At 37.2% G+C, this 137,944-nt stretch overlaps 9 protein-coding genes, 1 long non-coding RNA gene and 1 other non-coding gene across 11 annotated transcripts in view; 7 read left to right on the forward strand and 4 right to left on the reverse strand.

Moving 5' to 3' along the window:
- The first annotated feature begins 39,953 nt into the window (after positions 1 to 39,953).
- On the forward strand, positions 39,954 to 45,606 carry LOC113759927 (receptor-like protein EIX2). The gene is made up of 7 exons (XM_027302506.1): positions 39,954 to 39,969; positions 41,427 to 41,581; positions 41,730 to 42,166; positions 42,213 to 43,250; positions 43,308 to 43,437; positions 43,540 to 43,542; positions 44,938 to 45,606. The coding sequence occupies exons 1-7, from the start codon at positions 39,954 to 39,956 to the stop codon at positions 45,604 to 45,606; spliced, it is 2,448 nt and encodes an 815-aa protein (XP_027158307.1).
- LOC113764298 lies at positions 40,914 to 41,133 on the forward strand. The gene has a single exon (XR_003467575.1). It is a non-coding gene; the product is annotated as a small nucleolar RNA U3 (small nucleolar RNA).
- Positions 45,607 to 66,479: 20,873 nt separating the features above from the next.
- On the reverse strand, positions 66,480 to 67,658 carry LOC113759928. The gene has a single exon (XM_027302507.1). It carries the CDS (start codon positions 67,656 to 67,658, stop codon positions 66,480 to 66,482), a length of 1,179 nt encoding a protein of 392 aa, XP_027158308.1.
- Positions 67,659 to 87,097: 19,439 nt separating this feature from the next.
- On the forward strand, positions 87,098 to 87,619 carry LOC113759929 (receptor-like protein EIX2). The gene has a single exon (XM_027302508.1). The coding sequence runs from the start codon at positions 87,098 to 87,100 to the stop codon at positions 87,617 to 87,619; it is 522 nt and encodes a 173-aa protein (XP_027158309.1).
- A 48-nt stretch (positions 87,620 to 87,667) lies between these two features.
- Positions 87,668 to 88,225, forward strand: LOC113759930 (receptor-like protein 35). Its single transcript, XM_027302509.1, has one exon. It carries the CDS (start codon positions 87,668 to 87,670, stop codon positions 88,223 to 88,225), a length of 558 nt encoding a protein of 185 aa, XP_027158310.1.
- A 1,943-nt stretch (positions 88,226 to 90,168) lies between these two features.
- LOC113763565 (receptor-like protein EIX2) lies at positions 90,169 to 91,252 on the forward strand. Its single transcript, XM_027307400.1, has 2 exons — positions 90,169 to 90,386; positions 90,867 to 91,252. Exons 1-2 carry the CDS (start codon positions 90,257 to 90,259, stop codon positions 91,220 to 91,222), a joined length of 486 nt encoding a protein of 161 aa, XP_027163201.1. The 5' UTR covers positions 90,169 to 90,256; the 3' UTR covers positions 91,223 to 91,252.
- Positions 91,253 to 92,994: 1,742 nt separating this feature from the next.
- On the reverse strand, positions 92,995 to 95,331 carry LOC113763632. Its single transcript, XR_003467375.1, has 3 exons — positions 95,091 to 95,331; positions 94,637 to 94,979; positions 92,995 to 93,617 (listed from the first exon to the last, which is right to left on the reverse strand). It is a non-coding gene; the product is annotated as an uncharacterized LOC113763632 (long non-coding RNA).
- Positions 95,332 to 95,827: 496 nt separating this feature from the next.
- LOC113761150 (uncharacterized protein C594.04c) lies at positions 95,828 to 101,056 on the reverse strand. Its single transcript, XM_027304009.1, has 4 exons — positions 100,637 to 101,056; positions 98,530 to 98,533; positions 97,793 to 98,073; positions 95,828 to 96,639 (listed from the first exon to the last, which is right to left on the reverse strand). Exons 1-4 carry the CDS (start codon positions 100,868 to 100,870, stop codon positions 96,163 to 96,165), a joined length of 996 nt encoding a protein of 331 aa, XP_027159810.1. The 5' UTR covers positions 100,871 to 101,056; the 3' UTR covers positions 95,828 to 96,162.
- A 13,006-nt stretch (positions 101,057 to 114,062) lies between these two features.
- LOC113759931 lies at positions 114,063 to 118,087 on the forward strand. The gene is made up of 4 exons (XM_027302510.1): positions 114,063 to 114,085; positions 115,628 to 115,851; positions 115,933 to 116,323; positions 117,655 to 118,087. The coding sequence occupies exons 1-4, from the start codon at positions 114,063 to 114,065 to the stop codon at positions 118,085 to 118,087; spliced, it is 1,071 nt and encodes a 356-aa protein (XP_027158311.1).
- Positions 118,088 to 124,999: 6,912 nt separating this feature from the next.
- LOC113759932 (la-related protein 6A-like) lies at positions 125,000 to 126,565 on the reverse strand. The gene is made up of 3 exons (XM_027302511.1): positions 126,241 to 126,565; positions 125,602 to 125,683; positions 125,000 to 125,079 (listed from the first exon to the last, which is right to left on the reverse strand). The coding sequence occupies exons 1-3, from the start codon at positions 126,427 to 126,429 to the stop codon at positions 125,000 to 125,002; spliced, it is 351 nt and encodes a 116-aa protein (XP_027158312.1). The 5' UTR covers positions 126,430 to 126,565.
- A 10,989-nt stretch (positions 126,566 to 137,554) lies between these two features.
- The window catches only part of LOC113759933, a 10,018-nt gene continuing 9,628 nt past the window's right edge, over positions 137,555 to 137,944 (forward strand). Inside the window, exon 1 of the mRNA XM_027302512.1 lies at positions 137,555 to 137,939. Within this exon, the coding sequence (XP_027158313.1) occupies positions 137,555 to 137,939 (385 nt within the window). The remainder of the gene's footprint in view (positions 137,940 to 137,944) is intronic.

Genomic DNA, 137,944 nt, shown 5'->3' on the forward strand with positions numbered 1-137,944 from the left:
ACAAGTTACAATTATAGCACATTAGTTTTCACAATTAAAAATATTAATTATTTAAATTGACTGCTTAAATTGGTCATTTCTCTAGGTATTGGTTTACACTTCCAAAGTGACGATTCTGAAAGTTGATTTCAATAGTCAACTGTACTACAAAACATGTCCAAAATGTCAGAGAAAAGTGACATTAGAAGGATCTAATTTTGTGTGTAATGCTTGCAATCAAAATGTGGAGTATCCTAAATTGAGGTATGTCATAGGTGTTAACCTTTTTATCATTTTAATTGCTACAATATCTACATAAACATAACTTTTAGAATATGTGTATTTATATAGGTATATGTTAAAAGTCTTGGCAAGTGATGCAACCGGTAGTGCTTGGTTTGTTATATTTGATCAAGAGGCTGAAAGAAAAATAAAACACAAACTTTCGTTTGTTCTTGAAGAATTTAACAAGGTAAACTTATATCTAATTTTTTAAAATATTTTTAATAATAGTAGACAATCCGACACTTATCTCAGCCGTTGAATATTCTAACCAAAAAAAATCTATTATGCATTTCATTTTCATGAAGGATTTAGCAATGAAATCGTGTCATCAATTATAAATAAGATCACGCGGAAACCTTTTGTGTTCCAAATCAAGTTGAACAATTACAATCTGAAACAAGGTAATAATAGATTTATAGTGACTAGATGCTTCCACTGTGATTTCGGGAGGGAAACGCATTTCATACTTTCACAGGTAATGTGCAATAAATTTCTCTTATATTTCACATATTATATCTCACATAATATTTTTGCCTTTAATTTTAAAAAATCATTATTAGATTGGTGGAATCGACAACCAATACCAACCAGAAGCATATTCTTCCCAGATCCCAATTAGTATAACAGATGATTCTAATCAACAACATTTCAATACATTTCATATGAATCATTCATCAGAAGGTTCAACAAAAACCACAGAGGAAGGGAATCCTCATAAAAAGATTTGCATGAGAAGGTAGATTTAATATACTATTTTACTTTCTTAAATTATAATCTTTCCATATTGTTATACACAACCTTGAATGCCATAAATCATTTATTTTTTAATTTTAGTTATCCTGCTTTGCTATCATGCAGTGATAATGGAAAATCAATAAATGCTGATTTGCACGGACAAATCGAGGAGAATGTTCAAACAGAAGAAAAACAAAAGCAAGTTTCTAAAGAGTAGAATATTATTTGATACTATTTACTGCACTTTTTATTTATTTTCAAGTTTTTGAATGTTATGGTATTGTTGAATATTATTTTTTCCATTTTTAAATTATTATTCACTGAATTAGATGTTCAAATTTATATTATAAGAATACTTTATATTACAATGCGCATATAGTAATATACTTAAGACAAGTTATAATAGATTATACCTTAAATTTGTATTTTATATCAACATTTTTACAAAATTGACTAAATAATTTATTATTTTTCGACGATTCCCGTTCAACGAATGGGTACAAAACTAGTTCTCTAATACACTCGTGAAACTGGGATTGAGCACAGGGCGGAAAAGTGCCAGCTTTGTGAGCTCATGAGAATACCTGGACTATTATATGTGCAAGGTAATATCTAATATCCCATAAGCAGCCATAGTTCAAGAATGTTCACTACTGGCTCTGGTATTAGAAATTACTGCAACACTAAATATAGGTTCAAGGCATTGCTACTTATATTAAGTATGGTAGTCTTTTCTTGCTATTTAAATTTTATACTATTTTGTTAAAATAAGTGGGGGATTGTTGTAGTATTTTAATAAAATAATAAAATTCACAATTAAATGTGCATGTTACAAGGGAAATAAATTTTATGAAATTTTATAGGTGTTTGAATGGTTTTTACTAAATATTTATCGTATGAAGTAATGGCTTTTCAATTACATTGAAGTTTTGTAACTTACAATTCAAATTTGGATTTGAATTGGTATTGTCCAAAGAATCATTATGTGAAATTATGATTTTTTTTAATTACAATAAGTTTTTGTGACCTACAACCTTGAATGTGTTTTTGAATGGCCAATAATTTTAACATTTACTTGGTGTTTTATTAGTAACATAAGTTATATTTGTCTAACTTTTCTTCACCTATATATATGCATAGTTGAGATAGAAAAGTTACACTACAACAACTTATGTCTTTTTAGTACAAATTCACTATTTTCTATCCCATATTAAGGCAAGAAACAAAAGGTGTTTATAGAGTTTTACTCTCCTAGTTGTGCAATCTAGAGAGAGTGTTAGCAAGTGTGGCTGGATTGTTATATCTTGGGGGTAACAAGCTAGAGAACCTGTTGCACCGGAGTTAATTCTTCCGTAGAGGCTTGAATCACCTTAAAGAGAGCGAGATACCCGTGCCTCAACCCTCCACACTTAAGTACTAATATATTGTTATTATCTTCTAATATTTTTTTTGCATATCTGTTTTTATTTTTTGTTCCAGGTGAACAACACATACTTTAGTGCATTTCCTAGCGATTACTTTATTGGCGATGGCTGCACCAGGTAGTTCACTGTTCTACGCTTGTTTACTGTTCAGACATCTTCACTAGCATTAATAAACTCATAGATCATTTATGTATTTACCTTAAGTTCCAAGTACTGCTATATGATTATGTTGCCTTGAATTCATTAGGGACAAAGATGGATATTATTGGCTCACTGGAAGAGTTGATGATGTTATTAATGTCAGGTAAACTTTCTTAACTTTCAGTCATCTTTTCACTTAAAAGGATGCAGCTAAATTGGCTAACTATTGGCATGATTCAATCACAAAAATTACTTTTCGTTGACTAATTTTTGGGTTATGTATTGTCGAATGTTCGTTTGAATGTCTAATACCATACATACATATATAGTGGACATCGCACTGCTGAAGTGGAATCTGCTATAGTTTCACACCCTCAGTGTGCTGAAGCTGCTGTTGTTGGTGTTGAGCATGAAGTACGTTCCTTCATGACATGTTTCCTGAGTTTCTGATGTACAAAATGTCATCACTTTCCTATGGCTAAAAGATTCAATGCTGTCAGGTCAAAGGACAGGGCATATATGCATTTGTTACCCTAGTAGAAGGTGTTCTATACAGTGAAGATCTGTGAAGAAGTCTTATACTAACAGTGAGAAACCAGGTACGTTTAAGATGTTGGGTTTTAGGGATACTACGCAGCGGAAAAATAAAAATTTTCCCTAAAACCATCCAGGAATCACCCTAGATTTTACGTATGATGTACTAAAAGTAGGGTTTTAGGATTACCTTAATCCAAGCGGCGTCTCCCTGCAGCGTTGTTTGAGGATGGTCAGCCCTTGAGCAGTCCAGTCGTCCTGCCTCTACTGATATCCTGTGACAGCCCCACCTTCCCCTAAGGCGAACCAAAGGGGTTAGCGGACTGCCTGCCCAGCTCTCGCCAGGACTAACGGTACGGTTTACGTCAATCTCAAACGTTCCGGAACATAACATCGCGCACAAACAAGTCAAAACACAAAATAAAATAAAATAAAATAAAACGAAAACCGAAGCCGAAATGTATCTAAACCATAGCCAAGCATATATGTACAACGGAAATCACCATATACAACCATAATGGCATGCCAAAACTATTCATTAAGGAGTACACATTCGATTTGCCTATCAAAAGGAAATGAACCCGTTATACATTAGGGTTTCACTTCAAGAGCTATACAAAAGACATTTACAAGCTCAGTATGGCAATTGACTATCCAGTCCATTTTCAAAAGCAATTATATCCCTGTAAGGAAAACAAATAACACGGAATGAGCCAAAGCCCAGTGGTATACTACCCAATAAGCAATCAAAGTCATATAAGAATGAACCTTCATTTAAAGTGCACAAATAAGCAATGAAGCAAACCGGTAAAAGGATACGGTCGGCTCTCAAGAGCCCCTTTCCACGCTTGCAATCTTGAACCAACCTCATTGACTCTCCGTCAATGTTAAAATACCAAACCGTAGACAACTCTTTACTTCCATTCCTTCCACCCAACATACCCCAACCGGGCCCGCACTCCATTTCAGTAGCTTTTGGTAATACTCGAGTTTACCGGAACCAAGGGTCTCATTACCACAAGGTTCCCCAATACAGTCCCCGTGGCAATTCAATGTTCACGACCAAGCCCTCGCCGGCTCGATCCAATTGACTACCAAACGGGGTTGAGCTCAGTAATGCAGTAAGGCCGTTGGACATCGTCCAAACGACATCAATTCAGTTTCCATGAAATGGAATTCACCAACCAATATATCAAGTTCAGTAATGCAATAAAACGGTAGCCAATCAATGACAATATCAAAAGAGGTGAGGGCGGTCAAGTACACCCTCACCTTAATCAATTCCAATATGCAAGTAAGCCATCAAGGCATCACATAACATTTAACAAAGCCACATAGTAACAATTTAGTGAGTGGTATACTCACCAAGCAAGTAAGTGGTTTTTCATGTACCACGATCACCAAGCCGTCGAGCACTACCTTCAAGCCCTAGAACATGTAACACATACAATGAGACTCGAGAACGAGTCACCAAACAATGCTAAACACAACCCCAATAGGGTTTCATATGCATAAATGAACACGATAGCAAACCAGAAATTAAAATTAGCAATAGTCTTGGCCCCGATTAGGAAAAACTGTTTTACACTTATTATGCGGTAATGGCACAATTCTCACTACGAATATCGATTGGGGGTGTAAGACCCACCGTTTCGAAGCTATGAAACAGGGCTACAACAATGTAGAAGACCACTCAATCCAGTTCCTAGCTTAACTAGGTCGAAAATGCCAAATACTAACCCAGAATTCCTAAAACAGGTTCGCAAAACACAAAAAACTGTAATCAATGTATCTCAGTCCTTACAAGTCCAAATGCCGAAATTCCAAAGGCATATGTTAGCTAAGACACTCAGCTACATTTCATCAGAAGACACCAACTCCAAAATCCAAACCAATTCCAGTCAAAATGGCCAATTACTATCGCAGTTTTCGCATTCTGCTCAAAGCAGAACAGCTACAGTAATTTCGTCATAACTCATTCTACATTAATCCAAATGACCTGAAATTTTACAGGCACATCAACCTCATCAATACCTACAACTTTCATGTTTTGAGCAAAGTCAAATTCGGCCTCTAACCCAGTGATCAAAAACCGGACAGAATTGGGGAATTAAGAACCCTAACTTTTCAATTTCACACCAAATCCAAAATTAGTTGTATTTTCCTATCCAATACACCTCATAGAGTCATTATCAACCATTACAATTCATCATACAAGCCCCCAACATCAAGATCATATTAAACCAGAAAAAAATCCCAATAAAATAAAAACTTCACCATAACTCTTCAAATCAAGAAATAAATCACATTTTCACACACTCATGCCACTTCTAAGCATCATATAACCATCATTAAAGGTAGTAGGGTGTTTCAAGCTTCACTTACCAAGAAACAAGAGAGAGGATGATGTGGAGCACCTTAGGCCTTCAAACAAATCTCACCAAACTACTTACTAACACTAGAAGGAAAGTTTTTATGGAGTGAAATCAACTCTAGGCTTTGGTTTGTGGTAGATTGGACCAAGTGGAAGCTTGAAAAATGGAGAAGTTCCCTTCCTTCTTGAGCTAAGGAGAGCCGGCCAACAAGAGAAGAAATATGATGATTTTTGGTGAATTTTTGGATATTTACTTAGTTGGGTCAAAAGTCAAAAAAAAATGTCAAAAGGTGAATAGTGATTCATAAAAGGTATCCAATAAGAAAGTGACATGTGTCACTCTATTAAATGCAATCTTATCATTCTTTTCTCTCTCACATCAATCACTCCACACACTCCACTTATCTCTTAACACCCGATAAATTTTACACAGTATCCGAAACTTAACCTTATTGGCCGAATGTTTCCGAACTTTTCGCACTAGTGGGTCCCACGTCCACTATTTACTCTTAATTGTCTAAAATTTCTCCAATGCTAGACAAATCATCTTAAAACTATAATTGCTCATAAAATCCTCTCAGAAAATATTTCTAAGCCAGAAAATGAAAAATTATGCAATTAAAGGGGAAATAACCCTAGGAAAAAATATTAGGGTTTTTACGGGCTCTCACACTCTTCCCCCCTTAAAAGAATTTCGTCCTCGAAATTTCTCACCTTAATTCCCGAAAAGGTTTGGGTATTTCTTTCGCATTTCCTCTTCCATTTCCCAAGTAGCTTCCTCCACTCCGTGGTTTCTCCATAGTACTTTCACTAGTGGAATCTTCTTGTTTCTGAGCTCTTTGACTTTTCGATCAAGTACTTGAACCGGTTTCTCTTCATAGGCCAGTGATTCATCTACTTCGATATCCTCCGGTTGCAACACATGAGATGGGTCTGGATGATACTTCTTTAGCATCGAGACGTGAAAGACATCGTGGATTCGAGATAGACTAGACGGTAGTTCCAATCGATACGCGACCGCTCCAACCCTCTGCAGGATCTTGTAGGGTCCGACGTACCGCGGTTGAAGTTTCTTTCCTTTACCTGCTGTGAGACTTCGTAAAGGTGTGATCTTAAGAAATACGTGGTCTCCAACTTCAAACTCCAAGTCTTTTCTTCGATTATCCGCGTAGCTCTTTTGGCGACTTTGAGCGGTTTGGATTCGTTGCCTTATCAATTTGACCTTCTCTTGAGCCTCTTCCATCCATGGAATGGTTGCCGGGTCTAGTGCCTTCTTCTCACCAACTTCATCCCAGTAAATCGGCGAGCGGCATTTGCGTCCGTATAAGGCTTCATACGGAGCCATTTGTATCGACGAATGGAAGCTATTGTTATATGCAAATTCGACTAAGGTCATGTGCTGACCCCAATTGCCTCCAAAGTCCAGAATGCACGTTCGTAACATGTCCTCGAGCGTCTGAATTGTCCGTTCTGACTGGCCATCCGTCTGCGGGTGGTAGGTAGTGCTCAAATTGAGTTTCGTCCCCAGGGTTTCTTGAAACTTCTGCCAAAACCGAGACACAAATCGTGGATCCCGATCAGAGACGATGCTCACAGGAACACCGTGTAGTCTTACAACCTCATCCACGTACAGTCGAGCCAATTTGTCCATTGAGTACTTCATGTTCACCGGCAAGAAATGGGCCGACTTGGTTAATCGATCAACGATCACCCAAACGGCATCGTGTCCTCTTTGTGTCCTCGGTAAACCGGAAACGAAGTCCATGGTGATGTTTTCCCACTTCCACTCGGGTATCTCCAAGGGTTGTAACAGACCCGATGGTTTTTGATGCTCTGCCTTCACTTGCTGGCAAATAAGACATTTCTGCACGTATTGAGCTATTTCCCTCTTCATATTATCCCACCAATAGGTCCCTTTCAGGTCCTGATACATCTTACTGCTACCCGGATGGATTGTATACTTAGACCTATGAGCTTCCTCCAGAATTTCTGCTTTCAATGCCTCATCCTTTGGTACCACCACTCGGTTTCGGTACTTTAAAATACCCTCAGGACTCAAATTGAAGTCCGTAGTTTCTCCCTTATCCACTTTCTCTTTCCATTTTTGTACCATCAAATCTTCTTTTTGTGCCTCTTTAATACGTTCCAGTAGAGTGGAGGTAACCCTAACATTGCCAAATATCACCTTATGGCTCCCTAGACAGGGTTTCCACTCGCACACGGATTCTAGCAAACCCCACTCCTTAATCATTAGCCCTGCTACTTGCACCTTACGACTCAAGGCATCTGCTACCACATTTGCCTTTCCCGGATGGTAATTGATCGTACAGTCGTAATCTTCCAGAAATTCCATCCACCTTCGTTGCCTCATGTTTAATTCCTTCTGGGAGAAAAGGTATCTAAGACTTTTGTGATCCGAAAACACTTCGAAGGTCACCCCGTACAGGTAATGCCTCCACTTTTTCAGAGCAAACACCACTGCGGCTAATTCTAGATCATGAGTCGGGTAGTTCTGCTCGTGAAGCTTCAATTTTCTAGAGGCGAAAGCAATCACATTCCGGTTCTGCATCAAAACGCATCCCAGTCCTTCTCGCGACGCATCCGCATATACTACAAACCCGTCCATTCCATTGGGCAAGACCAGTACTGGAGCCATGGTCAATCTTTTCTTTAATTCTTGAAAACTTGTTTCGCATCGGCCGTTCCAGATAAACTGGCCATGCTTCTTTGTCAAGTCAGTTAAAGGTCCTGCCAGTTTGGAAAAATCTTTAATAAACCGTCGGTAGTACCCAGCTAGCCCTAGAAAGCTGCGAATCTCCGTGGGAGTTTCTGGCCTTTTCCAATTTATCACGGCCTCAACCTTCGCCGGATCCACCGAAATACCTTCGTGGGAGATCACGTGCCCTAGAAACGCTACTCTCTCCAACCAGAACTCGCATTTACTAAACTTGGCATACAACTGATGTTCCCTCAATGTCTGCAATACCATTCTCAAATGCTTCTCATGCTCCTCGCGTGACTTAGAGTAGACCAAAATGTCATCAATGAACACAACGACAAAGCGGTCTAGATAGGGTTTGAAAACCCTATGCATTAGGTCCATGAAGGCGGCGGGAGCATTAGTCAATCCAAAGGGCATAACGGCAAACTCGTAATGCCCGTATCTCGAGTTGAAAGCAGTCTTCGGAATGTCCTCCTTCCTAATCAACAACTGGTAGTACCCCTGTCGGAGGTCCAACTTCGAGAAGACCACTGCTCCTTGCAGCTGGTCAAACAACTCGTCTATGTGAGGCAGTGGATACTTATTCTTGATGGTCACGTTGTTCAACCCCCTATAATCAATACACATCCTCAACGTTCCGTCCTTTTTCTTCACAAATAGGACCGGAGCTCCCCAAGGAGACTCACTCTCGTGAATGAATCCCCGCTCCAAAAGGTCTTGCAGTTGCAACTTAAGCTCCTTAAGTTCTGCAGGCGCCATTCGGTAAGGGGTTTTTGAGATAGGTGCAGTTCCAGGTAAAAGATCTATTCGGAATTCTATCTCTCTTTCCGGAGGTAAAGCCACTAACTCATCAGGGAAAACATCCGGAAAGTCCCTCACTATGGCTACATCTTCTACCTTTAACTTATCCGTAGGGGTATTAATTAAGAAGGCCAAAAATCCTTGTGCCCCTCTACTTATCAATTTCCTAGCTCGAATGCCCGAAATGAGAGCAGATGAGGCTAACCTACCCCTTATATCTAACCTTAAGGTTGCCTCGCCAGGAATGCGAAATTCAACTATTTTCGTTTTACAATCCAGTTGGGCGTTATATTTGGCTAACCAGTCCATACCCAAAATCACATCGTACCCCTTAATGGATAAGCTAATCAAGTCCCCTAAAAACCTCCTTTCACCTACCCATACGTCGCAATCCCTATAGACCATACTAGTCACCAAACGTTGATTCCCCGTAGGTGTACTAACCTCTAAGTCATATGGTAAGCTAGCAGGTTTTATATCGATGCCACACATGAAATCAGGGTTAACAAACGAATGAGTGGCACCGGGATCAATTAAAACTTTGGCAAAGCGGTGGAAAATAGGGATCGTACCTTCCACCACCTCGGAAGAATCTGGGACCTGATGGGGCTCTAAGGAATAAACCCTAGCTGGCACCTTAGGTTTGGATCCGTCTCCCTTGGCTGGTCCAGTGTTAGTCCTCGGCAGTAGCTGACTCCCCTTTCCATCTTGTTTCAGGACCGGACATGTAGCCAGCTGATGGTCCGCACTTCCACACCGCAGACATTTCCCCAGTTTCCTCCAGCAATTGTCCTCGGTGTGGTTTGTCTTTCCACAGTGCCCACAGGGACCACGAGGTGCCGATGCCGAGCCACTCTGGGTGTTCCCCCTCTGTCCTCGCCCAACTTGGCCGCCCCTGAACGGAGTCCCTCTGCCTGTTCCAGATTGTCGTCCACCCCCAGTTCCTCGTCCAAACTTGGAGGGAGTGCTCTTATCACCTTGCCCAGATGTACTCCCAGGAAAACCACGCTTCTTAGCCTGGAAGTTTCGGACCTGAAGCCGTGCACTCTCGACCCGTTGGGCTTTTTCCATTGCCTCGCTAAAAGTAGTGATTTGAGCCGCTGCGAGATCTTTCTGGATCTCCACGTTCAAGCCCTGAATAAAGCGCCTCACGCGTCGTTGTTCGGTCATAATTAGTTCAGGCGCGAATTTGGACAGGCGGGTAAACTGGCTCTCGTACTCCGCCACAGTCTGAGCCCCTTGCCGGAGCCGGATAAACTTGTCCTCCTTCCTTTCCTGGACTAGAGGAGGGAAAAACTTAGCATTAAATTCTCGGATGAAGTTCACCCAAGTCCTCTGTGTCTGCTCCCGCTCCCATTTCTGCCTAATTACGTTCCACCAGGAACGGGCAGCCCCCTCGAGTTGGAACACGGCAAAAGTCACCTGCCGTTCGTCCGGATAGTGTAAGGCCGCGAATATGTCTACCATCTTCTCCAGCCATTTCTCAGCAACATCAGGGTCGGGTTCCCCAATAAACTTTGGCGGGGAAAACTTTTGGAAACGTTCTAGTGCTCTATCTTCGCTCTCATTATGATGGCCAGGGTTTCCGGGGTTTCCAGGGTTAGGGTTTGGGTTCTGGCCCTGTTGTTGCACTACTTGTGCAAGTAGGTTGGTCATTTGCTGCATAGCGGCAGCTATTTGAGCATTGGGGTCTATTTGGGGTTCAGGAATTGGGCCAGTAGAAGCTTCCCCAGTTTCCCTAACCGGTGTGGGTTGCCTACCACGCCCACGTCCCCGTCCTCTCCGTGTTCCTCTCCGTGTTCCTTCCATTAGGTATACTTGGTCTAGGCAAAAGTACTAAACCAAAGCAATAACAAAGCATATAAGTAACACTTAAGTTTTGCACAAAAACACATTTATACAGTCCAAGCATACATGCCAAACACATATAGACATGCCAAACACATATATACATGCCAAACACATATATACAAGCAGTCAGTCAGGTACGGCCAAAGCACGTACGTACACAAAAGATCCACCTGAGGATAGGCCTATCAAAAGAGATTTACACGTAGCTAACTCTACATCCAAAACGGTTAGCTAAAGCTCTATCCCTATCCCTATGTACATTCAAAAACCACCACTATCCAAAAGTGCCCTAAGATCAAGGCCTAATCAGTCGCTGGGGTCTGGGACCCAGGCGACGGGGTAGGCTCCTCCCTAGCCACGGCCCCAGCGCACGAGGCCTCATCACTAGACTCCTCGAGTCCGTCGTCGCACAAGTTAAGGATCGCCTCCGCACGACCCCTGACCTTGCGAGCGCGCTTAACCTCACGCTCGCGACCATCCCTTAGTTGATCACATAGGTCATTAACTCGGTCCTCCGCCTCATTCACGTCGTACTCTAGCTCCATGATACGTGCGGCTTGCTTCTCATTGGTTGCCCTAGCCTGAGTCACCTCAGCTTCCAACGCAGCAACCACAGCTTCAAGCTTAGTATTATCCTTAGCAAACTCCTCACGTTCCTTTGCCACCGCCAACACTAGAGTGTTTGGATAGGCGTAGTTGCTACGACACTTGCACTGTCGAACACGGCTGGCCGGGCTCCAACGCACCACGGCCCCCTTCTGCCTAAGTTGATACTTAATTGGCGGCAGCGGACTACGAGGACGATCTCCTGCCGGACGGTCACTCGGATCACCACTCGCATCCATCCTATAGCAAAGGAAGAAATAACATGATTACACTTAATAGGCATAAACAATAAAATCCTCAAATCGAGCACTTCTATTACACCCAGGCTAATTCAAACCTAGGCTCTGATACCACCTGTGACAGCCCCACCTTCCCCTAAGGCGAACCAAAGGGGTTAGCGGACTGCCTGCCCAGCTCTCGCCAGGACTAACGGTACGGTTTACGTCAATCTAAAACGTTCCGGAACATAACATCGCGCGCAAACAAGTCAAAACACAAAATAAAATAAAATAAAATAAAACGAAAACCGAAGCCGAAATTTATCTAAACCATAGCCAAGCATATATGTACAACGGAAAATAACATTTACAACCATAATGGCATGCCAAAACTATCCATTAAGGAGTACACATTCGATTTGCCTATCAAAAGGAAATGAACCCGTTATACATTAGGGTTTCACTTCAAGAGCTATACAAAAGACATTTACAAGCTCAGTATGGCAATTGACTATCCAGTCCATTTTCAAAAGCAATTATATCCCTGTAAGGAAAACAAATAACACGGAATGAGCCAAAGCCCAGTGGTATACTACCCAATAAGCAATCAAAGTCATATAAGAATGAACCTTCATTTAAAGTGCACAAATAAGCAATGAAGCAAACCGGTAAAAGGATACGGTCGGCTCTCAAGAGCCCCTTTCCACGCTTGCAATCTTGAACCAACCTCATTGACTCTCCGTCAATGTTAAAATACCAAACCGTAGACAACTCTTTACTTCCATTCCTTCCACCCAACATACCCCAACCGGGCCCGCACTCCATTTCAGTAGCTTTTGGTAATACTCGAGTTTACCGGAACCAAGGGTCTCATTACCACAAGGTTCCCCAATACAGTCCCCGTGGCAATTCAATGTTCACGACCAAGCCCTCGCCGGCTCGATCCAATTGACTACCAAACGGGGTTGAGCTCAGTAATGCAGTAAGGCCGTTGGACATCGTCCAAACGACATCAATTCAGTTTCCATGAAATGGAATTCACCAACCAATATATCAAGTTCAGTAATGCAATAAAACGGTAGCCAATCAATGACAATATCAAAAGAGGTGAGGGCGGTCAAGTACACCCTCACCTTAATCAATTCCAATATGCAAGTAAGCCATCAAGGCATCACATAACATTTAACAAAGCCACATAGTAACAATTTAGTGAGTGGTATACTCACCAAGCAAGTAAGTGGTTTTTCATGTACCACGATCACCAAGCCGTCGAGCACTACCTTCAAGCCCTAGAACATGTAACACATACAATGAGACTCGAGAACGAGTCACCAAACAATGCTAAACACAACCCCAATAGGGTTTCATATGCATAAATGAACACGATAGCAAACCAGAAATTAAAATTAGCAATAGTCTTGGCCCCGATTAGGAAAAACTGTTTTACACTTATTATGCGGTAATGGCACAATTCTCACTACGAATATCGATTGGGGGTGTAAGACCCACCGTTTCGAAGCTATGAAACAGGGCTACAACAATGTAGAAGACCACTCAATCCAGTTCCTAGCTTAACTAGGTCGAAAATGCCAAATACTAACCCAGAATTCCTAAAACAGGTTCGCAAAACACAAAAAACTGTAATCAATGTATCTCAGTCCTTACAAGTCCAAATGCCGAAATTCCAAAGGAATATGTTAGCTAAGACACTCAGCTACATTTCATCAGAAGACACCAACTCCAAAATCCAAACCAATTCCAGTCAAAATGGCCAATTACTATCGCAGTTTTCGCATTCTGCTCAAAGCAGAACAGCTACAGTAATTTCGTCATAACTCATTCTACATTAATCCAAATGACCTGAAATTTTACAGGCACATCAACCTCATCAATACCTACAACTTTCATGTTTTGAGCAAAGTCAAATTCGGCCTCTAACCCAGTGATCAAAAACCGGACAGAATTGGGGAATTAAGAACCCTAACTTTTCAATTTCACACCAAATCCAAAATTAGTTGTATTTTCCTATCCAATACACCTCATAGAGTCATTATCAACCATTACAATTCATCATACAAGCCCCCAACATCAAGATCATATTAAACCAGAAAAAAATCCCAATAAAATAAAAACTTCACCATAACTCTTCAAATCAAGAAATAAATCACATTTTCACACACTCATGCCACTTCTAAGCATCATATAACCATCATTAAAGGTAGTAGGGTGTTTCAAGCTTCACTTACCAAGAAACAAGAGAGAGGATGATGTGGAGCACCTTAGGCCTTCAAACAAATCTCACCAAACTACTTACTAACACTAGAAGGAAAGTTTTTATGGAGTGAAATCAACTCTAGGCTTTGGTTTGTGGTAGATTGGACCAAGTGGAAGCTTGAAAAATGGAGAAGTTCCCTTCCTTCTTGAGCTAAGGAGAGCCGGCCAACAAGAGAAGAAATATGATGATTTTTGGTGAATTTTTGGATATTTACTTAGTTGGGTCAAAAGTCAAAAAAAAATGTCAAAAGGTGAATAGTGATTCATAAAAGGTATCCAATAAGAAAGTGACATGTGTCACTCTATTAAATGCAATCTTATCATTCTTTTCTCTCTCACATCAATCACTCCACACACTCCACTTATCTCTTAACACCCGATAAATTTTACACAGTATCCGAAACTTAACCTTATTGGCCGAATGTTTCCGAACTTTTCGCACTAGTGGGTCCCACGTCCACTATTTACTCTTAATTGTCTAAAATTTCTCCAATGCTAGACAAATCATCTTAAAACTATAATTGCTCATAAAATCCTCTCAGAAAATATTTCTAAGCCAGAAAATGAAAAATTATGCAATTAAAGGGGAAATAACCCTAGGAAAAAATATTAGGGTTTTTACGGGCTCTCACATATCCACGCTAGAGCAACCCTAGATCGTCTCACGAACTATGTATTGAAAAGAGAAAGGTGCTAGCCTTCTTACTCTTTTAGTTTCTCTCTATTGTATGTGACGCTCACAGACTCAATTTTTCTTCCGTTTTCTTTTTCATTCGAGAGAGAGAGAGAAAGCTCTATGATAAATTAGAATGATGAGTCTACTTGTCTGATTCAAAATCAAAACAAATAAGACTTCTCATCACACAAGACTCTATCTATCATTATCTGATAGATAAGAGATAACCATTTACTCTTATCTGCTCAAATAGGCCTGGGATTAATTTTCTTTTAAAATTAAACCCCGATAATTTACATAGTTTCAATCCAGGATTAAATCTCTATTGCGTGTGACCCAATAGGTCCCGAATGCATTGGTAATAATTATGGTTTAATAATTAGATAAAATAAATGACTTTATTTTACCATAACTTATAATAAATAATTAATCCATAATTATAAATCACGAGCGGTGTCTAGCAACACATCGCGATTGCCCAATTATTCGGAATTAGTCAAGGGAATTTGACCTAACCTTTCCGTGAAAAATTACCGTGTAATTATTATCCTTTCACCAAAGATATCCAATTAGTCAGGAACAAGGAATAAGTGCCAATTCCCTGATGACTAATTAAATTTTCTAGTTCCCGAAATTTACCCATAATTAGGTTAAATTGAAGACATTCTTCAATTTACCTAATAGTCGACTTTAGGGTTAATTTCTCACTAGTGGCCATCCGGATATCAACTCCTTCTATCAGAGTGGTAAATCCTATCTTGATCACCAATTTTCTTTACATGCTTCACACTACATCCAACTTCTACACTTTAAGGCACTCACGAAGAGTAACAAGTAATTAGAGTCAAAATGTAGCGATTCACACTCAAGATACTATGGTGATCTCAAGTCATAGGATCACTTACACAATTATTTACTAGAGATACACCATTGGCACTAGATAGATATCCTAATGGGATCTCTAAATGGATCAATCCAATGCATTTGTACTTTCCAAATCATCTACACATTAGCCTAGGTATCATCATACCATAGTTGATGAGAACAACCACTAATTACATTAATTAGAGGCTAACTGTGTACTAGTTTTACCGTACTAAAGATGTCCTATTTCATTAGTACTATAACTAGGAAATTTTAAGAATATTACTATAAATGTGATTTATATCTCATAGTCATCAACTCTTGTGACTACCATCACATTAGTAAACATTCTAAGGACTTTATCATTTATATCTAATATTTAACAGATAAATAAGAAGTTATTAAAATACAAAACATATACTTTAGGAATGTATAAAATAAAAACAAATACATTGTTTTAGGGCATACATTCCAACATAAGAAGCAGCAACACTCTTGATCCATAACTTGAAGAAAACGATATCCCAATGCTATGTGTTTTTTCAGAAGTCATTGTAAATGTTGTAGCTACCTTACATTAGGATATCGGATCTCTCACTCAGAAACCCCTCACCCCCCTCCTGGTAAACAAACCTTATAGTCAAGGTTTCTGGTGGTTCTACTTGCTCATGAATCTAGGGGGTTCTATCATCTACAATGAACTGAGTTTTAACAATGAGGATAGAGGTTATTGCTTCACGTGATTAGTATTACTTGGTTTTAGGTCTTCCACTCTACTGCAGTAAGTTCATCCTGCTCGAGTCATCTCCCCTAGGCTTGTTGTAATGGTAGCCAATAGAACACCATCTGCTATGCTAATGTAATGTACCTAAGCTTATTTACTTGGTTAACCTAGATACATAAGTACATATAGCTGTCTTGTATATGATGAAGTCGAATAACGTATCGAGTGAGTCAAATGAACTGCAACTTCATAAACTATGGTTTCTCCTACCATGGATGTTAATGGTCAGGAATCTGCATGATGCAAGTAATAGCAGAGCTCATGTGTCCAAGTTCCCAGCGGTCCTACAATTCTCTATGTCTGTAGGAGTATGAGATTAATTCCTCAATGCACATAAGCGATGGATCTAGTTAGGGCACATCTTGTGTTTTTAGCTTGGCTAGTTTGAAGTAGAAAGAAGGTTATTTTTCTTTTCTCAGTGTTGGAGCCTAGAGGTTTGGGAGGTTTATTTGGTGAATGCCTCTTGTGCTCTAAGTCAGTTTTATAGCACAGTTTTCCATTCTTTATGAAATTGAGTGTCTATCTACAAGAATTTCCCTCAAGATAGAATTCCTGAACAAAAGAATGTGGTAATTTATTCTAAGCTCCTAATATCATACCTACCAGATCGGAGCATTTGCAGCCCCAAACAAAATACACTGGGTGTCCGGCCTTCCGAAGACAAGAAGTGGAAAGATAATGAGAAGAATTTTGAGAAAAATTGCTTCTAGACAGTTGGATAAGCTTGGGGACACACGCACGCTTGCAGATCCAAGTGTTGTTGATGAGCAAATCAAACTCGTTGACTGCTGATTGCATGTTAGTATTGGCTTCATCCCATCCCAGGACAAGTTTGTGATGCAATTCAAGAGACTAAAACATTTGTTCCCAACTTTTGTGCCCTGTTTGGTATTGTTTCATACTCTTTTTTATGTACTTTTTAGTAACTCAATAATGACGATATTCTTGATACATATGTTCTTTTTGTTATTATGCAAAATCAATTTTGTTATTTCAGCAGCGAACATCTCAAAAGTAATTAGTTATATGAGTATTGTACCAGGATCTGCCTCAAAATCCTCTAAAAGAACTGTGGCTTGGATGCTAAAGCTATAGTCAACAGTCAAGAAAAGAAGTGAAGGACTTGTCTCGTATTTAGTCCCCAGATTGACTGGGAAGCCAAACAGTTAACAGACTTGAACAAGAAGCAGATACAGATTCAAAAACACAATTGATTCAAATCAATCATCACTTTATAGTCCCCTCCAGTTTTAGGTCTTTCTGTTTCTTTTCCTATGTAACCATTTAGAAGCTGTAGCAGTTTGTATCACTTGCACGATATTTCAACCAAAAAAGCTTATCTAAACACAATGGCATGTCCTATGGGCAGCATTCTCCTGATTTTAGCTGCTGTTTTGGTTGTCAAACTTGCATTTTGCTAGCTCTAGAACAGATTAACCAAACTAAAGCTGCACTGCAAGTGAGAGGTGATAAGTCACAATTTTGTCATTTATTTTGTAATTAATTCCCTCCTATTATATTACCAATTGTGCATTAACTGGCGAATTTTACTCACTTTTAGGCATTTGTATTGATTGCAGGGAGTTGGGATAAAATATGGTAAAAAGGCACAAACAAGGCATAAATAAGGGAATTTAAGTAGCAGTCAACAAGATGGAGACTAATTCAATTTAGTTTTCTTATCTATTGGAGAATATGCGTCAGACCTGGAGTAAAAGGAGGAAACTTCCTTTCTTTTGGTAGTTTCCAAAGAAGGAGGAAGTCAACAAAGACTAGAACTCCCTTTGTTAGGAGATTCAGCAGACTATCTTTATTACTTTTACTTTTTGACTTTTCGTCTTATTCGGCTATTGTTCTTATTCCATCGTTTTTGTTTATCTCAATTGGAGACAATAGATGCACCAATTTTCTCTGCAAATCTGCATGAGATTGACTCAACATGGATGAACTAAATCTCTTTTTCTAGTCAAGGAACAACAGAGATTTTGGTTCATCTAAAAATTGTGAAATCGAATTAATTTTATTTATTCCTCTTATTTACTGGTATTTGCATATTTTCCGTTTGTAATGTTTATAGTTATTTTGTTAATTAAATATCTTGGGCCCGAACGTTGAATTAATTTAGCAACCTGATGTCAATTAGAGCGTTAAATCCGTAATCGTTTAATTGCTCTAAAATAGTGACAACTGGCATGATTAGATTTGTGTTAAGAGAATACGCAGGCTAATCTAAAATAAGTCTGGTAGTGTGTTATTTGGTTAGAATAAGACTCCTTTAATATGTAAGGCAATTGCGGAATTAAATCTTACGGGCATACCTAAGGTTATTTCCCGATTAGAGTAGTGATTGACGGGCGTACCTCAGTCATCGAAACAGTAAGGATGAGTTGACTGTCATCGCTTGTTTGACAGTTATAACCTTATTTATTAGTTAATAATTGGAATTATCTTTGCATCAATGATCAATTAGTTGAACCATTGTTGAAGTTAATTCTTGACTAGAGCTTAGCTATTGTTAATTTGGTTTTAATAATTTGTCATTTAATCTTTTATTGACTATTTATTTTTATTCAAATCGTTTACTTATTGCCATTGCTATAAAAAAAATCCCCCATAACTTGAATTTGAGTAGAAACGAATTACTCCCAATCCCTGAGAATACGACCCTACTTACCCTGTATACAAATTATAGATTTCTCGTGAATAAATTCTGGTATATCGGGTTAAGTAAATTCTTCGGAACCAGGGTGAATCAAGTAACCCATTGCATATCTAGAGTCCCTGCTCCAGTACTAGAATTGACACAACTACTTTGTTGGCACTTAGGATAAATATTATTATTGCACAGATATCGACAACCTGTCAATTTTTCTTTCCTCTTTTTCTCTTTCTTTCTTTCTTCCCCTTTTTCCCTATTCCCATGTCTCTACCTTCTTCTTTGGCCGAAACCAGCCCTCGCCTCTCACTTCGCTGCCGCATCTCCGACCGTCATCACGCTCAGCCTTGCTGCACGTCTCTCTCATCCATGCTCGCCAACCTCCCTCGCTCGCTGCCGCCTTACCTCGCGCTGATGCAACCGACGCCATGTACGGCGCCTATCTTCCCGCTTCGTCGCATGCCGCCGTCGCCACTCATCCCCCACAGCGCCGCCGTCGTCACTCATTCCACAGTGCCACCGCCGCCTTCTCCTTCGCCGAGTAGCGAGCCTTTAAGCCCGCCAGCCCGCGCCGCCATCCTTGCTCAGTCCACCCACGCCGTGCCCCCGGCCTCGCCGCGATCTGCCACTCGCTATCTCTCTCTCTCCCCCCTCGCTATCTCTCTCTCTCCCCCCTCTCTCTCACCACGGTGGAGGTACCATTCTCACCTATTACCTACTTATTTGGAGCATCAATTGCTGGGTTTGATTGTTGGACTCAATAGAGGACTCCTCTGCTAGAATTTATTTGCGTCAAATTACATTGATGGAAATTGTCTAAATATTGATTAAACTGTTGATTGGCATAGACTTTTGCTGAATTTGTTGGTTTATGAGTGTATTTGACGGTTCAATTTAGAGACCACAACCATTATTCAGTTAATTTTTGCGATAGACACAGTGCTATCCTTGGGTTCTTTGATTCGTCTATTCAATAGACTGTCAATCCTCTGTTGACTTTTCGTGAGCGTTGCAATTCCTGTTGATTGAGTCGGTATTTGAGTGGCACCCCTGACAGTTGTTTTACTTGCTAAATTGGTTGCATTCAATTGCTTTGTTGGGGTCCTCTATCTCTCGACTGAGAGCTGTGTTGTTTGGGGGATTGCTGATTCTATTGGAGCTTCTGTTGTGATTTTGGTTGAATTAGTTTTGATTTTGCCTTTTAAATTGGGAGATACCAGTGCTTATTGGGTTAATTGTTGACTTCACTAGAGGATATTGATTTCTATTGATCTGCATTTACTTGTTCCTTTATCTGCTGGCAATTTTGTTTTTGTTGATTGGGTTGGTATCTGAGGGGCACTAGTGATTTTTCATTTGCTTGTTGACTTCACTGGAAGTCCTTATTGTGCAATTGCTGGTGGTTATATTTGCTGGATATTCTGTCTTTTGCCGATTGTGTTGCCTGTTAGTGACCATAGTGAGACCCAAATCCTCTTCTAGGTCTAGAACCTCTCAGCCCCCGCCTCCTCCATCCCAACCCATTATTCTCGCTTCTGATCCCTCACACGACCCTTATTCATTTAGCAAGTGGGCTCACCTGGGTAGACAAAAGAGCGTTCATATTTTCAACCCCTCGCATTTTGGGGGCAACTTGACCTTCACCAGGGCCGCTGACAAGCAACGATATGCTGTTTGTTGTGAACGGCGGATTATTCCCTGCAGATTTCGGGACGCCTTCACTTTTGGTCTTCTGAATATTAGGGTCGACTTTGACCGCTTGATCACAGCCATTGAATGGCGCCCCTACGCTAATATTGTTGACTGTCCAGCATTTGTTGAGTTGATTAGGGAGTTTTATGCCACATTCGAGTTTGACCTTCCCACCGATTATACTGTCTCTATCCCTAACGTTATCCGTTTTCGATTAAATGGTCAAGAGTTTCATCACTCAATCACTGATTTTAACCTAGCCTTTGATTTCATTGATCGGGCCTATGCCGACTCTCGCGAATATGCCGAGAGTGCTTGTGACTATGTAAAACCCTTCTTCTCCCGTTATGGATATATTTGGGAGGATATGTCTATAGACGGTGGTAATTACGAGCCTCGTTAGTCCAAGAGTTTCTATCTGAAGGATCCGGCGTCTCTTTACATCCAATGTTTCTTGGCCTATAGTTTCTCGGATAGGCGAGATAGTTCAAAAATTTTGTCGAAGTCAAAATTCTTCTTTATTTGGTGCATGCACAACAACATTAAGGTTAATTTGGGGTGTTGGCTCGCTTTCCAATTCAAGTCTATTTTAACTAAAAAGGAGTGCCCCTTGTTTCTTGGGTCATATATTACCCATTTGACTGTTAATCTACATTTGCTTGATTTTTCTAACCATAATTTGCATGTAACCTGTTAAATGGAACCTTTAGACATTCCTTACTTAGAAAAAATGGGTATGATCAGGGAGGGTGACAGCGAGTGGGAGATTACTCTCTAGGGACCGACTCGCGTCACTCCTTGACACTCTTCTGCCCGTTCCTTCTCTGCTGGCGCTGATCCGGACCCGTCTACTTCTGCTCTGCCTCCTCCACCCCTAAGGGCTGATGACTGGAACCAACTCCAGACATAAGTTCCAAATCTGAAGGCTTGGATGACCAATATTGATACCAATGTGGCCAATATGGCGCAGAATCTGGCAGCGTTTATGCACCACACGGATTTTCTACCTCCATTTCCGCCTCAACCACCACTGTGACCCCGCCACGGTCCCCGGATTTCAGGAAAGTTCTGTTGCCCTTTTTCTTGCTTCTGTTGTTTATTTGTTGCATTGAGGGTGTAGACACCAAATTTTGAATAATTTGTATGTGGCATCTATTGCATGATTTTGGTTGTTTTAGATTGTTTGCATTCTAGTTCGTTATTGTTTGTTTCTCATTTTTAGTGGTTATTTTATTTTAGTTCATTTTTGGCCCTTTTAGTTGATCTATTTCATTTGTCATTTATTCTTGTTTGTTTTTTTAGTTTTATTTACTTTTAGTCTTAGTTTTTAAATTTTAAGATTAGCATGGAGTTGCTAGAGAGAAAAAGCAAAAACATTCAAAAAATAGGTTTTTAGTTTTCTTGGAAAAAACAATGGAAAAGAAAGAAAAAAGAAAAATTTGTTCACAAAAATATGTTTATTTCTTTACATTCAACCTTTTTGCACTTTAGTTATTTTTATTAAGTTATTTTGAAAAAAGAGGAAAAAATGAAAAATATGAAAAATGAAAAATGGAACAAAAAAGATGGAAAATGGCCATTTTTGTTGTTTTTAGTTGTTTAGTTTTTAAATTATTTTCTTTATTATTATTATTATTATTACCTGGTTTTTGGCAATTTGTTATTATTATTATTATTTATATTTTATCATTTCTGTATTTATTAAGTTGAAAGTTAAAAAAAAAAAAAAAAAAAAAAAAAAAAAAAAAAAGAGAAACGCGACTTGCAAGCTGCGTTTTTGCAGCTTGCAAGGGAGGACTTCGGGCAGCCCCTTGGGCTGTAAATATAGAAGAGTGCTAAGGGTTTTAGGAGGGGGGTTCCTGGTATAAATAGCAAGAAAGGAGGCAGCCGCAAAGGAGAGAACCAACGGGGGATAGAAAAACAGCAAAGGGAAAAAGAAACGGGAGAGGATACGGGAGCTAACGGAAAGAAAACTGGAGCAAGAGGGAAGGAAGAAGAGAGAAGAGGCGGGGCAGGTTGTGAGAAGGGAAGAAAAGGTTGGATTGGAAAAAGAAACGGGGAGAGCAAGAGAGAAAGGGGACATCGAGTGACAGCCAAAAAGCTAGGAAAACTCAGGTTTGAGAAGGTTGAGACCGAGAGTGGGCAAACAATTAGCGGCGAGAAAGGGAAAAGAGCAAGAGTGAAAGGGAAAAACTTACCGAAAACAGAAAGAAAAATTTGGGAAGAGAGGAAACACAAGGCAAGGAAGAAGGGAGGTCGTGGTTTTGGCTGCGTTCTGGGTCTGCTCAAACGAAGTTCTTCTGCTCCATTCGTCTGATTGGAAGGTACCGTACATTAAGGTAAAAATCGCAGCTTTCCTTGCATTTTTGCTGGTAAAGATGCTTCCTTTCTCTGTTTCTTTTGCTTATCTTGGATGTCGATGGTGGAGTTGGAACTTTCTTTTGGTTTTTGATGATACCATGGCTGGTTTTTGATGATACCATTGCTGTCTTTTTTTTTTCTGATTCCAGTGTGTTTTTCATGACTTTCCTTGGTTCTAATTGTCACTGGTTCGTACGTTTATGAGTTGTGGCTGACTTTGGATGATTTTCTTGAAGAGTATGGCCTCTGGCCTTTGTCCCTAGATCCTTCATGATAGTTGAGTCTATTAGGGCCTTTAGAGTTAGACCGAGAGTCGCTGCAACATGCTTGAATTCTCGTGACTTCTTCCAGCAAGTTGAACTTTTGACCCTTTGTTTCGTTGATTGCTTTTTGTTCTGTGGGTTCGTCTATTTTTTCCTTTATGCTGTTTTCTTGTAGTAATAGGTATAAGATGCATGTTTTGTTGGTTGGGAACGAATGTGAAATGTTGGCATGATGATAACAATGTTTCGGCATTTAACCTGCACAAGCTAGAATCTGCTGCGAGACAAAAGATGTCGTGTTTTCTGTGCTGTTTTCTTCCTTTTGCCATAGTTGTTTATCGATCCTTACACTTGAGTGGCATGCTAATTTGCACGTTTGGACTACTAATCAAACACTTAGCTAGAAAATGCATGAATCTGGTTGGCCGAAAGTTTCTTGAAGTTGCAGCAATGTTGCAGTCCAGAAAACGCAGAAATGTTTTGATGTTTGCGACTTGGTTCTGATTGGTTTGGTTCAGATTTTAGCATGAATGTAGATCATCTTTGATGTATTTTGAATCTGAAAGTTTTGTTGGAAATTCATGCTATGATGCTGCTGAAGTTGCCAAAGTTGTTCCTTTCAAAAACACAGCAAGCAAAGGCTGCTGCATTTTCCTTTCTTTTTGCTGCCGCGTTTCCCTTCCCTTAATTACTAGCTGAGTTTGGCACTTTCGTTTGATGTTTGATCTTGTGTTGAGGGAAGCCAGGGAAGGTGGGTTGTTGAATTTGCATGTTTGATATGTCTGGATCATGTTCAAACACCAAGAATCCTTGCTGCATTCTATTTCGGCTGCTTTGCAGCATTCCAGATTTTTTTTAAAACTTGCCAAATGAATTTCATTTCTTGCTTGCACTGGTTGTTGCTAAGTTTTTTTTGTTGAATTGAATGATGGCTTGCTGCTTAGTTGGAAGCCTTGTGTTTGGACTTGATTATGTTTGAAAGCTGGTTTGACAAGGTACCGAATTGCAGAAAAGTTTCATCCGAAAATTATAGAAGCAATGGAAACTTCGGTTTGCCGAAAGCTTCATAGGCTTGCTGAAACCTTGTTGCAGTTTGATTTTTGCATCATTTCTTGCTGTGTTTTCCTGATTTGAACGTCCAAGTTGTATGTTGTGTGGTTTAATTCAAAGCTTGGCCATTGGTTGAGAAGGTTGGTGCAAAGCTTGAGTTAGTTTTCTGAAATTTGTGGTTGAAGATGAAAATGCAGCAAGCATTCTAGTTGTAGCAGATTTTAAGTTGCAGAAGCATTCTTACGTGTATGCATGCTTTGCATGAAGAAATAAGTTCCAAAAATTGCACTCCAACCCTTTGACTTCCATCTAATCCTTCTAAGGCCCATAAGCTTTGAAAATCAATCAATTGGGTCCCTGAAATTTTGCAGCAATATTACAAAGACTCAATTAAGTTCTAATTTTTTGCAAATAGATCTTAGAATAGTTGGATTTCGAGCCATTACTTGACTTTTTCTCTTTGCCTTTGGACCTTTGAAGTTCCTAAAAGTATTTGATTGAGCTTGAATGCTTGGTTAGTGTTCACCATTGAGTCTTTGGTAGCATTAATGTTTCAATTCAATTGCTTGTTGGCCTTCATTGGTTACCATGTTTTGCTAAGGTGATGTTTGATGCATGGATTTGTGAACCTTGTGTCTAAATGAGCTTGTGCTTGCCTATTTTTTTTAATTTCCCTAAATAAGTTGATTAATTGATCTTTTCATGCTCATGAACCTTTTGAGTTCTAAAATGTTTCAAATGGCCTTGATGGTTTGGTTAAGGGTTGCTTTTGGATCCTTAGGTAGTTTTGCTATTTCAGAAATTTGATCAATAACTCACTCTTGCTTAGAATTCATGCATTATTTGATCATTTCTAAGTTGCAAAGTGAAAGAGGATTAGATGTTCGACGAATTCTGATTGTCATTCTATCATTACATTGGTGCATTAATCCTTTCCTTTGAATGGTTTTAGCCCAAATTAGCTCCTTCTTTAGTGACCATAGCCCAAGTTGAGTCTTGTTCACCTTACTAGCATTACACACGGGGGAAGGTACAACTTCTTTTATCCCTTTTTGTCTCTCCTATGTGACCTTATGTGTTATGTGAATATGCCTGTCTACTTCGCTTTCCTTACCTCCTTGCATGCATTTACTTACTTTTTACTTTTATTTAAGTTTTATGGGGTATGTGTACACCTCTTGGCTTGTAATAGATAGGGCTCGGAGAGCATCTGGTCCATTTCCCCTTCCCCTTTATGCTTTTATGGGGTATGTGTACACCTCTTGGCTTGTAATAGATAGGGCTCGGAGAGCATCTGGTCCACTTCCCCTTCCCCTTGGTGGCTTGCTTTTGTTGCTACATGTTTAATTGCTTTATTAGGCTCTTGCATCTAGTCGAGCATGCTAAGTGTTACGTGTTACGTGTTTACGAGTGTTTTGGCATGTCTACTTGCTTTCATAACCATGAATGAATGGAATGGATGAATGTACGTCACCACACTAGTCCAATGCTAGTCGTGGCTCATTATTTCATTAGGAATTCATAGAAAGGGCTAGCCCAACGCTAGACCCAATAGGATTTTTCCTTTGTTTTTCATTAATGCATTATTTGCCTGTTCACTACATATCATGCATCTTCCCTTAGTTTTATCATCTGGCATGCTCCTCGAACCTCTTTTCCCCTCATTTTAGGATTTTTTGCATCTCATACTAGTTATAGGGTTCATTTGCTTGAAAGTCCCCTTAAATATGGGATATAGACGAGTGTGGCTTTTCCTAAAGCCTTAGCACGCTTGTATCCTCTCTATAAAAGGGCAAATTGAGTCACGATTTAGGTCTCCCCGTACCCAATATGCATGAATTCCCTAGGCTCATGCATTCTCAATCCCCTCTATCATCACACTTTCACTTTTGTCTCATTTGCACACATGCACCTTTTTATCACTTTCACTTGCACACGAACACTTTTATCTTCACTTGCACACGAACACTTTTATCCTCACTCGCACACGAGTACTTTCATCTTCATTTGCACACCGACACTTTCACACTTTTCTCTAAATTGCATACATGCATTTTGCCCACTAGCACTTGGAGTATATTTTATACATTCAAGGACATTTTCTTTGCACACTTCCCCTCACACTATTGTTTTTATTACTTTTTCACACAAACGCACATTTTTCATGGCATGCATTCATCCACTCATTTTTCACGTCATTTAGGTTTAGGTGTGACCTCTCCAAAAGGATCATTATTGGGCTTCACAATTAATGTGATTGGCACCACTCAACCTTTGAAGAGAAATTTCCCCCATGTCCCCCTAGGTCTAGGTTTTTGCATTCATATAGACATATCCAACACGCGATACATACCTTGGGTAGAAAAATTAGGAAAATTGGTTTAAGTCACGCAACTAGCCTTGGCTAGGTCGAAGGGGTGCCTTGGATTTTTATCCTTGCCTTCCCCTTCGTCAAATGTGACCCCCGATCCCTCTTTTGGTTACGTAGACCCAAAAGTTCTCTAAAAGGGTTTATTTACTTTTTTCATTCAAAAACAAAAATCATTTTTGGGTGACTTGGTACACCCTAACTCTATACCAAGTGGCGACTCCATTTTCCAAAAAACCCTTTTTGAACTTTATATGGCCAAACCGTCGCTTTATCAAGTCCCATGGCCTTTATTTTCATTTTGCACACGTTCACACCACACTACACACACCACACCCATCACAAACACATTCATTCAAAAAGTGGGGCGCGACAGAGGGCAATGTGCCATTCAGGTGTGGGGAGGATTCGACTGGTGTCTCTTTAATTTTCTGCTTTTGGTACTGCTTATCTTGGTGATTAACAATTGCCTGACAACTCATTCTTCTATTACTAGATGTGGTTTATTCTATAAATTTAGCTTTGGTGGCAAGTAAGAGCATATTGTCTTGATGAATACTGTGAGTTTAATGACTTACTGCGAATTGTGGTTAACTTGTTTAGGCAATGTAAATATTTTGCGGCAACTATTGTATGGATTGGTCGACTGTTGATCTTAGTTCTCCATATTTAGGAGATGACGTGGGCTATGTTCTTTCATTGTTTGGTATTTGAGTGTTTTGTTGTGAATAACATATGCCTATACTCCGCTAGTGTCGTCACCCAATAATCGGGAGTCTTCACCACAAGTGTCGACTCTCGCGTCAAAAAGTGGCAATATCTATGAGTAGGTGGTCTTGAACTGGTGAAAAGTTTAGTAACTGGGCTCTTTCATCTAAAAATGTCAGAATTCACGTCGAAAGACTTGAATAGCTTGGGACTGAGCATTTATTCGTTCAAAAGAAAACAAAAACAAAGAAAACAAAAAAAAGAAAAAAAAAAGAGAAAAGAAACAGACGTGAAAACTATGTAAACATATGGCCTTGTTGGCCTCCCGATCCTTGGTTTTCAATGTTGAGATTTTTGTTGCCAGTTGGATCAGTTGCTGACTGTTGCTAGTTGCTCTCCTGGACGAGTTAGACATGAATTAGATGAGTCTGTGATTTCAGGAGCTAATCGGGAGGATTATGTCTCGACATTTAGCCACTGAACCTTGATTTTGGTATAAGCACAGCTTGGCAATAGATGACGTGAGAGCTAACCATTGTTTGAGTTTAGTTGTTCTCGTGCTTGAGGACAAGTATGATTTAGGTGTGGGGGGAATTAATAGGGTTTTAATTGTTAGCAATATTATGGTTAATTTTCCTCTTTGTTCTTGCCAAATATTATTTTAATTTTTAACATATATTTATATTTGGTATTTGGACCTAATTTCAGGAAGTGGAGTAGAAAAGTGCTAAAAAGGGAGACCTTCTTAAGAGGATGCTCTGCACGTGGGAAGCTTCCAAGATATTTACAAATCTGGCTCCACATTGTGCTACAACAGAGTTCTTTCCTTTTGCTAACTAGGAGTTTACTAGTATTAGGGAGTTTTACTAGCATTAGGAAACGGAAAACAAGGAACATTCAGTAGTGCTTTACTTTTTGTCTTCTTTTCCTTATTCGGGAGGGGCCCAACTAGAAAAAGAGGCTGGTGATTGTTTAGATTGGGGACAGCTTCATTCTTTGGTTTTTTTGTCCTGTTTCTTCGTTTCTCTGTTTTGGCTTTTCCGTTTCTTCTATTAGGACTACTGGAACACAGATTTATTATTCTTCTTGATTATTAGAGAAAAAGAGATGCCTTCGAAATTGATTGAATTGCGTGGACATTTTCTCATGAGGCGTGGCTAAGCTCTTCATCTAGTTAAGGATTAATGCGACGACGTAGTCCCGAATATCTGTGAGATCGAATTAGTTTTCATGCGTTTCTTAATTTGTTAATATTTGCACATTTTCTATTTGAAATTCTATGAGATTATTTTGTTAATTGGATGTCAAGGGCCCGATATTCAAGGTGACTTGTTAATCTCCTGCCAATTTAATCAATTAAATTCATAATTATTTAATCGATTAATATCATTGGCAACTAGCGTTTATACATATAAGGGAAACGTGCAATCTGATCTAAATTACCCTCGTAGTGTGTTATTGATTAGGGTTAGACTTTTCTAATTCTTAATGCAATTAGGGAATTAACTCCTACGATCGTACCTACAAGTGTTTCCTAATTAGGGGTAATTAATGGTCATACCTTGGTTATCAATAAACTAAGGAAAAGTTGGTCGTAAAAAAAAAATAAAATAAAAAAACAAAAAAATATAACAAAATATAACAAAAAAACAAAAAATATATATATAAAAAAAGGAAAAATTAAAAAAAATAAAAAAAAATAAAAAAAATAAAAAAAATAAAAAAAAATAAATAAATAAATAAAATGATTTAAAATGATTTAAAAAATGACAAAAAAAAACAAAAAAAATGACAAAAAAAAAATAAACCAAAAAAAAATAAAAAATCATGCACCTAAATCATGCTTGCCCTCAAGTATGAGAACAGCAATTGAACACCAAAATTTGACAATAGCTGTTGCTCCAACTACCGTATTGCCAAAATATCCAGAAAAACATATATCAAGCATCACAAGTTAAGATCCAAGAAAAATCACCCGGTTAGCTTCCCAACCACCAACTCCTCCAATTTAAAGCAAACTAATCTAAGAAAAAGGAATGGTTGCTCACATTTATCAGCAAATGGTCCAACTATTAACCAAAATCTCGACATTAAGATCACAAACCGGCAAGCTGACTTATTCACATACTAACACAATCTTTATATTATTTTTTTTCTTTTTTGTTTTGTTTTTGTTTCTTTTTTTTTTTTTTGAGTAACAAAAGACTTAGTCTATAGCCCTTAGAGCCTTTTGACGCGAACTCCAACATTTGCCAGATGGAGGAGCCCGGTTACTCAGCTCCAATCGCTACAGGACCACGCACTCATAGCAACTACTACCTTTTGACGCGAGAATCGACACTTTAGGTGAAGATCCCCGGTTACTCAGTAGTAACCACTAGCAGAATACAGTCAACTCTTATTTACAACCATATAGCACAATAACTAAAAATGACACAAAATTAATAGCAGCCAGCCTCAAATTTCCAAATATGGAGAACTAAAATTAATAACTGGACCAATTCATATGAAAAATGCCAACCATCATTCTCTATGCCTAGAAAAGTTAACCAAAAATTAGAAAAGTCAAGCAATTATTGATATTCACCAGAGAGATGTTCTTGAACTCAACCACATCAACTTGATACCCTTTCATTACTAAAACTTGGCAATATCAGAATTAGAGACAACAATCCAACATTAAACTTGGTATTCAAATAAGATCTGATCACGAATAAAAGAAATAAACGAAAAGGAGATAAATATCAAACTAAAAACAAAGGAAAAACACCTAAAAACCGAAAACTGGAAATACTAGCACCCAAACTGATCCCCCCCACACCTAATTCACTCATTGCCCTCAATGTGATAAACTAACAGCAAAAGGAAGGAGAAGGGAAACGGTACTTCCCTGAAGTTGTCAAAACAATGGTGGGTCGGGCGGAGTGCAGCCAAATGCTGCGCCATGTTATGCAAGTCGACGTCAATGTGGGTCACTTGAGTCTCCATTCTCTCAACTTGCATTCGGAGTTGGACCCAGTCGTTAGCCCCTGGGTGGCCCCTCAACAAGCAAATGCAAACTGTCTCCAATTGGACAGTCAAGTATCCAATTCCACCTACTAAAATTAGCAAATGACTCAAGAAAATGGCACTCCAGTAACAGTAGTTCAAAAGTCGGACAATAACCAAATCACAAGGGTATTAGCTTGCTATCAGACAGGCAACCACATAGAATCCATGAATGTATTCAAAACACCCCAACCAGTACCACTGGTGCAAGCACAGGGAAAAATTAAAGCAAGTGACCAACCCAAAGTATTGATAATTCCAAGCAACGCCAAGCAGTACCAGAAATCGAAAAGACCAAAATGGTAGTCAATTGGGGCAAATAACTCCCAAGGCAAATAGAGGCAACCTACTTCAATAAGCAACGGAAATGGCACAGGAGCCGTCCAATACACCAATTAAATGCAATAAACCCCAACCAAAGGCAGCTCAATAGACTCCAGGCAGAAAGTACCAAATGATACTCAATTGAAGCCAAAAACGATCCCAACAAAGCAACAAGATCGAAGGATACTCAGTCACAGATGCTCAATCATATCGAAATAAGAAATTGTAAGCAAATTAGCACAACCAGTACCACTGGTGTATACACAGGAAAGAAGGGAACCACATGGCCAACCCAATTAATAAAAAGCACAACTGAGGCACCCCAAAGGCTAGAAAAGTACCCTAACAACACAGCAAATTGAATGAATATGCACTGGGTCTCCAATTCGGACAAAATAAGATCAAGGGGCACGATACAGAAACTAACAGAGCAGAACTCAAGTGATACCAACAGGGACCCCAACAGAGCAATGAATTCAACCAATTGGAGCAAGTGAAACTCAACAAATGTCACCAATTGGACATTCAATTACCCACTTCCACCGACCAAAATTAGCAATTGAGCCAAGCAACAGGCAATTCTACCAACCACCGTTTAGAATTTGAGAAACAATTTAAGCACTAAAACCCAAGAATCAAGTAGGCAGTCAAGCATAAAGGATTAAGAAATTTTAGTCAACACCACAACCAGTACCTCTGGTGTACGCACAGGAAAGAATTAAATCAAATGGCAAACTCAATTCACTAAGAAACCCCAAACAATCACTAAACAGCACTAGAAATGAAAATGGGAAATAATTGACCAGCAACTCGCAAAGCAACTCCAAATACCTCCAAATAAATGAAATGTCAGAGGAGCCTTAAAAAATCAAATACCAACAAATGCAACAGAAGCTCCTAAATAGTTCAACGGGAAGAGGAAAATCAAGCAAACCACTTCCTGTTTTTATCCAACAAGAAACCCACTAAAAAAGCACAAATTCCAGCAAATGAGGGTTCAGGGAAATACTAAACGAGGGGGAAATTTCAACACCTCCACCTGTCAATTTTTTGACAGGTGGTGACGGCGCGTGGGGCAGCGATGGGCGGCGCGGCAAGGACGGCAGCAATGGAGGAAGAGCTGGGAGCTGCTGGTGGCATTCGGCTTGGGTGGTGGCGGACAGTAGCAGCGGGTCGCGCGAGGTGGAGCAGCTGCGCGATGGCCGCGCGAGGAGAAAGAGAGTGAGGTGGAGGGACAAACGTGGTCCGTGAGGTGGAGCTTGGAGCTCGGAGGCGGCGGTGGAGCTGAGGCTGCTGCAGAGGTGGAGCAGGGGCGACGGCATTCGCCGCTGGAATCGCGCGAGCTCGCGCTCTGGCGGCGTACTACCTAGCCGCGAGCTGGTGAAGGTGGAAGTCAGTGGAGGTCTGGTGATGTTGGAGGCGCGCGGCGAGCTTCAGGCGGTGCGCGGCTGTGAGCTGGGCGAACTGGTGGTGGCTCTGGCCGAGGACGAAGCTGGAGGAGAGCAAGTGGTGGTCGCGTGGTGATGCGGCTGGCGGAGGTGCGCTGCAGGGAGAGAGAGCAGGGTGGCTCGTGATGGGAGGGGAGAGTGGCTGGTCAGCGGCGTGTGCGTTGGGCAGATGGCTCGTGATGGGGAAAGGGAGTGTGCAGTGGAGATGGAGGTTTGTGGTGGTGGCGTGGACAGGGATGGCGGACAAAGAGAAGGAAAAGGGAATTGGGGAAGAAGGAAGAAAGAAAGAAAAGGGGAAGAAAGAAAGAAAAAGAAAGAAAGAAAAAAAATGGAAAAGAAAAAAGAGAAAAATAAAAAATAAAAGAAAATAAAATGGTTTTGGGTCGTCAAACACCGCGTGGGCACGCCAAGATTATAAAACGTCCACTGATCTCAGGAGACACAAACACCGCGTGGGCACGCCAAGATTGGTAAGCGTCCACTGATCTCAAGAGTCACAAACACCGCATGGGCTGACCAAGATTGCACTTCCTGGTCACAGTGAAGAAAGATATTAAGACCGATTACTACCCAAATGAGAAACAACAAAACGAAAGAATTGAACAACGAAAAACAATAAAACCAATATTTGGGTTGCCTCCCAAAAAGCGTCTTTCTTTTATGTCTTTGGCTAGACATTGCCATATTTTGTTCATGGAGGATAAAATCTCGTGGCTCGTCTTAATGTTTCATTCTCTATATAGTCCTGATAGCCCTCGTAAATAGAGTAATCTTCGAGCACACGAGCTACGGTCTTCCATGGACTAGTTGATGGCGCCAAATAATCAAGCAGTGATCTCCATTCTTCATCCACCCCTCCATCAAGAGCATTCAACGGTTCAAGATATTTGACCATAGCTACTCTTAACTCATTTCTGCAATGAGACTCAAACACTTCCGGTATAACAAAATCAATCTCATTAACAGAAATTATAGAGTAAGAGTCAGGGGAATATAGATTAAGGGATGGAGTGGGTGTCATCGCATTTAGTAATTGCTCACTGGATTCGTTCACTAGGGTAATTTGATGTTGGAGTCTCATGTCTTCCACTTCAACTTCCTTTTCAACTGCATCTTTGGATCCTCCTTCTTGAGACTCTTGCAGTTCCATATCACTTGTCAGGATAATTGCACTCTCACCTTCCTTAGAGTCATTGATGGTCTATGAGGGCAATTCTGACATGAATGACGATTGTTGAGACTCTTGCTGTTGAAAACTCATTGGCCCCTTTTCATAATTAACGTTGGAGTTATCCCACCATCCTTGATCATACCGGTTTGAATAAGGGTCATACCACGTTTGAGATCGAGGTGAGGAATCTCCAAATTTTTTTTTGAGATAGTCACTCAGGTAGTCTTGATATTCGGGGCACATACCGGTTGAATGATCCCTGGCATAACAAATTTCACAGGTTGCAGCAGCCATTCTTTCTCTAAGAGAGTTTAGTGCCTCTGAATATGCAAACTTAGAAAAAAAACAAGTCTCATTGCCTTTCCCGGAAACAAAATCCAGTATATCACCAAAATACGGAGTGTTAGAAGCCATAAACTATATTAAAAAATAAGAGAAAAATAAATAAATAAATAAAATGTAAACAAGATGAATTCAAAAAGAAATAAATAACTAGCGCCAGTCCCCGGCAACGGCGCCAAAAATTGACAGGGTGTCGAGCCTGTGCAATAATAATTACCTACTCAAGAAAAATACAAATTTTGTATATAGCGGTGAGTAGGGTCGAATCCACAGGGACTGGGGATAATTCATTTCTTTTAAAGTCCAAAGTATGGGGGGTTTTTTGGAGAGTATAAAATAACTAATTAACTAACCAATAAAACAACTAATAGAAATTAATCAATAACCAATATGACTCTAACCAAAGGTGCAACTTTTCAGACACGGTCCATTCAACTGATCATCGATGCAAAGATAATTCAATTACTCATTACTAGATTGGTTATAGTTGTCATACACGCGATGAACAACCAGCCTTTCCTTAATTTCTCGATAGTTAAGGTACGACCGTTAACTATTTCTCTAACTAAGAAATAACCCTAGGTACGACCATAGGATTTAATTACTCGATTGCATTAATGATTAGAAAAGCCCAGTCCTAACCAACAAACACGCTACGAGGGTTTGTTTAAGTTAGATCATACGTTTCCCTAACATGAAACCAATCACGCTAGTCGCCACTGGTATTAATCAATTGAACAATTACGGATTCAATCAATTAATTTGACAGTAGATTATTAGATTAACTCGAATATCGGGCCCTTGACATTCAAATAACATAACAAGCATAGGCAATTAAATCAGGAAACGTACAAATACCAATAATTAAAAGAAATAAGTAAAATAATTAGATCTCACAGATGTTCGAAATCGAGTCCTCAAATTGACCTTCGACTAGAAAAATTTAGCCACGCCTCATGAGAAAATCTCCACGTAATTTAATTGAGGTCCAGGCCATCAAAGGAACCAAGAAAGAAAAGAAAACTAAAAACTATGCTAAAAGCTAAGCTAGAACTATTGATAAAAACTATTCATCCCCAGATCTCTATACGCCTGCTCCTTTTTAAAGCCAAAGAGGACTAATGCCTCTCCTAGTGCGTGGATCCCGCCGAATTAAGAGTCAAAGTCCAAGAAGGACACTCTGCCGAATTGAGAGAAACCAAGTCCACAAGGTGCCGAATTGCTTCTTGTTTCCTCTTGCCAGTAGGACTCCTACACGTACAAGTCAACTACTAATAAATAAGAGCTCTCCATCAGCACCCGAAAATGGAGTTTTTGTAGCACCACGCGGGCCTAACTTGTATATCCACTAGAGGCTCTAGTGTGTGCAGGATTTTTCTTAATAAAATCTCCTTTTTAGCATTTGTCAGTTCCACTTCCTGTAGATAGGTCCAAATACCAAAAATAAGTATATATTAACAACTGAAACAATATTTGGCAAGGACAAAAGGGAAAATTAGCAATAAAATTACTAACAATTAGCACCCTATCAGGGGTAATTAATGGTCATACCTTGGTTATCAATAAACTAAGGAAAAGTTGGCCGTCAGAACTTGTTGGTGACTATAACTAATCTATTAACAAATTAAGTGAACCTCCCTTGCATCAATGATCGGATGAGCGAACTGTGTCTGAGAAGTTGTATCCTTGGCTAGAATTTGTCTATTATTGATTTAATTCCTGTCTACATTCGTATTAGTTAATTGTTTGTTTTTGGTTGAATTGTTTAATTGCTCTTATTTTTATTCCGATAAAAATCCCCGCATCCCGAACTCGAAAAGAAACGAATTTTTCCCAGTCCTTGAGAATACGACCCTATTTGCCCTGTTTACAAATCACTAATTCCTTGTGAATAAGCAATCTCGTTCTGGTATATCGGATTAAACAAACTATTCGGGAACAGAGTGAATCAAGTAACCCATTGCACACCTAGAGTCCCTGCTCCAGTACTTAGAATTGGGTTTTGATTACTAGTTTTATTATTGCATAGGCATGACAACCTGTCAAGAGGGAAGCTCTTTCTGATCTCGCGAAAAGCCTAATTGATGAAGCATACCGGCTTTCTTGATTGGATGGCAAAAACTATTGTGCTAGGGAAGGAATTGTGCAACAACATAACTGGCCATGTCATGAAGCTTGATTTAAGTAACCCTTTCTTATTTGACAATCAAAGATACTTGATGATAAAGATTGTCTTGAATTTCAGCAGCAAATGCTTAGGAGGCGATATAAGTCCATCTTTGCTCAATCTTAAACATTTTCAGTATCTAGATTTGAGCATAAACAACTTTTCAAGAATACAAATTCCAGCAGCTTATAGTTATTTGAAAAATCTAGAATATTTGAACCTCGCGAATGCAGGTTTTGGGGACAGCATCCCTACTTCTTGGAATCTTTCAAGCTTGCATATCTTCAAGTTGGTTATGCTTCTCGTGTATCTGTCTGCTTGCCTCGATGGGTGATGGGGATGGGGATCTAGTTAAATTTCGTCTTATAATTGTGCCTTTTTTTATATGGAGGGAAATATTCTTTTTTTTTGTTGGGAAATATTCACTCATTTCACTTGATAAGGTGAAATAATAAACAAAAAATTAGAATTAGAATTTTAAAATGTAAAAATATTGTTTTTCAACAGTAAATAATAAACACACACACCCAGAATCTAATGTAATTTCACAGGTTTACCCAAAAGGCAATTGCTGACTTCTGGGTAAATCCTGAGGACCTTAAATCCTACACACACATACTTATCACCATTGATGTGGGAACAAGCTTATGGGAAATGTAAAAATATTGTTAAAGGTCTAAAAATGCCTAGATATTGTCTATCTCTCTTTTCGATTTTCACATTCTAATTTTTCAATAATGATTTTTGTTTCTTTTTCCCTTATAACATGAAATAAGTAGGATATTTCTCTCAACCCAAAAAAAGTGAAATAAAGGGATGAAATTTAACTATGCCCATATTTGTATGAAATTTTTTTTTTACACTATTAAGTTAGGGATATTAATATGTTTTAGCCATGATTTATTCAAGCTCCACAGTCATTTACCCGTCACCAGTAACTGTCCACGAACCCCTTCAATTCTCAGAAAAGTTTCGTTGTCCCTTTTACTTCATCTTTTGATTCTTTATCTTTTACATTGAGGATAATGTAATATTTAGGTGTGGAGGGAGTAGTATATTGGAAAAATGCAGTGTAGGCATTTTTGTTGGAATTTTTTGTTCAATTTTTTTTCGAATTTCATTCAATTTTTGCCTATCTTTGTGCATATTTGTGGTTGTTCCTGATAAACGATAGTTAGATGTCTCAAATTTTTCTATTTCTAAGATTTTATACTCTAAGGTGTTAAGTATGACATGGTTAAATCAAAGGGTATTTTTTTGGTAAATATTTGAGATTTTGTGACTTTTGCACTTTTTGGTTAACTTCTCTAAATATTGTAAATATTTGTCTAATATTTTTTTGTGCAAATTGGTTCTACTATTAATCTTAATTCTCCATGTTTAAGGAATGAAGCGATTTTTTGTGATTTTTAATTTTAATTTGTGCTTATTTATGAACAGTATTTGCCTATACTCTGCTAGTATCGCTGCCTAGTAACTGGAGGTTTTCACCAAAAGTGCCGATTTTCTTGTCAAAAAGCGACGATAACTATGAGTATGTGATTTTTAAGCGATGAGTATTGAGTAACCGGACTCTTTCATTTGGCAAATGTCGGAGTTCGCGTCAAAACGCTTAAATAGCTAAAGACTAAGCATTCCTCCTAAAAAAAAATCAAGTGTGGGATATTTTAGAAAAGAAAAAAATGTACTAATAGTGAAAAATGTGGAAGTGTTTGAATGAATTGTTAGTTAGCTGATACATGAATTTTAATGTTGAGATTTTGTTTAATAGTCGAACCATTTGCTAATAGATGCTGGTTGAATATTTTATATTCTTAGGTTAGTTAGTCATAAATTGAAAAAGTCCTTGATCTTGAAAGCTAACAGGAGAGATATTTCGTAGAGATTAGTCACTAATGCTTGACATGTATTTTAATTGTATCTTGGTAATAGAAGATTTGAGCAATAGCTATTGTTTGAATTTGATTGCTTGATTTATTGTTCTCATGCTTGAGGACAAGTATGGTTTAGGTGTGGGGGAAATTGATACGTCATAATTTGTTGCTAAATTTGTAATTATTTTCCCCTTGATTTTAACCAAATATTGTTTTAATTGTCAGATTCTACTTATATTTGGTGTTTTATGTTAATTGTAGGGCGTTGGAGTAAAAAGTAATAAAAAGAGGTGATTTTCCAAGAATTGCTGTCAAGTCTAGAGACACGGGATTCATGCATGACAGTTTTTCAATTCAAGTCAAAGTCCTAAGGGGCATGTTTCCATATTGAATTGGGAGACAAATTAGATTATTAGGGAATATCTTCTTCTTAGGGAAATTAGGAAGTTTTATTTTATTTGGGAAGCTTAAAAGTAGGAAAATGAAAAAGGAAGAAAGCCGGCATCCCGCATGATTAATACTTGGAGGAGGACCATGACTCTGTGAAAAAAAAGGCAGCGGCTTGGCTGTCTGTCTTCTTAGTTAGTTTTCTTTGTAAAATGCTTATGCAAAGGTTCTCAATGAACTCGCACAGTTTTTTCTCAATGGTATGCGGCTAATTTTCTTTTCTAGTTGAAGGACAACTTCAAGACTTAGTTCCAAACATCTGTGAGATCAAATTAATTTTATTTATTTCTTTTATTCATTGGTATTCATACGTTTTCTGATTTAACTTCTTATGATTGTTTTGTTATTTGAATGTAAAGGAGCCGATATTTGAATTAACCTAATAATCTACTATCAATTTAACCAGTTAAATCCGTAATTGTTTGATTGGTTAATACCAGTGACGCCTAGCGTGATTAGTCCCATGTTAGGGAAACGTATGATCTAATTTAAATAAACCCTGGTAGCGTGTTTGTTGATTAGGGTTGGGCTTTTCTAATTCTTAATGCAATTAAGTAATTGAATCCTACGGTCGTACCTAGGGTTATTTCTTAGTTAGGAAAATAGTTAACGGTTGTACCTTGGCTATCGAAAAAGTAAGGAAAGGTTGGTTGTTTATCACATGTATGACAACTATAACCAATCTATTAATGAGTAATTGAATTATCTTTGCATCGATGATCAGTTGAATGGACCGTGTCTGAAAAGTTGCACCTTTAGTTAGAGTCGTATCTATTGTTGATTAATTTCTGTTGATTTTCGTGACTTGCTTTTATTTAGTTAATTAGTTATTTTTATAAAAATCCCCCATCTCTGAATTCTAAAAGAAATAAATTATCTCAATCCCTGTGGATTCGACCCTGCTCACCGCTATATACAAATTTGTATTTTTTCTGAATAGGTAATTATTATTATACAGGCTCGACACCTGTCACACAATGCACTATACTTTAAGGGGAATAATTGCAGTTAAATCTTATGAGTATAAATATCTTTTTTGATATTATCGTTTGTACAATGCTAGAGTTGACTAAAGGATTTTGCAAATAAAATAAACAAAGAATAACATTAGAGGGTAAAATGCAAAACTAGCTATACCTAAAGGGAATTTTTGTAATTAACCCATATTTTTGGAAGAGAAGATGCATGAATTATCATCTAATAATTGGAGTTGGCTTGTGCCTTTTTCAAGAAAAAGGACGCCAATGATTTCCAAGCTACACGTTTAAATTGTTCAACCGTTAACTAGTCAAATCTCTTCATTATAGATTAAAATAAATTTCAAACAATCAAAAGCATATTTTAGCTTTTTTTTTTTGGTTCAAACTTCTTTTCTACCATTTGTATGTTATGGAAGAATAAAGTTGAGCTTCAAGGGGAAATAAAAAAAAAAAGAGAAAAGAAAAAAAAAAGAGAAAGAAAGAAAGAAAGAAACGAAAATAAAAGGAGGGAAAGCTAAAGTGACAAAAGCAAGCCAAAGGCTTTTCCATGTTTACTGCCCTTGTTGACAGGGATTACACGATGCAGTTACCATGACCACTTTTGAAGTAGAAGTAGAAATCATTAACAGTAACAGGTGAACCCTAATTCAATGATGGGTCCATAGCTAAGGATGGCAATAGGCGGCCACCCGCCCCGCGGGGGGTTGGGGCGGGGGTGGGGAGGAATTTTTTCCCCTTGTTTAGAAACGGGGCGGGTCTAATTCAATGATGGCTCCATAGTTAAGGATGGCAATGGGGACAGGTGCTCGCGCGGGGGACTAATGGGGCGGGGGTGAGGGGGAATTTTTTCCTCCCGTTTAGAAACGGGGCGAGGGATGGGCACCCGCCCCGCGGGGGGCGGGGGAGTGTACCCCCGGTCCACCCTCCAGCCTGCCACCCGTTTAAAATATAAATATAAATATATATATATGTATATAATTATATATATAATATTTAATTTAATTTGTTACAAACTTATGATAATGATTTTATTGGTTATATGTATTATATAATGTATATTAGTATATGTAATATAATTGATATTATCAATTATACTAATAATGATATATGACTACTAATAGAAATTATTAATTAATTATACTAAATTTACTAATACATTTATACTAAATCCCTAATTACACTTAATACAATAACATTTTTTTCTCAAAAAAAAAAAACACAAGCACAATAATGAATTAGTGATTGTATTTGTGCCAAAAGTAAAATCTTGACTACTTTAGTTGTATTTATTTCATCGTGTTGGATTGTATTCAAATAATTTTTGTTTGATTATTTTTATAAATTTCAATTATGAAATTACAATGAATAATAATTTGATGATATGTTGATATTTTAGTACTTGATTATTTGTTAAAATTTAACTATAATAAAATTATATAACAAATTTTTATTTATCTAACGGGGGAGGCGGGGCGGGGCGGGGCCAGGGGAATTTGTAGGCCGCGGGCGGGCACCCCGCCCCATTGCCATCGTTATCCATAGATTGGTGGTTGAGCATTTGACTGCCAACTCTTGTGCAACCCAATAACAGAGATGCAAACATCATATATGGATTGTGAAGGACTATCCCTTTTCCACCAAATGCCAGATTGGGAGAATGTATGGTATCCTCTGTCTTATATCCCACATCGATGAATTAGTTGAGCCATGCACCCTTTATATGTCTAAGATTGGAGCACAGATGTCACGACCTTACTTGAACCGGATCTGTTCTATAGGTTCGTACCTCTGTGTCCTTGAGTTCTAAGGAGATAGGAAACCAAATCTGGTAGATGAAATACAACTGCTTGACCAGAGCGTGATTGACAGCTCTTGCAGCTCAGTTGGGCCGCAAGTGCGGTAGAGGATCGTTCCTAGTTCTTGCTTCAGCACAGGCTAGGGTGGTCTTGCAGTTGTCTGACAGACCTCCCTCCCTCATTTTCTTTTTCTTGGGTTGCTAAATGTTTTAAACTTTTGATCTGATATGGTTTCTGTTTTCCCACACAGTTTTTCTTGCAGAATCTAGGGACTTTTCTGAAAGTTTCTTGATAATTAATCATAGTTGATTGATAATAGTGAAACCATAATTTCCTTCTTGACCTACACCCCAAAATTTCGACTACAATTTATATTTCTATATATACAATACGTACATATGCACACGGGATGGAATCCGCTTCTCACAATATGTTCAACTAATTTGATGGAACAAAAATGTAGGAGTCAAACTGAAGCCAGCAATTGCAAATTCACTCCTGGCACAACCCAATGTATTATACTCATCCCATTTCCTTGTGAAGGACTATGGATTGACTGTAGATAGCCTCAGGTGGGTAGATGGACTTTCTTCTTTGAAAAGCTTAGACTTGTCCGGGGTACAACTTTTGGATGGCTAATGACTGGTTATATTCAGTTAACTTCCTTCCTTCTTTAGTTTCTTTGAATTTTGCTGGCTGCGGACTTCATACATTTCCTCCTCTTTTACATATCAATTTCACATCTCTTACTTCTCTTAATCTTCAGTGGAACAATTTCAACTCCACCATCCCTCTCTGGTTGTCCAATGTCACTAGCCTTAAGCAACTCCAACTTGATCATAACAGCTTTAATGTTTCAATTCCTGACAATTTTGAAAAGTTCACCTCTCTTGCTGTTCATGATCTTTCTTCAAACTTTTTTGGAATTCAACTGCCGAATTCTTTCTGTAAGTTAACTAGTCTTGTTCACATGGATCTCAATGGCAACAATTTCCAAGGCACAATCCCCTATTGCTTTAAGAACCTGACTTCACTTGCCATTCTTAATTTGGAAGCAAATTATCTTGAGGGTCCGATTCCAGATTCAATTACTCAAATGTGCAGTTTGCAAGTGCTTGATTTGTCCCTAAACCAATTCAATTCACCATTACCAACTCCGATTAGAGATCCATCTGTCTGCCTCCTTAATAGTCTGAAGGAGCTGTATTTTATATCCATTATCCAATGACTTCTTTGGTTACTTACCCAGTCAGCTGGAAATGTACAGGAATCCGGAGGTACTCCATCTTTCTTTTAATTCACTCTCTGGCACAATTCCTTCTGAGCTTGGCAGCCTGTCACACTTAAGGGAGCTGTATATTAGCAACAATAAGTTCTATCGTATTGGACAACTTGGACAACTTGTAGAGTTGGTAAAGTTGGAAATTTCAAATAATTCATTGAGTTGTGTAGTATCTGAAGTCCACTTTGAGCAGCTCTCGAAATTAAAGAATTTGTTAGTCTCTTCAAATTCATTCCTATTCAAAGCGAGTCCTCTTTGGATTCCACCTTTTCAACTGCAAATGATTGAGTTAGAATCGACTGATGTAGGCCCCCAATTTCCTCCTTGGCTGCAAACTCAAAAGGGAGTGAAAAGGTTGATCATGTCAAATGCGAGCATCTCAGATGCCATACCCGGTTGGTTTGAGAATATGTATTCTCGAATTGACGATCTGGATTTGTCACACAACAGCATAAGTGGAAGATTACCAAAATTTGAAGAATATAATGATTCTTTCCGAGTAATAAAGCTGAAGTCCAACAAATTCAAGGGTACGGTAACATATGCTCCTTTGGGAGCTTATTTGGTTGATCTTTCCGAAAATTCCTTGGAAGGCCAGCTACCTCTATTTGACAGTTATTTGAATCTGTCACAGAGTCATCTCTCACTCTTTGATAACCATTTCACGGGTGAAATCTCCCCCTCTTTATGTGAAATTCAGAGTTTGATAATCATTGATCTGTCAAGCAACCAGTTATCAGGAAAGATCCCTTCATGCTTGGCGAACCTCCAAAACTTGCATGTGCTTGACCTCTCAAATAACAGTTTCCATGGGAAAATTCCAAATTCTTTGGGTTTTATCGAGGGAATCCGTGCTTTGCACTTGCAGCAGAACAATCTACACGGAAAGCTTCCATCATCCTTTCAGAACCTAAAGAATTTGCGCATTCTTGATATAGGCAATAATGGATTCAATGACATCACCCATCCATGGATAGGAAATTTGTGGGATCTGATGTTTCTCAGGTTTCATTCAAATAACTTTCATTGTACAATTCCTTTGCAACTCTGACAACTCAATAGCCTGAAGATATTAATCCTGTCCAAGAACAATTTGTCTGGAAGCATCCCTCATTGTTTCAACAACTTCATTACTTTGATCTCAGAGGATCCACAAATGAGCTGTTACATGAAGTTTATGCTTGATAGAACGGTTATTTGGCGTATTTTGCACTACTATCTTGTCCTAATTTTGGCTATTCATGGTACTAAGAATTGGAATTTCACTCATATTCGATATTTGTGTGAATTGTAGGTGGTAAGCATGAAAAATGATCTTGCGGGATGAATTTCCAGAAGACTTCCTGTTCCAAGGCGTGGCCACGCCTTAGAAGGCGGACGAAACCGAAAGCCGGACCATGGTCCACGTGAACCGCGAGGAGCACAGGATTAAAACTCCAAAGGCTTCAATTAAAAAGCAAAGAAAGGGCCAGACGTCTGTGGGCTTCTGCTTGACTTTCTTGGGCGGCGGATATAAAAAGGAAAACAGGGAAGATTCAAGGATCATCTGTTTTGGAGGCTTAGTTTTCTTTTCCTACGTTTCTTGGCGGTCAGACGCTTTTTCTCTTCTTTCGCTTTCCGTCAGCCGCAATTGGATTTTTAGCTTTAAATCTCCTTTTGTTCTTTTTTCGGGAAAAGACGTAACTTCCTCTCCTTTAGCTTTTGTCTTGTACGGATTTGACTCCTGGGTTGTAACCCTTGTTTTGAGACAATTCGCGTTGGTTTTTTGGCTTTGCGATTACGGTCCTAGAACGAATGCAAAAGCAGGGTCTTCTCCGTTGTTGCCGCAATTAATTCCTTTCCCCAATTCTTCGTCAAATAATTGAATGAATTCAATTAAATCACGCGGGATTGACACGATGAGGAGCGGCTAATTTCCCCCTCTACCCAAAGGTTGACGCGAAGGCGCGGTCCATAATATCTGTGAGATCTAACCGAATCTTCATTATTTCCTCTAATTAATTGCTATTCGTGCGTTTCCTGAATTAATTGTTCATGGGTATTTGATTAATTGAATATCAACGGCCGGGTATTTGATTTAATTTAATAGCCTACTGCCACGTTAATTAAATAGAATCCGTAATTGTTCATTTAGTTAACACCCCGTGGCAACCACCATAATTGGTTTTATGATGGGGAAACGCAAGATCTAATTTAAATAAACCCTCTTAGCGTGTTTATTGGTTAGGGTTGGGTTCTTCTGGCTTTAATGCAATTGGGTAATTAAATTCCTACGGTCGTACCTAGGGTTGTTATCTGGTTAGAGAAGCAGTCAATGGTCGTACCTTGACTGTCGAAAAAGTAAGGAAGAGCTGGTTGTCAGAGCTTATTGATGGCTATAACCAACCTAGTGATAAATGGGTGAAATATCTTTGCATCGATGAGCATTTAATTGGACCGTGCCTGAGCAGTTGATCCTTTGGGTAGAACTTTTGTTAATTGCTATTTTCAGTGAATTGTACTTTGTGAGTTAGTTTTGAATTTTGTTTGTTTTATTTTATTTTATTTGTGTGCCTCCCATTGAAAATCCCCCAATTCTGTTCTACTGATTTGGAAAGAAATAATGTCCTACCTGCTCCCTGTGGATTCGACCCTACTCACCGCTATATACAAAATTTGTAATTTTCTTGAGTAGGTATTTATTATTGCACAGGTTCGGCACCTGTCAATGCTCTATTTTGAGAGGAGAATGTTGGAATCCATGAAAGGTCGGGAGCTCAAGTACTCCAGATCCTTGCAGTATCTTAAAAGAATTGAGCTTTCAGAAAATAGTATCTCAGGGCAGATTCCTGAAGAGATAATGGAGCTCATTGGATTGCAGAATTTGAACCTTTCTGGAAATTGTCTTCAAGGAAGAATCCCTGACAAGATCGGCAACTTGAAACAACTTGAATCTCTTGATTTGTCCAGATATAAACTTTCAAGTCCAATACCTCCAAGCTTATCAACCTTGAATTCTTTGAGCCGTCTGAACCTGTCTTTTAATGAGTTATCGGGACAAATACCAACTGGAAATCAGCTCCAGACCCTTAATGATCCATCCATATATGCAGGCAATGGTGGACTTTGTGGTGTACCACTCTTGAGGACCTGTCCCGATGAAAAATCATCTAATGGCGACAAATATATGCTCGAGAATAATGGTGAAATGGAGCTTGAGCTCTCATGGTTTTATGCTGGATTAGGACCTGGATTTGGTTTTGGATTCATGATTGTTCGTTGCATTCTAGTTTTCAAGAAGCCATGGCGGGCTGCACTATTTCAGTTTCTGGAGTCTTTTTTAACAGATAAAGGTAGCAAATGGACTGAGGGATATGTATAATCTCACATGTAAATTACCCCTCTTGTATCATGTACTGCAATAAGCTGAGTTCTCAATCAATTTACTTGCCCAAGGGCCTCGATTCATTTGTTTTCTGTTGCTTTTCATTCCTTTTATTTTTCTTAAACAATTATATTTCTAATTCTAATGTTATTGGAAAATCGAAAGAAGGTAACAGAAGGATAGTTTGTTGGACCCATGCATCTTCTCTAGAAAAAATATGGCAAAGTGTCAACATGGTTAGAGACAGAATGGAGATTTTGGGTAATGTGATACCTGCAAATGTTGCTTAATTTCACTCGAACATATGAAGTCAAAGGAAGAACCATTATAACAATCAATTCAATCTGCACTCAATTTCTTCAGTTCTGCTTCATTTCTTAAAAATAGCTTAAAAATTATTGTTTTCAATTCTTCTCGAGTGTGTTTGGATAGCAAATTATATACACAAATTTATCTACTCACATCATAAACACATTTTTCAACCATATTTTTATCTCATATACATCACATAAAAAAAAGTGCAACAATTTTTTTTCAAAAATTATTTACAGAAATATTGTTATATGCCCATACATTAAGCTTGTCCTGTGTACTTGTACGTTCTTGATTGTTGAAATTTATTTTAACCTTTAGGACGAAAATGAAAAAAGTTTAGAGGAATTATCATGTTCTTTCAACTTAATGCAAACTTGAACAGTATTATAGTTCTAGATTTTTTGATGTGCTTTCAAGAGCAGTTTTTATACTTTCCAAAGATTTTAAGATAGAAATATTTATTCAAATTTTCAATTAATTGTCATACTATAAGGAGTATATCTATCACATTCACACCATTCTTCCACCAGATATAGATGCTCATCCTCCAATACCTCAAATTTCTCAACTAGGAGTCAGAAAGAAAGCCAAGTAACTTGTCAACTATTTTGTTCCTTCAAATGACTGACAAAAACAATTGACAACATTTAAACGAGAAGACAACAATCACTAAGCTCTACGAGAGAGAATTCAAACAGGTTAAAAAGTCAATAAAAAAGTAGCACACGGCATTATCAGTTTATCAAACCATTCCATCAATCAACATTTCCAATAGTTATCGTTTTTCCCTACATAAGCATCCAGATACTGAAACAATTGCACTGAAACAACATACAAAGCTAATATATTCTTAACAACAGGATGGCATGTTCTAGAGGTGTGATTCTTCTATATTTGGCTCTTGTTTTGGTTGTTAAACTTGATTTTGCGTACTCAAAATTAAGCTGCATTGTGATTGAGAAGGAAGCTCTTTTCGATCTCAGGAGAGGCCTAATCGATAAAGCAAACCGTCTGTCTTCATGGAAAGGCGACAACTGTTGTGCCTGGGATGGAGTTGGCTGTGACGAGAGAACCGGCCATGTCATAAAGCTTGATTTGAGCAACCCTGTATCTTTTGATAGTGAAAGATACTTTGATGACAAAGATTATTTTGCAAATTTCAGCCATAACTGCTTGGAAGGTGAGATCAGTCCATCTTTGCTCAATCTTAACCACTTGCAGTCTTTAGATTTGAGCATGAATAACTTTTCAGCCATACAAATTCCACCATTTTTGGGATCTCTTAAACCTCTCCAGTGCTGGTTTTGGGGGAGAAGTTCCTCAAGATCTTAGCCATCTTTTAAGCTTGAAGCATCTTCATCTTGGATATGGACCTAGTGTCTCATATTCATTCCATTTGTTCATCAATGACTATGGATTGAATGTAGATAGTCTCAGCTGGCTATCTCAATTTTCTTCTTTGAAGAGCTTGGACTTATCAGGGATACAACTTTGGAAGGCTAAATGACTGGTTAGATTCAGTCAACATGCTGACTTCTCTGATTTCACTGAACGTAGCAGGCTGTGGACTCACTACATTTCCTCCAATTGCACATATTAATTTCACATCACTTGCTTCTTTCAATCTCCAATGGAACAATTTCGACTCCAGCATCCCTCTCTGGCTGTCCAACATTACTAGCCTTCAGCAACTACATCTTGACCATAACAGCTTTGATGGCTTGATACCTGACAGTATTGAGCAACTGACTTTTCTCACTCTTCTTGATCTGTCTTCCAACTTCTTTTCAATTCCGCTACCAAATTCTCTGTATAGATTGAAAAATCTTGTCCACTTGGATCTTAGTGGCAATTACTTAAATGGCACAGTCCCCTGCTGCCTCGAGAACCTGACTTCACTTGCAATCCTTCATCTGGAAGCAAATAATTTTCAGGGTTTGATTCCAGATTCCATCTGTAATCTCTGCAGTTTGCAGGTGCTTGATTTGTCCCTCAACCAGTTTAATTCATCGCTGCCAAACATACTAAGAGGTCCCTCTTGTTGCCTCCTTAATAGTTTGAAGGAACTTTATTTAATATCAAGTAACATTTTTGGTTCCTTGCCGAGTCAGCTGCAAATGTACAAGAATTTGGAGGTCCTACATGTTTCTTTTAACTCATTTTCTGGACCAATACCATTTGAGCTTGGTAGACTGTCGCATTTGAGGGAGCTGGATTTGAGCAACAATAACTGCAGTGGAAATGTTTCCCCAGGTATTGGGCAACTCTCAAAGTTAGTGAAGTTGGATATTTCTAATAACTCATTCACTGGTGCGCTATCTGAAATCCACTTTGAGAAGCTGACAGAACTAAGAGATTTGTCTGTATCCTTGAATCCTTTGCATCTGAATGTGAGCCCTGAATGGCTTCCTGTTGAATTTAAAGCCTCAATTGATGACTTTTCCAAGCCAAAATTGTTGAACTTTTTGGCACAATTCTAATCCCACATCGGTTAGCGTAACATTTGAGAGATTGCTTGAGAGCTATAAAATAACTCTCAAGCAACCCAAATTAGACATACCAACAAAAGGAATTCTTTTTTAGTTCTTTCTTCTCCTAAATTATAAGAGCAGGTCGCTTGAGCGGTGCTCGGAGATTATATAAAATTGGCCGAACTCCGTTATCAAATTTTCGGGTACGTTCTTTTCTTATCTCTTTTATTTGTTCCGCATTTATTTAATAGTTTCTTTTCAATTGTAGTATAGTATTCAATATATTTGTCGGGTTTATTTGTAGTGTTTTATACGGTTCATTTGGGTGTATTTTCTTATTCGTGTGTACATATTATTTATGTATACACGGGTCTAGTTGTGATAATACACCGTGCACGTAAATTCTATCAAGCAGATTGGGTTTTAAGTGGGACCACTTGTGACCCCTCCAACCTTTCCTGAGAATTTACTTGGAATGGTAATTTTATTTAAGGAGATTGTTTTGACGATCTTTCCTGAAAATTACTGAATCGATTTAATCACTAGTTGAACATTTGAGTGAAAAATTACTCGATTTCCCCAACAAGTGGTATCAGAGTCGAAAGTTCATCCTTTGGCTTGTTTGTAATTTGTTATATATTGAATACTATCATTTGAGTCTGTAATGGCGTCAAACGATTCCACGTCAAGAATTACATCTGGGGCATCGGCTTCCTCGTCCATATGGTCGAGAATTTCAATGCCAAGTTCGAAACTGACGGTGGAGATATTTGACGGTACTGGCCATTTCGGCATGTGGCAAGGCGAGGTCATGGACTCCCTTTTCCAACAGAGTTTTAACATTGCCATTGAAGAAAAAAAACCAGATTACATAGAAGAGAAGGAATGGAGTACCATAAATCGGTTGGCATGCAGAATTATTCGATCGTGTTTGTCCAGAAAGCAAAAGTATGCTTTCAAGAACGAAACTTCTGTATAGAAATTGTGGAGGGCATTGGAGGAGAAATTTCTGAAGAAGAGTGGTCAGAAAAACTCCTTATGAAGAAAAGATTGTTCCGATTCGATTACCAACCAAGTACTACTATGAATGAACACATCACTATGTTGAATCAGTTAGTAGCAGACCTGTTAAATTTAGATGTAAAATTTGAAAATGAAGATTTGGCTTTGATGTTGTTATCATCCCTTTCTGATGAATTTGAACATTTGGAGATTACGTTACTTCATGGGAAGGAGAATGTGTCTTTAGATGCTGTATGTTCTGCTTTGTATAGTCATTAATTGAGAAAGTAGAATAAAATGAAAAATAAAGGAGCTACAGCAGATGAAGCGTTAGTTGCAAGAGGTCGTCAACAAAGTCAATCAAAGGGGAGAAGAGGAAGGTCCAAATCGAAAAGCAGAGTTACCAAAGATGAGTGTGCTTTTTGTCGTGAGAAAGGGCATTGGAAGAAAGACTGTCCAAAGCTGAAGAAGAAAGGAAAAACTCTGCAAGACGTAAATGTTGCAGAGTATAAAAGTGATGCGGAATCAGATTTCTCTTTGACTGTATCACTTTCAACATCCCATCCAAGTGAGTGGATTTTGGATTTAGGTTGTACTTACCATATGTCTCCCATGCGGGAGTAATTCTTTGAATTTGAAGAACTTGATAGTGGAGTTGTTTACATGGGAAATGACAATTCATGTAAAACAGTTGGGATAGGTTCAATCAAGCTACGTAATCATGATGGATCCACTAGAATCTTGAAGGATGTTCGGTACGTGCCGAATTTGAAAAAGAATTTTATTTCTTTGGGGGTCTTAGAGTCAAAAGGTCTGATTGTGATGTTACGAGATGGAATTCTTAAAGCAACTTCGAAAGCACTTGTTATGTTGAAAGGTGTGAGGAAGAATAATCTGTATTGCTACCAAGGTAGTACAGTTGTTGGAACAGCAGTAGCAGCAACATCTTCCAGTAGCAAGAAGGATGCGGAGGCAACAAAGTTGTGGCACATGCGATTAGGACATGCTGGTGAAAAATCCTTGCAAAATCTTGCCAAGCAAGGATTGTTGAAAGGTACTAAAGCTTGCAAATTAGAATTTTGTGAGTATTGTGTTCTGAAAAAATAAAGAAGAGTGAAATTTGGCACTGACATCCATAATACCAAGGGTATTTTGGATTATGTGCACTCAGATGTATGGGGATCTGCCAAGACTCCATCCCTTGGAGGCAGGAACTATTTTGTCACTTTTGTTAATGATTTTTTCAGAAGATTTTGGGTGTTTACTATGAAAAACAAGGATGAAGTGTTAGGAATTTTTCTTAAATGGAAAACTCAGGTTGAAAACCAGACGGGAAGAAAGATTAAGGTTCTCTGAATAGACAACGGTGGAGAATACAAGAGTGATCCCTTCCAGAAGATATGCCAAGAGTGTGGCATAGTTCAGCACTTCACAGTTAGAAGAACACCGCAATAGAATGGGGTGTCGGAGCGTATGAACAAGACACTAGTGGAGAAAGTACGTTGTATGCTGTCTAATGCTGGATTAGACAAAAAAATTTAGGTGAGGCTGTGACATACGCTCAACATCTCATCAATCACTTGCTATCATCTGCAATAGGTGGCAAGACTCCATTAGAGGTATGGTCTGGAAAACCTGCAACAGAGTATGATTCTTTGCGTATTTTTCGTTCTACTGCATATTATCATGTAAATGAATCACAGTTGGATCCACGTGCAAAGAAGGCTCTCTTTATGGGTTTTAATGCTAGAGTTAAGGGATACCGTTTATGGTGTCTAGAAGTAAAGAAAATCATTATTAGCAGGGATGTTACTTTTGATGAATCTACCATATTGAATAAGGTAACACAAGATGAGACCAATTGTACGCCGAAGCAGGTGGAGTGTACACCGAAACAGGTGGAGTTTGAGCAAATAGTGAGCCCAGCAAATAGCACCATCAATGATTCTCCCATGGCAGAAGAGAAGTCAGATGAGGAAGAGGTTTCAACCCAAGAATCTCAACAGCAACAATAGTCAATTGCCGTCAATAGGCCAAGACGAGAAATTCAAAAACCTACTCGTTTTGCTGACATGGTGGCCTATGCACTTCCAGTTGTTGATGATGTTCCATCCACATTTTCTGAAGCAGTTCGAAGTATAGAAGATGGTAGATGAAAATGTGCTATGGAAGAAGAGATGCAATCTCTTCAGAAGAACAAGGCGTGGAAGTTGACACAACTACCGAAGGGCAAGAAAGCAATTGGATGCAAATGGGTATTTGCAAAGAAAGAAAAATTTCCTAACAAGAATGATGTTCGCTACAAGGCAAGATTGGTGGCTAAAAGCTATCCTCAGAAGGAGGGAGTTGATTATAATGAGGTATTTTCTCCAGTTGTTAAACATTCCTCTATTAGAATTTTGTTGGCCTTGGTAGCACAGTTGAATTTGGAGCTAGCTCAACTTGATGTGAAGACCGCGTTCCTTCACGGTGATTTGAAGGAGGAAATCTATATGTCTCAACCAGATGGATTCAAAGTTGCTGGCAAAGAAGATTGGGTTTGTAAGCTGAACAAATCGTTGTACGGGTTTAAACAATCACCGAGGCAATGGTACAAACGATTTGACCAGTTCATGATGGGCTAGAAGTACATAAGAAGTAAATACGATCACTGTATGTGTTTGCGCAAGTTATGAGATGAGTCCTACATCTACTTACTCTTGTACGTTGATGATATACTGATAGCATCAAAGAGTCAAGTTGAAATTGATAAAATGAAGGCTCAATTGAGTAAAGAGTTCGAGATGAAGGATTTGGGAGAAACCAAGAAGATTCTCGGCATAGAAATAAGTAGGGATAGAACGAGAGACAAGTTTTGTCTGACACAAAAACAGTATTTGAAAAAGGTACTACAACGTTTTGGCATGAATGGAGATTCAAAACCTGTAAGTACTCCGCTTGCTCCTTATTTGAAACTTAGTAGCCTATTATCTCCAAAGACAGATGAAGAATGAGCATACATGGCGAAAGTCTCGTATGCTAATGCAGTTGGTAGTTTGATGTATGCAATGGTGTGTACTAGATCCGACATTTCATAAGTAGTTAGTGTGGTAAGCAGGTTCATGCACGATCCGGGTAAGGGTCATTGGCAAGCTGTAAAATGAATTTTATGGTATATCCAAGATACTGTAGATGTTGGATTAGTATTCGAGCGGGATAAAACACTTGGTCAATGTGTAGTTGGATATTATGATTCTGACTATACAGGTGATTTGGATAAGCGACGTTCTACAACTGACTACTTGTTCACATTTGTCAAGGCGCCAGTTAGTTGGAAGCTTATTTTGCAGTCAATGGTGGCTTTGTCTATAACGGAGGCAGAGTATATGGCAATTACAGAAACTATGAAGGAGGCAATTTGGCTTCAAGGATTGGTTGAAAACTTGGGAGTTGGTCAAAAAGACATTGACGTATTTTGTGACAGTCAGAGCGCTATTCACTTAGCAAAAAACCAGGTCTTACACGCAAGAACGAAACACATTGATGTTCGCTATCACTTTGTACGGGAAATTCTCGAAGAAGAGAAGATTTTTCTCCAAAAGATTCGGACTGCGAAAAATCCTGCAGATATGCTGACCAATGTGGTTATAAGGTCCAAGTTTGAATATTGTTTAGACTTGGTCAATATCCTGCACGTTTGAGTTGGCGCCTGAGGGCGCAAATTTGGAAGCACCGCAAGGACCGCTTGTTATTTTTTGTGGGTGAGAAGATTTGTATTTTTGGGTGGGAATAGAAATTATGCCAAGGTGAAAATTTGTTGAATTCAAAGTCTCAATTGATGACTTTTCCAAGCCAAAATTGTTGAACTTTTTGTCACAATTCTAATCCTACATCGATTAGCTTAACATTTGAGAGATTGCTTGAGAGCTATAAAATAACTCTCAAGCAACCCAAATTAGACACACCAACAAAATGAATTCTTTTGTAATTCTTTCTTTTCCTAAATTATAAGAGCAGGTCGCTTGAACAGTGCTCGGAGATTAGGCAAAATTGGTCGAACTCCGTTATCAATTTTTCGGGTGCGTTCTTTCCTTATCTCTTTTATTTGTTCCGCATTTATTTAGTAGTTTCTTTTCAATTGTAGTATAGTATTCAATATATTTGTTGGGTTTATTTGTAGTGTTTTATATGGTTCATTTGGGTGTATTTTCTTATTCGTGTGTATGTATTATTTATGTATACACAGTCTAGTTGTGATAATACACCGTACACGCAAATTCTGTCTAGGAGACTGGGTTTTAAGTGGGACTGCTTGTGACCCCTCCAGCCTTTCCTGAAAATTTACTTGGAATGGTAATTCTGTCATTTTAACGATTTTTCCTGAGAATTACTGAATCGGTTTAATCACTAGTTGAATATTTGAGTGGAAAATTACCCGATTTCCCCAACACTTCCTCTTTTTCAGCTCCACACAATTCAGCTAGCATCAATAATTGTTGGTCCCCTTTTTCCTCCATGGCTGCAAACTCAGAAAAGTGTCAAGCAGTTAATCATGTCAAATGCAAGCATATCAGATACCATACCTGCTTGGTTTGAGAATTTATATTCACAAATTGACGACTTAGATTTGTCACACAACAACATAAGCGGACAATTACCAAAGTTTGAGGAATCTCGTCGTTCTCTCTGAGTGATAAAGCTCAACTCCAACAAATTTGAAGGGCCAATAGAATCAGTTCCATTAGAAATGTATCTATTGGATCTTTCAAAAAATTTGTTGTCAGGACCTTTAGTACCTCTGGTTAACAATCACAGCAGTGGGTCACTTAAACCATCTCATACTCTCTGGTAACCACTTGTCTGGTGAAATTCCGCTGTCCTTGTGTGTCACACAAAGTTTGATACGAATTGATCTATCAGCGAATCAATTTTCAGGAACAATCCCCTCATGCCTGGCCAATCTTCAGAACTTGCAAGTGCTTGATCTCTCTAATAATAGTCTCAGTGGTCAAATTCCAGATTCTTGGGTTTTTTCTGAGGAACTTCATTCTTTGCACCTGCAGCAGAACAAATTGGATGGAAAAATTCCATCGTCAGTCAGAAACCTGAAAGGATTGCACATTCTAGATCTTAGGGATAATGTACTGAAGGACATCATTCCTTCCTGGATAGGAGAAGAGTTACAAGGCCTTGCATATCTCAGACTTCACTCAAATAACTTTTACAGTGGTATTCCATTGCAACTCTGTCAACTGAAGATTCTCAGGCTGCTGGACTTGGCAAAGAATAATTTATCTGGAAGCATCCCTCATTGTGTTAATAACTTCAGTGCCATGATTTCAGATGATCCAATATTATCCTTTCATATGCGGTTCTTAATTTATTTTGAGCGGAGAATTTTAGAATCCGCACAAGGTGTGGAACAGAAGTATTCTACAGCCTTGCTTTCTTTTATCAATACAGCTTTCACACAACAATATATCAGGAGAGATCCCTGAAGAGCTAATGGATCTCCTAATATTGAAGAATCTTAATCTTTCGCACAATCATCTTCAGGGAACAATTCCTGAGAAGATTGGCAACTTGAAAAACCTTGAGACTCTTGATTTATCAAGAAATGAGCTTTCAGGTCCAATTCCTACAAGTTTATCCATCATATATTCGCTGAGCCACCTAAACTTGTTGTTCAATAACTTATCAGGGCCAATACCTACTGGGAAACAACTCCAAACCTCGAATAATGAATCCATTTATGAAGGTAATAGTGGACTTTGTAGAGCACCACTGTCAAATAGCTGTCCTGAAGAAAAATCATCAAATGGAGATGAGCCACTGCTGGATAATGAGAGTGACATGCAGCTCGAGTCCTTATGGTTTTATGCTAGTTTAGGACCTGGTTTTGGCTTTGGATTCCTGGTTGTTTGTTGCACGCTAGTTTTCAAAAAGTCCTGGAGCAATGCATTGTTTCTGTTCCTAGATAATCTCTTTAGCAGGAGAAGGCAGCAATGACATCTGTAAAGGCATTTCTCTAATGTTTTATTTTGTGGTTTTGGTTCCTTTTGGTCTTTGACAAAAATCATGTGTCTTTCTTTGAGAGTGGAAAGTATTGTTACGTCCTTAGCTAATAGAATTATTTGCTGCAAATTTTTTAAACTGAATTATTCAATCAAGATAAGTAGCAAAATGAAACTTTGTTGATCCCTAAGAAGCATAAAATCTATTTTTTTCTAATACGTAAAAGGGTAGACAACTCAAGGCAACAAAGTCATAAGAAGAAAATTCTATAACACAAATCTTAACGAAACAAAAAAAATAACAGCAAAACTGGTTTTTTTTTTAAAAAAAAGAAGAATTTCTCTTCAGCCCATTTTGAGCGAATTCATAAGTAGCAATGCTTTTCAGATGCTTTTAAGTAATAACATGCTTAGATTCCAGGAAATATGGTATATTTATATCCACATCATTTATTGATATATAATAGTGTAAGAAAGTGGTGAAAAAATGATTATGAACCACGTATGATGGCATAGGAAAATCTATGTGAGAATTGCATATGCCATGGCATGTAGTGTAAAAGTAAACTCATAAATTAAGTCTATTTAAGAATTTTCAAGCATTTAGGGCGTGACAAATAAAAAAACTATCAAATAAAATTGTACAAATATTATTGTACTCATGCATCAAGCACTTCGACACATGCACTTCAAGCGAATCAATAGTCACAAGTTGATTCACATGTTGTAAGAAAGTGTTTATGTAGCCAAATATCAACTAAAAATCGCAAAAATATGAACACAGTAAAATATGAATCACCATTCACCAATCTTCTCAAAATCTTCAACACTTACGCTGGACACTGACAGAAAATGAAAGGAACCATCCAATGATTTTGGACCAAATTGCCAAACTTGTTTGGTAGCTATCGCTCCCTCAATCTTGCTGAATAACCAACATCACAAGGCAATAACTTGTTGGGAAAGGGGTACAAGTACAGGCACATAATATCAGAGTTAGCCCAAGATAAATTTCTCTTTCCCCAAGTACCAGTTAAAATAGGAATAAACCAAATCACCAAGTAATAATACCAACAGTGATAATAAAATGCAAGAAAATTAAAAGGCACAGGACACAAAATTGGAAAAAATCATAGGACTTAGTCCAGTCAAAAAATCTCCACTATCACAATAATGGGAATACACAGGTCTATCCGAAATATTCGGATGACAATAATAGCACCAATATCAACCAAGCAAATTGATACAAAATCTCCCCCAAAAATTACAACTGTCAAAGAAGTGAGTTTGGAAAGGTGTTACCAAACGAAGAGAAAATCTGAAATCTGAACCGGTAGATGAGTAGAGTTTGACGAGAGGATCGCGTATGTAAAATTTTTTCTCAATCGGATTTCAAATCACCCTTCAATCAAGACCTTGAAGTTTCACTCTCTCTAGCTATTTCTCTCTCTTCGTGTCTCTCAAAAATGGTGGCTGGCTCTTTTTCTCGCACACAGACAGAAAGCATCTTGCGGCTGCTATTTGTATTTAAGCTTGAGGAACCCTCAAGCGCTGCTTTCTTGCACAAATGGTCTGGCCCACAAATGGGCTGGCACAGACCCAACAATCTCCCCTCCTAACTCATTTGTGGGGTTCCACCAAACCTGTTTCTTGTATGCAAAATAAGAGTTTCTCCTTAGGCAATGCTTTGGTAAACATGTCAGCACCATTATCATCTGTATGCACTTTCTCAAGTGTCAACAACTTGAAATCCAGTACTTCCCGAATCCAATGATATCTCACATCAATGTGTTTGGATCGAGAGTGAAATGTGGAGTTCTTACACAAATGAATAGCACTCTGACTGTCACAATAAAGACTATACTTCTCTTGTTTCATACCTAACTCTTGAAGGAATTTCTGCAACCAAAGAGTCTCCTTGCATGCTTCAGTGGTTGCAATATACTCTGCCTCCGTACTAGAAAGAGCGATACACTTCTGTAACTTCCTTTGCCATGACACCGCTCCTCCTGCAAAAATCATCAAGTACCCAGATGTGGACTTCCTATTATCAAGATCACCTACCATATCTGAGAATCCATTTGACAGCATTCCAATGCTCTTTACCAGGATTAGAAAGATACCGACTGACTACTCCAACTATGTGAGCAATATCTGGACTGATACAAACCATAGCATACATAAAGCTACCAACGACCGAAGCATAAGGAACCTTCTTCATGTCTTCTTTATCTTTCTCATTTGTAGGACACTGTTTGATATTCAGTTTAAAGTGACCTGCAAGTGGAGTTGAGACTTCCTTACCCTTTCTCATGTTAAACCTGTTGAGTACTTTATCAATGTATTTTTCTTTAGATAATCAGAGCTTCCCATTTTACCTGTCACGTGAGATTTTTATCCCCAATATCTGTCTAGCCGGACCCAAATCCTTCATTGCAAAGGATTTACTTAATTCCCTTTTTAGCTTGTCAATCTTCACAGTATCACGACCAACAATCAACATGTCATCAACATATAACAAGAGAATAACAAAATCACCATCTGAAAAGTTTTTCACATAAACACAGTGATCAGATGTAGTCCTGTGGTACTCATGATCTGTCATAAATGAGTCAAATTTCTTATACCACTATCTCGGTGTCTGTTTCAAACCATACAAACTCTTCTTGAGACGGCATATAAGATTTTCCTTGCCACTTACTTTGAACCCCTCCGGTTGCTCCATGTAGATCTGCTCTTCCAAGTCACCATGCAGAAAGGCTGTCTTCACATCAAATTGTTCGATCTCCAAATTCTAACTGGCTGCAATACCAAGAACAACTCGAATTGATGACATTTTTACCACAGGAGAGAAGATTTCTTCAAAATCTATACCTTTTTTTTGATTGAATCCCTTCACAACCAATTGTCGCGCCACATTTTTCGCGATGAAAATATAATGAGTTTTATAAAAGATGTGTTTACAAGGGATGTGATTTTATTTTAAAACAAGTGAAAAAGGACCTAGAATGGGACTTAAAAAAATGCGACAATTTGGGTCCAAAATTTAGTCTAAAAGGGTTTTTAAGAAAAATAGGAGTCGCCACTTGGTATCGAGCTTGGGTGTACCAAGTCACCCAAAAAAGTGTTTTTAAATAAAATAAAAATAAAACCCTTTTCGACAACTCCAGGTCTTTGAAAACAGAGAAAACGAGTTCGGGAGTCACGGTTGGAGAAAGGGAAGGCAAAGGTTCAATTATCTTAAACCTAAGGCACCCTTTCAACCTAGTCTAAGCTAGTTGGGAGGTTTAGTCAAAATTTTCCTAATCTAACCCTTAACTTTATCATGTTTGGATGTTTCCTACATGGATGCAAACCTAAATTTATAAAAATATCGAAAGGGACTAAATGTTCATTCAAGGGTTTAATTGAACCAATCGCATTAATTGCGAAGGCCAAAAATACTTCCTTGAAAGGGTTACGAGTATGCAAATGATGAAAAAGAAAAATAAAGAAAAGAAATTAAATTATATACATAGATATAAGTGATCAAAGAAAAAGGGAATGCAACATAAAGGGTACGGGAGGCAAAAACTCGTGACATAATTTTCTTATATAGGGATTAATGCGGTATTTAAACTAAAAAGTTATAATCACCCATTTTCCATGTTTGAAAAATAATTCCCCTAATATGAACAAGAAAATGAACCTACTTATCATACAATTTCTTAAATGAAATGCAATTTTAAGTGATATGATTAACACATATAGAGGATAGGGGATAATATAATAGTAAATATCATACAAATGAGAAAAGATCCTAAAAATGAAAATATGCGTGAAAATGTAATGAATATCACACAAAAATGAGTCTAACGCACGAACGATCTAAGGGTCTAGCGTTGGACTATCCCATTTCTAAAAATCCTTACAAGCGTTGGACTAGCAAGTAAGCGGAGGGAAAAGCCACAACTAGTGTTGGACTAGTGTGGTGACGTCATGCATTAACAATTCATAGTAAAACAAATAAGGTATAAATTAAAACAAATAAACATGTAAGAGCACGTAGCACATAACACATAAGCATAATATCTAAATGCAAAAATCCTAAGAAAAGCGGGTAAAACATATAATACATAAGCAACATAAGCACACAACCTACCTATTACATCGGAGAGCCTAACTACAATCTAAAACGGGAAAATAAAGAAAATCCTATCTACCCTATCTATTACAACAGAGGACCTAACTACAATCTAAAAAGGAAAAATATAATAAAAACAAATCTAATTATCCTATCTATTACATTTATGAGGTAATTAAATGCCTCTCGAATAATTATACGAATTAACTAAACAAATATAAGAAAATTCGAATGAACATTTAAATCAAATAAACAAAACATATGAAAATATATAAACACATAGGAACACGTAGAAGCACATAAGAGCATGTAATTGACATTGAAATAATAATAATGGGGTACCTCCCCTTTGAAGTGGTGACTAAGCGGAGTCAAATTACCCTATTTATACTCAAAATGAACAAAAGAATCATGGCACCAATTTAATTGAAAAAGTAATAATAATAATGAAAATTCATCTTAATATGTCAAACGTAAATAAATTTAAAAATATCTAAAAATTACAAGTTAAACATACTCAAAAGTAACATAATTAGCTATTAAAGAAAAGAAGCAATCATAATAAAGAGAGTCAAAATTCACCAAGGACTGAATTGAAAAAATCGAAAACTTTTGGGGATAGAAATTATATTTTTCCAAAGTTCAAGGGTCAAAATTAAATGAAAGATAAAATTCAAGGACCAAAGTGAAATTAATTCAAGGACCTAAGTGAAACAAATTTAAAATGTTCTGGACCGAAGTGAAACTACTCCAAAGATCAGGGGCTAAAGTGCAAATTTTGGTTTCTGATTTGGGAGAAAAAGGCCATCGGGCCATCATTTTTATTTATTTGGGCCGGATGCTACCTAAGCCAAGCCGAAACCCAAAAGAAACGAGCAGGCCAGCTCGTCTTTTTATCCCTCAAGCCCAACCGAAACCCAAAAGAAATAAACCAAAACCCATTTTCGAAACCTAACCAAAACTAACTCTTGGCCCAACCGAAATAAAACATTAGCCCAAATCATTTTTTTTTCCTTATTTTTTTTCCTTTCTTTTCTTCTTCTTCTTTTTTTCTTCTTCTTCCACCGAGAAGCTGAAGCTTCTCCCTACTGGCGGCCATGGTTGCCTCCGCCATCGGGCCGCCGCCGCCGCCGGTCGTCGGCGACATCTCCGATCGTGAAAAATTACCAAAATTTACTCCCCCACTCGATTTTTCGCGTAGATTTCATTTCCGGATTTAGTTTTAACAAAAATTGACCCTAAAGTGGCCAAAAAGCCAAGAAATCAGTCCAGTTTTTATATTTTTAAACACTCAAATTTTCACCAAAAATCATAAAATTTATGCTAAAACACTCCTTATAGCTTCTACATTACAACTATAATCTTAGTTTGACAAATAAACAACAACAAAATGATGCATTAAGTCAAAACAACCCCAAAAATGAAGAAAATTATTCTAATGCTTTGAAGGCTCAAAACTCCAAAAATTTTTAGATAATGCAACCTTTTTGGACCTTGCTAGCTAGGAGTCATCTAATCTTAACAAAATTATGCACAAAGTTCACTAATTTGATTCATTTTCCCTTTTTGGCATTTCATCAAACATTTAACATGCATTCACAGACCCATTTCTTTTCCCTTAATGTCATTCGTGAATTACTCCAAAATTTCAACAAACACCAGCAGCAACAACAAGAAAACAGCAGGAACAACCAATAATACATGAATTCAACATGATAAAGAGAAAAAACGGGAAATAGTTCAATGGAAGTGTTAATACCTCTTATGACCTTAATTAAAATTTTGATGAAATTCCAATCTCCTCACGTTCGATTGCTTGCCTTCTTGTATTTGATTCTATGTGTGTATATTGGGAGAAGGAAGGGAGCCGAATGGAGCTTTTTTGTTTTGTGTCTTATGAATTGAGAGAAAAGAAAGAGAAGGAGCCGAGAGGGAGAACCGAGAGATTTTTTTTTCTTGTTGTGGCTTGTCCTTTGTTTCCTCTGGGAGAGAGCCGAGAGAGGTATTGACTTGGAGTGTTCAGTTGGGCCAAAATGATGATTTCAACTAATGAAAAGACAAGTCCATGGCCATTGAGTGTGAAATGGGTAATAGTGATTTTGGTGAAACAAAATGATTATGATTTTTTCTTTTTTTTCTTTTTTTGTTTTTGTTTTTATTTTTGTTGTTTTGTTGTTTTTTTTTTCTAAACAAACTTGCAAAAATAAGAAAAATGCACATTAAAATGCAAGAAAATAAATAAATTACTAAATAGAAAAAATTCAAGAAAACATTAAAATTTTGACAAAAATTTGGTGTCTACAGCTTGCCCCTCTTTGTCTAGAGTTTTCTTTGTCTAGAGTTTCAAAGAAAACTCAAGACAAAGACGTAGACACCAAATTGTTTACCTGTCTCTTCTAGCTGCACCTAAGCTAAAATAAACAAGCCAACACTTGACTATAATTATTGAGCAAAATCATGCAATGAAATTACAAAAACCGTGACCGAACTCATGTAGAGTTGCCTACGTATCCCGCCATGGGAATCAGCTCAAACGTAGTTCAAATACCAGTGAACCACAGTGAAACAAGTGCATTGACCATCTGTGATCTTTGCAAAAATCGAAAAAGTTTGAACTCTCAGAACTTCTAAGCATGAAATACAAAATGAATGAGAAAGCACAATTATTAATCAAATAATCAAGAAAAACGGTCAGTGGGATACGACCCGAGCCTGCCGAGGTTGGTGGAATAAAATCCAAACCCAACGAACATAAAACGGTCAGTGGGATAAAACCCGATCCTGGCGAGATTGATGAGATAAAATCCAATCCCAACGAAAATAAAAAAATAAAACACTCGTTAGTGAGTTGTACTCGATGCTAACGGTGACAAAGATCACGTTAGTGGGTTAGACCCGATGCTAACGGATATGAAAAACAACACACATGTTAGTGAATTGTACTCGATGCTAACGGTGACAAAGATCACGTTAGTGGGTTGGATCCGATGCTAACGGATATGAAAAAAATATAACACATGTTAGTAAGTTAAGACTCGATTCTAACGGTGACAAAGATCACGTTAGTGTGTTGGACCCGATGCTAACGGATATAAAACAACACACACGTTAGTGAGTTGTACTCGATGCTAACGGTGACAAAGATCACGTTAGTGGGTTGGACCTGATGCTAACGGATATGAAAAAACATAACACATGTTAGTGAGTCAATACTCGATGCTAACGGTGCTAAAAGACACGTTAGTAGGTTGGACCCGATGCTAACGGATATGAAAAAACATAACACACGTTAGTGAGTCAATACTCGATACTAACGGTGATAAAAGACACGTTAGTGGGTTGGATCCAATGCTAACGGATATGAAAAATAACACAAACATTAGTGAGTTGTACTCGATGCTAACAGTGACAAAGACACATTAGTGGGTTGGACCCGATGCTAACAGATATATAAAAAAAAATATAACACACGTTAGTGAGTCAATACTTAATGCTAACGGTGATAAAAGACACATTAGTGGGTTGGACCCGATGCTAACGGATGTGAAAAAATATAACACACGTTAGTGAGTCAATACTCGATGCTAACGGTGATAAAAGACACGTTAGTGGGTTGGACCCAATGCTAACGGATATGAAAAATAACACACACATTAGTGAGTTGTACTCGATGCTACCGGATATATAAAAAAAAACATAACACAAGTTAGTGAGTCAATACTCGATGCTAACGGTGATAAAAGACACGTTAGTGGGTTGGACCCGATGCTAACGGATATATAAAAAAAACATAACACACGTTAGTGAGTCAATACTCGATGCTAACGGTGATAAAAGACACGTTAGTGGGTTGGACCCGATGCTAACGGATATAAAAAAACATAACACACGTTAGTGAGTCAATACTCGATGCTAACGGTGATAAAGGACACGTTAGTGGGTTGGACCCGAAGCTAACGGATATGAAAAATAACACACATTAGTGCATGAAAAAGTTCTTGAATACTTACCTGAGAAATCTTTTCAAAATCGTCTCAGTTTGCATCAATTTTTGTACAACCAATAATTTGCTTTGTATTGTGGCGTTGTTGCTCCTTCTTAAAGCCTTGATTCATACTTCCTCTTCTATTTGAACCCTGAATGTTTGATTGTAGGGTGACTTTCCATGACTTTATTATAAAAATCATTTTCTCCAGTTTTGCTATGTGAAACAATCAAAATAATGCCACCACCATTCGATCCGTCCGACTTTCGAGAAACGTGTAAACATGAGTATTTTGATGTTCTACCCTCGATGCTGCAAAATCAGACCTTGCACCGCAAATTGCATCCGGGTTGCTTTAGCTTCCAATGCTAACTTAACATGAAAACTTATACATATGCATCTTTCGATAAATCGAGAAAATTGTCATTTGATAAATCCAATGAGACAAATGAAACTGTGCAACACCCAAAGAATTTTTATACAAAAATGTTAAAAATCAAAGTAATGCAAAAAATGACCATCGACTTGTATTGAAAGAAAAAGATGACTTTAGAAAAATCAATCACAAATCCAACAATCTATGTTGATGATCTAAATATTTTGGCCTCTAACAAAGCGTCCCGTTCGACCCTTTGGATATCGTCCGTCTGAAATTCAATGCCAGCAGGAAAACCACAATGTGAAAAAGGAATCCCAATGAACTGAGTCACCCTTGCTCTCTTTGTACAACCCTTCCTCAGCGTCATTTCGGGTTTTTATCAAAATTTCCTCCATCCTTTTGTTTGTTTGTTTTTTTTTCCTTTTTTTTTCTTTCCTTCTAAATAATAATTTTTTTTCTTTCTCCCTTTCTCCTTTTTCCTTTTAAAGGCGTCATTGCGGGTTTTCACATGATGAGCAGTGTCAATCTCACACCCTATCAACTCAGAGATACATCTAAAAAATTTCCTGGCATCAGTATATGAACATCATTTGCCAATTAATTAGAAAATTTCTTGATAGAGATATTGCAAACAACAGAAGTCAGGACTTTTGGCAGCTTTTGTAATGGGGTCTGGTGGGGTGCTTAGAAAAGTTAAGGCTTAAAAACGGATTTCAAAAGTAGTTTAAATGATCTGAGATCGCATTGTTGCATCAACCCTCTTTTAGGGTCAAACCAAAACTTGCCCGAATTTATTCTCAACTGGGATTCTCTTCTCTTTCATTTTCCCCCTTTTTTTTTCGGCCTTCTGCCACTTTTTTTTTGAAATTTTCAATTTTTGCCCTAGTTTATGCTCAACCAAGATTCTCTTTTCTTCTTTTTTTTTTCTTTTGCTTTGGTTGCTTTATCACTTTTCAGCTCTTGAGACTTTTCTTTCCTTTTCAACTCAAACTTGCCCCAGTGTGGAGTTTGCGATTCTCAAGGGTTGCCAAACGAAATAACTTATTCTGAAGGTTCAAAAGGGATACTAGGGATAGAATGTTTGACTGGAAAAGAAGAGGGCCTGACTTTTATTCCGTTCCTTACATTAACTTTGTAAGGAAACTTCCACTAATGCGAAATTTCTTGCAAGTATCTGAATTAATTGACTGAGGAAGACTCTTGTTCATCCATATCTATGAAACATAAGTGATCCGCTGGACAATACTCTTCCTTTTTCTTTTCCTCTTTTCTTCTTTCTCTTCTCTCTCTCTTTCTCTTTTTTTTTTCTTCCTTTTTTTTTTTGATAACAAACTTTCCAATCTTGCACCAACAACAGTTGCTTCAATCATTTTTTCCCTTTTTCTAGAAGTCACGCTGACCCTTTTATTGTAAGCACAGGTCGCTTCTTTTGACTGTATTTGGTTGCTTCTCATCAACTAGAGATTATTGTTCTTGACACTGCTTTCCATCAACCTCCTTTTTCTACTTTTTATTCAAGTGATCACTAATTTCATTTCCTTCATCTTGATCCCCATTCGGTCTGAGTTCCTCCTTATACCATTCGGGCCTCTTTAAAACATCTTCGGATGTCTCTTCACTACTCCTCTCATTTTGAAATTCAAATTCACATTCGTGAGATATCTAGATGGCTGCCATCAAATTTCGGAACAGTAATATCCAAAGGGTCAGGGGGTTTTATTCGTGACCATCTGAAAAGAATGCGTAAGTAACACAGTATGTATAACTGTACATTTTATTGCATTTTAAGATAAAGATCGAAACGTGTCTTCAAAAGCCACTTGATTGAAAATTATTTACAAAAAACATGGTTAAACAAAAGACATATGCATGAACAATTTTCATGGATTTAATAAAAAACAACTCCCCAAATTTATCGAAACTCCCTTCGAGAGGGAGTGACCTCACTAGTTCGGGATTTTCAAGTTTTCTCATCGGGAGTAAATGCTTCACAGGTGTCCTTGTGTTCAAGAAAGGGATTCGTACTAATGCTCGGTCCTTGTTCTCCCTTTTTCCTCAGCACTATATCTCCTGCTTCGATCATGTCTTGGATCTTATGCTTTAGTACCCAACAGTTACCGGTTGAGTGACCGGGCGCTCCAGAATGGTAGGCACAAGCGACTTGAGGATCGTACCCAGTAGAGAAGCCTCGACGAGGGTAGTTTGGAGGAGGTATGTCATCAATTTTACCGGCGGCCTTGAGCTATTCGTACAGTTGGTCAATGGGCTTGCCTAAGTTGGTAAAAGCTCGAGATCGGCCGGGATTTTGTATTTCATGGGTTTGAGGATGGTTGTAGTTCTGTTTGTTTGGTGGGGCAGGTCTAGGATTATAAGGAGGGCGAGGTCTAGTTTGAAAGTTAGGTGGAGAAATATGAAATGGTGTTGTCGGTGTGTTTGGATAATTTGGTCGGGGTCGATGATGGTTAATGGTAGTACGATAGACAGGTCGAGGGTGTGATTGGTATGAGTAATGGGATGGATAAGTGGGGTATTGTCGGTACCTAGGTCGGAAAGAAGGACCTTGGTTCCAAACAAATGAAGTTTCCTCCCCTTTCTTCTCGAACTAGGATTTCTTACTACTATCGTCTTGATTTTGCATCGCTTCTAATTGTGATTTCAGAGCTGACACATTAACAATCTTTCCTGCTCTCACAAACTCATCATACTCTTCCAACTTATTAACAATTTCAGCGAAGGAACATCCAGTCATGCGAAAAATCTCCTCAAAATAGGGCGGGTCATGAGCTTTAATAAATGTACGCACAATTTCATCTTCAGTCATGGGGGGTTCCATCTTGGCAGCCAATTTCCTCCATCTTTTTGCATACGTCTTGTGATCCTCAGATGGTTTCCTTTTAGTTCCTTCCAGTGTGGTCCTTGTTGGAGCCAACTCGCAATTGTATTCGTATTGCCTTATAAAAGCGGTTGATAAGTCCAACCATGTTCTCATATCCTCGGGCTTCAAATTGGAATACCAGTCCAGTGCATCGCCTTCTAAGCTTTCAGGAAACAAACGAACTGGCAGATTCTCGTCATCAATTGGCTTGCCCAACTTGTTGGCAAACATTCGGAGATGCGTCTTCGGGTTGCCCGTTCCGTCATACTTGCTAAATTTGGGTGCTTTAAAACCCACAGGTAGTTGCATGTCAGGAAACAGGCATAACTCGTTATAATCCAAGCCCCCTTGTTTGCTCAAACCCTGACTCTTCCTCATGAATTCATCAAACCGATTCAACCTTTTTAGCAAATTCTTGTCAATTGGTGCGGGGAATCTCCCAACTTCAACTTTCCCTTGGGCAGCGGTATCCAGCGTGAATGGTTCAGCAGTGAAATTGTAATATGGCTCTTGAGATTCAAGTGGGATGTTCAGATTTACAGATGGATGATTTTGGAAATTTTGGGGGTGAGGAGGATTGGCTTGGGTAGTGGGTGCATGGGTATGTGTTAGGCCATGAGTGGAATAAGTGAAAGTTTCTTTAGGCGGATTTGCAAAATGTGGAGTAAAGGAGGTTTGAGTATAGGGTAAAAGTATTGGTTCAGTTGGATTGGCAGGTAAGGGTTCCGGCTGGATACCGCCGCTGCTCCCAGTGACTAGCTGATCAATTACATGTCGTTGTGCGGTCATTTCCATATTCAGTTCATTGAATCTGTTTAGCACTTCGCTCAGTTGAGCTCCCAGATTTACCAAGTCAGTTGATGATGTCGTTACAGGCCTATCGGACGATTCCGGGTATGTACTCATGTTTACACGATTTCTCAAAATCCGGCTACGTGAACGTGTAATGATGGGGCTTTGTAGCTATATTTCAAAAACATCTGACATTTTAGAAAACCCTATTTAGCATCATTTCGTGACCAGTTGTTGGCAAAACAAGAAAAGAGAGAAAAAGAAAAAAACACGAGTTAGTATATATTGAGTTAATTCGGATGCATGTCCTATTGGGGAACCCTTTTTGTGCCAAGGGTAAGCCTAGCATGAAAATGCAATCCTCTGGGGTAGGCACTATACAATACCTGATGAACCCGACCAACTTATTGAGTGAAAAAAATAATTTGAAAAATTTGACCAATTGGAGTGAGAAGAGACATTTGTCCAAAAAAATGAGGACAAAGTCCGAATGAATTGCTTGCTTTGATCAACACATAAAATGATGTGTAAAAGGGCCTACTCTTGAAAGGATTACCATGTCTCGACTAGATTTTTAGTGAACCTTAGATCGAAACCCTAACAAAGAACAAATGGGTCAAATGAATCGGATAAAACTGATGATTTATTCAAAATTGACTAGATCACCCTAAAAATAGGTAAACTGATCAAATGAATTGAATGAAATTTGATTTATTCAAAATTGATTGGATCACCCTAAAAAGGGGTAAATTGGTCAAATAAATGAAAATGACGATTTATTCAAAATTGACCGAATTGTCCTAAAAATGAATGAATTGACCAAATAAATTGGATGAATTTGATGGATAATTTGATTAAATGAATTGAATGGAAATGAGAGTTTATTGAATTGGCTACCTATTGGTAGTTTCAAAAAATTCATTGCGATGCATCAGTCTATGAGCCTTCTAAAATCAAGATTTGGCCTCGATTATATTTATCGTCTCAACAATGTGGAATTATTTGTGAATTTCTTCAAATTAATATCTTTTGCGCAAGGAAATTTTACCAAATATGTTAAAATGGCCAAAAGATGATTGTTAGATGCTCATATTCCAAAGATCGTGCTATGAAAATGATCGGATCCTACCTTACCTTGTGCACTACCCCTTTGGATGGTACAAAAACTATAGACGTGCAAGTCTCATTGGATTATATATCCGAGACACAAGGTGGCTTATTCCTAACACAGGATTCCCTAAATGGCATTCCTTCTATGGCTCATGCATGATGCCAATTTATCAAAGCGACTAAATATGCAGTACACAAATGAAACTTGACCTAAAGGAACCCCCCTTTGTATGCCGGGGTGAGCCTAAAATGAAATGTATTCAAGCTGTAAATGCGAAGTATTGAATTTAAACGTGTCACGTCAAATATGGTAGGCCCCTAGAGAGTACCATGCCAGGACTCTTACTTTCTAGGGCTTATGAATGCAATGGAGACAAAACCCAAGAAAAGTTAGTACAATCAGATAAATACACATAACATATTGTGGCAAAGCAATACAAAGAGATAAAGCAATAAAAGGAAAAGAGGGGTTGGATCCCTCCCCTTGTGAATAGTGTCCCTAATAGGGTAAGGCAAACTCTATCCTAGGTAAACTATCATGGATGCACGAGGTATTGGCTCACTAATGCATCTAGACTCGATAGATTTTAGGTCCCCGAACCTTCAGACTTGGAAACCAAAGGTCATCAATCCCAAGATTCTTCGTCGGTGGCTCGAGCGATTCCCCAGACACTGCTACGCACACGTCGTGTCACGGCCACATGTCTGAGTGAATCTATCAAAAATCCTCAATCTTCGACTAAAAGCTGAAGGCTATCAACCCAAAACTTAAAATGGAAGATTGAATGACCCCTCGGATCATGCTACGCACATGTCATGTCGCGATCACACGTCCAAGTGGGTCACCTAATCCTAATAGGGAAGAGTGGCGTGACAAGCCACTAAAAGAAAAATAAATGAGGGATAAAAAATAAAACGTATGCACGTATGCTAGTGCTCGATTTGGAGGGGAGGGATCGAGAACCAATGCGAGGCTCTAAGGTAATATTCCCCACCCCAAATGCAAAGCGCGATACAAATAAGTAAATAAACAAAAGTAAATAAATAAATCATTCATCACATACACGATGAACGATGAACGAATACGAGGGTGAAATGCAAAACATCCTAAAAAGGAAAAAAATGCAACCTAAAACATCCAAATATGATAAAAAAAATGATTGAAAAAAAGAAAAGGCAACTAAACCAAATGCTTGGACTCTCTAGCGTCCCCAGTGGAGTCGCCAAGTTGTCGCGCTCCATTTTTCGCGATGGAAATATAATGAGTTTTATAAAAGATGTGTTTACAAGGGATGTGATTTTATTTTAAAACAAGTGAAAAAGGACCTAGAATGTGACTTAAAAAAATGCGACAATTTGGGTCCAAAATTTAGTCTAAAAGGGTTTTAAAGAAAAATAGGAGTCGCCACTTGGTATCGAGTTTGGGTGTACCAAGTCACCCAAAAAAGTGTTTTTAAATAAAATAAAAATAAAACCCTTTTCGACAACTCCAGATCTTTGAAAACAGAGAAAACGAGTTCGGGAGTCACGGTTGGAGAAAGGGAAGGCAAAGGTTCAATTATCTTAAACCTAAGGCACCCTTTCAACCTAGTCTAAGCTAGTTGGGAGGTTTAGTCAAAATTTTCCTAATCTAACCCTTAATTTTATCATGTTTGGATGTTTCCTACATGGATGCAAACCTAAATTTATAAAAATATCGAAAGGGATAAAATGTTCATTCAAGGGTTTAATTGAATCAATCGCATTAATTGCGAAGGCCAAAAATACTTCCTTAAAAGGGTCACGAGTATGCAAATGATGAAAAAGAAAAGTAAAGAAAAGAAATTAAATTATATACATAGATATAAGTGATCAAAGAAAAAATGAATGCAACATAAAGGGTACGGGAGGCAAAAACTCGTGACATAATTTTCTTATATAGGGATTAATGGGGTATTTAAACTAAAAAGTTATAATCACCCATTTTCCATGTTTGAAAAATAATTCCCCTAATATGAACAAGCAAATGAACCTACTTATCATACAATTTCTTAAATGAAATGCAATTCTAAGTGATATGATTAACACATATAGATGATAGGGGATAATATAATAGGAAATATCATACAAATGAGAAAAGATCCTAAAAATGAAAATATGCGTGAAAATGTAATGAATATCACACAAAAATGAGTCTAACGCATGAACGATCTAAGGGTCTAGCGTTAGACTAGCCCATTTCTAAAAATTCTTACTAGCGTTGGACTAGCAAGTAAGCGGAGGGAAAAGTCACAACTAGTGTTGGACTAGTGTGGTGACGTCATGCATTAACAATTCATAGTAAAACAAATAAGGTATAAATTAAAACAAATAAACATGTAAGAGCACGTAGCACATAACACATAAGCATAATATCTAAATGCAAAAATCTTAAGAAAAGCGGGTAAAACATATAACACATAAGCCACATAAGCACACAACCTACCTATTATATCGGAGAGCCTAACTACAATCTAAAACGGAAAAATAAAGAAAATCTTATCTACCCTATCTATTACAACAGGGGACCTAACTACAATCTAAAAAGGAAAAATATAATAAAAACAAATCTAATTATCCTATCTATTACATTTATGAGGTAATTAAATGCCTCTTGAATAATTATAAGAATTAACTAAACAAATATAAGAAAATTCGAATGAACATTTAAATCAAATAAACAAAACATATGAAAATATATAAACACATAGGAACACGTAGGAGCACATAAGAGCACGTAATTGACATTGAAATAATAATAATGGGGTACCTCCCTTTTGAAATGGTGACTAAACGGAGTCAAATTGCCCTATTTATACTCAAAATGAACAAAAGAATCATGGCACCAATTTAATTGAAAAAGTAATATTAATAATGAAAATTCACCTTAATATGTCAAACGTAAATAAATTTAAGAATATCTAAAAATTACAAGTTAAACATACTCAAAAGTAACATAATTAGCTATTAAAGAAAAGAACCAATCATAATAACGAGAGTCAAAATTCACCAAGGACTGAATTGCAAAAATTGGAAACTTTTGGGGATAGAAATTATATTTTTCCAAAGTTCAGGGGTCAAAATTAAATGAAAGATAAAATTCGAGGACCAAAGTGAAATTAATTTAAGGACCTAAGTGAAACAAATTTAAAATGTTCTGGACCGAAGTGAAACTGCTCCAAAGATCAGAGGCTAAAGTGCAAATTTTGGTTTCTGATTTGGTAGAAAAAGGCCATCCGGCCATCATTTTTATATATTTGGATCGGATGCTACCTAAGCCCAGCCGAAACCCAAAAGAAACGAGCAGGCCAGCCCGTCTTTTTATCCCTCAAGCCCAACCGAAACCCAAAAGAAATAAACCAAAACCCATTTTCAAAACCCAACCAAAACTAACTCTTGGCCCAACCGAAATAAAACATTAGCCCAAATCATTTTTTTTTTCCTTCTTTTCTTTCCTTTCTTTTCTTCTTCTTCTTTTTTTCTTCTTCTTCCACCGAGAAGCTGAAGCTTCTCCCTGCTGGCGGCCATGGTTGCCTCCGCCACCGGGCCGCCGCCGCCGCCGCCGCCGGTCGCCGGCGGCATCTCCGATCGTGAAAAATTACCAAAATCTACTTCCCCACTCGATTTTTCGCGTAGATTTCATTTCCGGATTTAGTTTTAACAAAAATTGACCCTAAAGTGGCCAAAAAGCCAAGAAATCAGTCCAGTTTTTATATTTTTAAACACTCAAATCTTCACCAAAAATCATAAAATTTATGCTAAAACACTCCTTATATCTTCTACATTACAACTATAATCTTAGTTTGACAAATAAAAACAACAAAATGATGCATTAAGTCAAAACAGCCCCAAAAATGAAGAAAATTATTCTAATGCTTTGAAGGCTCAAAACTCCAAAAATTTTTAGATAATGCAACCTTTTTGAACCTTGCTAGCTAGGAGTCATCTAATCTTAACAAAATTATGCACAAAGTTCACTAATTTGATTCATTTTCCATTTTTGGCATTTCATCAAACATTTAACATGCATTCACAGGCCCATTTCTTTTCCCTTAATGTCATTCGTGAATTACTCCAAAATTTCAACAAACACCAGCAGCAACAACAAGAAAACAGCAGGAACAACCAATAATACATGAATTCAACATGATAAAGAGAAAAAATGGGAAATAGTTCAATGGAAGTGTTAATACCTCTTATGACCTTAGTTAAAATTTTGATGAAATTCCAATCTCCTCACGTTCGATTGCTTGCCTTCTTGTGTTTGATTCTGTGTGTGTATATTGGGAGAAGGAAGGGAGCCGAATGGAGCTTTTTTGTTTTGTGTCTTATGAATTGAGAGAAAAGAAAGAGAAGGAGCCGAGAGGGAGAACCGAGAGAGTTTTTTTTTCTTGTTGTGGCTTGTCCTCTGTCTCCTCTGGGGGAGAGCCGAGAGAGGTATTGACTTGGAGTGTTCAGTTGGGCCAAAATGATGATTTCAACTAATGAAAAGACAAGTCCATGGCCATTGAGTGTGAAATGGGTTAATAGTGATTTTGGTGAAACAAAATGATTATGATTTTTTTTTCTTTTTTTGTTTTTGTTTTTATTTTTGTTGTTTTTATTATTTTTTTTTTCTAAACAAACTTGCAAAAATAAGAAAAATGCACATTAAAATGCAAGAAAATAAATAAATTACTAAATAGAAAAAATTCAAGAAAACATGAAAATTTTGACAAAAATTTGGTGTCTACACCAATCTTGCGTTATACTTTAGTTGTGAGGTGTGCTCCTGAGTTTTCAATCTGTAAACCCATTTGTTCTTCAGAACTCTCTTACCCATAGGTAGTTTCATTAAATCATAAGTATGATTCTCATGCAGGGACACCATTTCCTCTTGCATGGCGCACAACCAATTTTCTTTGTTCTCATGCTCTAAAGCCTTACAGTATGACTCAGGCTCTCCTCCATCTATTAACAACACATATTCGTGAGGATTATATCTGCTAGAAGGTTTCCTCTCTCTGGTAGATTTTCTAAGCTCTTCTTGTGGTGGCGGTGGTAGATTAGGTGGTGCCTCATGCTCAGGTTCATCAACAGTAGGATTATCACCATCATTAACATCCTCTCTCTGCTTTGTCTCAGCTCCCCCTTGATTAAAATCAATAGGTACTGCAATTGGATTTGGATCTGAATTTGAACTAGCAGAAATGTCATCTGAAAATTTTGAATTATCACCTTTATCAATGTCTTCAATGGTTTGATCTTCAAAGAATACAACATCTCTACTCCTAATCACCTTCTTCTCGATAGGATCATACAATCTATAATCAAAATTTTCATGTCCATAACCCAAGAAAATGCATTGATTTGATTTTACATCAAGTTTTGACCTCTCATCCTTGGGAATATGAACAAATGCCCGACAACCAAAAACTCTCAAATGCTTAAATGACACATTTTTTCCCGTCCATACCCTCTCTGGAATATCACCATCTAGAGGAACTGATGGAGAAAGATTTATCAAATCAACTGCAGTCCTCATTGCCTCACCCCAAAAGGGTTTTGGCAATTTAGCATTAGAGAGCATACATCTGACCCGCTCAGTGATGGATCTGTTCATCCTCTCTGCAACTCCATTCTCTCGAGGAGTTTTTGGTACAGTTTTCTCCAATCTGATTCCATGGGACTTGCAATAGATCTCAAATGGTCCTCTGTACTCACCACCATTATCAGCACGAATACACTTTAACTGCTTGCCAGTCTCTCTTTTAACTTTGCTATGAAAATCTTTAAACACATCCAAAACCTGATCTTTGAATTTCAAAGCAAAACACCAAACCTTTCTAGCAAAGTCATCAATAAAAGTTACAAAATAAATAGCACCACCAAGACATTTATCTTTCATATAGCAAACATCAGTTTGCACCAATTCTAACGGATTCAATTTTCTAGATGGAAGAAAATTTTTGAATGCAACTCTGTGTTGTTTTCCATAAATGCAGTCAACACAGGATTTAAGTACATTACCTCTAACTTCAGGTAGGAGTTGTTTGCGAACAAGTGTCTGAATCCTCTTTTCACCCATGTGTCCAAGTCGCCTATGCCAAAGGTCAATTGAGCTATCACGAACTGCATTCACTTCTCCCTTCCTCAACTTAGCTTGCATCACGTAGAGGGTACTATGCTTCTTTCCTCTGGCAACAACGAGATTTCCTTTGCTGAGTTTTCATTTGCCTCCACCTTGCGAGCTATAGTAGCCCTCATCGTCAAGTTTTCCTGTAGAAATAAAGTTAAGTCGAATATCAAGAACATGTCGAATATTTCTCAATATCAGCTGGCACCCGGTATCTATGTCCAAATATATGTCTCCCATGCCAACAACTTTGTATGAGACCTCATTTCACATCCTAACATATCCGAAATCTCCTTCGGTGTAGGTTGAGAAGAAATGCCTGTGAGGAGTAACATGATAGGATGTACCTGAATCAACTACCTAGTCACTGTCATAATGAATAATATTCATCTGACCATCATCACAGAACACAAACATATCATCACGAGCTACCACAACTGCTGTAGTCTCTTCATCATCTTTTTCCTTCGCCTTACCCTTTTTCTCAGTTTGTTCCCGTTTTAGAATTTTGCACTCCTTCATATAATGTCCATTCTTTTTACAATAATAGCATGCAACATTTTTCCGCGACTCAGACCTGCCTCTGGATTTGTCATTCCTATTGTGGGGTCCTCTACTTTTACTTCTCCCTCTTCTTTCTTTCTTCTCTGTCACCAGGGCTTGGGACTCATAGACAATTCCTTGTTCCTTCCTCCTAAACTCTTCATTCATCACGGCCTCTTTTGCAATGGCCATGGTCAACACACCATTCGGATCTGAATTGCTGACGGAGACCACCATAGTTTCCCAACTATCCGGTAGTGAACTGAAAAATAAAAAACCTTGCACTTCATCATCCAATTTGAAATTTAACGTAGTTGCCTGGTTTATCAATCCCCGAAAATTACTCAAGTGTTCAGTTATATCTTCCCCATCTTTATATCTCATCCGAGTAATCTGCTTCAGACAACTAGCCTTGTTCAAACCGGTCTTCCGTTCATACATACTTTCAAGCTTTTTCCATAATACCTCAGCTCTGGTGTTAAGTGGCTAATTGTGCATATAATTGGAGAATATTTTTCCCTTTATTTTGCTAAAATATGGCGTTAATCGATAAGTTTCACTCATATTTGAACTTCGGTGTTGTTTTTAGGAATTGTTGATGAGAATGGAGTAAAAAGGGCATTAAAGCTGAATTTCAGAAGACTGCACTCTATAAGACGTGGGCACGCGAGATGACCAAGAGAAGGACGGAATCCACGAAATTGCAATTGTCGTGTCCTTGATTCTACATTTGCCACAAATTGGAAGTTCTGATCAATTGTAGAGTGATGCATTCCATTTGGAAAGTAATTAGTCTATTGAACTTTTATTACTTTATTAGTTTAAGTAGGAATAAGACTAAAAAAAGAAGTCTTTTCCTTTTAGGAGACAATTTCCTTGGTTCATGGTGATTAAATTAGTCTCGTAGGAGTATAAGAAGGAGGGAAGCCTTCGGCTAGGGGGAGATCGCGGATTCTTCATCTATCTCTCATTCTTTTTCCTCTTTTTCTCTTCAAAGACAATAAACCCTAGTATTTTGGTGGCCGCAAATCCACCAGGAGGAGCGGCTAATTCCTTTTCTAGTTGAAGGATAATTGAAGCTTTGGTTCGACAACACTATGAGATCTAATTTAATTTGTTTGCTTTATTTATTCATGAGTATTTATATATTCTCTGCTCATTCATGATTATGATTATTTTCTACAGTTAAATACCTGATCAATATTTAATGGTTGAAATAGTCTATTGCTATCTAAAATATCAAATCCGTAATTGTTTGATGGTTTTAGTATCTGTGGCGCGTGATATAATTTGATTGTAAAAGAGACTTTCAAATCTATGTCACGGGAATATATAATCTAGCTTAAATGAACCGAGCGTGTGTGTTTGTTGGTTAGAATTGGTAGCTTCTCTAATTATTAATGCTGTCAATAGGTTAAATCCTAAGAGCTTGTTTAGGGTTGCTTAATTGGCAAGAGAAATAGCCACAGAGCGTGTTGTGGTTATCGAAACAGTAAGGAGAGGCAGGTTGTCAGAGCGTGTTGACAACCATAACCAGTTTATTTATGAATAAGTGATTTCACCTTTGCAGCGATGATCAGTTAAATGAACCAAAGTGAAAATTAGACCTTCGACTAGAGCGTTGCCTATTTTTGGTTTAGTTTTATTTAATTTTGTGATACCGTCTTTATTTTATTCAAGTGAGCTATTTGGTTAATTTCTCTTAATCCCCCATTTTTCACAAAGAAATAAATCACCCAATCCCTGTGGATACGACCCTACTCACTGCTATGCTCGAATTCATATTTTATAGTAGGAACTTTTATTTTTGCTGGTTTGACAAGCCAACAAATTTTGGCGCCGTTGCTGGGGACTGGTGCCTTACTGATTTATTTTCTTTGAATTATTTTTATTTTTATTTTCCCCTCATTCTGGAGTTAGTTTATGGCTAACTATACTCAACAATTTGGTGATAGATAGGATTTCATTCACAGGAGGGTTAATAATGTGGGTATCTCTTCTATTGATCAATGTTTACATTTTCTAACATTTCTTGTAGAAAAGTTGGTTGAAGGGCAAGTACAACAAAGAAAAACTTGTGGAATATGTTATACCTCAAATCATCCAAGTACCATGTGTCCCAAATTACAAGATGGTTTGAATGCCCAAGTTTATGCTGGCGGAGGATTTCCAAATCCGTCTCAAATAAGGTATGATTCATGTTCCAACATGTACACTCAAGAATGGAGGGATAACCTTAGCTTCAGTTATGCAGCGAGGCCGCCAAATTTTCAACAGCAATATCAACAGCAACAACCAACTTTTGAGTCAGGTATATCTCTTGAAGAAATTGTTAAATCACTAGCTACTAATATACAACAATTTCAACAAAAGACAAGAATGAGGATTCGAAACCTGGAAAATCAATTGAGTCAACTAGCCTCTGCAATGAGCCGATTGGAGTCTCAATTTTTAGAAGAATTGCACTTGCAGACCATTGACAGTTCCAAACAAAATATGAGTGCAATTACCCTGAGAAGTGATGAAGGACTGCAAGAGTTTCAAAAAGTAGGATTCAAGCATGCAGTCGAAGAGGAAATTGAGAAAGAAGGAATGAGATCCCAACCTCAAACTTCTTCAACGAAAGAGTCTAATGAACAACCCCCAACTGTGGTGATACATCATTCATTCCCTAATCAATTTGCAAGATCCAATGAAGAAGAGAAGGAGTGAGAAATTCTGAAAATGTTTCACAAAGTTGAGAAGCTGAATTGCAATGAGAAAATTTGTATGGAGGAAAATGCTTCAGCTGTACTGCTACAGAAATTACCTCCTAAGTGTGAGGATTTAAAAGTTTTTGAGGTGGATGGCTTGGATAAGATAGGAGTTGCAAGGATCAAACATCTTGAACCGATAAACAAACTAGCTCGTTTTGCTTAAGAATTATTAGCACGAGGAAGAAGTAATGAAACGAGCTAAAAGATTTTATCCCCCTTGATTGAGCATTGGTACCGTCTAGCCAAAGACGTTAAAGAAAGGCGCTACTTGGGAGGCAACCCAATAGTTTCAATTTTTAGTCATTTTGCATTTTTTATTTCATGATGTTATGTGAAAGTTAAGTTTATTTCATTTCGTTTTGACAAAAGGCTTTTTGTTGCAGGCCGTGGACGCGCTCATGAAGTTTTTGCTTTGATTGGGTGAAAAATTCCTTAAGCATAAGACTTTTGATTATAAGACGTGCCCACGCTTTATGCTAAATGCAAACCGTTGATCTTCAACACCTTCTGTTATAAAATGTGCCCACGCTCTATGTCCGGAGTGCACTGTTGACTTTCAAGTCAGATGGGCAGAAGAGCTTTTGTTATAAAGCGTGACCATGCCTTGTAGCATCGTCTTGAGTTTGATTTAATTGATTAAAAAAAAAAGCATCATCCCCAATTCGGTTTGGGCCCGTCTCTCTTATTAGCAAGGGCTACTATCTTTCCTCTTCTATTTGCTTCAAGTACCCTAACTTGTTCCTTTTCCTTTCCTTTTCCCACAGCCTTGACCGAGCCTCCAAGTGGCATCTTCTACCTTTGGTCTCTGCTGCTCCATCATCGGCAAACGCACCTTCGTGGGACTGCTCGCCTGAAGTTCTACTGAGTTCCAACAAGAAACGGCTCATCGGATGTGTGACTCATTTGGGGAAGACTTCGAAGTGCATGCTGCTCGCCCAACGGATCCGTTGGATTTGGCCTGTTTGGAGCGAATGGGAGTTATTCATCGTGTTCAGGACCAGTACCAGTTTGCATCTCCGGGGGAGCTACGGCTTCGGTCACCGGCTATTATCACTCTGCCTCTTGTTGCTGGCCCTACTGCTACCTCGTCTGCAGATGACGCAGGTCATTCTATATCCACGTCATGTCCACCATCGAAATGGGATGTTCAGTTCCAGAGTTAGCACGCGCGGATACAACATCTAGACAGTCGAACTGCCAACATCAAGCTTCAAAGTTCGCGGCTGGCGGAAAACATAGCGGCTTACTTCGTTTCTGTGGGCTTCTCACCGCCCTTTGCCCCGCATTCTTGATCTTCATGTTCAGGGACGTCCCTCTGCCTTTCTTTTGCTCTTAATATCTTACATTACGGACAATGTCATGTTTAGGTGTGGGGGAGGGGTATTTCCTGTGGTAGCAAAATTTTTGACCATTCCTATATTTGTAATTTTGAGACAACTAAAATGCAGTTTGGGTAGAATGAAAATGCAGTTGAAATGCAAATATGAGTAGGGCAATGTTATTAGCATAAGTATGTTATTTTCTCGCAATTGATTTGAATGATGGATGTACTAGATTTGACATAATTTCAACTATTTTGTGAGCTTTTGGGCTTTATGAGCAATTTAGTATATTTTGCTCTATTTTCTTTTGTTGAGTGATATCACACATGATTTGACTTTCTAGAACTTGTTTCGTTATACATGTTGAGACCATGCTTGAATTTGATGTATTAAAATGACAAGGGCAATTAGGTTTAACCCTTTTGACTTTCTAAATTCCTTCCCTAATTATGTTTACCCATAGTTAGTCCTGTTTGAGTCTCAATCCTTTTCTTTGTTTAATAGCCAAATTTGTTACCTTAACCCTTTGTTGTTCGAACCTTCTCATTTGAACCGTGTGTCAAAAGAATACCTTAATATTCTTGCATGAAAATTTGAAGTATGTTCCAAAAGTACGTTTATGGTTGGCAAGTGTGGTATTTATGTTGTGCATTTTAAAAAAAAAAGAGAGAAATGAAAAAAAAAACACAAAAAAAAATATTGAAAAAAAAGAGAAAAATCGAAAGAAGAAAAAGAAAAAAAATTTGTTGTGAAGTGCACTTGTGTTGTTTTGTGGTAGTTGGGATAATGCCCAAATTGCGTTTGCACTTGCCAAGTTTAGTGAAGTTATTGACACACCTGGAAGCCAGCTATACAGGTGAATAACAAAGGAGTTTGACTTCATGCAGAGTATTATTGGTATTTCCTTTGATATATTTATACCTAAAATTTTCCCTTTTATCCAACCCTTAACCCAAACCTCGTTACAACCCTTATAAAGACCCTTTGATTTTTGCATTGAATTCATTTTAAGTGGTGGAAATATGATATATTAGCAAGCTTATGGTAATGTCATTTCATGGTGCTGATTTGAGTGTTAAATATCCCTTTAAACACTTGAGTGCAGAGTGTATACATTATTACCCATGTGAGAACTGTTGAATCTTGTACATTCTGATTTTGATAAAATTGTTGAGGAGACATAATACTTGTGTTAGTATGCACTGTGCTATGAAATATTTGCCATCTTGAATGTAATTTTTGAGTAGTGAATGCTTGAGGGCAAGCATTGTTTAGGTGTGGGGGAATTTGTTAAGTGGCTAATTGTGCATATAATTGGTGAATATTTTCCCCTTTATTTTGCTAAAATATGGCGTTAATCGATAAGTTTCACTCATATTTGAACTTCGGTGTTGTTTTTAGGAATTGTTAATGAGAATGGAGTAAAAAGGGCATTAAAGCTGAATTTCAGAAGACTGCACTCCATAAGACGTGGGCACGCGAGATGACCAAGTGAAGGACGGAATCCACGGAATTGCAATTGTCGTGTCCTTGATTCTACATTTGCCACAAATTGGAAGTTCTGATCAATTGTAAAGCGATGCATTCCATTTGGAAAGTAATTAGTCTATTGAACTTTTATTACTTTATTAGTTTAAGTAAGAATAAGACTAGAAAAGGAAGTCTTTTCCTTTTAGGAGACAATTTCCTTGGTTCATGGTGATAAAATTAGTCTCGTAGGAGTATAAGAAGGAGGGAAGCCTTCGGCCAGGGGGAGATCGCGGATTCTTCATCTATCTCTCATTCTTTTTCCTCTTTTTTTCTTCAAAGACAATAAATCCTAGTATTTTGGTGGCCGCAAATCCACCAGGAGGAGCGGCTAATTCCTTTTCTAGTTGAAGGATAATTGAAACTTTGGTTCGACAACACTGTGAGATCTAATTTAATTTGTTTGCTTTATTTATTCATGAGTATTTATATATTCTCTGCTCATTCATGATTATGATTATTTTCTACAGTTAAATACCTGATCAATATTTAATGGTTGAAATAGTCTATTGCCATCTAAAATATCAAATCCGTAATTGTTTGATGGTTTTAGTATCTGTGGCGCGTGATATAATTTGATTGTAAAAGAGACTTTCGAATCTATGTCACGGAAATATATAATCTAGCTTAAATGAACCGAGCGTGTGTGTTTGTTGGTTAGAATTGGTAGCTTCTCTAATTATTAATGCTATCAATAGGTTAAATCCTAAGAGCTTGTTTAGGGTTGCTTAATTGGCAAGAGAAATAGCCACAGAGCGTGTTGTGGTTATCGAAACAGTAAGGAGCGGCAGGTTGTCAGAGCGTGTTGACAACCATAACCAGTTTATTTATGAATAAGTGATTTCACCTTTGCATCGATGATCAGTTAAATGAACCAAAGTGAAAATTAGACCTTCGACTAGAGTGTTGCCTATTTTTGGTTTAGTTTTATTTAATTTTGTGATACCGTCTTTATTTTATTCAAGTGAGCTATTTGGTTAATTTCTCTTAATCCCCCATTTTTCACAAAGAAATAAATCACCCAGTCCCTGTGGATACGACCCTACTCACTGCTATGCTCGAATTCATATTTTAGGGTAGGAACTTTTATTTTTGCTGGTTTGACAAGCCAACATCTGGTGTCATTAGCAAAATGTTGAAAAATAGTTTGACCAATCCATTTTCTAATATTACCAACAGTTTTTCTGTGCATAACAGCCCATTTTTCATCACTCATATCACTTGTTCTGTCTTTATCCCCTAGAACAGGTTCAAACAAATCTGTACAATACAGGTAGTCTTCCATTCTAGCCTTCCAAATCGAATAATTAGTGACATTCAATTTTATCATGCAACCACTATCCGAATCATCTATTTTTAACCAGTTCAAATGAGCAGCCTAATCTGACTGCTCTGATACCACTTGTTGGGAAAGGAGTACCAGTACAGGCACACAATATCAGAGTTAACCCAGGATAAATTTCTCTTTCCCCAAGTACCAGTTAAAATAAGAATAAACCAAATCACCAAGTAATAATACCAACAGTGATAATAAAATGCAAGAAAAATAAAAAGCACAGGACACCAAGATTTTTACGTGAAAAACCCAAATTGGAAAAAATCATGGGACCTAGTCCAGTCAAAAAATCTCCACTATCACAATAATGAAAATACACAAGTCTATCCGAAATATTCGAATGACAATAATAGCACCAATATCAACCTAGCAAATTGCTACAAAATCACCCCTAAAAACTACAACTGTCAAAGAAGTGAGTTTGGAAAGGTGTTACCAAACGAAGAGGAAATCTGAAATCTGAACTGGTAGATGAGTAGAGTTTGACGAGAGGATCGCATGTGTAAAATTTCGTTTCAATCGGATTTCAAATCACCCTCCAATCAATACCTTGAAGTTTCTCTCTCTCTAGCTATTTCTCTCTCTTCGTGTCTCTCAAAATGGCGGCTGGCTCTTTTTCTCGCACACCGACCGAAAGTATTTTGCGGCTGCTATTTGTATTTAAGCTTGAGGAACCCTCAAGCGCTGCTTTCTTGCACAAATGGGCTGGCCCACAAATGGGCTGGCACAGACCCAACATGACTTGACTCAAGAGTCATGAAATTTTTGGTTTCATTAACTTCAATCTCCATAAACGACATCCCAAGTAGACTCCAAGTCTCCCGAGATGGTAGTCCGATTAGGTAATACAAGGCAACAAAGTCAAGCAAATGTTTCTAAAAGAAGACTAAGATGGATGCATTTAACTTAAATTCCTGATGTCCTGAGAAAAAAAAACTTTCAGATGAGAACCAAATTAATTAGGATTTAGAAACTACCAATCAATTTTCTCACAGGACTAGCGTGGAGCCTGGAGGCAAGACCTAGGCCAAAATTCTAAGATTCATGATATATATCATATTTACGTTCTATATTATTCAAAAAATTTTAAGATTCATGATATACCATAGTTACCTCTACATTATCGAGGCACTTATCCTCATCGTCAAGGCTGCCAATCAAGCGGGCTGTTTCTTCCAGTCATCTTTGCCAATGAGGACTTTGTAGAAGTTCCAGGAGTTCATGGTCTTTTGTTCCAGTCTTACTAGTTTCTTCTCTGTCACTATTTGTTGGTTTAGTTGTTGGATTGTTGAGTCGGACTTGTACATACTAGTATATGTGATTAGTTTATTAATTGTATTATCCTACCATCAGTGTGGACCCTTCAATTTTTCTTACACTGAAAGTATATATACAAGTAGGTTACTAGGTTTAATTGCATGTACGGATACTTATTATATGCTTGTTTTCAAATGTCTGTCTAGCCTTGAATTTATAATCAGTACGCTTTTGGTATACTAGTATAGAGTACAAATATGTCTCCTTCTAAACCAAAAGTAAAACTCGTGATGCACTTTCAAGTGAAATCAACAATAAAAAAAAGTTAAGATTTAACCAAATATGGAAAAATTGACAAAATTATCAATATTGTGAATGGTGTACAACACTAATACTTCTAATTACTTCTCTTTTTTTGCCATGACAAAAAATTATAATTATACTATTAGAATAGTTTGATTTGTAAATAGATATATGAACAAATTTTCATTTTTCTTTGGAGTTGGATAACCTAAGCTTTCACATAAGCAAAAGTTAATTGTTTGCACTAATATCATTTGCATGCTCTACATTATTATTTTTCATGTTATGTGAGTTGAATTGTTAGTATTTTAATGAAATTCCTCAATATTAAGTTAGGTGCATCGTTTTGTAAAACTAAAAAGATGTATGCTCTTTGAAATTGAAGTCTTTGTATTATTTTGTGTGTTATTTCTATTAATGATGAAGTGTAAATGAATCACCACATATAAATTCTTTTGATTTTGACGGTTTTGATAAATGAAAATTTTTATTGGTTAAGATAATTGAGTTATTTTATTTTTTCTATTATTTTTGTGCAAAATAATAGACTCCATTGCCCTAAAACACCTTCTTTTGGTTTCAAAGCAATATTTTTGATGATTTAGAAATTGAATTAGATTGTGAGTAATCAAGATAAAAATTCAAAATGAAATGCAAAGAGACAAATTAGATTGGAGTGTTACATTTTGCTTATGCCTTCATTGGTTGATTTTCTTAGTCATCAACTAGTAAAATTGGGGAGAATTCAAACAACCTCTATCAACCCTTGGAATTTTGATGATGAAGTAATTGAATGAAGGAACTTTTGTGAATTAAATTATTCTCCCACTATTAAAGAATGACTGCTGCTTCTAAAAGGGAGTAAGAAATGAAGAGTGGACAATTGGAAAAAGAAATTACTTCTATTGATTGATCAAATAACTATGAGCTTAGTTATAATTAGTACTCCCTCCGTCCCATAAAAATAGATTCACTTTTGTATCTGTCCCAAAATATAGGTCCATTTCTTTTTCTAAAGAGTAGTTAGTTTGTTATTTTACTAACATACCCATATTTAGATCCTGTCTGAATTTAACTAACATAATTCAATTCAATACTTAAATTTAATGAATTCAGATCTTAACATGTTCAGGTGTGTTTGATAATTAAAAATTGAACATCTGAATTAATTAAATGGCAATGAATTTCCTAGGCAAAACTTACTTCCAAAAATAAATAATAAACTATTCACTTATCACTGAATATGATATACACTCAGATGTATTAAATTTAATACTTAACAATTTAATAACTTAATGGATTCAGATTTCAGATTTCAGTTTTATCAAATGCACCCTTAATATACATAGTTATTAGCAAATATACTACTCCATTAGTTAATTATTCTACTTGGAATATTAAACACATCACTAATAACTAGATTTACCATTTTTCTAAGATATAGTAATATGTGTCTCTTATTTTGAATGAATGATCTAACATTAATAAGGGGTATTTGAGGAAAGTACAAATAAAAAATATTGTTATAACTACATTAACTAAATTTCTTAATTTGTGCGAAAAAGAAATAGGCCTATCTTTATGCCATGGAGGGAGTATTAGTTTGCCACATAGCCTTAAAGAAAATTTCAAGGTTAGGTGCATGCGCTGACAACGAAGTATATGAAAACCAATGTACCTAAATAAATAAAGCTTTTATTCCTTCTCTACAAATGTTTTGAGAGCATTACTTCTCTTTTATTTGTCTTCTTATTCTGCAAATTCGATTTGGTTGTACCACAAGAAGTTATTCAAACATAAGCTGCATTAAGAGTGAGGCAAAATCTCTTCTCAAGTTTTAGGAAAGCATAGTAGATAAATCTAATAATTTGTCATCCTGATCTGGAGAAGACTGTTGTTTGTGGGAAGGAATTGGTTGTGGCAAGACTAACAACAATATTTTCAACCTTGATCTCAATAACCAATTTCAATAGCTAGGTATTTTTATGAAGTAATCTATGCTAACAATTACAGCAAAACCCGCTAGGATTATCAATTGGGATATGATAAGCTTAAGTTAATTAGGTGAATTATCAAGACATGACAGCCTAAAGTCCGAGCTCAACTTATCAAAGTTTACAAATAGACTTATCAATTCATTTTCTACTTCATGTAAAATCATATAGGAGTTATGTAGATATTTTGAAATGTTAAAGACATTATGTGGCGAAATGCGAAAACACAGTAGGGTTATTAGTAATTTATCCAATTGTGAACCATGAGGATAAAAGATTTTAACGCCTTGCTTCTACATTCATCAAATGCTACTTGCAACTCTCAATGTCAGCCAACTTGTTCATTTTCCGAGTCTTAACCATCGTACACGAAGGAGCATCTATTGTCACTGACACTGACATGAATATAATTATCTCCATATATAATCCTTCCTTTACGGTTCAATGTCCACAGGTCAAGCTCAATAGAGTAAGCTGGAGCTGGAGCTTCTTAAGAAGAAAAGAAAACAAAAATGTCAAATTTTGAACTAGTCAAGATTAGAGTACTGGACCAAGTATGCACAAAATTGAAAGAGAAATAAGTGAGAAATTGAATGAAATCATTCAGTCAGATGATTAGAAAAATAGATGTAATTCTGGGTTATTTATCTAATGGATGTACTTCTGGACATTTATGCTCTCTCTCTCTCTCTTCTTTTTTTAATCGACATTTGCTACTCAATCTATGAACAATTTGTACGAGAAATTATCTTGCAATAAAAAAGTTCTTTAAAAAAAACACTCAAAAATTACGCACACCTCTTTCTTAATCAAGCAACTGATGATAAGCCCCTTTTACAATTTTCCTTAATTCACAGCACAAGGAATCAAAGTTTCAACTCTCCCCAACAATTGATAGGCAGAATTGATAGGCAGAGTGCACGGCATGTTGGAGTCTCGGTCAAAGTCTCCTAGAATACATGCTCATTCAGGATTCAATTGTCATTCACAAAAGCTTGAAGTAGTGGACACTGGACAGGCACAGGTCAAGCATGATAAGACCTCAGTATAGATTAAGTAGTATCAATTCTATATTAGCCCCCAGAGTCCACATGAAACCATCATAAAACAATATTTTAATAAACACTTTATTTAGTTTACCAACATAAGAAAAGCAATGGGAAATCTCCATGGTGCAGCTTTATTTTTCTTTCATTTTTGTCTTCTCATTATGCAATTTCAGCTTTGTTATACCCAAAAAATCTACTCAAACACAAGTTGCATTGAGAGTGAATGAAAGCTCTTCTCAAGTTCAGGGAAAGCGTAATCGATGAATCACAGCGTTTGTCATCCTGGTTTGGAGAAGACTGTTGTTTATGGGAAGGAATTGGTCGTAGCAAGAGAAGTGGCCATGTTGTCAAGCTTGATCTCCATAACCAATTTCCATTTGATCCTTCCAGGTACTTTAACGACGTAATCTACGCTAACAGTTACAGCACAACCTGCTTGGGAGGTGAGATCAATCCATCCTTACTCAAGTTGGAGCATTTGCAATACTTGGACCTTAGCATGACCAACTTCTCAGGCATTCCAATGCCAACATTCTTGGGATCCTTAAGGAATTTGAGATATCTCGACCTGTCTAGCGCAGGTTTTGAAGGAATGGTTCCTGATGATCTAGGAAACCTCTCAAGGTTAAAGTGCCTCCATCTTGGAGATGCACCTCAAGGCTGGAGTTTTGGCTCAGACTTCACATTGACTGCAAAAGATCTGTGGTGGATAGCTAAGCTTTCTTCTCTAGAAAGCTTAGACTAGTCTGGCGTACAGATTGTGAACAAAGGAGATTGGTTGCATGCTGTTAACATGCTCCCATCTTTGTTATCATTAACTTTGGCAGGTTGTGATCTTAAAACTATTCCTCCTGTTTCACACATTAATTTCACTTCTCTTACTTCCCTTGGCCTCAAAGGGAATGGCTTTAGTTCTCCAATTCCTCTCTGGTTCTCTAATATGACTTCACTCATGAACCTTCACCTTGAAGGTAACTACTTCTTTGGTCCAATTCCTGACTCCCTTTTGCACCTGACCTCTCTTACTTTGCTTCATCTTTCTTCCAATAGCTTCAGAACTTCATTACCAGATTCACTGTGTAATTTGAGTAGCCTGGCTTATGTCGATTTGAGTTTTAATCACTTTCAGGGATCACTTCCAGTTTGCCTGGGGAAACTATCTTCTCTTGCTATACTCCATGTTCATTCTAATGAGTTTTCTGGTACCATTCCTACAAGTCTTGGGCAGCTCACTGAACTGCAAAGGTTACGTCTTGCAAACAATCCATTTACTGGTATGCTGTCTGATTTCCACTTTGCCAATCTTAGGGAACTCAACTTTCTGGATATTACTTCAAGAGTTGGAATGTAAGCTCCATGTGGATTCCTCCATTTCAACTACAATATATTCACATGGGTTCCACCAAAGTGGGGCCTCAATTTCCTTCATGGCTTCAAACACAAAGGGGGGTTAATACATTGGTCATGGCAAACGCAAGCATGTCAGATACCATCCCTGATTGGTTTGAAAATGTGTATTCGCAGATTCATTACTTGGATCTTAGCTCCAACAACATAACAGGCAAGCCACCAGTGTTCAAAGAGATTAACACTTTTGACTGACTCATAATTTTTTATTCCAACAAATTTGAGGGCTCCTTGGTATCATTTCCCCCAAATGCTGTTGCACTTGATGCTTCAAGAAATTTGCTAACGGGAAATATTCCTCCTCTAGATAGGAAGTAGGAAGTTCCACTGGTATTGAGATTTCTCCATCTCAACGACAACCAATTGACTGGGAGCATCCCTGATTGTATATGCAACGTACAGACTTTGTTCAGCATAGATCTCTCCAACAATCAGTTAACAAGAAGAGCCCCTCTATGCCTAGGGAAGCTGCAGCAGTTGAAGTGACAGGGTGTCAGCCTGTGTAATAATAAAAACCTGCTCAAACTAAAAATAATTTCTGTAGATAGTGGTAAGCAGGGTCGAATCCACAGGGACTGGGTGTAATTGCTTCTTTCCAAATTCACAGTGACAAGGGGGGTATTTTTATATCAGGGGTGACAATTTAAGCAATTTAACTAAAAGTAAAATAATAAAAATAAAATAGCCAACTAGAAATTAAATAACAATTACTAAAATCAAATGAGTGATAATTAAGAATCTAGCCAAGGAATAACTTCAGCAATGGTGCACCTAATTGATCATTGACGCAAAGGCAATTCCAATTATTTATCAATAAATAGGTTATAACTACCAAACAAGCGATGACAGTCAACCCCTGCTTACTGTGTCGGTGATCAAGGTACGCCCGTTAATCACTGCTCTAATTGAGAAATAATCTTAGGTACGCCCATAAGATTTAATTCCCCAATTGTCTTACGTATTAGAGGAGCCCTATTCTAACCAAATAACGCACTACCAGGGTTATTTTAGATTAGCCCGCGTATTCCCCTGACACAAATCCAATCATGCCAGTTATCACTATTTTGAGACAATTAAACAATTACGGATTTAACTTCCCAATTGACAATAGATTATCAAATTAACTAATTATCCGGATCCAAGACAATCAATTAATTAAACAATCATAAACACTGTAATCAGGATATATGCGAATACCAATAAATAAAGAAAAAAATAAAATTAAATCGATTTCACAATTTTAAATGACCCAAAGCATCTATTGTCCCTTGACTAGACAAAGAAAATTAGTTCATTCTTGGTGCACAGAGCCCACGCAAAATTGTAAAGAAAGCAGCGGCCATGGTCTCCGATTTAGAGGACCCAATTTGTTCGAATCATGAAATGAAAAGCTAAACTACAAAAGAGATTGCTTGGTTCTAATGGTCCCTGACATCCGCAGGGGACAACTACTCAAAGACGGCCATGGAAAAGTCAAAGTGAAAAGCTAAAGGTAGTGATTGTTCTCTGCTATCTAATAGTTCTCCTTCTAATGGCCTTAGCTATTTCCTATTCTTCTTGCCACTCATGCTGTGCGGCGGCTCTTAGGGAAAAGAAAAATTCAGCCGTCCTCTCCTCTTCAGTAATTACCAAAATGGGCCAAAGTTTTCCTTTGCCAACAATGCCCCTGGGTAAGCTCTGCGACTTGGACTCCTTTTTTGTCAAATTGGCACTTGTTTTCATATTTTTGTTTTACTCCCTGAAATAAATGAAAAATACTAAAAGTGAGTAGAATCTTACAATTAATCCACACCAGATCAGGTAATAGGGAAAATTAATAATAAATTAAATAGTAAAATTGCAACCTATCATGAAGACACTGAACTTGAGAAACAACAATCTGTCTGGTCATATCCCAAGTTCATTAAGTATCCTGGAACCTCTTATATATTTACTCTTGAGAAAAAATAAGTTCCACGGGGAGCTCTCTTGGAAAATGCAGAATATGAAAAATCTACAAGTTCTTGATCTTGGTGAAAATGAACTGTCAGGCATTTTACCTGACTGGATTGGCAATGAGTTATCAAATCTGAGAATTCTCAGACTTCAATCCAATAACCTTGAAGGTAATATTTCGATGCAATTCTGCCACCTTCAAAATCTTCAAGTACTAAACTTGGCTCACAACAAACTGGAAGGAAAAATCCCTTCTTGTTTTGGTAACTTGAGTGCAATGGTGTCTACTGACTCAGACATTACTCCATTGGCATTTGATCTATCTCGCCGCCATCCTCAAAAGCTTTCAAACATTATGAAAGGAAGAGAGCTCGAGTATTCCTCAAACATTCCCTATCTAAGATCCATGGAGCTTTCAGGAAATAATTTAGTTGGAGAGGTCCCTGAAGAACTAATGGATCTTGTTGGGTTGCAAAGTTTGGCTTTGTCCAATAATCATCTAAGTGGAAGAATCCCAGACAAAATTAGCAATTTGAAACAACTAGAGTCTCCTGATTTATCAAGAAATGAACTTTCTGGTTCAATCCCTCTAAGTTTGTCCACTATAGACACTCTGAGTTACCTAAATCTATCATTTAATAATCTATCAGGGCGAATACCAACTGGAAATCAGCTCCAAATCTTGAATGATCCATCTAGTTTTGAAGGCAACAGTGGACTTTGCGGTAAACCACTCTTGAAAACTTGCCCTGACGACAAATCACCTGATGGGAATAAGTCTAGTGGTGGACATGAAGCTGGCGAAGAGTCTTATTTCTCATGGTTCTTTGCTGGGATTGGACCTGGTTTTGCAGTTGGATTCTCAGCAGTTTGTGGCATCCTCACTTTCAAGAAATCGTGGAGATATGCTTATTTTCAATTCATGGAAAATGTCTACAAGAGATTGTGGCTGTCAATTACATTGAAGACTTCAAAGCTTCGAAGGAAGTTCAGTAGGTGTATTTAGGCCAATCAGAAAACTTACATAGTTTTAACTCCTCTCTCTCTCTCTCTCTCTATTCCATGCTGAGATGTTCTTTTCTATTTATAAAAATGGGAAAATATCTAAGAGTAGCTATAAGATTTCTCAGTAGATGTCACTTTAAGCCTGACAACACAAGTATCCTCACCAGACAAGGCAACTATGCAAACTACTTAATATGGTGCTACGTGTGTTGTGGGGTTCTTTAGGTCACCACATAAAAGTTTCAAAGATTCTGGACACAGCCATTGCAGATTCTTAGTCTAAATGGCACATATGTTGTTTTTTCGGATAACAAACATTAATAGTGCCTAATGTTTAAGTACTACTGATTGAAGTCCTTGATTAAGGCTTCACTCAGACAATGATTATTGCATTGTCCATTTTAATTTATTAATATTCCGTCTGACAATTTGACCTCGATTTCAGCCTCTATGAGAAGTCGTTCGGAAAACCTTTCATAAATTTGGCTAAGCAAAGCATAGTATGCTTGAATGTGTCTTATAGTTGTTATTCATCATAGGAAAAGGCATTAGAAAAGAACATTTCCAGCCCCCATTCCAAGGATTGAGTTAGCTCAATGGTCTTGAAGAATGTTTTAATGACAGCAGTCACTGTGGAAAGGAACAGCACACTGGATGTAATTGAAGTAAGGGAATAAATAGATAGATTATTATTTACGAATGTTCTTGAGATGAAGAACAGCTACTGAAGTTCTCAAAAACTTGTATTAATGCAATTCCATAAAGTTCTACAATATCCTCATTTTTTAAAACCAAATATTTGGTACTCATTTTATTGTCGTAGATCCAGTTGCCTTGTACTACAAAAATCTATCATGACTATTTACAAAGATTTAGACAGTGAATGATACTTCAAGACCTAATGAAAAGCACCAAATAAACGAACACTGAAAGAGAAGACAACATGGAATACGCAGGCTGCAATGCTATGAGCATGACATTCATTAGTATTAAGAAAAAACCATGTTGAGTTTTTACCTTGATTTTATGATTTTTTTTCTTCTTCTTCTTTCTCATTTTTTTTCCCTGTTTATTTCTTCCTAGACAGCCATGAGAGGATGAGAATCAATACCGTACTCTACACTCAAAGTGCCAGTAAGCATATGCATAGACCAGTTTGTACTCATGAGTTGAAAAAATTGCAGAATAGATTTCATTAAGTGCATTTTCTACAACAAATACATTGCAGCGATTTGGAAGCTTTGCAAGCAATTATATTATACACATTTCTATTCCAAGTTTATGAGAAAACCATTCTTGTATCTTCAGGGTTCTCACAGCTTTCCATATGTTACACATCTTTACGTTTAGGGAGCAAATTGGCAATACTGAATTTTACAGCAGAATGATACTGGGAGGATTTCTTTCATTTTTATTATGCCCAACACATCACAAGAAAGATAACAAATGAATTCTGGTAATCTGAGGCCATAATTGTAATATAGAAATGTGGACCATTTTTTAGTCAAGTGTTCTTATCTTTTCCTCGATGCTGACCTGAACCAAGGTATCCAAATTGAAGTTCTCTTCTGGTATAACTTGTAAACATCAGCCCCGTAATCATGCTTTAAACGTTCGCTTCTCCGCATGCGCATACATACAAGCTAAACAGAGTCTATTAGAATGCACCACCGAACGTCCAGCCATAACTAGTGCTGTTAATCGAGCAGAGTATTTGGTCGCCGAACTCGACTCGAGTTTAATTCAAGCCAAGCTCGAGCTCGCTCAACAAAGCGGATGAGCTTTGAAATGTGTTCGGACCCGGCTCATCAAATGGGACATGTGGCTCAAGCTCGAGTGCTCGAGCTCAACTCATTTATCGAGCTCGTGCAAATTGACCCCAATAAAAGTCTATAATTTTCAATTTTTATACTTTTTAATTGTGAAATGACATATATACCTTCCCTTATCAAACCTAATCGAGTTACTCGGATAACAAACAAGTCGAGCTTACTCGGCTTGTTATTAAACAAGTATGTCTCGAGCTCGATCTCGATTCGTTTACCACAATTAACGAGTCGAGCTCGAGCCTTATCGAGTCGAACTCAATCGAGTTTTCGAGCTACTCGTTCGATTTAACAGCTCTAGCCATAACCCAGGTTCCCTGCAAAAATGAATAGTCTCCACCACAACTGCTCCCAACATGGTTGGGATGTTGCGAGTATTGCCACAAACCTTCAAGTATGAGCACCACTCCTTTGCCAAGTTCTTTTAGTTTGTTATTTCTACTGACAAAATCACGGAGTTGTTTGTTGGCATGATAAGCAAAGATTTCACCAGCCAAACATACGGCTATTGCAGCTGAGTCGCATATATTAAGTTGCTCTCTCTTTGATTTGACCGCACACCAAAAGGACCTGGCAGACAAACAAGATAAGAAGCAAAACAACATTTAGTGGAGAGAATTGAGCAGAAAAAGCAAGTGATTAATTAGTCCCGCGACAGATGGACGAAACATCAATAGAGCCTGTATTAAAGCTTTACACCTATATCACTTTAGGAGATCTGAGGCCAAACCACACTATGGTGCCTCAGATTGTGAAAAGGCTTTGGCCATTGTGATCTAAACAAGGCAACTAGTACCATGTTCAACTGACCAGATGAAGCCACAAGTAATTTAACATTCTCGATTTGTCATTCTGAAGGATTTATTTTCTGTACATTATGACAGAATAGGTATACAAGCACTTAGTCTAAATGTGCAAGAATAATTCATTGCTTGCAAAACCTTTTTGATGATGTGCCAATTTAGTTCAATACCTCACGGAACTTGTCAAAAAAATAATTGCGACTACATGTGAATTGTTTGAAGTGATGCTAACTATATATTTAAACCAGAACTGCTTCCAGATTTCCACAAATCCAACTATATGTTTAAACCCGAGCTGCTCCCAGATTTCCACAAATCCAAGCCTTCGCAATCCATGACATAAATCAAGTTCTCAAAAGCTATAACAATTGAAAAACTAAAAAGCTCAAAAAGTAATATTGACACTATAGACTTGTATATCCTAAGAACTTCTTAGTCAATCCTAGTGAAGGCTCATGATCTATAAGGTCGTCATATCTACAATCTTACAAGCCACACTTGACCATTCCCAGAATTCAAAGAATTTAAACTTGTGGAACTTATGAGCAAAACTTTCCCAGGCCAAGGATATGGTTGACAAACTGATCAAAAGCTCACCACCAAGAAATTAGATGTTCCAATCCTTTACCTTAGGTATGCATAGAAGTCCATTGAAACATTGATGGAGTGGTAAAATGACAAGCATCACTTAACCTCTCAGTCCTGCATCTTTTACCATTTTTAAAGATAACAAACTAGTACAAACGACAGAAAGAATTGAAAAATAGCTCAGAAGGGGAAAAGCACCTGTTGAGATAGGTAAATGGCAAAGAAAAAATCCACAATCAGTGTTTGTCATACTGCATGCTGCAATCCATAACCAGTGTTTGTCATACTGCATGCTGCAATCCATAACCAGTGTTTGTCATACTGCACGCTGCATCTGATTAAATCTCCCGTCCTCTCTAAGACCCAATTGCCAATTTTCGTGGCATAAGTAGCTGTCAGAGAAGCTATTACTCCAAACCCATGTCAAAAGTATCACAATTCTTGATCTCCAAATATTAAACTAGTAATCTTCTGTTAATGGATGAGTTGATTTGCAGCGCACTGACAAAACTGGTATCCCTGACCAGTGCATATCCAACATCTGCAAACAAAGAAACAAAACATCATAATCCCTCCTAAAATGTCATTACATTTTGAGTCTCGCACCAAATTCAGAACTGAGGATTGGAAAATTTGATCAGAAAAACTCAACCAGATGGGATAAAAGTAAAGTTTTCCTGATGCTTAGACTGTGCTTAGACTGCACGAGGCGAATAAGCCAGAAAAGAACATTAACATTAAGGAAAAAGAGAATGTTGGCCAGGAGAAAAGGGTGGTCAAAGCACAACTTCCCTAGAGAGCATAAGGTACTAAAATCATCATTATGGGAGTGAATGAGGAAAATTAGGTACAAGAATACTGAGGGAAAGGGAAAAAGAATTTCTGTTAGTGCATTCGAGGTTATTGTGGCTGCTATTACTACTACTGGCTATGGCATAGTCTAGTCTTGCCTGCCAATAACTCCCATAAGGGACCCTATTAATTTTGTTGGATGAACTTTTCTGCAGACAGCTGGATCCTGATGGATGGTGAAGGTAAAGCCGTAAAAGTCCCCACTGCAGACACCCGCACCAATATTTCTATTGATTTGTTATCATTTATTCTCTGATTGTTTGTTTCTTAGGCAAAACTGAAAAGGTAGGTATCCATGCAACCTGTCCTAACAATAGAATATTTTGCTCCCATCTTAAATTCTTTCAGATAATTACTAATATTACCATTTTGAGAGATTCACACTTGCGCCAGGGCTGAAAGTCAAGGTTCTAGTTGAAGTGGCTTTGATATGACATTAACCTGAGCTTCTGTTCAAAGTTTCTAATTGTATACAGGATTTAATCTTCAAAAACTGAACTCTACGAGTTGATGTTTTCCCTAATGAACTAACTATACTGAGCAAACCATTTCTAAATTCCAACTTTTCATACAACCATCCCCAAAGAACCATGATACAATTGAAACTTCATTACCAAACTATCTGGCTACACCAAGAATGCACATCACTGGTACCATGTTCATGAGAAACCATTAGCATATGTGCTGTTTCTGTGGTTTTAGCCATACACCTATCGAATAGAATGAGAAGTGCCAATAATGAAATTTCGAGCAAAGGGATAGAGAGAGGATATCTCACTTCTATTAATCCCAAAAGATACAAGAAAGATCCTTAATTGACAATACTTATCCAAAGCATAATTCTAAAACACATTACATGTACCGTTCTTGAGTCAAGTGTTCTTTGATTTTCCTATCAACGGTGACCTGAACCAAGGTATCCACACTGAAGTTGTCTTCTGGTACAATTGGTATGCTTCAGCCCTGTAATCTTGCTTCAACATCCTCTTCTCCACAAGCACAGTTACATAAGCTAAACACAGGCTATTGATGAGTGAGCCAACAAAAGTCCAGCCATAACCCAAGTTCCATGCAAGAATGACTAGTCCCCACCACCACAACTGCTCCCCAAAATAGTTTGGATGTCTTGAGTATTGCCACAGCCCTTTGTCAAGGTTGGGAACAACTGGCTTGCCAAGCTCTTTTAGCTTCTTATTTCTACTCACAAAATCATGAAGTTTTGTATCGCCACAATAAGCAATTGCAATTCTAGACAAACATATTGCTATTCCAACAAAGTCCAAGATATCTAGTTGCTTGTTCTCTAAATGGATCACATACATAGGCATGCATATTCCCATGAGAAAGACCTGCCAAACAAGTGGAAAAGGCATTAGGAGCAAATCATCACTTAATTGTGCAGGGTACAGGCCCAATATGGGGACTAACTACGCCAAAGTAAATCTTATTCTGAGAGATTTCCCAAATAAATTAGCATCTGCTACAGTAGAATAAAACGCATCATAGAAATTTAAAATAATGCAGCGAGATGTTATATGCATAAAAGAGTTAAATCTATGTCACTATGATAGATCTGGGTCTAGCAATTTCGAGCCTTTGTGCAAAAGTTTGGGTTGTTGTCATTAATCATTACCGCTTAAACCTTCCAAATGAAGCCATGCCAACTGTTCACACCGATCAATTGCTTATTTTTCATAAATAAGTAATTATTGTTGAGATGTGCAAATTGTTGAGGATCCTAGGAAACTCAACAAAAAATGAGATACTTTACATTCCTAGTACGTTAAGAACGATTTGCTGCAGTGTAGACAACATGCGCAATCTTCTAGTGATCCAACACGTGAACAATAGATGTTATAGCATACAAATTTCGTCCATTTCATAGAATACTCAGTTAAAAATGCTGTGACTTCCTCTGAACCATTTTAAATGATAGTGTTTGTGTATTTCTTTATCAATCTAAATTCAGTTATGATGGGCCGCAGATCATTCTACAAGAAAACAACTTCAAAGGGTATAATCATAATTATAGACTTGTCAAAATCTTAAATAAAAACCAACTAAGCACAAGCTCTAAACAAATCAATGCTAATAAAGCCTGATCTGTAGTTTCCTTGTGTCCATCGCATCCTTTGAGCTCCATTTAACTAATCCTGGAATTAAAAAAATCTTCATTAATCTACCTTGTGAAGAAAAACGCCTAAAATATGACTGACAAACCAATCTAAGCTCAGCACCAAAAACTTCATTATTCAATAAAGCTCATGTCTTTATTATAATTATGTCAAAAATTTCGTTGAAACAAGTTATAGAGAAGTTGCACCACATAAATATCATTCAATTCTGTCCTCCTATTTCCATCAATTTTAAAGCTAACAAAAAGCAATGAGTACAAGAAAAGCTAATTCTACTAATATTATACATTTAACTCAACAGGGCTCTTACCAAACTCCTAAAAGATCACACAAAAAAAAAAATCATTCTAAGGATATAAACCATTACCTGTTGGGACAAGTAAACAGCAAAGAAAGAAACCCACCACCAGCATTTGCCATACTGATGCTTCATATCAGTAAACCTCCAATCCTCTCTAACAACCCATTGCCAATTTTCGCGGCGAAAGTAGTTATGACTGAGCCTAATACTCCAAACCCACGTCAAACATGTTACAATTCTTGATCTCCAAACATTGCACTTATTCTCTACTGCCGGTGGATGGTTTGTATAGTAGTGCACCAATAAAACAGGTATCACCGTCCAATACGGATCAATCATCTGCAAAACTACAAAAGCGAAGAAAACTATCACAGTCCCTCCATCTAAAACATTCATATTCTGTGAATCTTGCAAGAATTTTGAGCTTAATCAAAACTTCCATAAACAGTAAAAAGAAAAAAAAGTCAACTCCAATGAAAGAAAATGGGCCAAACAAAAATTTACCCACTGGCTAGATTGGATGAGACCAATGAGCCAAAAGACTAAGATGGGCTTCGGTACGGTCTGGAGGCAATGGATTTGGAGCTGCCTTCACATACTCCTTTAATATTAATGGAGTGCCAAAAGAGTTTGTAATTCCAGAAAGAGGAATTAGACAAGATGATCCACTATCACCTTATCTTTTCCTTTTATGTTCAGAAGGCTTTTCCAATTTATTGAAGCCGGCTGAAGGAAATAAAAGGATTTCTGGGATGAAGATAAGCAGGAATGGTCCAAGCATGACTCATTTATTTTTTGCAGACGATTCTTTAATTTTCTGTAAAGCTGAAAGAGAGGAAGCCAGTGAACTCATTCAAATCCTGAGGAGGTATGAGAAGGGGTCTGGTCAATCTATCAATCTGGAAAAATCCTCTGTGTTCTTCAGTAGTAATGTGAATTATCAGAGGAAAAGGGAAGTGAGACAAAGTCTAGGCACAATTCAGGTTGCTACACAAGGGAGATATCTGGGGCTACCTATGGTGATAACAAGATCTAAACAGCAAGTTTTTGGCTATATTAAGGATAGTATTAGCAGGAGAATGAATAGCTGGAAGAACAAGTTGCTCAGCCAAGGTGGGAAGGAGGTATTAATGAAGGCAGTGTCCATGGCAATGCCAGTCTATACAATGTCCTGCTTTAAGCTGCCAAACAAACTTTGCAAAGAAGTGTCTTCCATGTTTGCTAACTACTGGTGGGGTGAAGCCGAAGGGAAAAATAAGATGCATTGGTGCTCATGGGGGAGATTGACTAATGAGAAAAAAGTGGGAGGATTGGGATTCAAGGACCTGCAGAACTTTAACAAAGCCTTGCTAGCTAAACAGGTATGGAGACTGATTTCCAAACCAAACCTATTAGTTAGTAAGGTCTTGAGAGCAAAGTACTACCATAAGGACTCAATCTTTAGGTGCAAAGTCCCTAAGTGTGCTTCGTGGATTTGGCAAAGCCTGATGAATGTTAGAGATTTTGTGCAAAATGGAACTAGAAAAAAGATAGGCAATGGCAAGGCAACCAACATTTGGAAGGACAACTGGATTCCGGGAAATAAGAATGGCAAAGTCACCTCTGTGATGCCTCTGAATTGCAACATCAAAAGAGTAGAGAAGTTGATCAGTGGCTTTCGATGGAGGATACCACTTGTATTTAGGACCTTTAACCGGAAGGATGCAGAGGAAATTCTGGAGATTCCTATTAGTATATCAGGAAAGGAAGATAGCAATTACTGGATACATAGTGGCAATGGCATCTACACTGTCAACTCAAGATACAAGGCATTGTGCAGAGGAACAGTTCAACACAAGGGAAGAAGAGAGAATGAGGCAGAAACTAGTATAGCAAGTTCCTATGAAAAGCAATGGAAGTGGATGTGGAGGCTGAACGTTAAGAGCAAGATAAAACATTTCCTTTGGAAGTGCCTACATGGTCTATTACCAGTCAACAGCCTGGTGTTTAAAAGAACACACAAAGGTGATCCAATCTGTGATGGCTGTGAAGAACAAGAAGAGTCAATTGAACACATGTTTTTCCAATGCAGCAAAGCACAAGAGGTGTGGAAAATGGCTCCATTACAATGGGATGGATTAAAGGAACAGAGAAGGGAATTTTCAAGCTTGGTGGACTGCTATTCTGGAAGCTACATGCAGGACAGATGGAAAGGAGCATATAGAGCTCACTGTGAACATCCTCTGGCAACTCTGGAAAAGGAGAAATGAATGGCAGTTCAATGCCAAACACAGGCACCCTTGGAAAACAGTCCAAAAGGCTCAACAGGAATGGCAAGAACAAAAAGCTGTCCAGAGCAAGCAGAAAATGATCATTGAAGATGCTGTAAGTGCAGAAGAGGAAGTTGATCCGGAGGACGCAGGAAGGAATGAAATTCAGATCAGAATATCAACTAAAGTGCAAGACCAATCCAACAGAGTTGGCATGGGGATTTTTGCATCTACTTTCAACAATCAGTTGGTGGCTGCCTGGGCACTTATTGACAGAAAAATAGTGAATCAGATGCAGTCTACTGCAGAAGCTGTGAAAATGGCCATCATAAAGGCTAGACACCAGCAATGGAAGGAAATTATTGACCACATCCCCAGCCCCCAGCTACTGAAGATGATAACGGAAAGGATGGCAAAGGACATCAAAATGGCTACTTTGATAGATGATATTAACGACCTCAGGTCCTTATTTCAGAAATGCTCCTTTTGTTTAGATAGGAGCTTAGACTCTACATGTGAAGTGATTAGTGATTATGCTTTAGGCATATTTCAAGATGAGGAATGGATTAATCCTCAGTGTGTCTAACACTCTTGTATAGAATTTCTTGAGCCTTTGCTCATATAAGTGTATTTTTTTTGCCAATCAATACAAAAATCTAACGTTGTAGAAAAAAAAAATGAGCCAAAAGAGAACATTGACATTGAAGAAAAAGAAGATGTTGGCTAGCAGGATAGGGTGGTTATAGCACCATTTCCATACAGGGGAAAGCAAATTGGGATCATCATCCTGGTAGTGGTTGAGGAAAGTGAGGTAGAAGAGGATGGAGGGCAGGGGAACTAGAAATGCTATGACTGCATTCTTGAGGTTACTGTGACTAGTATTGCTACCACCCATGGTATTTTTGGGTTGGTATTGGCGGCCTAGGACTCTGGATTTTGGAGTCTGGGAGGCCCTTTTTATATAACTTCGGCTGTGGAGTGTGGAGAGTCAACCTAGCTGCAGAAAATTGTTGGATTCCTTTGATTGATGGGTGGTGTAGCTAAAGGTCTCACCTCAACGGCGGTGCAAATCTTCCTTTTGGAAAAGTGATTATCCAAATGATTTGCTCACCGTTCTTTAATTGCAATTTTTTTTTCATGCAAAAGAAAAGATAGGCAATTTTTCAGAGTTGGCGAATGGGGATGAGGCGCTACCAAAATTTGGCCAAATTTTTAAATGTTGTAAAGCGTCTGGATGTGATTTAAGGGTTCGTTTGGGAGTGGATGATTTGGAGAGAAAAGAAAGGGAAAGAAGAGAAAGTGAACATTTCCTTCGTTTGTTAGTTTTAATTAGGAAAGAAAAGAAGAGAAATGGAAGGATTCAAGAGGATAAATAGCAAGTAAAATTTTTCCACCCAAATTGGAGAGAAAGTTGGAGGAAGCTTATGAAAGTTTTTTAAAATACCTATTTTATCCTTAAAAATGTCTTGAACAAATATTTAATGACTTTTATATCCAAAATCATTCCACTAATTCTCAAAACTCTCAAACAATATAACAATCCCTTCTCTTCTCTTCTCTTATCTCATAACTTAAGTTTTCCCTTCTTCTCTTTTCTATCCTAAACTCCCAAACTTAGCCTAATAGTGCATAAGCAAACATGGTGTATGCAGGGGTGGCAAACAAATCCAGTTGCTCACACTCAAATTGGGTTAAAGCTCCACTTGAATCCAAATCAAGTTCGAGCTGCTCGAGTACGGTTATCAAATTAAACTCGAGCCTTTAAATATTTTACTTCAAAGTTAGTCGAGCTTTTTGAGTTTTATATATATATGTATATTATTTTTAAAAAATATTAAATTATCTAACAACCTATATTTTTAGAAGAAATTACATGTCTCACCACTTGAACCTACAAACTCATGTATGACCTCAATCTCAATTTGCTTCTCTAACGAGTTCGAACTCAAACTCAAACTGAGTATATTTTACACGAGTCAAGCTCGATTTTGAAAGTGAAGATTCATCAAACTACAGTTTAGATAATACAATTTGAGTTCGATTCGGTTTATTGCCACCTCTAGTATTAAGGTTCACAAATATTGTTGGTAATTTACTACATATGTGTTACGTGGATTCAAGATTTTAGCAATTGTCAATGTCAATTTGAGACTATATTACTCCCGGATCCACCTGATGATTCAAAAGCCATTCCTTTGTGCAGATCTTATGGGGATAGCCCAAAGTAGGGTTGCCTTGTTTGGCTTTTGAGTTTTGTAAAAAATTTTCTTGACACATTTTTCAATTACTTATTTAACTCACATATATCACATCATTAAAATATATTTCTTTACAAAAATTTAAAAATTTGCAATCCAAAAAAGATAATTCTTTGACTTCCATCCTCATTTTATGATGTATATTCTTCCAAGTCTCATTCTGTGTTATTGAGATTGTCTATGGGAGTACTTTAGTAAAAGATGAAGAGTTTCAACACGAGTAAGATAAGACGAAATGAAGTGTCCAAATAGCCTAGGTCTCTCAAGTTTAAATGATGTGTTCAATGTACAAGTAAGATTTCAAAATGAAGAAATTCACGACAAGTAATTTCCTTTGGCACTGTTTGTTTTGGGAGAATGGGAAGGAAAGGAAAGGAAAGAAAATGAAGGGATAAGGATTTTGATATTTGGATTGATTTTTGAGGAGGGAAAGGGACGGATAAGATTCAGTTATTTTTTAGGGTTAATCACAAAAACTCCCCCTAAGATATAACCACTTTTCCACTTTGTCCCCTAACGTTATTTTGTTCTTACTTTATCCCCTAAACCATTAGTCAACTCTAGTTGTGTAATGGTGATGTCAAAAGGACATTTATACCCCTACGAGTTAACCACGATAAATCTCCTTAAAGTATAGTTTGGTTTGCACTTTATTTCCAAATATCATTTTTTTATCAATTTGTTTGTTTGTTATTAAAATCATTAGTGAACTCCAATGTTTGATAATACCTAGGACAAACAATATTTAAAAAATCAATATTTTTAATATAATAATAAAAGAATAATACTTTTATATATATGGTCGTAGTTAAATTTGACTCCATAATTGCACTTTTTTTTAGATTGAGGAGAATATCTTGTTAATTTGACTTAATAATGAGAAAAGAGAAACATGGTTGATTTGGAGTTCAAAATTTTTAAGGCTATTCCTTTAGTATACCATACTTAGATGCTATCAAAATTTATTTAGATTGCTAAATTTTTCTTAAAATTTTTTTATTACATCTAAACATGTTTTTTAATCATCTTTTTATTTTTACAACTACTTTTTATCTCAAAAAATCAAATTGCAAATAGTGCTATTATTCTAAAAACAATTCCACTAATCTCCAATCCAAACAAACACATCTATAGACCTTTAATAACATTTTCATAGTTTAGTTTTGCTTTTGCACTAAAATTTTTTTCTTTATCGCATGAGATGAGCAAGATACTTTCTTTTATCTAAAAAAACCTGTAATTATGGAGATAAATTTAACAAGACATTTATCTATAAATATATAATAATTTCATTATTATGTTTGGGATATTAATTTTTTAAACATTATTTGTGTTGAGTGGTACAAAATATTAGAGTTGACTAATGCTTTTAGGGACAAATAGACAAATTAAGAGAAAAGTGTTATTAGAGGGTAAAATGCAAAATGGCTATACCTTAAGGGCTTTTACTATAATTAATCCTTAGGGATATCAATTTCTATTTGTTATTTTCGCTACACAATGTTAGAGTTGACTAACAGTTTAGGGGATAAAGTGAGAAAAAAATAATGTTAGGGGATAAAGTGCAAACTAGTTAAACCTTATGAGGAGTTTTTATAATTAACTTTATTTTATCAGCTTGCTTTCCCTCTAAAAGCAGGCAAAAACGGAGAGAAAGAATACTAAGACTAATGAAAATTTTAAAATTTTCTAAAAAATCTATCATGTGTTTATAAATTATGAATAAAAATGTAACTAATGCATGATAAGTTTCTTTCCTTTCCATTCATAGTCCAAACAAGATAGATAGATTCAGATTTCCTGTGCTCTCCTTTCTTTTCTTTTCTACTAGAGTTCTCACCTTTCCTTCCCTTCCCTTTCCTTCAATCCAAACGGTGCGTAGTAGAAGAATACGTGTTCAATACTCTACGCATTGCACAAATCAATCCTGATCAAAAATTGTTCTTGCCCATCACAGGCAATGAAATATTGGGCTCACTTCACACTACTTTTTGAAAGTGGCTTATTGCTAAGTGAAAATTACCATCCGATTTTGACTCTCGAGAGATTTCCACCCATGTCAGAGAGCAAAAACTAAAACGGATAAACAGTAGTGGTTTCACATATCACACTTCAGATTGTAGACAAGATTTAGAGTAATTTAGTGTTACTAGAATAGGTTTCATACATCAACATTAAAGTTATCCATCCTGTTCGTGGGAACAATTAGAGTTCTCGAGTACTAGATAAGTTTTCATATTGGATTAACTAGAATAAATCATGATTGTTTGAGTTTTGTGTTGGTAATAGTAGAAATACCCATTTACTTGATATATTTCAGTAGTTTTACCACTGAAACAAGAAACTTAACAAGTTTTTTTGGAAATATATATATATAAAATGAATCCAATGTGACAATTCAAACGCAATTTTAAGACCTTTAATCGAAAATGTTGTGACAATTATCACTCTTTTTCAATTAGATCCATTAAGTCTCAAGGTGAATTTGGAATCTATATTTCTTTTTCTTTTTCTTATTTTTTGAAAAGGGGTGGAAGAAAATTTTCATTTGAAAATTATAAAAGTCTCACTTATTATTACTTGTATTTGGAGATTTTTTACTTTTTAACTCACTTTCTTGGAGATTCAGAAATTAGATAAATAATATGATTGCCAAAGCAAAAGAAAAAGAATTCCAATAATCACTAAGAAGGTCCATCAATGATAAAATTGGATGTATTTTTATTGTTTCTTTTTTTTATTGTGGGTTAAATACTTAAATTTTGTCTGAGTTGCACCATACTTTTGTATACAAATTCTTTTCAAAGTTGGCAAAAGGGCTCCTAGAAAAAATAGAAAAGGTGGGAAAGAGTATAATTATGAGAATCGATCCAGCCTATCCACAAAAAGCACAAGAGAGCCTTGAGGTACTACAAACTGGAGTAGTATCTCCTGAATTTGTTGTCGTAGCCCCCTGCAAAGTGCAAACTCAAATAAACGTCGAATAGAAACATGAAATACTGCAGTTTAGTCCCCGTGATTTCATGTACTCCAGATTATGCCTTTTTGTTTCATTTGTTGACATTTATGATTTACACCTTAAAAAAATATAAAAGTTTGCCCATTGTTCCATTTCAATCCATTCAGCAATGGTAGCAGGCCAGTCAGTTTTGATATTAATAGTGTACACTTTTGAAATGAATCAAAATCAACAACGATAATGTCATAGCTGATACTTTATTGTGTCAGACAATTCTTTTTTTTTCTTTAATGACAAATATACACTCTACAAGCCAAAGGTTTGGTTCACTTTGAAAAGGTAAATTTGTCATTTTAAAAGAAAATTAATCAGCCATCAAAAACTTAGGAAACCAAATACATTTTAAAAAAAATCAGAAGTACTGAACTGAAACTAATACCATGCTTGAAGGACCAAAGTTGCAATTTTCGCTCTCTAATAAAACTGCACGAATCATTTGATGTGCCATGTTAAGGCATACCAATCAATGCTATAAATTATAGATAAGCCCATGCTTAGGGTGCTAGTAATCATTTCTGCTGCCAATAATGGTGTGCCTAATTATTTACTTTTGATCCCTTTCGCATGCCACAGTACAAATTAATTAAAAAAAAAAGGTCATAAAGCCTTTGGTTGGTCCCTCCTTCAATTTGCCTTCACTCAAAGCTCTTATCTCTTCTATCTACTCATTCATAAAGCCCATAAATTGCAATCAATCCATGCGTAATGGAGAAATCACAATCTTATCTACTATAGATTCCATGCTTTCTATGGTTAAATCATGGATTATAGCAGCTCAAAGCTTCTTTATTTACGTTACAAAACGGTAATGGATATTATTGTTTGCATGCTTAGCCACACTTTGGCCATTTTTATCTTTCTTTTGTCATCTTTTTGATCCATCATCAATGATGATTTGTTTGCTTTTTGGCTTCTCCATGCATGAGTATATTGGACAACATTGTACAAGATTCTTTTCTTTTTTGTTCCTTTTTCGAAAGTTATCATATTACGAGATGATGCCAAATATTGGAAGGAGTACTCAAGTGAGTTTATGAGTTAGGTTAGACAAGAATCTGGGGGAAAAATGCTTAAACTTTGCTAATATGAGATTGCATTTAAGAGTTTCATAGGCAAGGGTTTATGAAGTTAGTTAATTACGCCTCTCTACCTAAATATTGTACTCAGCACAATCTATACGTACCTTCTGAAAAGTTAGAGTAAGGCAAATCAAAAGCTAATTAACTCAAGGGGAGCGAGCAATTATTTAAATTTTTTTAAAGGAATCATATAGTTGTTATAGGTTAGAAAAAGTTGTTCAAGAATTTTTGCGAAATTATTTCACTACTAAGTGAGCTAAGCAAGACGTTAACTACATAATTATACTTTTCAGCATAACATCAATATTTGATGGTAGAACAACTTACAAAGTCATCAATGTATACTTGAGAGAACCCAATTAAGTTGGAAGTTCACAATGACTTAACCTACTGATATATTTTGGACTTGGAAATTCCAATCACTTTTATTGAGTTCATACATATATATATATATATATATATATGAAAATTTTATTGTTCCTTTAAGAAATCATTCCCTCAACTTATATCCATTAATTAATTGACACATTATTTATGATAGTATTATTCTACATTTTAAATAATTGAAATTGCGACAATTGAAGTGTCATATACTTTTTCATTTTATCATTCAACGTTGAATTTTAACTTGGTAGAAAACCCAAAAGAGGTTGTAGAAAATTATTTATTAGGGTAGTACATCTAGGAAGAAATACAACTATTTTCGGGCGGAATTTTAAGTATTTGACCAGTAGGGCCATGGCTTTTGTTGATTATCTTACTCTATTTGCTTTGTGAAAATGTAACTCCTAAGAAGAAATTCAGACCAAATCAAGAAAAAAGAAATTCAGACCAAAGATAAATGACAGAGTGAAACCACAAATGTGGAGGGCTTCATCCGCTCGATTTGTTTTGCTTGAGCATGATTTAGAGGGCTCACCCGCTTTCTAACACCATGTTGGAGTCCATAGAAAGAAGCGTGTTTGCCTTCTTGTTTCTTCTTTGGATAATCTTGAACATTGCAGATATTTTGGTCCACGAACAAAGCAAACCCAAAGCCCCGTTTAATCATTATCACAAAGAATGCACTTACAAAAGGCGAATATAACTCACGACATTATTAAACGATAAACATAAATATCCTTATACTGTATAAGAACGAGTTTAGGATAAAAACGGTTTTTAGATTTCAACCGCAGGGGTGGGTTAGGTACGTGAGAGTGTTTGAAGTGCAATTGGAGCATTGAGTACAAGTTATTACAGTTTTAATTTTGCTATAATTACTTATATAACATTTCCGACATTTAAGGTTAGGGGCAGGTTTGGTAGATTACAATGTTTGGTGCCAAGTTAAGTATCAAGTACAACTGAATTAAGCTTGTGTTTTGATAGAATTACATAAACGCCCTTTTAATCATTTATTATACTAACATCCAAGCCTTCCAATTTCCTAAAACCTTTCTCATCCGTTAAGGAATTAATTGGATGTTTACATAATTGGATTTTACTTACAATTAATTAACCTAATTGTTATTTGAACAATCATTATCATATTTATGCCCCCATGTTTAGCCGATACCCTTTCTTCTTTTTCCATTTCACCCCTTTGGTTTTATTATGACTATTAAATATTTGGTGGAAGGCATAGCTTTTCCTTTAAATTAAGGTGAGTTCTTTGGGCTTGTCTTCTTTGAATGTAGTTTTTTTTTTCTGATGATTGCTTTATTCAAGAACTCCATATAGTTTGCTTTTTGATACTTCTAATTCCAAAAACTGACTAATTGTATTGTTTTCCTTAGTAGATCCCAGAGATTCTGTCTCTGGTCAAAGTACCATTTGAGATAATGTTGTCACTTTCTAAAATAATCAGAAAAGCAATTTTATCATCTTCTGCTTCTTGGCCAAGGTATTATCTCTTTGTTTAAGTCAAATAACCTTATTTCTCTCCTATTGTTCTTGACTCCAGGGATATGTTGACTACATTCTAGCAGTTATGTTTTTGCCATAACTACCGCAAAGCAAACAAAGGTGCAGACATACTAGCGAACTGGGGAAGAAGCAGCAATGAAGACTCCACCTTTTTTTAATCCTATCCTGATTTTGTCCTTCCCTTACATTTGCAAGACTTAAAAGGGTGTCATCAACACACGGATGACTGTACTTTAACTATTACACTATACACTTTGACTCTATTTTAATGCACCTTTATTTTACCAAAAAAAAAAAAAAGACTTTCTGGTATGTCGTGATTCACCACCTACACATACCGTCACTTACTATATATCACTCAAACTAAACCATGTAGAAGCATGATATATTTTGATAGTCCTCGAAAGAAAGGAGTCTGAATTTCCAAAATTCCTGGTGTCTTGCTGCTATCAAGTAGCTAGGAATCCAAATTCCCAAGAGGAAAAGGGTATGATCCGGCAGTTAGTTATTTTTGACATTTTCTTCTAAGGTCTCAGATTGCTTGAAGACGCTAATCAGTATTGTTGAAACTAAGGTATGAAAAATCGATGAAAGCGATTGAAACTCGAGGGTTTGAGGCAATAGGCTTATGGGTGTAGGTGTTGCAGCAAGCATAGCAAGAAGGGATGGAGTCGACACTTGGTGATTCTGCCAATAGTTTAATGCTTGACAAATTTTTTGATGGTTGAACAGAATTATTATGGCATTTTATATTATGGATAAAGTAGATATTTTTTCATGTAATATGATTTGGAATTCAACTTGTGTTTATTTTAATTGGGAATTTTATGATTGTAAAATTTATTAACTTAGAATTTTGTACTTTATTGAAACTAAAAAAGAAAATTAATCATGCTACATAGTATTAAGATGTCATTTGCACTCTATTTGCTTTCCATGTTATGATCTCGTTCTTGTATTCTACTGTTTATATAGTTTCAAATACAAAAAATTTGCTTTTTATGCTATCTAAAAGAATTTGTTGTGGAACTTGATGAGTTTAAATGCTTTAGCTACAACACCATTTTGATTGCATTGTATTAATTCTTTTACTCATAATTGTATGCAGTACAATGATAAATAATGTTTCTTGATTTGATTGAAGCAACTATTATCCATAGTTCAAACGAGTCAATTAAGTAGAGTTGCTATATTGGATACTCATACAAGTAAACATTGGAAAATATCATTAAGCAGTTTCTACCTATAGTTTGCAATTTGAATTCATATGAGGAATTTCTTTTGATTTTAGTTACCATTTTCTACAATTTCAAATTTAGAAAATATTATTTGCACCAATTTTTTATAATCAAGATAGTTTCAAATCAGATCTTTAACAATTATGCAAATTTGAACTTATTTATGAGATTATAAAGAAACTAGTTTTGTACCCATTCGTTGAATGGGAATTGTCTAAAAATAATAAATTATTTAGTGTAGTTCATAAAAATATTTGCATAAAATACAAACTTATTGTATAATCTATTATAACCTTTCTTAAATACATTGTTATTCAAAAATAGTCTTATAATGTAAATTTAAACATCTAATTCAGTGATTAATAATTCAAAAATGCAAAAAAAAAAATCGACAATATGATGACATTCAAAAACTTGAAAATCGGGAAGATCAAATCTTGGCTGATCTTCTGTAAACAAAAGAATGGCCAACCCGTTACCAAAACATCAATTTTGGTACTTAATATAAATGGCTTAAAGGTTAATGTGAAAAGAAAAGAAGCCGAATGAAATATTAATAAAAGATAAGAATTCAGAATCAATCAAGTCATAGGAACACAACAACCTTCTAAATCTGTTCATGGCTAATAGAAACCAAAACGAAAACATAAGATGTATTTTGCTATTAAGTCAAAAACATAAAAAATCTAAATAGTTTGATGTATATTGCATGATGTGAATTGCTGTATGATAATGAACTTGATGCCTTGCCATTTATGTAATCAGTGACACATTCTTGTTCTTTAGAAGCTTTCTACCAAAGTCTAAAAGAAAACATTGAAAAATGCACAAAATTTTTTTAATCCCAGAAACCTAGAAAATAAAAAAAATTAATACGTTGTTGAAGACAATTAATAAATTGTCAAAGGCAATTAAAAAATCATGTGAAAACACATAGTTCAAAAGGCCACTTTTAAATCACTAACCAAAAAAGCAATATGTGTTCTACTTGAATTGAAGAGTGAATCCATAAATTGAAATAACAAATTAATTATAAAAACCTTGCCAGAAATAAAAAACCAAATTGTAACTTTTGAAGACTTAGAAAATTCAAATTCAATGACCTAGCTATGAAGAAGGTGTAGGAAATTACAGACCACATACAACGAGCATAAACAAAGTCCAAATGTGGTCCTTGTATTGAAGAGAATAAAAACGAAGTTCCAAATCCGGTCCTTGCATTGAAGTAAAAAAAAAAAAAACCTTCCAAAAACATTGTGAAAAAGTGTAAACATCTGCACTGCTTGATAAAGTGATGAGTAATAGATCGATAACCATATATATGAGTAAAAATGTAGAGCATCTTCGATAGCGATAATCTGATAAAAATAATCTAATATTTGAATTGATATTTCGAACTTTTGAGTTGAAGATGAGAGAGACTTAAAAACATAATTCAAAATTATTTATACTAATCCCCAGGAAATTTAGGCTTGACGATTAGGGTTAAGGAAAAAAAAGGTAAGAGAATGGAAGAGATAATTATGGAACGATTATCTAGAATTATAAAGTCAAGAGAAAAAAGAGGGATAGAATAGCATAGGTTAACTCATAGAGCACGTTGCACCTACTTGCTATGTCAATAAGCCATGTAGGAAAGAGATAAACTAAAAGGATAAGGATGAGAATATGACTTTATTATATATATATATATATATATATATATATATATATGATGCCCCTAACAAAAAACACCAAATCTGAATAGTTTTTACAAAACTTTGAAAAAGACCACTTAACTTTCTTATCTATCTATCATTTTTGGGCATTATTATCTCTATAAGAAACATGCGATTAAGTCATATTATGCCCACCAAATTATATAAATAGTTAGTCTAAAATAAAATTATTTTAGATTAGATTGGACGCAAAGTGATTGATGGATAAACTTGACTTGATAATTCAGGTTGAGCTTAAGTTGAGAGAGAAATTAGAAGCATTGCTTGAGGGATCTTTCACGAACATATATAGATTCGAGAGCTGAGAAGTCTAATTGATACTTTAAAATATTTTATCATCTTGGATAAGTTTTAGAAAAGATTTTTGGATACTTTTCAATTGCATTTCAAACATTCTTACATTTTCAAACTACCCTTATCTTTGCGGTTGAAATTCATACATAACCTTTGATCACAACAGAATCTTATATAGTATAAGAATAAGGATGTTTCATTGCACATTATTTTATTGACTCACTATGTAACTTATGATTTTTCTGTTAAAAGCACATGATAAAATCATCATACTTCAGTTCCTATACTACAAAATATTAAACAACAATTATTAATTATCTTGAGTAATAAGCACCAAATTCCCGAGCGTCGCGCGGGCTGTCCTTCCCTAGTAAAAATCTCTAAAATTAAAGAGGTGGCTTATTATTTAGTTTGTTTCTATCGTTTAAATCGTATCTCACTTACATAAAATTTGTCTATCAAAAATAGAAATGAAATTTTTTGCAGATTGTTTTCTGTTTGTCCTTTTTTTTTGTTCAAAGTTTACCGACGAGGTATTGTTTGATCATTAGTAGTGGTTCCATCAGCAATCAAATGGCAGTAGAAGAAAAAAGTTGGGACTCAATTCATAATATTTCTATCAAAGCATTATATTCAAGCGTATGAAACGCGGAAAAGTTACCACTATATCAACAAGAAATAAAAGTTTCAAGCAGGGAGATATACAATTGTGGCTATCATCTGCGAGTATTCTTTTCAAAAGTATGATTAAAGTATTGATTAATCTTAAAGTATTAGTGTCAAAAATATGATTTTGGCAAGATTACGCAGATAAATTTGTCCTGGTACAATATATTCAAAAGTTACACAACTGAAAAAAATATGGATAGAATTACTATAATTTTCAATGAATATATTTTAACTCTTATCTTTGTATATGAGATATTAAATCTATTCAAATTTTATCACCTTATTGTTTGACATGAATAAAAATCTATAGTAAATTATGATATATATTGTTACTACTCTATATATAATTCAGAAGATATGTCATTATCCCTACACAAAACTTAAAATTTTGTTTAGTTTGCAGTGTAATATACGTCAAATTTTTTTTTACTTATTTTATAATATAAATTAAAAATAAAAATTTTAAATTATTTTTAAAGTATATGAAATATGAAAGCTTTTTTTATTATACATAAAAAAATGATGTGCTACGCATGTATGATACGAGTTTTTGCTAACTAGTATTTCAAGGGTTTTGCGCAAATCTACGAACCGAAAGTGCACAGGTTAAACCAAGAATGTCAAATAAGGTTGGTAGTTGGTACGGGTAGACCATTAAGGCCCAATTTTTGTCAAGCGCCACTCTTCTGTACGGTTGACGGATTGGATTTGGCTAATGGTGTAGACTTTCAATCCAATGGATAAAATTGGGCCACCTACTGACTCAACTTGCACCATTTGTTTCTTCTTCTTTTGTTTTTTTTCCCCCCAAAATATACATTATCTCAACTGAACATTCTATCAAAGTGAAAATATGTGAAGAAAATATTTCGCATTTAGACGGAGTAGTATATACACTAATCATGTATGACTAATAAATCCTTTGAATTAATGTTTTCAAACGTGTCTTTGAATTAATGTTTTCAAACGTGAATGTAAACATTTTTGTATATTGCATGCTAAAACTATTTGGGTGATGTTTATCCATATTAATCATAAATACCAACATATTTATTTTCAACACTTCTGCACATTTGATAGTAGTAGTAAAATCCCATCTTCATGAAAGCAAACATTGAATAGTGACTTGGTCCAAACTCTCCCGTACACTAGATCAAAGGCTCAGATCCCCACTTAGTGGATCCCCTATCCAGTGTATCACACAAAAAGTACTTTAAAGTGTAGTACTATAGTACATCTTGTTCTATCTAATGGTTCACTCCTAACTCCTACACAAGCTTCTTTAAATTCTCCTCAATAGAGTAAGAATAGAAGTAAATTAAATAGTTGTCATTGTAGATAAAAAAAATGACAACAGAGTAAGAGTAGGAGCATGTTAAATAATTATCATTATAGATAAATAAAAAATGAAAGCAAATATTACCAGGCCTAAGGCTCTCTCAACAAAGTAGAAGTAAGAGCGGTTAAATAGTTATCGTTGCAAATAAAAAAAATGAAAGCAAATATTGCAAGGCCTCTGGTTCGGTAACGAGAACCTGTTCAACTAATTGAACACAACTTCAGGACGTGGGCAAAAGTACACTGATCCAAATTACAAAGTGGATAGAACTAAAAACAAGCTCCCCAGTAACGTTGTTAATTTTCTGTTCAAGCAGCAGAGAAATCGTAGCATCAGAGCATCTTGTCTTGCTTATGAAAGGAACTCGCGTGCACGTGAAGCCGCGTGCTTGAGAGCAAGATTATCTGACAGAAAGGAAACACAAAGGCCAAACTGACCCAGAATATTTTGACCAAGCAGGCGCAGCACGTGGACAACCCTGGAGGAGATGAAGAGAATATTTGGATCCAAATGATTTTCCTCTTTGGTGGAGACAGCCCATATTTATATTCATATCCAAATGATCATGGCCCTGTCTGTATGGATCAAGTACTGACATCACATCACCATTCACACAAGCATAATTCCTTGCAGAGGAACACATGGGCAAAATTTCATGCTGCAAAAAGCTCGAAATTTGAAGGTTAATCTCAAGTGAGAACTGAAGAATATAAAAGAAATGAATAAAGAATATGACATCGACCAATATATATATACCAAATATATATAAAACAAAAAAACCAACTCGATCAAAATCCTCGATTTACAGTTAATTTCAATAGTGCTTGAATGCATTATTCTAGACTAGAGGAGACTAATCCACTCTAGGTTCCCTTTGAATCCAGCCCCTTAAAGAAGGAGTAGGAGTTGGAGCCAATTGACAAATGGTACTATGTCAAAAAAAATAAAAAAATGTCCTTAAGATCAAAATCCGCATCTAATTCGAATGTTATTGACATTCAAAAAAGTAACATTCAAAATAATAAGTGGTTACAAAGTTAAAACCAACTTTTAGACGCGAAGATTAATATGAAATGAGAAGGTTAATAGACAAAAATAATAGATTGTAACTAAAATCATAAATTGGAGATGACAAATTTATATGGAACGTGAATTTTATGGAATTAAACTTTGCAGTTAAAAAATAATTTTGCATCGTTTAAACACCAAATTATAGCACCATGAAACTGAAAGTAGTCCTTGCTGACTTATAGTCAGAAGCAAATGAAATGCATATGTAAAGAGAAGCCGGTTTGGACGAACACGTTAGAAGTAATCCTTGCTGATTAAACCATTAGAAGTATGGACGAACGCATTTAACTATTCATGATACCAAAATACAGCAGGGGAAATATGATCTTCATCTGATTACAAGAATATTGACAAACCTGAACCAATAGCAATCACACTAACTGCAGATTACAAATATAGACTGCAAACAACTTGAAAAGAGTAAAGGCAAAGGAAATGCCAATATTCTACCTATACAACCACACAACCACTGCCACTCAAATAATTCCTGCAAAGGTTAGCTCAACTTCAATCTCCTCGATTTCTTCGTGGTTTCTAAGCAAGAGGGATCATAGTCTAGGTCAGAACATACCAACTTGTTCCTCCACCGTATTTGCACCATTACATATAATCTCTCTTGCCAAAGGAAACAGCAGAGGGTTATTGGTATGCTTGTTACAATTTTACAAACAACCATAAGTGTAAAGATACGGAAACCAAAAAAGAAGGACTAATACAAATTCTGTCCAGAACTGCTCCTTAGTCCTTGGCTGGGCTTCTTGTTATTGTGTGTTGCGAGTTAAACCACTTCGGCAATGATGGAGCCAAGGGGGGGGGGGGGCAGAGGCGGGCCATGGCCCCCCCTAAGTTTTAAGAATTTTAATTCATAATATGTAAATATGTGTGTAAAATAAAATTGGCCCCCCTAAATTTTTACAATTTTAGTTTATATTATGAGAGTTAATATATATATATATATATATATATATATATGAATTAGTCATCTTTGAATAGAGGCTTGCAAGCTTTAATTTGCCATGAATGTCCATATGCCTATTACATTCATTGTTTGGCTCACAGGTTTCGACTTGCTTTAGTTGCAACTTCTAGAGAAGTAGCTTTTGTTCATCAATTCTTCTCCAATTTAGTTTTTATTATCAACATTGTTACTGCATCTAGCAAACGTAATGATGAATTAAAGGAGGCTCAAGCAATTGAAGTTGCTACTAAGATTGCTAATGGTGAACTTGAAACTGGAAGGGGGCTTAATCAAATTGGCACTTTAAAACGAGTTGGAGATACTTGTTAGGGTTCTCATTTGGATTATATTTCTAGTTTACTGAAAATGTTCAATGCTACTTGTGTGGTTTTAAGTAACACTGCAGTAGATGGAGGTTCATACTCTCAACATGGAGATGCAAATTTTGCTTTGAATCAGTTGTTATCTTTTGAGTTTGTTTTCACTTTGCATCTTATGAAAGACATTATGGAAATTACTCATCTTCTTTGTATAGCATTGCAACGTAAATCTCAAGATATTTTGAATGCAATGCATCTTGGCTCAAGCACAACAAAGCTACTGAAAAATTTTCGAGATTCGGGATGGGATGATTTCTTGGTGAAAGTTAAATTATTTTGTGAGCAACATCAAATTGATATCCCATGTATGAATGCTCAATATATTGCAAGACGTGGTAGATCTCGAAGTCATCATGATGAGATTAGTGTGGAGCATTATTATCGAGTGGATATATTTCTTGCAACAATTGTGATAGGGTGTTAATTGTTAGTAATTTTATTGTTAATTTCCCCCTTTGTCCCTGCCAAATATTGTTTAAATTGTTAATATATTATATTTGGTATTTGAACCTATCTACGGGGAAGTTGAACTGAAATATGCTTAAAAAGAGGACCTTCTTGAGATAATTGCTCCGCACGTGGGAGACTTCTAAAAGCTCCACAAACCTGGCCCACATGGAGAGCAGAAACGGGTTTCCTATCTTTATGCTGACGAAGAATTGATTTGCACTAGGAGTCCCACGGGTAATAGAAGACAAGAAGTGCTGGACGCTGGGTTTGTTTTTTGTTTGGTTCCTTATCCGCCTCGGGGACCACGAGACAAGTAGTAGTTTTGTTTTAGAATAGGGGAACTTCGTTGGTGGGCTGGCTTGTCCAGTTCCTTCGTTTTTAATACTTTTTGGGTATCGCTTTTTCCATCTCTTGGGAGGGGACGACGGAAACATAGCTTTGTTTTAGAGAATTGCTTCTGCACTTTTGCATGGGATTTCCTCCATGAAGATGAACTAATTCATTTTTTCTAGTCGAAGGTCAATTTAAGGACTCGGTTCCGAACATCTGTGAGATCTAATTATTTTACTTATTTCTTTTATTTATTGGTATTTGTACGTTTCCTGATTTAATTGTTTATGCTTGTTATGTTATTTGAATGTCAAGGGCCCGATATTCGAATTAACTTAATGATCTAATGCCAAATTAATTGATTGAATCCGTAATTGTTCAATTGATTAATACCAGTGGCGACTAGCGTGATTGGTTTCATGTTAGGGAAACGTATGATCTAACTTGAACAAACCCTCGTAGCGTGTTTGTTGGTTAGGGTTGAGCTTTTCTAATTATTAATGCAATCGAGTAATTAAATCCTATGGTCGTACTTAGGGTTATTTCTTGGTTAGAGAAATAGTTAACGGTCGTACCTTAACTATCGAGAAATTAAGGAAAGGTTGGTTGTTCATTGCGTGTATGACAACTATAACCAATCTAGTAATGAGTAATTGAATTATCTTTGCATCGATGATCAGTTGAATGGACCGTGTCTGAAAAGTTGCACCTTTGGCTAGAGTCGTATTGGTTATTGATTAATTTTTGTTTATTAGTTATTTCATTAGTTAGTTCATTAGTCATTTTATATTATCCAAAAATCCCCCATGTGCTGAATTCTAGAAGAAACGAATTATCCCCAATCCCTGTGAATTCGACCCTACTCACCGCTATATACAAAATTTGTATTTTTCTTGAGTAGCTAATTATTATTGCACAGACTCGACACCCTGTCAAATTGATTATCAATTGCAAGAGTTACATAGCAGGTTTAATGATCATACCGTGGAATTGCTTGTTTTGAGCACTGCTTCAGATCCTAGAAATGGATTTATGCTGTTCAAGATTGATGATATTTGTAAACTTGTAGAGAAGTTCTATCCGAATGATTTTATGGAGCAAGAACTAGTACGTCTAAGAATAGAACTTCAACATTTTGAGCTCGATATTCCAAATCATCTTGAATTGCAAGAATTATCTGGTATTCATGAGTTATGTCAAGGCTTGGTGAAGACAAGAAAATCAGTGATATATCATCTTATTGATCGATTGATTAGACTTGTTCTTACTCTTCTTGTATCAACTGCAACTGCAGAGCGGACATTTTCAATTATGAAAATAATCAAGACAAAGCTCCAAAACAAGATGGAAGATAATTTATTGAATGATTATCTAACTGTATATAGAAAAGGAAGTTGCTGAAAAATTTAGCAGTGATTCAATCATAAATGAATTTAGTTCTATGAAAGAGCGTAGAGCTCAATTTACTTCTAAGAAAAGATATTGAAATTTCAAAGTATGTTAACATAACTTTTATCTTTTTTTCAATTGAAAATAGTTACATTTATATTACATGGTTATATATATATATATATATATAAATTGGATGGTTTGTGATGTTATAAGATATTTAATCAAAGGTTATCTTTTTTGTTAATTTTTGTTATGACTGTACCGCATATTTATGAATAGACATACATTTATAATTAAATTTAATATTTAATATTTTTAGATGTCATATATTTAAATAGAAGAAAATTATTTTGAACATACTATATTAAGATAATTTTATTAGGAAAAAATTTTGACCCCCCCCCCCAAAATCCTGGCTCCGTCATTGCACTTCGGCTGCATGTCCGTAGAAAACACAGTGCACCAGTTCAAATTTCTAAGATGATGGAAATCAGAAAATGAAGCCAAACATTTCAGTACTTGAAGTATTTGCATCTTCATTGATCGTCCTTAAAACGTAAGAAGCGAGAATATATGCAATACCAAGGTCCACGGAGAATTTCTCTATCTTCAACAGAAAAGCTTGTTCAAGCAAAATTAAGCAAATAAAATTGAAGCATCAGCTGGCATAAATCCAGAGTTTGGGGACCTAAGACTTCCATAACATGATTAGGAGGGACCCAAAGATCAGATTATTATACCATGTCTTTCTCCAAATAATCATATGAAATTAGAATCGCTTATGTCATTCCCCAAACATTTCACTTTCGGAACTTGATCAAGATTGAAAGGGAAAATTCCTGGGTTTTTCTTAAATATGGTAAAAGCCACAAAGTAAAAATCATTCAAAACAGGCATGAAAAGCCACTTGCACTACATACTTGCACCACAGATGCCACCACCATTTCAACAGAACTCCAACTGCCATTTAGCACACTACCAATGGATGCATAATGCATTTAACAACATTTCAACCTGTGGACAACTTTTGCAGATAAATTCCTGTAATACCTTGGTTTAGACCGAACACAATAACCAAACTCAAAGAATAAAGTGCTTCATCAGCTTTGAATTACACCTACACTATGAAATGAACACCCTTTTACTTTCTAAGGTTCTGAAGTCTTATCTGTATGTGTCTACAAATTTCTTAGGCTCTATACTTTTGTCCATCCAAACTATGAACTTGAAAGAAATTAGCCGCAGTTGCTTCCAAGTTCTTGATTATTCAAAAGGTATCAGTAAAATAGATTATCCAAAATCAACAAACTTCAAATTGAGAATGGTATTCTCCCTCAAAAGTAGCAACAGGATGAGATCAAACTCTTAGCAGACAATAAAACCATGTGTTTCACAAAACTTAGCAGCAAAAAAGGGTCTCTTCATGCTTTGAAATGCAGTCTACAAGTCATTAAGTAGTTAAAGCACAGACCAAATGCATTCAACATAAATCACAAGCAAAACTTCAGCTTCAAGAAAGATTCTTGTTCACGTCTCTGTTCTCTCTAAAAAAAAAAGGGTACCCGTGTACTTGGGAAGCACCAAAAAAAGAAAGACATCGAGCCATGGAGATGTGGCATAAATTCCTTGTAGACACTGAGTATCCAGTGTACAACAGGTATAAAAGCAATTCTATTCCAAACTGTGTATGCCAATCATTATACAAGGACATAATCAATCACATTTCCAGGCAGAAAAAATAACAGAAATCACAAAACCCTAACAGCAGCACAAAATCTATAATCATGTTTGGTAATTAGAGTATCACTATACTAAGCAGTAACGTTAGGAACAATATAGAATGGCTTCTGTTCATAAAACATAAGGCATGCAGCATACCTTCCAGGTATCAACTGAGAACTGTTCACTGGACCCTTGGGATTAGCAAATCTTTTTGCTCTATTTTCGTGCTCTTTCTCAACACGCATGGCAGCCACCTCTTTCTCCATGGCAGCTACTTCTCTTCTCATCTTCTTAGCCTCAACTTCCATTGCCTTTGTTAAAGTTTCTACTTTTTTTGCCAACATCTGAACAAGAAGAATTAGTACTTAGTGATAGGGCATAATTTGTTGTTAATTTTATGGTTAATTTCCCTCTTTGTCCTTGCCAAATATTATTTTAATTGTTGAAATGTACTTATATTTGGTATTTGGCCCTAATTACAGGAAGTGGAGCAAACAAGTGCTAAAAAGGAGACTTTATTGAGAAAAACACTCCACACATGGGAAGTTCTAAAAGGAAATACAAGCCGGGCTCCACAGGATGCTACAAAAAGGGATTTGCTATCTTTATGCTGAAAAGGGTGGACTTGTACTAGGAGTCTTACGGGCAAAGAGGAAACTAAAAACAAGGACTTTGGAAAAGCTCCAATTCTTTGGTCCTTGGACTCTCAATTCAGTGGGGACCACTAGAGATAGCATTAGACTTTCTTTTGGTTTTAAAAAGGGAGAAACGTACAGAGGGTTGGGAGCTTAGTTTTAGAGACAATTTAGTTTTCTTTCTTTTCCGGATTCAGGCGTTCTCTTTGGTTCGTATGTACGCCAGAAGTATTGTGACAATCTGGCGTGGGTTCTCCTCAATAGGGATGAACTAAATCCCTTCTTCTAGTCAAGAACAACGGAGGATTTGGTTCGACTTAAATTGTGAGATCGAATCGATTTTAGCTTTTCTATTATTTTCTGGTATCCGTATATTTTCTGCTTTATTTTCTTATGGTTATTGTATTATTCAATTGTCCTGGGCCCAGATGTTAGATTAATTCAATAACCTAGAGCCAGTTAGAATAATTAAATCCGTAATTGTTTGATTGTTCTATATTAGTGGTAACTGGCATAGTCAAGATTATGTCAGGGAAATATACGGGCTAATTCGTAGACAACCCTCATAGCGTGTTGTTTGGTTAGAACAGGGTTTCTCTAAATCTTAAGGCAATTGTGAAATTTAATTCTATGGTCGTACCTAGGATTATTTTGCAATTAGAGCAATAGCTGACGGTCGTACCTTAGCTATCGATAATTACGGAGGAATTGATTGTCATCATTTGTTTGACAATTATAACTTGTTTATCAGTTTATATGTGGAATATTCTTGCATCAATGATCAATTAGAAGAACCATTTCCGAAGTTGCTTCTTGACTAGAGTAGTCTAATACTATTTGAGTTTCTATAGTTTGCTATTTAATTTTTATTTAATTATGATATTTGATTAGTATAACTTATTGATAATTTTCCTAAAATCCCCCATTGTTAATTTGAACTCTAAAAGAGACAAATATCCCCAGTCCCTGTGGATTCGACCCTGCTTATCACTATCTACAGAAATTATATTTTGTTTGAGCAGGTATTTATTATTGCACAGGTTCGGCACCTGTCAATTTTTGGCGCCGTTGCCGGGGACTGGTGCCAGATTAATTTGTTTCTTTTTGAGTTCATCTTGTTTTTATTTTATTTTTTATTTATTTTTCTCTTATTTTTTTTATATAGGTTATGGCTTCTAACACTCCGTATTTTGGTGATATACTGGATTTTGTTTCCAGGGAAGACAATGAGGCTTGTTTTTTTTCTAAGTTTGCATATTCAGAGGCATTAAACTCTCTTAAAGAAAGAATGGCTGCTGCAACCTGTGAAATTTGTTATGCCAGGGATTATTCAACCGGTATATGCCCCGAATATCAAGACTACCTAAGTGACTATCTTAAAAAAAAATTTGGAGATTCTTCACCTCGATCTCAAACGTGGTATGACCCTTATTCAAACCGGTATGATCAAGGATGGTGGGATAACTCCAACGTTAATTATGAAAAGGGGCCAATGAGTTTTCAACAGCAAGAGTCTCAACAATCGTCATTCATGTCAGAATTGCCCTCACAGACCATCAATGACTCTAAGGAAGGTGAGAGTGCAATTATCCTGACAAGTGATATGGAACTGCAAGAGTCTCAAGAAGGAGGATCCAAAGATGCAGTTGAAAAGGAAGTTGAAGTGGAAGACATGAGACTCCAACATCAAATTACCCTAGTGAACGAATCCAGTGAGCAATTACTAAATGCGATGACACCCACTCCATCCCTTAATCTATATTCCCCTGACTCTTACTCTATAACTTCTGTTAATGAGATTGATTTTGTTATACCGGAAGTGTTTGAGTCTCATTGCAGAAATGAGTTAAGAGTAGCTATGGTAAAATATCTTGAACCGTTGAATGCTCTTGATGGAGCAGTGGATGAAGAATGGAGATCACTGCTTGATTATTTGGCGCCATCAACTAGTTCATGGAAGCTCGTAGCTCGTGTGCTCAAGGATTACTCTATTTACGAGGGCTATCAGGATTATATAAAGGATGAAGCACTGAAACGAGCCACAAGATTTTATCCTCCCTGAGCAAACATGACAATGTCTAGCCAAAGACGTTAAAAAAAGGTGTTTTTTGGGAGGCAACCAAAAATATTAGTTTTATCATTTTTCGTTGTTCATTACTTTCATTTTGTCGTTTCTCATTTGGGTGGTAGTCGGTCTTAATATTTTCCTCTACTGTGACCAGGAAGTGCAATCTTGGCGTGCCCACGCGGTGTTTGACGACCCAAAAACAAAGGAAATAATTTTTCAATTAAAAATAAAAAATAAAAAGGGAAAAAATTTTAAAATAAAAGTAATTTCCTTTTTCATTTTCGGTTTTGGTATTCAAAAATCGAATTTTCCAATCTCAATTCAATTCTAAAAAAAAAAAAAAATCCCAAAAGAAAAATTTTTGTTTCTTTTTTTCCCCTTCTTTTTGTTTCTTTCTTTCCTTTTTTTCTTCTTTCCCTCTTCTTCCTCTTCTTCCCCGCTTCCTTCTTCTTCTTTTCTTTTTCTCTTTGGCCGAAATCCCTCGCCGCCGCCTGTCGCCTGGAGCCCATGGACCTCCACCTCCAACAGCCGAGCGTCGCAGCTCCACCTGGCGCGACATTCTCTCCATCGCCATCTCCAGCCGCGCCGCTCCTCCCTCGCCCGCCACCAGCTCGCCATCCCCAGGCCGCTGCCCGCGCTCATCTCTCTCTCTCTCCGCGCACCACTGAGCGCGACATCCCACACAGCGGCGAGCTCACTTCGCGCATCTCCGCCACCACCACGCGAGCACCACCAGCTTGCCACCCTCTCGGCCACCTCAACTCAAGCTCCACTCCAGCGCGCCTCGCTGTCTGAAGCCTCCGCCACCAGATCTCTCTCCCTCCCACGCAGCTCACGCTCCACCAACGCCACAAGCAGCCCCGCGTCTCCCTCGCTCATCATCGCGAGCTCACAGCCGCACACCGACAGCAGCCATCCACCAGCGGCTACCCACTCGCGCGACACTCACGAGCGCCGACAACGCTACCTTCCCCAGCTCGTTGCTTCCTTACACGCGCGTCGCATCTCGTCCAGCCCACTTCCTCGCGCACCACTCAACCTGCACCACTCGCGACGCACAGCTCAGCGCCGCCGTCGGTAGCCCAACCTCCCTGGTGCCAGGTTTTTCTTGTTAATTTTGTGGTCCCCGATTCTGATTTCTTGATGTTGATGGGATTTTGATGCTTGCGATTTCACTGAGTAAATTTGATTGAATTGCATCTGTGTTACTGGAGCCAGTGCATTGGGTGATGTCCTGCAACTGATTTGCCTAGTCTAATATAACTGTCATTTGTTTAGGCTCTTGGAGTACGGTCTGGTGTTGTTTGTATCTCTTAGTGGATTCGGTTGGCTCTTTGATTTAATTTGCCCCTGTGCATTTACCAGTGGTACTGGCGATGGAGATGCGAAGTTGTATTGTCCATGTATGGAGCCCATGCAAATGTAGGAACATTGAATTCTGTGGCATGTCCTTAAATCAAGGTTGCAAATCCAAACTTAGAACTAAATTGAACAGAAAAAGGAATTGAACAATTATGAAAACAATAGAAAATAGCAAGCCAGTGCTGTGTGAATAGAGAATGAATCAGTCAGCAGTTGATAGCACAATCATTCAGACCAAGCCAGATGTTCGGCACCGCCAATTTAGCCGCACCAGGAGACATCTAGGATGGCAGACTAGTCAGAAGTACCTGCTATAGTTCATCACATTCGCTCTATTCTCAACTTGCTAACACAATTTCTATGCAATAGTTGGCATTATAGTTTTTCACTGACCAAAAGCTTATCAACAGAAAGCTACGGAACATATCCTGATACATGACATATGAGACGCAATTCATAATCAATATGAATGCAATCAGAAAAATGACTCTCCAGTTCCTAGTCCTCTTCAGTAGTGAGGAGGTCTTTCTAATGTTGGTTTAAGTCTTTATAGGGAACTATTCAAACTTCATGACCAGCTATCCAGGTGAATGAAACCTCCTTTTTAAAGAATGGTTAGATTAGAATAGAGGATAGACGAAACGAAAAGGAATACTAATCAGATACTCCTTACTAAAGCATTTTGCTTTTCCCCTTCTATCCCAGCCCCACAACTTGTGTAGCATTTATTCGAGCATCACTTGTACTCAGAATTGAAAGCCAAACTTCTACACTTTGTGGACGTCAATCAGAACACATGAGAGAAAAGAAGAAAGCTATTTTCAAGGTATCAACCTTTTGCGGCAGCATAAACACAAGTTACATGGAGAATTTTAAATGGCAATTGCGAAGAAGAGTCTTAGAAGCATCCCAAGTGTCTGGTGCCAAACAAACAACAATTATAAGTTCAGGAGACTTGATGTGCCCAGAAGAGAAAATGCATCATAGATGCCAAACGTTCAATGAACACTCCAATTAGTGCTCAATTATGGACAATAAGCATTTAAGAAAAACAATGCATGTGATCTAGTTCAAAAATATTTACACTGTTTCCCCTCGACTCCTGAAGATGTTTACTAAAAATGGAATCTCATATTAAGCAATACACGCCACCTGCCAAATGACAGACAGAAGGAAAAAGAGGTTGTGAATTTGAAGATAACCTGCCAATGCTCCTACCCAGTGCAAAAATGTGTGAATTCACAGGCACTGAATGACGGATGGTCACCATAAAGCATACAAGTAGAAGACTTTGGGAGATTGTACTAGGCAAACAAGTCAATTGCTCAGGGTGTTTCATTATTGTTCGGGAACCTTGACTTTTGTTTTAATAATTTTCAATCACAAAAAGCTGTCGTGTTAATACTGGCATGCCACAATTAGAAATAACACCATCAGTAAAGACCTAAATAGCTGAAATTGGTATTCCACAGTCAATAACGATGAACATGCTAAACAAAAACCAACCAATTTACCATCATATTTCCCACTTATCAATGACCAACTTATGGATTCAAATAGAAAATAATGAAGTACAAACTATGCATAAAGGTAATACATGAGTGCCTGCCTTGGTGCATAAACCAATTTAATCAGATTGTAGATTGCAAAGCAAAGGTGATTCAGACATTACTATGCCACAAGAGCTTCCATAAACAAGAGTAATCAAACTAACAAACTATTAAATTTTTCCTTACCATAGCCATCCTTGTCTTTACTCACATACTTCATCAAAAACTTGTCTGCAGGTAAATTTTCATCACTAAAGTAGTACTCCACCTACAAAAAGATATGGGCAAAATAACAAATTATAAGTTGCATACATCCCTGATTCAAGCTCTGACCCTAAAACCCCATGGAGAATTGCATTCCTGTCAAAAATCTAGTCAAAGAACAAATCCTACACTGACTGCTGCCCGGGAATATCAATTTCAAGCTCAGATAATTAGTTTTTGCTTTAAAATTCAAAAACTCTGCAATTGAGCTCAAGAATCAGACACAATCATATAGGAGTTCTAATAAACTAGTGAATAAGATAAATTTTACCTCCAAAATTTTTATGAAAAAAAAAAAAAGATACTGACTATAACGACAAACAGGAGGGAGAGAAAAAAATCTAGTCAAAGTCTAAAAATCCTACTCTTATCTCTTTTGCACGAATATCAATGGCAAATTTTCCTTTTTCTTTGTCATTAAAATAAAAAAAACCTCTACATTTAAGTTCAAAAATCAAATATAAGTAATTATAGAGTTAAATATAAACTAAATAAAATATATCTAACTTAAAACTAAAAAAATACTAATAAAAAACAAAAAGTTGGGAAAAAAGAGGGTGCCTGCTTAATGATTTTGTCGCGGAGATCATCGGAAAGAGTGACAGCAGGCTGATCGGAGGGCATCAGAAGCTGCTGGTGCTGTTCGTCGGCGAGGTCAGGAGATCCGGCCGGTGAGAAATCAGGATGATCATCGGAAGTCGGTGGATGAGATGCAGACATGGAGGGTATGGGAACTCCTTCAGCCTCCATTATTAATTTTTTTAAAATTTATAATAAAGGAGGAAGAGAGAGAGAGGAGGAGGGTGGAAATGAAAGAGGAGAAGATCCTCCCGCTCTTTTCTTCTACTTTGCTACCCCAAGATCTCCCTCTCCATCTCTCTTTGGGGTCATTCTAGAATGGTCATATTTATAGTACCGGTGTAAGACAAGACGCAATTTCAGGGTGAAAATTGGAAATTTCCGTCTTCCGGTCAAATGTTCGAGCTTCTCTGGTCTCCTGCCTCATGGTCCATTTTAGTCAATTTACATCTCTGGAATTATCTGCAGCGCTTTGTAATTTCAAATATCAAAATTTTAGTAGTTTTAGATTTGGGGAAGACGTTTTTAACTCCATTTTAGGAACCCATTTTTTATTTTTATTTTATTTTTTCTTATGACAAATTCAGGATATAAAAACCTGATCGTGGAATTTTCAACAAATTCATAAAGAGTGAATTAGCTATTATTCAATAAATACTCAAATATTCAATGTAATGTATTTCAACGTAGAAGTGGGATAATTGGATCAACTCGCACATAAAGTAAATACCTTTCCCAACTCCACCATCACCACTATCTTCTTCGACAAAGAGGCCAAGCCCATATCACATTCACTCAAAGCCCACCTCATTTTGCACAAGAATAAGGCCATGTTTGGATCGCATTTTTTCTAGAAAAATGCATTTTATGCGCTTTTTGGATTTGGTAGCCCCACCATTTATCCATGAAAAATCTTGTCCATTTTATGCATTTTCACTCCCCTTAAAAAATATCCACCAAAGCCCAACTACCACTGCAATTGTTCCTAACAAGAAACAACACATTCATCTTTCACCAATGGCTAGCCACAGCCTTTTCTCTTTCCTTTACATGTCATCTCTCCTTTTTTAATTTTATCCTCTCTCCCCCATATGTTCTACAGTGCATGAAATCCATAGTAGATCTAGTGAAATAGCAGCACAAATAGAATGACCAACAGTAGGAATTGTTTCTAATCGTAGCTAGGCTTTCATCGACCTCTATTTTGTCAGAGGAGCAGCGAAAAATTGGCCATAGTTTTAGAAGTAACACCAAGGTAAGGGGGAGAGGAATCCGACCATTGTTTTTGTCAAGAGTAACACCATGTGAGTTTTTGCACTAGTTTGTGTGTTTTTTTTCAGTAGAAAAAAAGGTCTTGAAATTTGATTGAATTTTGGGGAGAGGGGGCTGGGGTTTCTATTATGGCATTAGGGAATGTTTTTAGGGGGTGGGGGTCTAGGCAACTTTCTATTCACTCACTTTCGTAGCTATTCAATTGGTCTAATGAATTCAATTCTTTGGGTTCTTAAATTAATTCTTTAACTAACTTTACTAGCTATTTAATTCGTTGCTTAAGCAATCAATACTATTCTACTGTTTTAAAAAAAAAAGGTACTACACTGCTGGTGGATTACATAAACTAGTATCATTAATTCTGTTTAATAGTTAAATTGAAAAGTTTTCTAATGTTCTGATGTTTTTCTTCTTAAGTTTTGCTGTTATTTTTTTCTTTGTTACTCTGGAATTTGGTAGGAAATTTCTGTAAATTGTCCTTCTTTTCATGGCTAATTTCTCATAATATTGGCATTTTAAAAATATCGGTCAACTATGACTCTAGCATGAGGCTTTTCTCCTTCTATACCTATCATGCTAACAATGCACGATGAGTAGAAGATTTTTCTTTCTTTTTCAAATATAAGGGGCCATCATGCTGAACAATGGCCCCATAATATTTTTTTTTAAAAAAAAGGTTGTCATGCTTGGTCCACACGATGGCCCATAAAAATTTTTTTTGAAAAAAACAAAAAGTAGGGACAACAGCCCCAAATTTTATTTTAAAATCACAAGCACTAATTAGCTAAGCTTCTTAACTAAGTTTCTTAATTAAATATTACTCTAACAAATAAATATCAATCTATACAATAATAAAGGGAGATAGGCAACAGTTGGGGTAAACATTTTGTGTCATTTTTTGAACTTTCAATTTTGCCCTTAAAAAACTTAATTTTTACACTAACCACCTTATCATAGTTGCTAATATAATCTCTCATAACTCACTTAAATATTGTAACTACTAAATTAACTATAACTTTATTAAAGAAAAAGTTACTAACAAATTGCAATTTTCATGAAGAATTTATAAAAAATTTAATTTTTTAAAAATAAAATTAATATATTCATAAAAATTAATAATTGTTTCTAAACTGCACATATATTGGGTGTAGTCTTAACACTAGTAGTTATTGGTATAACATACATATGTTAAATGATTAGACCAATTAAAATGTTCATATATTTACTTATACTTCTTTTCCTTAAATTAATGGACTAGATTATCCAATTTTAATAATTCATTGAATCAAATAACTTATACTTCTGTATTTTGAAAATTTTAATGTTCTTCTCCTTTAAAGAAATTAAATTAAATAAAAAAGTAGAATAATAAATTAAATGTCAAGTAATCGAAGAGTTTAATTTAATACACCTACTTGAATCATTAACTACATTAATCACACGTATGTAAATTATTAACTAGAATAATTAGACATAGTTACATTATTAACAACATTAAGCAAAAGAGCTCGCTTGTTGGCTAGGGTTTCAATGACTACTCCAAGAGTTGCTATCTTTGTAGTTTCATGGCTGCCCTTCAGCCATCAACTGAGAGGCAATAGGTGTCTCCAACAGCCAAAATTTCCTTTTCTCAGCTATTTTCACAACCACTTGTTTCTCCAATTCAGGTTCGACCTGCAACAACATATAAGGGCGAGGCTGTGGTTGTTTTTTCCAAAGAAGAAGCTAACAAGCTTGTTGCATCTTTTCGTTAAGCTTTAGTTGGTAAGTTTTCACATGGGCAACCGTCGTTGGAAGAAGTTCTGAAGTTTATCTTTTCGTTGAACAAGACCATGTTTCTATCAGCTTGATGGAAGTGTTGACATCTAGTTATTAAGTGTTCGGTTGAAGTGGATTTTAATAGAATTTGGGCGCAGGGGATTTGGTAACTAAGAAAATTTCCAATGCGTGTGTTTCGTTGGACTAGAGATTTCCATCTTCTTAAGGAATCATTTTTGCCTCCAGTGTGGGTTTCTTTGCTAGCTTTATCTATTCACTATTATGACAAATATTCACTTTTTTCAATCTTAACTCCAGTCGTGAAGTCTCTTTTCTTGGATTTAGCAACGGCAACAGGTACGTGCCCTAGTGTGGTCAGGGTACGTGTGGAAGTTGACCTAATGAAACCAATTCTTTTGAGGGTATGGGTGGTAGTAGAAGGGGAGACAAGTTTCGGGTAGAAAATAGTTATCGATGATTTGCCTTCTTATTGTTCCTCTTGTTGGAGGTTGGGGCACTCGATCGAGGAATGTAAGAAGGAAACTTCTGAGTTTGTGTTTTTGAGCCGAAATAAACGTAATCTGAGCGTGCAGCACGTGTCAAAGACTGATACTGGTGCGAGAAATATGCATTATACCCCTGTTAACAAAGGCTCTGGTGGTGTTCTGGATGAACCAGTTGGTAAACGGGACATGGAAATCAATCTTGTACGATAGGGGGTTGCAAAGTTAGCAAATGTGCTGCACGTTGTTTCAGAAAATTCAACGAAGGGTAAAGCAATTTTGATGAATGGGGAGCAGCCTGATGGTGCTATTTTGATTGATGCAGTTGAGGAGAATAGTGGGGAGAATACTTGTGTGCGGCCTATTGTGTTAATGGATCGAGCTAGGGATAAGTAGCTTGTTGTCACTAAAGCTGTGGGTGGTAGCAACGCTTGTTCTACTCCTTTACATCAGCAGATTGTAGTAGATAGGGGTGAGCGACTTGCTGTTACAGAAGCTGTGGTAGCAGTGCTTGTTCTCCTCCTTTACATTAGTAGACTATGGTAGATGGGGAAGGGGGAAAATCAGATGGGGTACAGGCGGAAGTTGCAGCTGCTTTGCCTTCTGCAACAACATATGAAGGTAAGGAACGACAGACACATGTTAACCAACTCTTGGTTGTTGGGTAGCAGCCCGCTGGAATAGGTTTTTCTGTTGCAGATAGCATTACACAATGGGGAAGATGGAAAATCAGAAGGGGAAGACAAGGGATTGCCAGTTTAGTTGCCTCTTGTTGTAGGTAACTTGTCTCCGCGGATGGTTGTCGCTCAAGAGAAGTCACTGGACTCTCCATTGATGGTGTTGAACTTAGATCAATTTGCTGCTATCGAGCAAGGATTTACGCAGGTGAAAGTGAAAGGCATATGAGCTAAATTTCCCTCAAACGGATAGCTTTGATCCTCAACTTCTTCCCAAAACTCTTTCCAGATTTTGTCTCATGATTAATGGACTTTTTTTAAATATTACAAGGGTTTCTAAAACCCCTATGTTAAGTTCGTTGCTATATGTGAGCCGAAGTGAGATGTTTCAAAAATTGATTCCATTTGGTTGCGCTTATTGTTTGACTCTATATATGCTAATTTGTCAGCTAATATTTGGGTATTTTATAGTTTGCCGTTTATTCGATAGTAGGCAATTCTTCCTAGCATAGTTCTTTATCCATTCAGCCTCCGTCGCAACCAGGTTCTTTGATTTTTTTTATTTGTCCATGCTAAATGTTCAATGGAGGAACGAAGGGAATTATGGCAGGCTTTGCTAGTTGATAAGCCAAGCTCCCTTCCATGGTGTATTGGGGGCGATTTTAATGCGATAATGGATCTTCATAAAAAATGAGAAGGTCGGCCTTTTACTACATCTGAAGGATTAGAGCTTATGACTTTCATGAAGGAGGCCGACGTGTTTGATGTGGGATTTTCAGGATCTAGTTTCACGTGGTGTAATAATTGGAGGGTAAGAGCTAGAATATGGAAGTGGTTGGACAAGTTGCTAGTTAATGGGGAGTGTTTGGATTTCTATTCGTCCATTTTTGTAGTTCATTTGGCAAGACACCCATTTGACCACGCACTTTTGAAGATTTCATTTGCTTTGCGAATGGATAATAAACCATGGCCATTCCGATTCTTAAATGTCTGGATTTCTAAATCAACACTTTTGGATATGATTAGAACTAGGGGTGTGCAAAATCGAAAAATTTCGATTTATCGACCGAATTCGAATTGAATTCGAAATTTCAAATTCTGTAATTCGGAATGGAAATCAGAATATCCGATTTCGAATTGGTCGAATTCGATAATGAGATTTTTCAAATCGGAAATTCCAATTTCGAATTCACAATTCGAAATCGAAATCGAAATCGAAATCGGAATTCGAAATTTCTATTTCGATTTCAAATCTGTTTTTCATATATATATATATATATATAATATATAATATAACACTTATATTATAATAATAAATTTTATATTCATGAATTCGGTGAAATCGAAATTCCTATTTCGATTTCAATTTCAATTTCGTTTTCACACATATATATAATATTTTTTTATATATATGTAATATAATATTTATATAATAATAATAATCATTTTATATTCATGAATTCGATGAAATCGGAATTTACCGAATTCCAAATTGAATTTAGAACGAATTCGAATTCGGAATTGGTGAATTCGAAATCGAAATCAGTCGAAAATTCTGATACCAAAATTCCAAAAAAATCCGATTTCAAAGTTCCGAATTACCAATTTCGATTTCGATTCACACCCCTAATTAGAACTACTTGGCAACTAGACATGAATGGTTCTCCATTGCGTATTTTGTGCTCGAAGTTATTGGCTACAAGGAGGGGCGATTCAGGAATAGAACAAGTAGTGCTTTGGAAATGTTTTTGATGCTGTTAAGGTGGCAGAGGCTAAAGTCTTAGGGGCTAAAATGGCAGTGGAGAGTGATGATTCTGAGGAGGCTCAAGTGGAGCTGAATAAGGCTCAAGCGAAATTGCGACAAGAACTTTTACTTGAAGAACAATTTTGGAGTCAAAAGGCACGAGTTAAATGGCTTAAAAGTGGCGATCACAATTCCAATTTTTTTCATGCGGTGATTAAGCAAAGGAGAGTGCAAGGGATGATTCATAGAATCAAAAATTCAAATGGAATTTGGGTGGATGTGGACGATGATATAGCTAGTGAGGCAATAAGGTATTTTTCATATTTGTTTTCTGATCCTACAGGTTCATCCTCCGAGTTGTTGCATCTAATTCTACCTATAGTTACAGGGGAGGAGAGTAGGCTTTTAGAAGAAGTCCCATGCATGGAGGAAGTACGATGGGTGGTGTTTGCAATGGATGGGGATAGTGCAGCTGGCCCTAATGGTTTTACGGGTATGTTTTATACATTTGTGTGGAATATCATTGCTCAGGATGTGTATAATGCGGTGTTGAGATTTTTCTGTGGGGCAGAGCTACCTCGTTTTATTACTTCCATTTCTAGTGTGCTTATTCGTAAAGTCTCGAATCCTCAAGATTTCTCTAAATTTTGGCTTATTAGTCTTTTACAATTTTTTTAATAAGTTAATATCCAGAATTTTGGGTGATAGACTAGTATCTATTTTGCAATCAATTATCTCATCCCAACAGACTAGTTTTCGTTAAGGGCTGTAATATAACAGAAAATTACCTGCTAGCCCAAGGATTTCCACAAGGATTTCATAATGGAGATTTGGTAATGAAAAACTAACCTGGCATTGTATGAATCCCTCTCGGGCCAGAAGGTTAATCTGGAGAAGAGCTCCTTTGTGCCATCGGTACGAATGACAGGGAAGCACAACCAGCTTGTGCGGTTGATTTTGGGCTTCTAGGAGCAACGACTATCGATTAAGTACTTGGGGATCCTGCTGTTTAAGGGCCGGGTACGGTGTGTGCTGTTTGATGATCTGCTAGCCAAGGTGCGTGTGAGAACCCAAAAATTTTCTTTATTTCTATGCATTATTTTATTTCTTTGCACACGCTTTCTATATTTTCCTTATTATATTAATTTTATAGATATTTTTATAAGTAAATATAGTTTTTAAATCATTTTTCTAGTATAAGTTAGTTCATAAGATATTAGGAGTGTATATTGGACGTAGGACCCGCTAATATATTAAGTGCGATAAATTCGGCCAATTAGGTTAAGTTTTGCATAAAGGGATTAAGTTACTAGGTGTTAGGAGATAATTAGAGGTTATTTAGATGGATTAACCACAGAGAGATAAGAAGATAAGTTTAAACATAAAAGGTGCCACGTGTCGCGAAACTAGTGAAAGTTGGACTTTGACCAAAGGTATCTTACTTTCCTAAACCTCAATTTTGACCCAAAATCATTTTCATTTTCTTCCTTCTTGGCCGAGCTTCTTGAGAGGAGAGAAGAGAGAAACCTTCAACCTTTGTCTTCCATTTTTTGCTTACATCTTGAAATCCAACCACTAAAATCTCAAATTTGTCCATAAAAGTGACTTGCTAAGGAAGCTTAAAGGCATTAGTGGAGTGATTAGTGAAGGAAAAGCACTAAGCTACCTTATCTCTTGTGGTTCTAAGGTACTTTATCAAGAAATTCTCTCTTTGTTCCTAATAATGGTAAATTAGTATTTTGTAGTGGCTAAATATGCTATATTGTGGAAGATTTCATGATTTGAGGTAGAGTTAGATAAATTTCAGATTTCTTGGTGATTTTTCTGCCCTTATATGATAATTATTGGTTGGCCAAGGAATGATAACTTGATTTGGTGTAAAATGAAGATTTTATATGTTAGTTGTGGTTGTTTGCGGAAAATTTCAGTCTGTGAAACAAATTTCAATTTTAGGGTTTCAAATTAGGGCTTTACTATGGTTGGTTGTAGAGCTCTTGATTGACTAAGATTGAAGGGTATTGTAACCCTAATAAGGTGTGTTGTATAGCCTATAATTTGTAGGTGTACTTGTGGTTATTTTGGATGAAGTTTGGTGGTTATTTGTAGGATGGAAAAGTATGAAATTTAAGGGGAAATGCTGTCCAAATGTTGAGGATATTGGGTTCTTTGAGTTTAGGTTAAGTTAAGTAGAAATGAAAGGTTTTGGGCTTGTTTAAGCTTTCAGTCCTAAATGTTATTTATTTTCCCTTCCAAGCTATATTGGTCTTGCATTAGTAGTTCATTGAATAAGTATACGACTCGCGTTCGAGTCTCAATTGTTGTTTCTTGCTTGTTTTTAAGACGTGCCGGTGATCCAAATCCGACGCCGGACGGAAATTTGTGAACTTGCTTTGCTTGAGCTGGTGAGTGTACCATTGCATGATTTAATGCTTAAATGGTTATTTGTACTTGAATCTTTGGACTAAATGACTGTGAATTCCGTGCATGAGACGAGAGTGTACTTTATCACTCTCGTTCTCTTACCTATGTGACTGATTACTGTATAACTGTGAATTTGTTACTTGTGCATGGTTTGATGTCGTTTGGGGTAAGTGCCCAACGACTTTATTATGATATCTGAGCTCAAACCTCAGTCGTAGTTAATTGAGTCGAGCCGGCAACCATGGGTTTACTGTTTGTCCAGTGGAGTGTTATCTCCTCGACCTTGTGTATACTCGAGTATTACCCTCTCTGTTTCTGTGAGGTGTTCGGACCCGATAAGGGGAATGTTTGGTGGAAGGTACTTGGTGTAAAGTGGGATCTACGGTCATGTTCGTTTCTTCGAACGTTGACGGAGTGTTAACGAGATGAGATCAAGAACTGCAAATGGGAAATTGGCTCTTGAGAGCCGCCTGTATCCTTTTACTTCTGGTTTCATTGTAGTGTTCTTTCTTCTGTGTTTAATGGCCGTGCATAACTGGGCATGAATTTACTTGTGAATCTTGGTTGTGTGACTTGTTGGTACCTCATTGGGCGTGAGCTCATCCTCGTTATCTTTGTTTTCCTTACAAGAACCACTTTTGGAAATCCTGATTTTGAGATGCGAGTTGAGTTAGTTAGATATTCTTTTGTTGTTTTGTATAGTTCCTCGACAGTTGGAAACCCTAAATGTATCTCAATTCAATGTTTCATTTTGATTTGTAAACTTACTAACGTGTGTATATAAAAGTGTTTCCTCATGTTTATGTGGTATATTTTCTTGGGAATGTACATTCTCTAGTGTTAGATAAAGTTTACTTGTACTTGGTTGGGTTTCGGACGAATGTGGAAGTTGAACGAGGAAAAAAGAAAATTTCTGGCGAGAACTGTTCACTGAATCCGGCCGAGTATCCGGCCAGTTCTTGGCCGAATATCTGGCCGGATTTGCGGGGGAATTTGAATTTTTTGGGTTTAGCTACTGCCTCCAATCCGGCCTGGAATCCGGCCGGGTATCGGGCAAGAAACCGGCCGATTGTGACCTGCCAGTTACTGTTCATTTTCAGTTTCATTTTCGTTCTTCGTTATTCGTGGTCGTCGAAACGTTTAAGCACTGTAATATATTTCAAAATGTTTTAGCTTATGTGTGATTGTCTTAGCAGTCCTGACGAGAGATGGGCAGATAGTTCGCTAACCCTTAGGGTACACCCTAGGGGAAGGTGGGGCTGTCACTGTTGGTATCAGAGCCTAGGTTAGAAATAACTTGGGCGAATCATATAATTGATTCTTAGAATCTTTGGAGTTTGTGTTAGGATGTGTTTAAGTGATATTATGTTGTCTAAGTCGTAAATTGTGGATATCCTTATAGGTCATGGACGGAGCTAGTGGGAGCGGAGGTGAGCCGCCTTGGAGACGCTTTCGTGTCGTCGATTACGTGGAGAAGTCGGGAGGACCGATTCAACGTTGGAGTACCGCGTGCCGGGCTCGACATTGTATCCGATGCCGGAATTACTCTTATATTGACCATGTGGTCGTGCTCGTCCTTGATGAAAGGAAAAGGCTTAGGCGAGCCACCGCTAGGGACCAAGTTGAGATGGCGAGATTGAGGGGTGTTATGCGAATGCAAATGAACCGAATTCGCGAGATCCAAGGGGATATCACTATGGAACAAGAGAGAACCGATGCTCTTAGAGAGTAGTTGCGCGTGGCTACTAACCACCTTTCCTAGGTGGTCCGGAAAGTTCGAGATCGGTTTGGGGGCATTATTAAAGAGTGCGAGTCGCTAATCCAAGGAGTGATTGGAGCCAATGTACAAGTGGAGGCTCCCGGCGACGGAACACCTGAAGAGGGGAGCACATCTAGTTCTAGCTAAGGGGGAGAGTCCGTGGGTTCAGTTGGGAAATAGGTTAGAGCTCCTTTGAACTATGTTTTGATCCCATGTGGGGACTAGTTAGGGAAAGCTATTAGTTAGCTATTTTTGTATTTTGGTCTAATTTTGTATATTGTATTTTTGGATGACCCCGCTACTTTATGGGATTACTTTTGTATATATTTGACTGACTGCTACTGTATGACTTATTTGATACATCTGTGTGTTATATGCATAGATGCCTTTGTCTAGTGCCTATTTCTTGTTCTTTGTTCATGTTTATCTATTGCTTTAATATCGTACTTGTGTTTCGACCCTAAATTGGATTAAAACCATGGAGGGTACTCACAGTGGCAGAGGCCGTGGATGCGGAATTAGGCAACTCTCGACTGAAAGGGGTAATCGGGAACCCACGCCTAAACCCAATTCTGAGCCTAGAGTCGACCCTAATATTCAGGTAGCCGCTGCTATTCAGCGAATGACTGACCTGTTGGCCCACGTAGTGGAACACCAGGGCCAACACCCTATTCACCAACCTGGGAACCCTGACAATCATATAGAGGGTGAGGACCGAGCCCTCGAAAGATTCCAAAAGTTCTCCCTTCCAAAATTTCTTGGGGGACCAGACTCAGACGTGGCCGAAAGGTGGTTGGAGAAGATGATAGATATCTTTGCGGCTTTACGCTATTCGGAGGAGAGGCAGATCAATTTTACTGTCTTCTAGTTGGAAGAGGCCGCCCCTTCTTGGTGGAACATGATACGAACAAAGTGGGAAAGAGAACAAACACCAAGGACGTGGGTAAACTTCATGAGGGAGTTCAATGCGAAGTACTTTCCGCCCTTAGTTCAGGAAAAGAAGGAGGACGAGTTCATTAGACTCCGCCAGGGAACTCAAATTGTGACCGAGTATGAGAGCCAATTTATTAGACTGTCTAAGTTCGCCCCTGAACTTATTGTAACTGAGCAAAGAAGAGTGAGGCGATTTATGCAGGGACTAAATGTGAAAATTCAAAAGGATATGGCGGTAGCCCAGATTAATACGTTTAGTGAGGCGATGGAGAAAGTACTGCGAGTTGAAAATGCTAGACTTCAAGTTAGAAACTTCCAGTTGAGGAAACGGGGATTTCCTGGAAATAGTTCAGGGCAAGGTGAGAAAGGTAACCCTCCCAAGTCTGGAAGGGGGATCAGAGGAGTGAGACTTCCGGGAATGTCAAGAGGAACCTCGCCTAGGGGTGGTCCAGTTAGACAAGGCCAACAGAGAAGTGCCTCACAGGGAAGCTCAGCCTCTGTTTCCCGGGGTCCTTGTGGATGTTGTGGGAAACCGAACCACATGGAGGACAACTGCTGGAGGAAGGAAAGGAAATGCTTACGCTGTGGGAGCGCGGAGCACCAAATTGTTAACTGTCTA

Source organism: Coffea eugenioides, chromosome 2, assembly GCF_003713205.1.
Source record: "Coffea eugenioides isolate CCC68of chromosome 2, Ceug_1.0, whole genome shotgun sequence".
Taxonomy (NCBI): Eukaryota; Viridiplantae; Streptophyta; class Magnoliopsida; order Gentianales; family Rubiaceae; genus Coffea; species Coffea eugenioides.

Excerpts from the sequence above, each read along its gene's own strand:
- LOC113759927 (XM_027302506.1), top strand. Across the intron at positions 41,582-41,729 it reads AAAGCTTAGACTTGTCCGGG|TGGAACAATTTCAACTCCAC; the intron begins GTACAACTTTTG and ends CTTAATCTTCAG. Across the intron at positions 42,167-42,212 it reads CTTAATAGTCTGAAGGAGCT|TCAGCTGGAAATGTACAGGA; the intron begins GTATTTTATATC and ends TTACTTACCCAG.
- LOC113759928 (XM_027302507.1), bottom strand. The coding sequence starts at position 67,658 with ATGAGTACATACCCGGAATCGTCCGATAGGCCTGTAACGACATCATCA.
- LOC113759929 (XM_027302508.1), top strand. The coding sequence starts at position 87,098 with ATGAAAGCTCTTCTCAAGTTCAGGGAAAGCGTAATCGATGAATCACAG.
- LOC113759930 (XM_027302509.1), top strand. The coding sequence starts at position 87,668 with ATGCTCCCATCTTTGTTATCATTAACTTTGGCAGGTTGTGATCTTAAA.
- LOC113763565 (XM_027307400.1), top strand. The coding sequence starts at position 90,257 with ATGCAGAATATGAAAAATCTACAAGTTCTTGATCTTGGTGAAAATGAA. Across the intron at positions 90,387-90,866 it reads TCAATCCAATAACCTTGAAG|GGCGAATACCAACTGGAAAT; the intron begins GTAATATTTCGA and ends ATAATCTATCAG.
- LOC113761150 (XM_027304009.1), bottom strand. The coding sequence starts at position 100,870 with ATGGGTGGTAGCAATACTAGTCACAGTAACCTCAAGAATGCAGTCATA. Across the intron at positions 96,640-97,792 it reads CTGTTTACTTGTCCCAACAG|GTCTTTCTCATGGGAATATG; the intron begins GTAATGGTTTAT and ends CTTGTTTGGCAG.
- LOC113759931 (XM_027302510.1), top strand. The coding sequence starts at position 114,063 with ATGGCCCTGTCTGTATGGATCAA. Across the intron at positions 114,086-115,627 it reads GCCCTGTCTGTATGGATCAA|GTTTCGACTTGCTTTAGTTG; the intron begins GTACTGACATCA and ends TTTGGCTCACAG. Across the intron at positions 115,852-115,932 it reads AAAACGAGTTGGAGATACTT|TAGATGGAGGTTCATACTCT; the intron begins GTTAGGGTTCTC and ends GTAACACTGCAG.
- LOC113759932 (XM_027302511.1), bottom strand. The coding sequence starts at position 126,429 with ATGGAGGCTGAAGGAGTTCCCATACCCTCCATGTCTGCATCTCATCCA. Across the intron at positions 125,684-126,240 it reads GCGACAAAATCATTAAGCAG|GTGGAGTACTACTTTAGTGA; the intron begins GCACCCTCTTTT and ends ATCTTTTTGTAG. Across the intron at positions 125,080-125,601 it reads TAAAGACAAGGATGGCTATG|GAGCATTGGCAGGTTATCTT; the intron begins GTAAGGAAAAAT and ends TGCACTGGGTAG.